The sequence below is a fragment of the Melanostigma gelatinosum genome (assembly GCF_949748355.1).
Source record: "Melanostigma gelatinosum genome assembly, chromosome: 9".
NCBI lineage: Eukaryota > Metazoa > Chordata > Actinopteri > Perciformes > Zoarcidae > Melanostigma > Melanostigma gelatinosum.
This window is the reverse complement of record NC_136642.1, coordinates 16192181-16336359: the sequence shown is the minus strand read 5'-3', so window position 1 is coordinate 16336359 and position 144179 is coordinate 16192181. Positions and strand designations below refer to the sequence as shown.

The window sequence follows — 144179 nt, the reverse complement described above, 5'->3', positions numbered from 1 at the left end:
AGAAAGACAGAACAGAGAGGAAATGCTGATGATAGAGAAGAGAGCAATCATTTCTTCAAGTGATTGCATAGATGAGGGATAATTTATTATAAATGTGTGGCTATAGCTTCCTTTGACTTAGATGCATTAGCTTTGCCCCACAACTCTTTCTCAATAGATCTCTGGAATCGCAATTTTGTCCCCCAGTATCATTCAAATGACTGACTGTTGGCCAGCTCCTCATTCATAGATTGTATTCAGTGGCCCCTCGCCAAACCGTTGTCCCATAATTAATGACTCATTCCCGGTTCTTTCCTCAAGTAAGGTTATTACTATTTACAACTTAAACCTTGGAGGGAAAAGAGGAGCGAAGCCAAACAAAGTTTATTTACAAGATCAATAAAACATTCATTAAGGATTTCTAAACTTTTAACCACATTTACATGATAATAATGTTGGTGATACTAAAAGTAACATTCAATTTACAGATTGTTATAGCAAATGTATTGTTATAACGTCACTTATCGTCTGCACATAATGGACAACTCTAGGTAATAAACACAGCATTCACTCAACGCAAATTAATTTGTGAAGCAGTTTATGAAATGATGCATCCAAGCAAATTGAATTATACCATCTGTGGTTGATGTGGTTTTAAGCCTCAAGGGACAGCTTAGATTGCTGTTGACATGAAGCCATTATGGTAGCTATAGTATGTCTGTATCGCTTTGTGTTCAACCATCTAAACACATCAACACATGCACATTCAAGTGTGGCTTCAAAAATGAAGCGTGTAGAAATATCTTTTCATCAGTGTCATTTAACTTCACAAACATACAAGCACAGATCTATGCCTACAGTGCAGACCCACATATTGGTTGTCAAGTTAGTAAAATGGCTGTATTTGTGTATGCCACTACATTTGTGATGTTGAGATACAAATTTGTACCTTTCTCTATCTTCAAAAAAAACTTTCATTGTATATTTTCTACCAAAAGTATGCCTCCTGTGCATCAGGCCTGGGCCAAAGGCCAGTGCTGTCCCACATATGTGCAGAATCTCACAGGATTAAGCAACATAGAGCCGACTTAGGAAATGGTCCAAGCAGAAATCAAATCTGCCCCTCTGAATGAATTTCATCTTATCGTCTGAGGCACATCCCTCCAAGATAACCTGACTGCTGAACGCAGCTGCTTGACACACATACACACGCGCACACACAAAAAACAAAAGTTGCTGCCTATATATGCATGCACACATACACACACACACACGCACGTGTGGATCCGAGCTGGGTGAAAAATCTGCTTTGGACATGACAGGAATGCAGACAGACAGCCATGTGTAAAAATGCCTATCCATCCATCCATTCACCCATCCACTTATCCAACCATCCATTTGTTCATCCGTCCATCTGTCTGCCAATTCGTTTATCGGTCCATCGATTCCCCCCCCCCATCCATCGGTCTGCTCATCCATCCATCAAACGTGCTTTAGAATTAAGGTCTGAGGCAGCAGCTCCAACCCAGAGGCCTGGATGATATGGAGGGTTCTTGGAATAATCCAAGGGAATAAGGTGAATAAGGTAAAGGTGTTGATGATTTATAAGTGTACTGCCAAGTCTTGATTGTTGTAATGATTGCCACAGGCTTGCTATGTTAATTCCACATTGTTAGTATTCGATGTTTAAGGTGTCAAAAGGTGTGCCTTCGTCATGAGTTGAAGAGAAAGAAGAAGGAATTACAAGGAGAGAAACAAACAAATCCTTTTTGTACAAGGTTAAGAGCAAGGATTACACATTTGGAGATGTCAAATGTTTATTATAATTACAGTTTCAGATACAATTAAGTCATTTATTGGCTTGTTTTGAATGCTGAAGTAATTTATCAAATGTTATCTTTTGTATGAGTTGTCTAAATGCCAGTATGACTAATTGAGGTATAGCAGGCACATACTGCATGCAACCGATCAGACAGACTAATGAAACAATTTACAAGGGACACCTCCATCTCTAATTCTCCTCGAAATAGTGTTTGTGTTCCTGTCTCTGTACGTCCATGGGGTAATACGACTTGAGATCACCTCATATTTTTGCTCAAGAGTACACACTTTCACCTCAGTTTGTTCTCCTCTGTCCATTGCCCATTTAGTTTTCCATACAAAGTGAACTTGTGTATTTTTCTTAATCCATTGGGAATACAACTATTGATTTTTGATTTAATTTCACTGAAGTCTAAATGCATGTCATAGTCTGTTTTACAGTCCCAAACCAGAAACTGCAAATAGTGCTGCTGCAGTCAAGCCCCATGGTGACCAAGAGTAACACTGATGACTTTGTGTGTAACATGTTTTTGATTACAATTTTAAGGATCAGACAGGTTCCGCCATGTACACACACACACACACACACACACACACACACACACACACACACACACACACACACACACACACACACACACACGCACACACACACACATGCAAATACAAATGTATTCGGCACACATGGAATATGTGCAAAATCAGTGTGTATATTCTGCAATAAAACATTTCTACACTTGAACATCTTGTATACTCATGCACACACCTCACACACATACACACACAACTAACCTGCCCACAGCCAAGGTCAGGCAACTGCAATATAGATGAGCATATTTGATCAAACTAGGAGAGGTTATGCAAATAGGATTCCTGCAATTAAACCAAATTCATGCATAATAGATAAAGCCTCTGCACCGGTCTGTGCATGTGTGTGCGCGTGTATGAATGTCTGCCTGCTTGTAGTTTTGTATGAGGCAAAAAGGGATGTGACCACTTTCTCCAAAAGTGGAATTGACATGTTCGATAAATCATTTGCAAAACTGTCCTAAACAACATGGACAATACAATACAACACAACAGCAGTTCATTCTGTTCTTTCATGTTGCTGAATTATTTCCTTTAGCAGAACATGTTCATGTCCTACACCAGAATTAATCCTCTGAAAATGAACCTGAACTCATCTTTTGAGATTTCAATTTAAAGCTATGCAGCATGTATTTCTACTGTAAACAGGTTCCAAATCAAACAGATGGGACAGACAAAATATGGTGGTTTCAACAGTCTATTAATCAATTACAATTCTTTAATATGCATTTCATTTTAAAATATTCAAACATTCTACCTTGGCTGAGTGCCTACAGCAGGTTACAAGCTGTGCTTAGTCAGTGGGAAATAGATTTTATTACACTGAATAAAGTCAATAAGTCAAAAGTACCTTTCTAGCATTTTTGAGGTTTTGTCTTCTGAACAGACCACACCGATAAAAGTATAGATGCCCCGGCAGGTGTAGCTCAGCTGGTTGAGTGGGTAGTCCTTTACCACAAGGTTGGCGGTTTGATTGTGTCTTGAGCAACCCAAGGTTCCTCCCCAGGTGCTTTAAAGCAGCCCATTTCTCCGAATGCTAGCATAAGTGAAATGCGGAGGGTCAATTTGATGAACTCTGTATCACGATTGTTGTTGTTGTCGATTAGATTATGTGCATTCATTTGGTGAAGTGAGTTTGCATTTTGGTGATAAACCAAAGGCAGAGTTGGTGGTAATATTGCATAATATGTTGTAATATTTATTGAAAATAAATAAATAAAAAACAATTTAGAAAATGTAGATTAGATTAGAGATACAAAATACAGTTCACAACATACTACAGAACAGAAATAGATTCCCAGTGGGTATAGAGCATGTTTCAGGCATTACATTTGAGATAGACTGTATTTGTCTGGCTGGGACACTTGCTTAAAGACCTCACCATTCCCTGACTGCCTGTCTATCTCCCTGTAATTATGCTTATCCTCTTTTGGGGTGACCCCCACTCTCCAACCCCCATTTGCCCCTTAAATCGTTATGGATCCTGAAGCGGTTGTCATGGAAACAAGAAGTACGCCAGGCACATGGTCCCCCTTTGAATGCAATTAATATGCATCCTGATTCATCCCTCTTTCTTAGGAGGGGTGCAGGGAGGGGGTCTTGTAATTGGGGTAAGAAAAAGATGAAGGAAATTAAATTAGAAGATTTTAAAATGCATTTAAAAGTCAGGTTGTGAGGATGTGAGGAGGCGGTATGAGGCCGGTTAGAGGATGGGCGGACTGATGAAGGATGGGCGGATGGATGGACTGATGGGCGGAGATAAAAGAAGATAAGGCAGTGGAATGAAATGATTCAAAATCAATCTTTTGCTCCCTGCAAAAATGTTTGTCCCCTTTCATCTTCGACTTGTCACAATTGTGGCAATGTAAGGATGGGTGGGTCGGTGGATGGGGGTAAGGATGTTGAAAGGACAGACATGAACCATCTCTATAGCTTTTACAAAATATGACTTTACATCTAACTGCACCCATGCTTAAAGAGGATGTCAGTCAGTTTTTCAAGAAGACAAAGAGAGAGCATGAGAGAATGCTCTTTGCTATGTTACGGTTGACAATCATTTAGGGTATATGGGAAATGAAACCTTAAAATTATTTTTGTAGATACAGTATGTACATATTTCAATGTTCTGTCCATGTATCTCCTCTATCTCATCTTGTATATCCATCAACTATAACAGCACACATTATCCTCCCTCATCAGACACAACGTGAGAGTCCTTCAGCTGCAGCACAGGGCTTGATCTTACAAGGGGGCCACGACACTGACAGAGCAGATAGAGATAAAGAAGCAGTGGAAGAAGGGGACATAAGGAGTGAGAATGAGGGAAAGGGAGAGATGGGGAGAGAGAGGAGGGAGGGGGTAGAAGAAAAGAGAAAGAGAGAGAGAGAGGGAGCGAGTGGGAGCGAGAGACAGGTGACAGCCACACAGAAGCAGTCGGGTGGAAAGAGGCAAACGCTGGAGCCAATTAATTCCCTCCACATGTTTTGAGACAAAAGCCCGTGCACTTGACCCTCCTGTGAGCTGAGGGAAGAGAGGGAGAGGAGGGGTTGGGGGGGGGGGGGAGACAAACTGAAGGAGTAAGAGGATCAAGGGGCTGGAAGAGGGAGACAAACAAATGGAGGAAGGAGGAAAAAAGAGGCAGTGTGGGGGTGACAGTAGGTGAGGGAGAGGTGGAGAAAATATAAGCATGGATGAAGATCGGTGAAAAAAAGGGAATAGTGTGAGAGAGACAGATATCAAGAGATAAAGGGAGGTAATCAGGTCCCGCTTGTGCCAAGGTTTAGGGAAGGTCTCTGTCCAAAGATTTGTTGCACTCCTTTTTAAATTAGCTTCGTAAGTTTGGTGCTGTATTTTGGCACACTTCAGTCGAGGTGTCCCTCAATGGGATATCCTATTATGACAGTGTGAGTGCATAACAGCTGCACATCGCATTGTAACAAGTTGAAAAGGAGTTTATTGCACGCCAACTGAAACCATGGGATTGGACAAGAACAAGATATTTTCTGGCTGCTAAACACTGGGTAGCCTTCAGAGGCACTTCCAAGCCAAAAACTCAGCTAGCCCTCTGACAGAGTGTGGACTCCTCCGGCTGTTTTAAAAGAGGGTACAAACTGAATGCTACTCCCAATACTCTCCTCCAATCACAAGCAAGCATTCACCCACTTACAATTTGCATCAGCGTAGCCAGCTTATCAGCATGTGACTACCCAAATACGTGCAGACCCTAAGGCAGCACACATTGCTGTCTGCCATCCTACACCCTATTCAGCAAGTTGTGTAGGAGTGACAGGGCCCCCTTGGTAGAGAGCTCTACCTCTGGGTTATTAAGTAGTAACTTTCATGGCAACTCACACAGGCTCTGCACTTCACTGGACTCTATGGGTACAGTGGGTGGAGCCTGATGAATACACGCCCTGTCATGGCTTAACATTGACCCAACCACACTGAATCTGAAAGGCTAGGAGTTAGTTGCCGAAGCTACCCTACTTCTTTATAAGCTAGATCGCTACAGTAGAGGAGTATGGTGCCCCAGCCAGCACGGGTAGTAGTGAACTGGATAGAGGGCAGATCCATGGCCTACACAACAGATTTAACACAGATTTACCTTTGCCTCCCTCTCCCCTGCATGGGGTGGAGGACAACAAACATCCAACTGTATAACGCTTGATCTGAAAGAACTCCTGACGTTTTTGGGAACAAAAGAGGTTCCCTCTAAGGTCACCACAAAGCAGCAAGCAATTGGGCTGCACCAACAGGACGGTAAGTCGACCCACTTTTAGCTGAGGTCAGTGAAAGCAGCAAAGCTGTCTGGAATGACAACGTTTTCAGAGAGGAGCTCTCCAGGGAATCAAAGGGACCCTTCATAAAGGCCACGAGCACCAATGGCAGGTCCCACTGTGGGGGGAGGCATGCATGACTGTAGGCGTTGCCTCCTGACCCCCTGCAAGATCTGCTTAACGAGAGCATGAGTCTCCAAAACCCTTGTTTTCATACTCTATGCGCTGCAGTATTCTCCGGAACACCAGAGGGCATACAAACAAAATTAACTATGAGACATCTAAAAGACAACACGTTTAACCCATATATATGCCCATAGACTGTAGGTGTAACCGGCAAAAAGTAAAAATCAACCTCCACAATGCGAGGAGGGATTGTTATTATCTGTAAACTCATATCTTATATCCATGGACTACCGTACTTTATTGGCTTTGTAAATAAAAAGGTAATTTATTACATACGTTCCAAAGAAACAATGGTTCAATATGCTGTAAACTATTTTATTTGGCTGGATTTTTAAGGTATTCTTCAAGTAATTATAGGAAAGCTGGAGGAGCAACCTTTTACAATTAAAAGTGCAAGTACTTTAGTCAGCTGAGCCAGCTCTGCTGGTTGTGGAAAAGAAAGCATTGGTATTCAGATCTCTGGGAGGAGAAATGAAAGTACAATTACTTATCCAAAAAAAGAGAAAAAAATGACCCCTGTGGACCTGATGGCAAAGGACAGATGGACAGCTTCAATTTAATGACTACTACTATTATTATCAATTAAAAGAAAGAAACCTTGTCTTTGCAGTACTGAAAGCCAGAGGAGAGGAAAAAGACAACCTGTCAAAAATGATTGGAAGAGAAAATCCTATCATTTGATTGTCTGATAGACTGCCTCCTGCCTCCCCCCCACCACCTCCACATGCTCAACACCCCATGTTAGGAACATCTCTCCGGGACAATAGACTGAAACAAGTACTCTAGCAGGGGAGGCAATCTGGTGCTAGAGATGTCATTAGAGGGGACCTAAGAGCAAGCGATTGAGCAGAGAGCGCTTCCCTGGAGAGCTGGTGTATAGTCTGGTCTTTCACTGAGATTTTAAAGCATTATTTTTTTTACTTACTTGCTTCTGTCAAATATGTGATGTCTTCACAGATTTGACAAATACATTTTATCAGTATTTATTGAAACTGTAAGATCTTTTTGAGAACTGAGGCCCTTTTGCTGGAGAGAAAATAATGTTTTCTGCACTTCTGTAACACTGAACGTTCTGTTGATCAAACATGCAGGGAAATAGTCTGCACATATATAATGACTGATTAGTACTTTTATCTTTTAATTACACATTTCTCACACAGAATACAAAACCAAACAAAAAAACCCCAGTTCATTTTGTAATGATGTTCCGAGACCGCAGTGGCTGTCAGCTGACACTGTAGTCCAGTTATGTACCAATACAATGCAATGGCAGGATGGCCAAAACATGCATGACTTTAGTTTACTGTGGTGATGGAATAAAATATGATTATTATTAATATTATATATTATTTTGTGTCTATTTTATGTAATTATTTGTCTGTAAAATACAGCTTTCTCTTTATATTCTATTGCAAACTTAAACAACATCCTCCTTGTGTGAGCAAGCTAAATAACATATGGTTCTAAATTTAGTATTGAAGGATGGCAAACAGTTAAATTGGCCTTCTTTGTATAATCCCTAGTTTATAAATTTGAAATGTTATAACCGTATTTACTGTCACCAGATGAACCATCAATCTGCCTGTATTGTGTTGATTACAAAGTTAAGATTCAAGCTTTTTGTATCTTTTCCAAACTTGCTATGCAGTCATATCAAATAAAAACACGGCATTTTAACAATCATCCTAACTGACATTTAAAATACATGTCCAAATGCATGCATTGCCATCAATTTCCAACGCCACATGATAATTCCTGTCAAATTATGTCTCCAAATAATTGCTGAGCTTTTGACCAGGGACCAGATGGTGTGTACATTAACCACATCACACACCATTTTATTACTGTCCCCTCTTCTAACAAGAGGTTAAGTACTCTGGAGTGTGTCCCTTATGTCAGACTGTCAGGCAGTCTGTGGCCAGAATAATGTCTGGCTGATTTGACTGCCCTCTAACAAGGTACTATGTCAATGTGTCACCAGGAAATTCAGGTTCTTATTATTACAGTATGTAGCTGTGCAAACACTCATAGAGTGAACATGAATCATACAAAAATACATCGGCAGGCAAACACGATAGATTAAAAACAGTACAGACAAAAAGATCAGTTCATAGAAACTAATGCAAGAATGAATACACACACACACACACACACCTAGGGTAGGCAAGTCAGGTCAGCATACCGTGGCATCATTAGAAAAGCAGGCCTGACCTACTTTCAGTTCCCTTTCTGTCGTGAGCATGTGGCTTGTCACACACAAACACAAAAATGCACACACACACATACCAGAACAGGCAGATCATAAAGAATGTAATGCAAGGAAGAGGGGGATGAAGAGAAAACAGGAAAGAGGTTAAAAAAGAGAACTGTAGGGGGAGTGAATAGAGAGGGAATGAAAGGTGGAAGATAAGAGTGTTGATGAGAGACAACGATGGGACAGTGGAGAAGGTCACACGGGATGTTGAGGTGTCAGGATAGGCAGCAGTTGGCAAGAGAAGAGGGGAGTTGGGAATGAGTACGCAGAAGAGTAGCTAAATGGAAGGTCGAGAGAAAGAATTAAGGAAATGTAGACAGAAGAAAAAGAATGGAGAAGAACTTGTACAAAGTGGACCTGGAGAGAGTAAAAAGAAAACTGAAAAGCTAATAAAAAAGGTGAGAACGAAAGGCTAGAATGTTGGAAGAGTGAGAAAGAGATATATTAGTTCATGATATATGCAATATATGTATGATGCATTGTTAATGATCATTTAACCAGGATTGTATTCATATCCAGGAGAATTGAAAGCTCCACCTTGAGCTGAGGTTGAAGTACATTTAAGGAATCGTAGACTGTGCTTCTCTGTCAATCTTCACTTGAAGTGAAATAGAATGATTGAATGTTGGACCTCGTAATATAATTATGAATAGGTTCACAACTAAAGAAGCTATAAATGGAATTCAGAGCATATGTAATGATTCAGAGTCTCGGTCAGGACTGTTTTAACACGGCTGGGAGCAGCTAGCAGCCAGATGTGGCTCAGTTAACGGTGGAAACAGCACAAACAGTACCAACAACGTCAAGAGTGCGGACAGAGCATGTCTTTTTATAAATCTCACTGGCAGCAATACTTCCAACATGGATGCTACATCACACACACAACTTGCTGTGGAAACCTTCCCCAGCATACATCAAGCTTTCATTGGGGCCAAATAAATCATCCAGTCAATAGGAGGTAAAAGAGATGGGCTGACAGCCACACATCCATGCATGCTTATAGAGTTAGACGATGGGTCAGTCTGCAAGAACAAAAGCTAGTGCAAGTGTGTGCTGTATCATGATTTTGGAAGATGGTGAATTTTCAAAAGTACCAAGAGCTGTTTCAGACACTCTTTTCATTCCCAGCATGAACAAAACACTTGAATAACAAATACTGTTTTCAACCAACTGCAGCACTTCAGAGGTGCCTTCCCCCAGCAAGCTGTTGCTGAAATAGACGCAAAACCACCTGAGTCTCCACTTGCAACATATGCATTATGTTCTTGCATTTTAATGAAAACCATTGGACCATTTTTGTTTCGTGGTGTGCAAGGAAGCAATAGATTACAATAACACAATTGTCAGCAAAGGAACTGGCTTAACATAGCCACTACTAATCAATTAAAAAAGGCCTTGATCAGCAGTAGAGACATCTTTTCTCAATATCCTACAGCCAACCTCTTCCATGATCCATTCATAATCAAATAAGTTAAACCAGTTCGACTGGCTCTTTTTGCTCTCTGCTGCCATTGCTTGTTTTCTTGATGCTGCCGCTCCTTTCCAGAGTCAGTCCAATCCTATAACTCCTTTGCAGTTGAGCCAGAGGGAGCAGATATGCATTTATTGACCCAACATAACAGAGCATGACAGAGTAGGTTCAATCAATATAGTATAACATTTTAAATTAAAACTTTTCACGAATAAAACACACTTGTTCAATTTGGATACAGGGACGGGTGCAAAAGGACAGCAATTTCTTTGACTATAATGGTCCAAAATAACTCAGCACTTGCTTTCTCTTGCTTCCTGGATTATTTTATATTTGAGAACTTTGAAAAGAAAAAACTGCGATTTGAAGGAAAAACTGTCTCTTATTCCAAGTCCCTTTCAAACTGGTCGACTGAGTTCTGTCCCATGTGTGTTTCATCATAGAACTTTACAATAATAAGTGGCTATGTGGCCCCTCATAGCCCTCCTCTGTAAAAAAGTGGGCCATAGGTGGTGGGCTGACTTGAATTTAGAACATAGCATCGGGTTGACCCAACCTTCTGTCACTTGTCTCCTGTTTTGATCATCTGACTGAGGGGATGAGGCATCAGGGGAAATCTCCACTTCAACCACGAGTGCTTCATGTTCCACCTAGCATTTAATCACTTCCATGGAAGACCGGACATCAACAAAATACATCTCGGGTCTGTACTGTACATGCGTCCGTGGCTGTGCATGATGGCGCATTGCTGTCTTGGATATTTGAATTTATATATTTGAACTACTTTTTGAGTTGATGACAAGCATGTATTGTATTCATGAAGTTGCTACAAATCGGTGCGTTTGTGCTCCGTTGTTCATATTTGTGGCTGCCAGTTGATTTGTGCTTGCCTATCTGCATGGTATGGTCATTTTGTGCAGCGCCTTTGTGGTCCATTAAGTGATTAAACCAGTGCCTAAAAAAAAACTAGAGTCAAACACATGTTGGTCAAGAGAAGGTAAGTCACAAAGAGAAAGAGAGATGGGAACATGCTCTCTGAAGGGTTACTGCTTGATTAGTCAGACACTACACATATTGCTCCAAAAATGTGTATGCTTAAAAGCACCGACACAATCCATCACGTACAGTTAATTGTGTTCACTATAGCACAATCAAGCCCCCAAAGACATTTTTTTATACCACACAAAATACACAAAAGAAACATGCACTCATACACACACATTCACAAAGCCATCGCAGCAGGGTCAAGACTGACAGCCGGCAGATGAAGAGCCACTTAGGAGACCTTTCTCTTGTCTTTATCCTGTGCCTCCCTCCCCTATTGTGAGCTCTATGCTCAAAGAGTCTATTGATAGGGAATAAACGATGAAGTCATAGTTGCTCTCAATGTCAGATGGAAGAGAAATGAATGTATTACGTGTTAAGGTAGAGTAGAAAAGTAGACCATAATTGTGTGAAGTTAGAATTAATCACATAATCAGTGGATAATTCATCATGTTGGGTGTCTTTGGGGGATACTGTCTCATCAAAGTGCTATAAACCAGCTTGAAGACTTAAGTAACACAAGTATTAAGAAAAATAATTACATCTCATGGAAAATGGAGTGTTCCTTCCAACACACAAATGCTGCACACTAGACGACAGAAATCCATATTAGTTTGATTTGGAGAACAAATTTAAAACGAGAAAAGAGAATAAATAATGTTTGACCGCAACATAAAACCTTAAACTAACCATCCGCCACACCCAAGGTACACAATGCCCCAACAAACTGGAGTTAGAAATGGATGCTTTACATCATTCAAGCTTAGAGGAGGGATTGGAGATTCTGTGTGTGTTCGATATTGTTTATTCTGCTCCACGGACCAGGCTTATCACCTCTGAAAACACTGGAGACCCACTGGTTCAGTGCAGATTATAAATATGCATGGCAATCAATACATATTTGGCAGTGGGGGAGAGAAAAAGTGAGAAAAACACAGGAATAGAGCAGAGGCCCTGGAATGTTCATCTTCATTTATTATCGTCATTTATTCCTCTTTCACTCTCTTTCCTCTGCTGCCCATGTGCACATATACTCACTTCCCTACATGTGCGCACACACACACACACACAAACACACACAGACTGGGGCAAAGACACGCATATTCATCCACCGCAGGAGAGAGGAAGAGAGAGAATATGTCCAGATCAGCAAATGATCCATTCTTTTCTCTTCGACCATTCCTGTGGGGCTGTGTAGTGTGTAATAGCATGTGCACTCCTCTGATGATTAGCCAGACTGTATATTTGTCCATAAGGGAGGCCAGGGAGCAGTCTGAGACGCAGGTTTATTTATTTATAGACATTCAACACAGTTCACATTATTTATTAAATAAGGGAAAATGCAAACTAAAGATGTGTGATTACAAAATTATCAAACAAATCTTTCTCAGAAATATTTTGGAGCAGTTTTTTAATTTGCTCTGAATTTTTTTTCAAAACAATGACTTCAAATCTCTTATTATATTCTATTGTAAGTACTTCCTAGGCAGTGCACACACACACACACACACACACACACACACACACACACACACACACACACACACACTTGAATGACAGCAATTTTCAACCTTTGGGACCTCAATGATAGCTACATCTGTGAGAACTAACCCATATTCAGGAAGGATGAAGTCATTGTACACCAGTTTACTTTACAAATCAAACAAATGCTCGAGGGACTAAAATAATGTCTGAAATAATTACCATAGTAAGCATGTACACCTTGCTCCCAAATAGATATCCATCCAAACTAATTAAGCATTTTGTCATTGGGGCTTATCACAATAGTTGACAACAAATGGAGGGCTAAGATTGTTAGATACTAACTGGTTCCGTTTTGAATATGTAAGGAGATACTTCAATTATTTGTATGTGTGTTTTTTTATTTTTTCCTCCCATGAGCACATTTTGAGATGTGTGTCTGCATGAGTACACTGCTGTGTACAGCACTGTAAGTCTGCAGAGTGAACACAGCAGCCACAATGAGCTGGAGTATTCCTTTTAACTGGGCCGTCTAAAGGTAGGCTTTATCTTAAGCCTTTGCAGCAGTAGTCTTGGCCCAAAAGGATATACATCTTAGCTTTTTATTCCTTTTCTGATGACTACTACTAACGCCCTACTTGTCCTGCTTCAGCACCTCTCCACCGATCATTTGGTGCAATTTGCTGTATTCTCATCCATCAAATGCGTCAATACAGGCTTAAAGTGTGCCCAAATGACCTCTATGCAACATTAACATTTGACAACAGACAGTATAAATGCACATCTGCGATATTACAACTTGTCTTTATTTAGTAATTGGTGACACTGGGTGGTTGTATTATAGCCCAAGGGGTCATTTGATACTGTAATGATAGCAGGTTGTCATAGAAGCTGGATCATTTTCCCTCCTGACTATCAATAATTTCCTAATAGTCTGGAAAACAGTCCCTTCTTTCATGATGGAGTAAATGGAACTTCTGTTTGTACTTGGTAGATTGGATATTAAATATATGTTTTTCATATAGGAATACATTATAATGTGGTTAATACTTACTTACTACTTCCCTCTGTATCCTATATAAATACTATCACTAGGAAGGGAAACTACTGCCTCTGATAATGGCAATGGCTCTAATGACTTCTTGTCATTATGGGAGATGAATGCATCCCCTGATTATACTTCTTTATTGTCTGTTTTGTGAACCCTGCCCTGTAATGGACATTAATTTATTGTCAACCCAACACAATGGTCTTTGTGATACTATAAGCATCTATGTATATGCATCTGATACATTTAGTGTGCTTTCTGGGATCACTTGGGTGTATTACACTGCTAATAAACTATTCACTTTATCCCACTCTGTCTCTTATTTCCCATTGTATGTATTTCATCTGCTGCTTTGTCCCTTTTTTCTCTCTTTTCACTTAAGTTTTATTCTTTTTTCATAATTTTCTCTTTCCCATCCTCTTACCCTCTTTTTTAATTTCTCTCTCCCACTAACCACCTCTGGTTCTTTTCATTTCTGGCTTCCTAATAAGCTCTACTACATGCAAGACATTGGCTTTTAATGTGTACTCCATATAGACCAAGCAGGTGCATCATTAATCTAAGCCCTTCGCAGTGTTAGCTATGTGCAATGGTCACTGGATAACACATTGTTTCCTGTGTGAGCCAGGGCATCCATATTATCTACCGTCACTCGTTAATAAATCACACCTGGAGATGTGGCATTTTGTCTCTGTGTGCCAAAGCATTGTGTTGCTGGACTTCCCTGGTGAATGAATGAACATAATACGTGGGTTCTAATTACCTCTGCTTCACCCCCACATACTTTCGATCTCTCTCTCTCTGGTTTTCACCTGGTTACGTATGCATGAGTTAATAAAATAACCTTAATAGTATAAAAACTGTACACTGTCCCTAGACAAAATTATATTTTAGAGAAAACTGGCAGATTTCAAAATGTAAGAAGAGACGGGCTTCTTCCACAGCATTTTATGTGTTAATGTGGCAGAATGCATTCATTTGTATAACTGTTTGTATGCCAGAGGACAATACTTACCAACAAAACTAAGTCTTTGGAAAGGAACACACCAACATTATGGGGAATACATCAATACTCTTATCTACCTAGCAGGTCACAAGTGATGATCGAAAAGGGGTTATTTTGTTATCAGTCCATACATTTGTTTTTAGGAATACAACATATAGAGACTGGTCGTTATGATAGTTACATGTTGCATTCAGGTCCTGGTTGGCATAAGCTTTAAACGTTCATGCACATCATGGCAGAGTTTTCAGATGAACTCGTAAAATATGAATGCCTTGTTGTTGTTCCCCTCATTTTCAGGTTGTAGCTAAATAGACAACAGTGTTTGTGCCTTCTTAGTCAACAAAAGGTCCTTCCAGATTTTTTGTTCAGTTTCAGCAACAGCATTTATAACAAGTTTACAAATAATTTATAATAAGTTTACTGCAATTGGCACATGTAAAAAAACAAACTTTGGAGTTATTAAAGGACACTTTTGAGGTAGGCTAGCTGTTTGACCCTGATTCCAGTCTTTGCTCTAAGCCAGGCTCTCGGACCAGTCTCTCAACTAAAAACAAAAAGATAACATTTCTATTGATCTCATATAATTCTCAGTAAGACAGCTAATTTAATTTCCGAAATACCAATTCATTTAAAAGACACGAGAAGGGCATTATTTTAGAACCTGCAGTGCTTACTGTGATCTAAACAGATTTTAGATCAGTGCCGTAAAGAGTGCAAGGCTAGAGAGCCTTGCACTCTTTACGGCACTTTATTTGTCCCGGGGCGCATCACATAAACACTCATTATCATCTAAGTACATCACTCCCTAGAAATAAATAAAAATATATAAAACACCATCTGGAAGAATTTGATTCTCAAAGTGACCCCAGTGAAATGGGAAAACAACTCCTTTTTAACTTCTGTCAATGTGAGTCTTTGAAAATGAATCTGATCTTTTTTTCTCTCAGTTCCTGTCATCTGTCTACCAGTGATTCATTTACAGTTTGCCAACGATGTGTAAAGTTTTTTTTGTCTTTTTGTCTTAATGGCACCATGTGGTTTTATCTATGTATGGTTTCGTACAATATAGGGTTGCAGCCCCATGGTAAACCCAACATACTGCTGATGCTCTTCATCTCTGACAAATGCACAGTTAGACGTCTGGAGAACACAAACGCAAACACACACACACACACAGAAATGAACGTATTCATTTGAATGATCACACACACGTGCACACAATTCCACATAAGAACTTATCCTACTCTCATAGATAGATGCAGAAACATACACATGCCTGGACAGAGACAATTACTAGTCCTCAGTTCCTGACTGAAAAGAAATAAAGAAAATACACAAAGGTTTTAAAAGGTATAATATGCAGCACATTCTTAAAAAACAATGTTTGGACTGCTACAAAAGTAATCCCTCGCGATCATCACTTATGAAGTGTAAGACGTCTGTGGCCATGTCTATACTGAGACCCTGCCTTCTGTATTTTCACTCTTGTTCTTATTTTGCTGTGTTCAGGAGGTTTCTGGGCAAAGAGCCTTCGGGCCCCACATGAGTGTATAACCCACAGCCCATTAGCAGTGTGTGCAGCCCATTCTCATTCCCACTTTATCAAGTACATCGGCTTTGTCACAGCCCTCAGCGTCTAATATCAAGGCACCCTTTAGCATTAAGACTCGGTATCGGTACTAATAACCCAATACCAAGTCGTATCGAAACTTCACCAGTCAAACGATACCTGCAATCGATCCTTTCTGTGTCCAGATCTAAAAAAAACATATTACTAATTTGTATGGTTTTGCTCGCAGCCAATCACGGCAAGTGTTTCATGATTTAATGCAACGTGTGATTGGCCCACTACCACAGCAGCTACAAACCATACAGCCAAAATGGCCTGCCTGCGCATGGCTGCATGTCTGAGCCGGCGGTTAGCAGCTAACTGTTCTAACAGCACGAACAGCACTAACAATGGCAACAGTGATGACACTGCAAACAGTTGCAACCTGCCGCCCACCACTGTGGTTTGGCTGATGGCGTTATCAGCACTTACTGCTGTATGATCGCTGTGCAGTGCGGTGGCAGTTACCTAGCCAGTGAGACACACACATAGCTTCCATTCACATGATGGGTATCGAATGAAGTGCCCGATGTCTTGGTGCATTGCCATTGTTTTCAATATCACAAAAGAGAGCTCCTACTCCAGCATTTTTGAAGGGCTTAAAACCAACATTTACGTAAACAATGCTGTCAAATTATGAAAAAGGCCTTTCTCGTGTTTTGTTCAATCAACAGCGTAAACAAAAGCATTGTTTATTTTTTGCTCGACAAATTACTTCAACAATTCCTCAAAATTGCATGTTCATTTTGTGTCCATCGGGCATTAGTCGCCTGATTAATGAACTACTTGCTTCAGCTCTAAAAGTGAGACCTGACGTCAATCCACATGAAGTCAGAACACATGAAGAAAGTAGATGTCAGATGTTATCTCTCTACACATACACATGTACAACCTCAAGTCAACTGTAATACCAATATATTTTAAAGTTATTTTATCTCAGAAATCCCACTATTCTCTGTTCTCCCTCACACACACACACACACACACCACAATGATACAATTTATTGCACTCGGGCCACGTCCATGGATAGCCTGAGGATGGGTAACAGTTGGCTGCCACTTTTGGCTGGTTCCACACTGTTAGTCAGATATGGGCTGAAGTGTGCAGGGGGAATACTCTTTTAAATGATACCTACCCCACTTTCTGTGTCCTCACATGTTTGTGAACTGTATGCAAATGTGAAAGAGATACACTCATATGTTTATGCATATGTGTATGTAAAGGATGGTGTGTGTGTGTGTGTGTGTGTGTGTGTGTGTGTGTGTGTGTGTGTGTGTGTGGTACTTGCATTTGCTTCTGTCATTATTTGACAAGTTTTTTCCTGAACATAAGCAAGCTGTCCTGACCAACTGGGCCATTATGCCTGCTAGTGAAAATGTGTGTGTGTACTCATGCAGTCTTAATTTCCTGACTCTCCCATCCTCTCGTTCACAACATCTTTTTCTAATAGATCTGTTAGGCATTTCAAAGAAAATGAAAATGTGTGTTAACGTTTACTGCTTTTCAACTACCACTACCATTAGTGCAATCCCTAACGTGCTGTTAAGACATTCTGTGGCCCACAGCATGCTCACGTCGCAACGTTATTACCTTGCTTCATTTGAATATTTTGTTTCTATACACAGCCTTCTTTTGTTTTAGTGCAGACAACAGTGTTTTTTTCCGTTTATTATTAGTTTTTTGAACTTCTCACCCATATCCATCTTTGGTCACTGCCACATGCACATTTAAAATGTAAACAAAATCATTTTTATTATAACATGAATAAACCATACATTTTAGCTCTTGTTTTGGTATCTCTCTTATTATTTGGTACCTTAAAATTCTATTGAGTTCTCAAATTGACTTCATCACACTCACTTTGTATTTCCTTATAAATTTGAGTACACGCTATTATCCTTAGGCAGCAACCCGATGTCTAGTAGAGAGACAAGACTTGGATTACAACTCTGCCATTAGTATATATATATATATATATATATATATATATATATATATATACACAAAAATACAAAACATATCCTGAAAAATAAAATCATTGGCAAGTGAAATGTGCAAGACATTTGACCAATTTCTCTGAGACATATCTCCAGTCTCTCTGTTAGGCTTTGTTAAGCTCTTTAATGCTCAATACCAATACTATATGAGGTAGGTGCTTAATTGTCCCATTTAAAAAACTTGACCTTGCTGGAATCTAATTAATTAGTGTGGTATGAAGGTTAATTAGTAACGAAGGATGTCCATGCATCATAAAGCCCCTTGCCTTAACCCACTGTGGCAGTCAAGCAGAAAAACAGTCATCAGTCATCCCCTTGGAGGGAAGAATAACTGAAGTGATACTCAAACGTTTACATCTGAGTTCATTTCTGCAGCTCTTGTTCATTGACCCTTTCTGCCATGAAAGGCAAAAGGATCGACCAGGTGGGATGCTTTATTTGAATAATCAATGAGTTCATGGGAAGCCTCATTGTTTTTGATTCATGAGGTTTGTGATGCAGGAGGTGAAAGTTACAGCCATCGTAGCTGCATGAAGCAACATACAGAAGATACTACTTAACAGGATTTTGGCAGGAATAATGTATTTTTGGGAAAATACCCTTATTCACTTTCCTGACATGACTTGAACAAGCAGATGGTTGCCGCATTTGGTTCCATTCGGACAGATTCAGGCTAGCTGATTCCTCCTTTTTTCAGTCTCTATGCTAAGCTAAGCTAACTGCTAATCTGTTCTTTTAACTGCTGCCATCATATTTACCGTACAAAAATCTGTGGTATCAATCTCATATAACTCTCGGCAACAAAGCAAACAAGCATATTTCTCAATTTATGCCAAGTTACGCCTTGGGGAAAAAAGTTAAATAGGAACATTGTTTTTTGTAGAGTTCTGTAGTTCTTCCTTGTCATACACAAACTGAGTAAAGCCTGTAAGCAAGGTGGCTTACCAGCGGCATCATACCATTTTAATCCTGATTGCTTTATAAGGGGCAGTAGATTTAGCAGGGTAATGCTAATTAGTTAGGGCTCTTTTAATTTGTATAATTAAATATAACAGTGTGACATCATAAGCATTTCTTGTAATTTCTGAACATCATAAATAAGCTTCTTAAATGAAGGTTATTATGACAAAAGGGGAGATTTCGCAGCTACCAATGGCTTTTATATCATAAGTGAACGTCATGGTGGTGGTGATGATGGTCTGTGTTGACACCACACAGATATATTCATGAAGCTGTAATATAAATAACTGTTTCTGTGGAATCAATGTCAATTCGGTTTAAATACACAACCCCAATGGTATATTAAAATATATTGTGTTTTGTGCATTGTTTATGCGAGTGGGAAATGTTCATACATACAATATTGTTGTACGATACACTAGTTGATGTATTCACTATTGCTTCAAGAGCTCAATTTACCATCCCAACAACATTTGATATTAAATCAATAGTGAAACTGTGGTTACAGATAATAACGTCAAACCCATTTTACTTGATTTGCAGGTAACATAGAGCGGATTAAAATCATGGATTACATGTTCTTGCTAAAATGAAGTCAACCAAATTTTTTGTATTATTTATTTGTTGTATATTTGAACTGCAGTTGATTCACCCTGTGTGTGTATAGTCACTCTTTCTAAAGAGCTATTTTGTTTTTATTATGATGGCAAAATCCAATTTTTTTGTCTCAGTTTTTCCAATACAAATCATTTTTCATAACTCCAGTCTAGCTCTCCTAGGGCTTTTCCCCCTTTTAGCTCCAGGGCCTTGTTATGTTCAGTTAGGACTTAAAGGCAGACATTTGTAAGCTCTCAGATTCCGCAGGGAACCATCCTCAAAAGTCACCACCTCAAGCTTTTCATATGATTTTGAAATCAAATCCTTGGGAAATGCTCAAGTAGAGGTGGCTCTCAAACTGCTGAGATGTGCAGTTTTCCATATGTGTGGAGTGGTAATTGGCAGGAAAGGTAAGGGAGAGGGAAGAAGACGGGAAGTAGCCTTTTAGCCTTTTGTTAATGTCACAGGTATGGGATTGCATGCCTGTCGCCGAGTCTGCATAGTAAGGCTATGATTGTCACAAGTCACTGCAGGGAGTATTCCAAAGCAGGTGGATGGATTGCCTGTCTGTCATAGAATCTGTATAGTACATACTGGATCTCTGATTGGGGCATTTCAAATAACACAAGGGATTTAGAGTGGTGTGAGAAGGACAATATATCAAGTTGTACTGGTGCTTGTTATGTCGTTTGTACATTTTTCTCCTATACTCTAACTGATTAAGAGGCTTCTAGTGGTGGTTTGAAAAATAGCAATTGTAATTTAACATCTTAATAGTGAGCTGTTCTTGACCTCTTCGTGCCACACAGAATCAATGCCTAGAATGAGCTATCATAATGTTGTGAATTGTTCAATATGTTAAAGCTTGGGACATATGACATGATTACTACCACATTTGTTTTCTAACGTTGCCACATCCCTGCACTTTCTTACTTCTTATTTCCCCTTGGTTATATTATAAATATACTTGCTGACACTGAATATTTGGCTTCCAATTCTTCCTCCTCGTAAAAAAAAAAGAATCCTCCTCCTTTCCTCTCTGTTCAATTGCAGCCAAGGGGAAATGGGTTTCATCAAAACTTTAAAGCGACCAAATAAACGATCCATATGCAAATCATGCCGATGATTTTTAGCAAGAGGCATTCCACTGCATGATGTCTCATTTTTCCTTCAGATAAAAGGTAAATAATAAACTTTGGCAACAAGATGAACAGATTGTCGATTCATTAGGAATTCTTATGACAAAAAATAAGATGGTTTGCATAATATGCTGTTTCATATTTTCTCTTCAGAAAAATTAAAAGGGATGCAGAACAGCTATTAACAACCTCAGCACCAGATTTACAGATGGACTAAGTGACATACAGCAATCATTCATGGAGATTTCATTTTTTTTGTAGCTTACCTCCACGCCACCCAATTATCATGTAGTTCATGATGAATACATACAAAGGTTACTTTTATTAAATTGTGATGAGGAGCTCTGACAAATTGAAGAGGGAAATGGATTGAGCCACAGGGTGGTTAGACACAATCTCTCTTTCAGGAATTTAGTTATTTTCAAAAAACGCCATGCGATGAAAATATGCAATGTACAATGTTCAGCAAAGTAAACGACTTAAACCATAAAAATATTCAGAGCATTCTGACAATTCAACAATGTCGTAAATGTTTGCAGACTCCATGTCTTATGTTCTGGCATCCCCCTCATCCCCCCTTAAATCCTCTACTGTCACAACTTGTAGTGGCCTAGCCTTAGAAATGTTACACTGTTACATAAGTCTCCACATCAGCCATTTTTTTCTTCAATACATTCAAAACATTTCTGAACGGTACAGAATAGTTCATGACAGCACATGCAGGTGCACCATAGTTGGTGTCAGCAAACAAGCATGTGTGCACAGTTATCTAAATTTATGTTAATATCTCCGTTCAGCCAGAACAATCATGTGATCTGGTGCGTGTGTGCGGCCGTCAGTGTGCGGGTGAATCCGTGAGTGAATGTGTGCACCTCTGTGTCTGTCGCCACCTGCAGCAGCAAACTGCATAATATTTTGAATGGCAAGTTGTGGCTGCACGCTCAAGGACCTTTCTTGGTTGCTGTGACTCATAAATGTCTCAAAACACCTATTATTGCCTGTTTTGTACTGCCACTGATGGCCTGCTGACTCCTCACTCATCACTCGTCACCATCCCCCGGCCGGTAGGGGCCTCTATTGATAACACAGCAAAGTGCATCTCCGATCCCCCCATCTGCTACTCTGCGCCCACAATGGGGGGGATGACAGTTCGCAGTCTAGAAGCTAATGGAATGAACGATGTGTTTGGCTAACAGCTAACAGCTAACGGAACTACCAGTACACACATTGCTATACCTCTCAGCAGCTCGGATGCTGCTACGCGTGCAGACAGTTTACATGCCATTCGGATTAGTTGTATTCATTCAATCACACAATACAACAGTATCTGAGATCTGCACTGTACTGAGTGCACCTTTCTATTCATACAATGCCTTTTGTATGCAGCCTCGTGAATTAGCTAGTGTACCTGTTCCTGATCATACGTTAGTGTGTGTGTGTGTGTGTGTGTGTGTGTGTGCGTGTGTGTGTGTGTGTGTGTGTGTGTGTGTGAGTGAGTGAGTGAGTGAGTGAGTGAGAGAGAGTCTGTTGTATGTATAGGTGTAAAGCAGGTAAGCCGAAGAATAGCAAGTGTTGCATGGCAATGAGAAAAGGAACACAAATTCTGTCATTTGATGGTCTTTAATTATGGTGGCCATCGCGCAGTATGGCACACTAGCCAGATTTATGTTCTCCTGCGATCAGAGAATGTCGGTATGTGTGTGAGAGAGAGAAAAAGATAAAGCAAGATAGAGAGCAGTGAACGGGGAAGAGGAGGAAGTGAGGTAGGCAGAGCGAGCAAGAACAAGAAATGTAAAGAGTGTTATAAAATAAGAGTGTCCTGTCTTAAATCACAGGCCTTGCCCCAGTGGATGCTTTGATTACTGTGATATAAGGTATTGGCTGAATGCATTTACATGTTCTCAATGACAAATTCACCTTGTTGGAGCTCAAGCCAATGAGATATTAGTGTTTAGGAGTGTTGTACATACAGTTGTATATACAATCTGGGCCACATTTGATGACGCAGATGATGGTGTGTTAGCCTGTGAAGCATCTCAGACTACTGCCAGGTTTATGTAAGCCATGATTTATAAACCTCAGCCATTTATACTCAACTATTCATCTCAGTTGTTTAATCTGTATTCCCAGGGATGGGGGGGAAATGGCTACCTAGATGTTTTAATCAACAATCTTTTTTTTCAAACGTTGCATGCCATCAGCAAATCAATCAGAAACCACATGGGATCTTGAACAAGTCATGGCATTTGGCTAATGGCGTTTAGTTTTATTGATTTTCTATAAAAGCAAAAAAAACCTTCGTATGTCTGTTTGACAAAATCCACACTTTTTTTTACATGTGGATCATAAACATGGCTTATAGCGACATTTGACAGCAGCGTTGTAACAGTAACAGCGAGCTCAAACTGATTGTCCCCAAAGCTGAAATTAATGAAGCCAAAGATAGCGCCTGCACACTTACTCCATGCCAAAAATGTTTAACAATGAAACATTTCCAGGATCAAAGCGTCATTATGTCACCTTTGTCTTCATTGATGATGACAGCCTTGCACCTACATGATGAGCATAACTACTCCCCTTTAACTCAAAGCATTGACTCATGTTCTTTGAAATTTGGCATTATTTATAAGATAATACTTTATGTATTATTTATGTTATAGGTTTACCACACAAAAGCATCTCCATTCATCAAATGTAGAATACATTGCACAATGAAATGCTTTTCATAAATATCAGCAGAATTGCCTGTCTTCATTCACTTAAAATGTGTGTTCTCTGTGACCTTTAGTGACTTGCATTTCACACTGACTAAATCAATAACCTTCCAACAATACATCACTTTTAAGTTTATACTGCAATGATTCAGTTTCCTTCTCAGTGTTTCATCACATCCATTAAGCTCACTATGGTTGATGTTACTATCGTAGAAAATAGCAATCGTAAAAGCTGTCCTTTGGTGTCCTTAATTACTGGGGGAAATTACGGCCCGTTTGTTGATATTGTATCCTACCTCCCTCATGACCTGTGAGACTTTTAACCCTTTTAAAGATGATTTATTGCAAATACACATTATTTTAAATTATCCCTGCAGCAAGGTGTCCAACAGATTTGTAAAGCCATTACTAAAAATCAATACTCAGCTTTTAGGTGATGAATTAACTAATGAAGTGCGAAGTTTACCTTGAGTGAGGGCCCATTGATGAAGGGAGAAAGAGACAGAGCGAAGGAGAGGGAGAAAGAAAGAAGGAGATGTGGTTGAGGCGACTTTTAATGATTTCATATCAGTTGGTTTGGAGCATTTTAGCTCTCTGTTAATTGCACTTAATTTGTCTTTTGATTGAAATAATTTGAGGGTTAGGCTGGGAAACAAACACTTCTCCACTGGAGACGCGTGAGTAATTTCTCCCTCATGCCTTCGGCAGCCAATCTCCCAGACTGGCTAATGGATCATTATCGTAGGACCAATTCAACCGAAAGAATTTAGTCTTTGGAGCTCGACTGATTCTTTTTCCATCCTTTGATTTCTTCATTTTGATCTATGTGCTTTGCTTGGTTGGTTTCACCACACCTCAAAAGCAATCGTAACAGTACTTTGACAATCTGGGAATGAATCCCACCTTTTTCTGTTAATTCTTTAACCCATGGCTTTAAAGAGTTAAAAAGAGCTCAGTTACGGTATCCCGTGGTACCGTAACAGAACTCTAGCAGATTTACAACTTTGGGATTCATTAAAAACAATCGTCTACAGCAGGGATTCCCAAAGTGGGGTGCGCGCACCCCTGGGGGTGCGCGAGCTGCCTCTAGGGGGTGCGCGAGAGGAAAAATGTAATGGCGGTGCAGTCCTGTCTCCTAAAAATTACGTTCCCCCAAAACTAAAATGCATTCTCAATTACGTTTTACCACGAACGTATTTTCTCCCTGATTACGTTTGTGTTTGACGTACAAATACGCTTCTCATCAACATATCTTTGCCATACTTTAGTCTTTATTATTTTTCTGTGATCTGCCTCGCCTCAACCCCGCCACCCACAAGTTATTGACCCGCGGCCTGTTCCGAGGGCTGACAGACCTGACGATCGGGCGCCTCACGGCGGGGACGGCTGGAGACCTCGCGTCCCAGCGCCAACGAGTGAGCGCCGCCACTCGGAACCATAAAACCAAGTCCCGGATTTCACCCGGGGGACATTCTGGAGGTATTGTGACCGGGTGATGTGCCTCGTTGCTGGGGAGGTATGAGCCGAGAGTGGCGGGGTGTTATGGAGGTATATATTACAACTCGGTGTTGTTCCCGTGCGTGGATGAGCGCATTTCTGCCGGAGACAGGCGGCGTGTTGTGGTAGTATTCTGACCGCGTAATAGGGAGGAGAGGCGGTGGTGGAGAGGGAAAAATGTTAAAGAGATGGTGGAATGTATGATTGGAGAGAGAGAAGCGAAAAAGTTGGACGTGATCCCGGTGTCCAACAACACTGTCGCGCGCATCGATGCTTTGTCCGAAGACATCCTGGCTACATTGGTCGGTCGCGTGAAGAAGAGTGAGTTTTACTCTCTGCAAGTAGACGAGCCTACAGATGTGGCCAATCTGGCCAATCGTCCGTTACCTTCGTAACGTTACGTCCGTTACCTTTTCGAAGGCACGAAAACAAACGCCACGCGCGAGCAAACTGTTCTCTCATTCGTCCGATTTTTATGCGGCTCTGTTGCTTTTTTTTTTTTTAAGGTGTGTGTGTTGGGGGGGGGGGGGGTTGGGGGTGCGTGAAGCCGGTCGGGATGTAGAAGGGGGTGCGTGGCCTAAAAAGTTTGGGAACCGCTGGTCTACAGAATGGTGCTTCGCCATTGTAGGGTGATTAAGCAAACAAGATAGTTACCATTGTGGCCTCTGTGGGTCTTATGATTATAAATTGTGTCATTACTGTTAAAATATTTGTGTGTGTGTGGATGTACATGTTTGACAAGGATGGAGGTTGAGATGAGAGCCAATGGAATTCAGTGTGCACCTGCGAGCCAGAGAAAAGCAGCGAGTGAGATGTTTGTGAGCTGCAGTGTGTTCTACAACTAGACATATATTTTTGAACCTATGCAAAACATTTTGCAAAATGTCTCATTCCACGCCATGTCTAAATTAAACAGCCCTGCGGCTAAAATGACGACTTTTCTCAGGGTGCACTACCTTGCAACTAATAGTCCCCATTATTCATGGCCCTACAGCAGAGGTCACGGCCATGGGGTTTACTTTTTTTTGTACCTCTCTAAATTGGAAGTCAAGAGAAAATGAATCGAGACACCCACACATGGAATGAGCTATAGATTTGACTTTGACTTGTCCTCAAACTGCAAAGGGAAAATAGTTTCATGTATGTGGGGACTGTTGGAGATTGTGCTGGAGGTCTCAATGGGTGTAGACGTCAAAATAAATTCTGATTGAAATATAAGTATGTTGTGATTTGTTTTCTTTATCCTTGCTGATTGTCTTTTTCAGACAGATTTATTTTTTCTCCTTGAGAAAAAAGATTGAATCATAATCATTAAATGTATTTAAGTCATATATTTAATTTGAATAGAAACAACTGTCCCATGAATAATGGTGATTTCCTTAGCTAGACATTGCATGATAGGCACAGCTTTGTTGTAATAGTGTGCATCAAAGTCAGAATGCCCCCTGGTTTCTGTTTTTATGTATATGACAACAAAAAACACCAAGTTAATCCATATTTGCATCGATAGTTGCAAACTATTTAACCAGAGAAACTTTTATTGACAGTATATGGAATTTCTTCATTTTTACCTTTGACTGTAATACCACGGACGTTCTTGGAAGTAACAATTACAAAATCAAATGTAATGAGTGAACAATTAAAAAAAGAAATTAGATGTGAATATTCAGCACAAAACGATTCCACGAAGTCCTTGGAAAGGCTTGTATGAGACTGCAAAGAGTGCAATTCTCCCAAACTATAAAGTGTATGAGCAGCAAAGAGATGTTTTTTGCCCCAGCGTTCAATTTGTCTTAAAATCTGATATTTTTGAAGTCCCCAGGAAAAAAAAAGCTTCATGAAGGAATTATTCACCTCAAGCTATAAACTGACCAGCCAATCCAGAGTGAGTTTTCCATTTTCCACAACTGCCAAGAGCAAGTTATTTCTGATAACACAGACGTCTGATAAATTGGTGATTTTAACAACCGGCAGTTGAATTAAGGTGATGGGTTGGAGCCTGGAACTGTTTGTCACCTTGTGAGTTCAAGGTCTGGCTTTGGAAAATGGAGACATTTCGCCATGAGATTGAAAAATCCTCTTTAGTTCTTATGTTATCACAAGGACAGACTAATTTGGACGACTGCCTGCTACCGCTACATGTAAACAACTGAAAGAGTATGTATTATGTCTGCTCTCGTCAATTGTACATATTGTTTTCCCTGTGAAACTATAATACCAACATCTGCACTTTTGTTTGTAACTTTATATGACGCAAATTTAGAGTTTTATCTACGTCTTGTATTCATATACACACACACACACACACACATGCACGCACAAATTCAGACAAACCTTCAGATGCAACATGCAAGGGTCATACCAAACTATCTAGTTGTATCAATTAGAATACCATCTACATTCTCTGCCCTCCATATTATGCACATTTGTCTGTTTTATTATTTTTTCCAATTAAAGCCGAATGATGGAGTCTGATAGGAATGTATGTCTTTCAGTAGCTCCATTGTCTGTCAGTCGAGATGGATTCCCCTTTGGGGTGAGCAATATATCAGCTTTACAAGTCCATATATTGTCTCAAGCATGAGGTCATGGAGCACTGATCCACCCAATCTCTAATATCAACATGTTCATTTATGGGTCTTTCAGACATTGAAACAAGGTGTTCGTGTGTATAGACCTCTGGTCCTCTCAGTATTTTATTTTTCCTTTTTAATTACGATTCAGGGTTTACTTTAATGAGATTACTTCACTTCATAGTAGACATATTATTTCTACGTTGTAGTCAAGTGTGGCTCTGCAACCTAAGGATTATTGCATGCAAGATAAGAAAAACCCTACACATTGAACTCAAATGTATTGTTGCATGATCTGCTGCATATTTCGCAATTCATTGACAGGAATATATATTTTACAGGCATTACATATGTAAACAACCATTTTAACAGGATGTGATAAAACAGGAATCCCATTATGAGACTTCTAAAAAATGTTCAAATTCATGTGTTATAGCCCGTCACGTCCGAGGGGCAGATCTGAGACTCAAGCGCAGACAGACACTGGAGACGAGGTGAAGATTAAACTTAAAGTTCCTTTACTTAAAAAGTCAACAAACAAAACTGAAAGCGACTCAAACAGGGAGCGGGCAAAACTCCCTGTGTTCCCGTCTCTGTGTGTTTCTCCTGATTGCACTCATCCTTCTCACCTGCCCAGTCCACCCAGCTGCCTTCAATCGCCTCATCACCCCACACATATATACTCCCCTGCTTCCCTGTTCCGGTTGTCAGATCGTGACAACAGATCTTTGACTGTGTCAAAGTATTCTGTGTAGCCAAAACATATAGCTTATATCCCCATAGACAATCCTATTTGTACTTTGATCTATTTCTATCTATCCTGGTTAAAATGTGGTCTGCATTCCCCATTTTTATATTAACAAAACTATTCCTGCACCCTGCCCCTGTTATTACCTTTGTCACCTGTTTTTATTCATCTTATTTCTTATCATTTTTCCCACCATTGACCTCTTTAGTTTGCAGAATCATTCGATGAGCAAGGATGTACATTTGCATGTTTTGATTTCCTGTCCAACAAGCCTTTTGGAAACAGACATAACCCCAAAGGGTAAGAGAGAGTAAAGGTAAAGAGACAGAGGAGAGGGTGAGTAGATGGGTAGATGGGATAGATGGGTAGCTAGATCGGTAGACAGATGGATGGATATACCTTGACAGATCAATCCCAGGGTAATTCCTTAGTTTAATATCAGCTCTGATTCTAATATATATTTATGAAGTCTCCTGACATCTAGTTACCACAGCAGCAGGTGTTCGGTCGATGTGGTATACAGCCTGGGTCTCAGACAAACACACTGGCAATGGAACATTGGGATGAAGCCTAGAATATTACTTCAGGACAGACAGACACACACACACACACACACACACACACACAAATTTCCTGGAGGTTGACAAGCTTCATTTGTGGTGCTTCCAAGGTCAAAAAGAACTCTATGTATCATTACAATCTACAGGTGCTTGTGGAATCCCAATGGCTAGTGTGTGTGTTTGTCATGTCCGGTACATGTGTATCGTGTGTGTGTGTTTGTGTGTGTTAGAATGGAAATGAGCCCTTCGAGAATGGCTAAAGGGCTCTCACCCTCTCTCACAAGATAGATAGGATCTTAACAAGCATAAGAGCAGAAGGGAAGTGTGTGAGTTTGAGTGTGTGTGTGAGTTTGTGTGTGTTTGGCCTCTGGCTACAACATCTTTCACATTTCTATTGCATCAAATCCCAAAGACGAGTCCGTTGATTTTTTGACTAGTGGCATGGCCGGTGGTGAGCTGCGAAAGCTTGTCGATCAAATATTTACCAGTATATATCCTGGCTCACATCACAGCAAGTGTTATTTATGTTTGTGGTAAAAGTACAGAACTGTTTTTCAGACAGTGTCACTTCAAAGGATACTGCTGCTATTTTAACAAACCCTTGATGAACTAAAAAAAACATATCTTAAATGAATACAATCTAGTAGCATATATTGTCTTTGTAGCCAAAACACATCGCTAATTTCTCCATATACCTCAACCTGAACTTATTATTATTATTAACACATATTTCCTTTCATCATATTCTATCATTATACTGACCATAGCCAGTTCATTTTTCTAAACTTATCAAACTAATCCAATGTGTCGCACCTCTTTCCTCTCAATGCTCCAATCACAGCTTGACATCTCTTTCAGCTCTGAACTGGGTTATGTTAAGACTTTGTAGCTGTTTCCCACCAAGGGATATTTTTAATGAAGATAATTTGACTATATGCAGGGCTATACATTTGTTATAATAGTGCACACCAATTATATATTATGACAACATGTACATGATTTTGGAAATACCAAGTGTAAACTCAAAGGTGATTGGACGTTTTATAATCATATAAACATTATTAAATTGATTTTATTTGTTGGAATAACTGGAAACTGAAATATCACGGTATTCTGATCTCTAATATTGCTACAAAAATTCAAAACCAACATGTGATAACGTCATGTCCATATGGAACACATTTAGAGGAATGACTGAGGTGCAGCGACTGGGAATAAGTAGTCCAATTAATTAAATACTGATTTGACTTCATGCTAACAAGCATGGCATATAATACATTATACCTCACTGTCTACCAAGAACTGAACAAGAATTTGCACGGAAGCGGAACCATTGTGCAGCGCTGTTCATAAAACAGAAAGTATCAGTACTTGAACGATTACCTTTTTTAATTTATTTTGGTAATGGTTTGGCTAATCTATGCATGCCGGCCATTTGTAAAATGCCAGATTGGGGTTTGTTTGTTTGATGAAATTTAAAATGATATACAGTCAATACTGTAGTACCGGTACTTGTTGGCAAAAACATGTACTGTATGTTGTGAAATATTGTATAATTGAAGTAACCACTGCTGATACAAGATACTACATGGGGAGCATTTCAATTTCCTCTTAACGGCTCACAACATGATGCCGGCGGAGTTGGCGGCTCGCGGCTAATAGTGCTTACAGCGCTAACAGTGCAAACTATGGCAATAGTGCTGACAGAGCTAACAGAGTTCACCTGAGTCGGAACCAAATGCGGGAGCTACGCTTGCGCAACCACACCGTCGGTCAGGACAGCGTTGTCAGATGAAACCGCCTAATTAGAGCTGTGCAGCGCAGAGGCAGAGCAAACCAGTGGAGCTTACTAACATGCACGAATAAAAGCGTGCATGTGAGACCCGGCTATGTCAACAAAGCAAGGAGAAACTTGGATAACAACACACAGAAGGAGAGCAACTTCATTCTCTGCTAAGGTAGACATTACTTTACATAGACAATAGTTGTTTGCTGCTTTATTAACAATTAGGATGTTGAATACAGCTCCTTTAATTAAGCAGGGTAACATACTGAAATATAGATTCAGACAGGAGCAAAATCATTTATGTTTACCCAGAATAAAAACATTGTTTTGAAATGGAACTGAACAACAGGATAGACACCCCACATTCAATTCTGTCGACTAAAGTGCATTTGCAAGAGGGATCCAAACAACTCAGTGCACCCTGATGTTCACTAAAGTGGTTCCAATGTGGTTGCATGACATGGGGGGGGGGGGGGGGGGGGGGCGATGGACGGGGGGAACGATGGAGAATGGAGTAGTGGGAAAGGAGAGGAGAGCTGATATCCAGGGTATTCACCCTTCATTTAACAGAAAAACTATCACGCACTGTCAAGAAGGTATGAACATACTACATCATTTGGCCTGCATGAAGTGATTCTACATGCACTGAAAACAATAAGAAGCGGCCTGCATTTTTGGTATTCTGTCTGCGCCACAAATGTCTTGCTGCAGTGCTTGTAGAAACTGCGCTATATTTCCCTTGTGCATTAGCTCCATTTCACATTTTTGTGAAATCCACTCGCCGTGTATGTGAGAAAAAAATCCACGCTGGTGGTGAAACGTGGTGTGATGGCATAGCACTGGTGGTTCACTGCACTGTGAAATAACAGAGCCAAATGACAGCCTGGATTCCAGATGGGTGGGAATGTGCAGCTGCTGACGCATTCTCACAATCTATTGCAGATGTGTGGCCATTCAATTTCACTGACCCGTTCCTTGGGTCTGGGATTTGGTTTTCCTCTTTTAAGTGTGATACATATGCTTTACAATAATCCAAGCTGAAACTCAAGTGATGTATTATATTGCTTGAAATATTTAACGTAAAACAGGGTTGCTATGCCTCCTCTATAGTTTTATAAAGGTTCACTTGCACTTTGAAAATGTGTTTCTCATTGAGTTGTGTGCCTAGCTGGAAAGCCTGGATTTTACATGATGCTCATTATTAATATCAATGTTACACTTGTGTGTATATTTCCAGTAGATATGTATTTTGTGGATATAGTTGTGTGTATGGTATGCCTTCATGTGGATCATAGTATTTGTGTGCAACTGCTACTTTAGGTGTCCATGTATGTGCACATGGATGCCAATTCAGTGGATTAACAGTGTAGAGACGGAGAGTGGAAATTTGGGAAGAGAGAGGGGAATGGCATGCAACAAAGGAATATAACTGAACCTGGGACATTGCAGAAATATGGCATGCGCTGTCACCACTCTGCTATGACGGCTTTCTGTCAGAGAAACTGTTGTCTCAACAGTACAGTACTCTGGGGATAGGAAGAACCACATCTTTTATTTATATGCATTATTTGATTGGGTCAATAAGCTAAATCGTTGTTACAATTTTTTCATCCATCTCTTTGTTGTCAGAAATATACTATATTATCGAAATATATCATTTCCATTGCTTTACTGTAAAATACTAAAATCAATCATCTGTTTCATTGAGGCTCACTGACTACAGGACCAGCACAAAGTCAACTGATCGACTGTAAAATGCAAACAACAATACAAAGTAAATGTCAATAGCCAAATGTACAATCTTCATGAACTCCCCATCTCTACGTCTGCCAATATCTTTCTTTATCTCGCTTTCTCATCAGTAACTACAGTACATATTCCTATTTTCAATTATTCTGGCTGAGGGCAATATATTTTAATGATGAGCTGATTCTCTGAGTGCAGTCTCCAGCTTTGCCAGCTCGAGCAGCAATGCCTTTTGCACATGTCAGGGTCGGGGCCCAGTTGTAATCTGAGGCTCATTACAGCTGGTGAGGCCAAGAGCAGAAACGGAACACAACTTCTCCCTGCAGCGCTGAATTACTTTTCCACCACCGGCTTTCCCTCTCCCTCGTTCAATGTTTCTCTCTCTGTCTCAGCTGCTTCACAGTTTGTCTTTGATCTCTTTCTTTCCTGTCCTGCTCTCAACCGCCCCGTCTCTCTCAATCTCAATATCTTGCTCCCCCCTATTTGCCTCTCCATTTATTTCTCTGTCTCTGTTTCTTGCTCTCTCTCTCTTTCTCTCTGCCTCGCTCCCTTCGCTCTGTCTCGACACTCCTCTGGGGGAGCTCACAGAGTGCAGTGGTTTTGGAGTTGGAGGCTAGTTTTATTGAGTTTGCTCAGGGTCCTGGAAAGGGCTATTTACCAATAAGGTCATGATGAGGTGCGTCAAGTCTATGAGTAAACCCTCAAATCCCCCTCGAACCAGAGGGTGTGTGTTTATGTGTGTGTGTGTGTGTGTGTGTCTGCCTCCTGCATGTTCTCCCATTTTGCCTGTGCTGTATATTAGATTTCTAGATCCTTCGTAGCGGTGGGCTCATCTTGTATATTGACAGGTAAGAGTAGTATTGACAGAATTGTGAATAACCTTGTTAAACAAATCTGGCTCTGCATAACTTGATGGCTTAAATTATTCACCATGTAGCTTTTTTCTGCAAATTCCTTGTTACATAAATCATGGTGGACTTTATCTTTGCAAATCAAATTAGGTATACCTGATACTACCTGCTGTTTGTATCATCACCTGTAAAAGTCATTTTAGTCAAAGCTAAAATGTATTGATCAGCTGATCGTTCATAATAAATTACAGATAATGTGTTTTTCTTGATTTTGAAGTTGTTGTTTTTTTGACCAATCAATCTTTCAGCAAACATCTAATATATAAAATAACCGTACAGAAATGGCGACTGCTTTTCTTCAGCACTGATTCATCATCCAGAGGGTTGTGTGTTTTGGATACAGACCCTTCCTTGCAGCATTCAAATTTACATCGAGCTTATTGAGTGCAAAGTGAGAGTTATACAGACACTAACTTAAAGCACTTCCTAATACAAGTCATGATGCTTCGTCTGGGTTTACACAGCACAGAGAGCAGACACTTTAACCTGGTAGACTGCTTATTCATAACCAAACTGTAGCTCACAAAGAAAGTGTGCTAACAAACTGCTTAAAATTTGACCTATTTTAAAATGTACTTTAATAAAAAGGACAAGAAAAGCAGACAAAACACAAAATCAATCAATGTCTTACAAGTTTGTCTCAAACTGTATTTTAAGACAAGCAGGATGAGCTTATAAAACGACTTCTGGATATCTGTATTTTAAGAGGTCTGGCCTTTCTGCTCTTTCATTTTCCACAACGAATATTTAAAGAAAACTTCCCTTAGTGTCTGATAGATAGACATGTGGGATTATGTTAAACCGGGGAAACTTTTCTTGACTCTGTAGGGTATATACGGATAATGTATCCTTTTACGGGGATTTGTGTCTATCAAACAAGAGTGAAATGTTATATAAGAAAAGTATATCTGGGAGGAATGTATTCAGCTGGAACAGATCCGTTCCCTTTCTCAGTCACTTTGTGACGTTCTTTGATGTAATTGAGGAGCTGAGGAATCGACTGCGTGGACAGTTTTTGAATGTTTGAATACATGAACGACTGTGTCAGACTAAAGATAGACTTTGTTCAATATTCACAGACTAGAGACATGATGGACTATTTTGAAATGAAAGGTGGTCGTGTCATGAAAGGAATTTGCCTGGTTTTCTGAGAGGAGAGCTGATGTATTCCTTAAAATGGGACTCTTTTGTAGAGACATTGAAGAATATCTAATGTCCTTTATTCTGGGATTACTGTTAATATGTACATCTTTCCTTTTTTTAAATAAATATTTGGAAGAAAAGGATTTCTTAAAATAAAAGTATGAAATAAAATACATTTTAGCATTTCAATGACTTGAACATTGATACAGGAAATGTGATTGTGGAACTGTGTAATTCATGCTCCAATAGACTGTGCCAGAGGTTGACGGAATAGGTTGAGACACTCTTTTAACATTATCTTTCTCATCTCAGTGTAATTGAGTATGACAAAGCTTTCTCTAAATAACGTTACCTTCCAAACATAATCAGCATGATTGAAGAGTGTTTCAAGCATGTTGCTCTCAGACAGCTGGTCTGCAGGGGTTTACTGGAATAGTTGTTCTGGTCATTCTATGATAGCCACGTGGCCTCATCTCCATCATGGTTATGGTCAATTTATGACCTGTAAGTCTGAGTCAGACCTGGGAAACTCACATATCATGAGGGAAGACCTTGGTGGACCATGAGTCCAGCGAGAAGAGGAACGAGGGGGAGATGGAAGAAATGATGTCCCCAATCTCCTCCATGAACTGTGTTAAAAAGTGGTGCGTGCATACGAAACAAAATAAGAAAAGAAGTTTGAAAGGTATGCCAAAAGTTTTTGTTTTTTTTCAAACATTGGCTCATTTGTGGCCCCTCTTCCACAAGCTCTGTGGAGTGATGGCTTAAAGTGGTCCAAAGGACAGATACTTTAATCTCCGCTGTGCTTTCCAGCTCCTTCAGGGTTATCTTTGGTCTCATTGTTGCCTCTCTGATTAATGCCCTCCTTGCTTGGTCTGCAAGTTTTGGTGGGCGGCTCACTTAAAGCAGGTTTGTTGTGGTGCCATATTTTTTATAGGAATTGATTTAATGTTGCTCCATGGGGTGTTTAAAGTTGTGGTTACATTTTTATAACCCAACCCTGATCTGTACATCTCCAGAACTTTGTCCCCGACATGTTGGAGAACTCCTTTGTGGAGCTTTTTTAGAGGTGTTGCAGACTCTGCTGGCTTTCAGAACAGGTGTATACATACCAAGATCATGTCATAGATCATGTGACACCAATTTTCATTATTTTGTGTAGGTCTATTTCATGAAATCATAAAAAAAAGAGAAATTGAATTCCAGGTTGTAGTGCAACAAAATATATATAAAAAAATGATCTTGGATTAATAGTTTTGAAAGGCAATACATAAGCCTACGTGCATACTTAATTCATTTTTTTGTTTGTTTTGTATGTTATGCGTTTGTTGGTGTATATTAGTTCACTTGGTTTATGTGCATATAACCTGTGCCTGTATGGGCCACCTGTTGTTTTTTCTTCCTCAAATACCCTTAACCTTTGACCCATCTCACCATTAACGCTGAGTTGGTGGTTTGTCCATAACTTGCTCTAATCTGACACTCAAATTGACATCCCTATGGTTCTGTTGACACATAGGATTCATGGAAGCAGTGCATGGCTATATGTTAACTCAACAATAATGGTTTTATTATACGATGCTGCCCAAGTCTAACAGGCAAGACAAGGGATATAAGTATATATTGTACCAGTAGGAGTACGGGGGAGCTGGCAATCCTGCCTGCATGATATATTTTGTGGTTCTGTGTTGTTGGCTTGTTTTTGTTTCAGTGTGTTTCTATTATACAACACTACTGCAAGCAGATATGATAACTAGAAACCAGAAGACTTGGGCTTCTCCAAGGTGACTGGGAGTAATACTGTTGTTATTAAAACAGGAGTCAACACAAGACAAAAAATACAGACAAAAAATACAGACAAAAAAGCTATGTGTGTACGTGAGAATATGTCTGAGGAGATACAGTACAATACCATTTACGGATGATTTAATTAAGACAATGTCTACATCCATTAGCTACACCGGCTAATCCTTTGGAGGGATGTGGGGGGCTTGAACCAATCCGGGATGGCAATGGGCCATAGGCTTGATATACCCTGGACAGGTCGCCAGTCAATCAAGCTCACTTAGACAGACAACCCATTCACACATATGGGAAGAACATACAAACCCCACAGAAAAAAAGAAAAGCTGGCAGTTGGCTGGCAAGGTGTGTGGTAGCAGTGCTAACCATTGTACTACCATAACTATTACTGTAATGCTGTCATACCTACAGATGCGAACATTCACCACTTGGTTCAAACTCAATTCAAACAGCTTGAATATGCCCAAATGTCAGAGGGAATAACTGCTGAGTAGAGGCTTTTTCACAGTATTCTAAAAAGCCTGGTATGACATGTCATATTGTGGTTTTTTGTGCGAGACAGTGTCTTTTAACCTGTGTGTTTAAGTCCTTTTGGTTCCATAAGCTTATTACAGCGAATGTGTTTGTGCTATATTGTGTCTTCATTGAAATGTCAAACATGTAAATCACCTATAAATTGCAAGTGAATACCCAGTTTGGCTGCAAGAAAGTCTCTGCATCATTAATTCATCACCTGGTTGACAATTTTAGAAAATGAAAGGCCTGCTCTTAATTATAATATCAAAAAGAGGAATGCTAGGTCATTGTTTCAGAATGTACACAAGTCATCTTCATACCCAAAGTAATTTAATTGCACAAGAAAATACACAAATTCCCAGCTGCCAATATACAATTCATAAACATTCAACCCTCTGTCCACCAGTATATTTTTACAGAGGAGACATTGTGTATGCTATTGATGCTTTGCATTGCTTATGCATCATCACTCATTTTATCTGCTCACAGCACATGCATGATGAATTCAAAGTTCTGAAATACAATCACAATGCAAGGCAACCTGTTAATGGATTTGATGTCATATTATACTGTAAGATTATTTGTATTATGCCCTTTTGAACAAGAGAATATTTCATGTAATGTATGAGATAGAGCACACTGTGAACTACAATCAAGTAAATTCGTTGTATCTGTACTTAGAAAGTCTATATGGAGCTGCCCCCCATGATCACAGAACTAGAGTAACAATATGTAACTACACATTTGATTTATACTCTGCTGTTTATCTTCCAATAGAAGTATAGTCAATCGGTTAATTACCGATTGGCTGAAATTATTCACTCACCCTTTTCCTTGTGTGCTTCTCTCAGTGTACTAAGTTATGGGAAGAGGAATTCTTATAGTTCCATGTTAAATGTTTCATGCAGCTGTACTGTACTCATTGTGTGTGTTTGTCTTTTTCCTACCCGTTCTGTGTATGTTGGTCTCCTCTTCTCCCTTTCCTTCTTTCCATCCCTCTAGAGCTCACTCCCTGTTGCTTCGAGAATTGTACAGATCAAATTACTTGTTCTTCCAGGCTGTTACTGTCATTGGATGTTGAAAGACAATTGTAATCAATTCAGCTGTCAACACTGGCCAAATAATAGCTGGGTGGCTTTAAGTAACTGATCTGAAGCGTCTCTTTATGCTTTAAGTCTAAACATGTGCATGGGCTGTGAGCATTGACAACCTCAAAATAAATGGACGAGCATCCAAAGAAAAGTGTTGCATCTGTCTTGTGCTATGTGCTATGGCTGGTTTCAGACTAATATGACATATCAAGGGGGTCTTCCGTAGTGACGAACCCACAGAGAACTTCTTGTTCTGGTTTTACATCCCACAAATGTATTGTTTTGGCTCACTCTAACTGCTCTAATCAGTGTTGTTTCAAGACACAACTGACAAAAAAAGTTGTGATAACCCACACCACCTACCCAGCACCAAATGGCAGAGACGACGTAAGCTACTAGCATGTGAGAAATGTGGCTAAACAGCAATAGTAACAGCCATATGGTGGTAACCAAAACAGAGCAAAAAACAGAGAACGAGCGTTGGAATTTCATCTATGAAGTGGACACAAACACAAGTTTAAACGAATAATAGTGTGTTAGCTCAATGTGTTAATGAACCAGTGTTTTCTAACATGTTGAGAGTTTACTAGCGGTAGGGTTAGGGGCTGAGATGATAAACATTAGATTTTACAGCAGCATGAAATACTTTTTTTTTTGCATTACATGGAGAAAGTAAAATAGTTTTTGAACGCGATGTCAAGAAAACTTAAAAAGGCAAAACAATCTGTTTTTATGTGACCCATGTATTTGCAGATATGGATTGTTTTGAGAAATGATTCCACATTATTTCAAGATTAGAGAGCCCTCACTAGAGCCTGAGACAACTGACCCGTTGTTACCCCAGTGTCAGCGTCCCCTGCAGAAAAACACAAAACAAGCTGTTGGTGTTTTGCTCATACATATGCTGTAAGAAAGGCCACTTTATGCTCCATTTTAGGTGGACCATTCCCTCTCTGGCAGAGAATGGACCAGAACAAAACAGTTGTCTGGTGCTTGGAGCTCCCACCCTGTTCCTTCACAAGCCCATATTCCACACAGCGGGCTGTGAAGTCATTTTTGGTCCCCCTCGGAAGAGAGACCCCATGCAGAAATCCATAAATTCATGAGCATCCACCAACCACATGAAAAGAAAGGATGTGGCGAAAACAGTGTGATAGAGAGCAGAGAGAGAGAGAGAGAGATGAAGAGGATGAGCAAGGGAAGTAAACAGAGAGACAGACATGTGGCAAAGCAGGGTGGAGAGTAAGAGAAGAGATACTGGACAGCAGAGAGGAGAGGAGACAAATGAATGCTGAACAGCAGTGTGAGCGCTTGGAGGGACCCAGCATGAGTCTGGTCTGAACCCCCAACCGATTTAGTGCCGGAAGACACAGACATAGGAATATCAAAATGCTGCGGTTGCTTGCACATGGGCGCGCATTCATTATCACACACACACACACACACACACACACACACACCACTGCTCCGTTCCTTCATTCTACTCAGCCCAGCTTCTCACTCTCCCTCTTCTCCCTGGGAGCTCCCAACCTGCCTGGCCTTGTTGCAGCTCTCCCATCTCATTGCACTTCTCCTGACTTATTATCTTCTCATCGTCTCCCCATCAACCCTATAAGTGGCATTGCTAGCCCTAGCATTGCTAACCCTGGCAAAAGTATATGCAGCTTAAAGTGGAGTAGGAGAGATAATGTACCCCAAGCAATGTGACAGTGCTCATTGATTCTTACATAATATGTTACAAAGCAAATTGCCTAAAGCTATATCTTTGATGATGAAAGCTATTCAGTATTGCATTTTTTTACAGCCAAAAAGACTGAATTTGAATTACTTTATGATGATAGTGTTTTATTACAACATAAGATATTATGTGATATTTAAACTGGGTCGTTACATCAGCAGTTCAAAAACCTTCTCTTCTGAACAGACCATCTCAGGCTAGGAAAAAAAAATAAAAAATCAGGAAAGCCTGAATGGCAGGATGCTAGAACTGCGATGGGTACAGTTTACCCGCAACTGTTTTTAGATTGTATGTAACTTTGTTTCAGTCTGTGACTCTTGAAATTGTATTTGAAAAATGGCCATACCTATAAGCGGCAGTGTGTAACATGTACTCCTATAGAGAATGCAGTAATATAGTAACTACTGTTTTTGCCTTTCGTTGTACAACCCTTTCTTGTAGAATGATACATTAATGTGTCTTGTACTTTATACCTTGTACTTTGAAAACCATTGCATTCGAACAGCGGGTACATTTTACCCGTTGGAGGTTTTAGGTATACAGTGAGCCTTGGCAGTTCTCATGTAAAAGATCACAGATGACACATGCTCACCATCCAATCTCAAAGTGTTTAATAGAATCAGCTTGGAGAAACCGGATACACTGGTAGATCCATACCGAAAAAAGTTCTGGTGTCGGAAATAAACCTAGAAATAATGAATTAAAGAATTGAAAATACAACTTACCTGCGTCAGGAGTAAAATGTGTTCTGGCAATAGACAAGCCGTATTGGTTTGAAGTTTTGAATGGCATGTTAGCGGTCCACTAGGAAGCCAGGAATAAGAGCATTAATTTGCAGTAGTGACCTGCCGTAACCTATTCCCGCAAAATGAGTGGTAACCTGGCCAACACTGTGCTAACACAGGAACACTATATGCTAGCTAGTTTACTTTGTATACTGTGCAAAGCTCAAAAAATGTTCACTTGGACTTACTACAACAGTTGATTTGTAAATAATAAAGTGTGCACAGCGCTATGCAGCACACAATTGTTGCTGAGGGTTCAGACCACACATTTCCGCCATTGTTTCAGGTGTGAGTCTTTCTCAATTGCTAGCTAATGAGTGTTAGTTTAAAATTGAAAAATGTGCACATTGAGCCGATTTAGCTCCATGTTTGATTAATTTCCAGTTGTGACGCTCCGCCGTTGCTGCAGGGAGTTGATGAGTTGATGCTGCTTAAAAAAACGAAGTAGGTGAAACTGAAGGAGGGGGGATTGACGGTAGCAATTGTTCTTCCACCGAACATGAATTAGGAACATAAGTACGACAGTATAACATCACAAGTCATCTTAGCGTCTTGTCGAACTGTATAGTGTATGACATGTGAGAATCCTGTTTTGTCTGTTTTGTTATTAAGGAGATAATCGAGAATTCCTCAGTAAAAACTCAGCATATTTGTTAAGATTTGGATGATGATGTTTGACTTTAGGGGGGCACAAAAGGGTAGTAACGGTGAGATAATCACGAAGTAATGCGGGACTACTTAATATCTACTCAGTAACACACAGCTTTACTTGTGGATCACAAAAATAATAACTAATGATTAAGTAATGAGTAATACATGCATTGTTACTCATTTTAGCTGCTCAGTGGCTGATTAGGAGCAACTCATAAATTAAAGGATCTCTATTACTTAACCAATCATTACCCAATGATTCATTAATATAGTATCTCCCAGTCTTTTAATTATCATTATCCACTGTATAGTAGTTATTCAGGGACTACTCATTAAAGTGTATTCATGATTAGGTCTTCCCCGATTCATTCCTCACGTTTCTGTATAACTATACTTATTATTCTGTGTTCTGAAAAGTGTTACCCATACTGATATTATCTCATGTACAACTGCAGGGCATGTATGTTTAAAGAACAACATTTTTAGAATAAACTGTCATACAGAGCCACATACATTGTGCATATCACACCTTTATCACCTCTGGGTTTCTGGTTGCTGTCATGCAGATCCCTCTGTTTGTTGTGTTCAATCTATAACATGAATTAACACTGGGACTCAGGAACTCATTGGGTGCTTCTATTGCCACCACTGTGACACACAGACACACACAAGCATATTGTTGCTCAGAATGCGCACACACACACACACACACACACACAAGAAGCAATTGTGTAAATATGCATGCATTTGTTTTACAGTGAATGCAAACATGCTTGCGCACATGCAGGATGCACATGCAGGATGCACATTTACACACACACACACACACACACACACATCATTTATTGAAAAAGGCCAACAGGTCTACACAGATGCACCAGAAAGCTTAATTATTCCACCCCATGCCTATTGGCCACTGAGGGTCATCACATGACATCTCCACACAGTCTTTGACGTAGATTGGTAGATATGGTTCATAAAGTGACACAGAGATGAAAGATCAATAATTATAATGAGGGTAAAAAAGAAGGTGTGAGTGTTGTGTGGTGTGAGCATTATGGTTGAAAAGGAGGAGAGAACCACAATCATATGTTCTTGAATCAAAAGAGAAATAAGGTAAAGGCATTACACACAGCTTCCATGAGGGCATTTACCATACAGTATGCATGGACTGACACTGTGAAAGAGAATGCCATAGTCATTAAAGAATAATGGTCGAACTTTAATCACAATGTATTGATGATGAATGAGGTGTTGTGTGATGACTAATTCACTGTGATTCCTCATGCAATAGAGCGCAAAAGAATGAACAAAAAGGAAGAATTAAGTATTTAACTAACCAGTGAGTTTGGGCAGCACAAACTGACACTATGAGAGAGACAGTGAAGAGAAAGTTATGAATAAGGATATGGACTAATTGAATAGAAATAGTAGCTGTTCTGTGTCAATGATAATTCATTTATAAATCTCATATGTGCCCGATATACGAATGAGTTTGTAAGCTTTAAAAACTACTTAACATGACCCTAACCCTGACTTATATAACACGGGGGTAAAGATAAACGTTTTAATAACACATTGATACTGGCTGTGAATTTTATTTATGTATTTACTTGTTAAGTCAGAAAATAAGTGAGTGGGATAAATCAAGCCTATCATCTGCAACAGACATAAAAGTGCTGAAATAATTATTTTACAAGACAGTATGCCTGCTTCCAAAGGTCTTGTCTGCCCCCCTCAGGCTGTCAAACATATAGCATCCATGCAAAGTTACCATGAAGTAAGCTCATTGTCTGGCCTCAATACAATGATGTCATAGCAAATTGGTGGGACAGAGGGGATTACTTCATTATTTGTCTATTACAGTTTTTCTCAATTGCTAAGACACATTTCTTGAAACGGTCACCCATTCTCTCAAAACTGTAAACACAAAACCTCATCTTCAAGCACTATTTACAAAACCTCTGAATCCTCTTGCAAAATGAAACTTTCGCCTCAAAACAGTTTTACCTGTGCTCAAAATCAAACACTGCTCTCAAATCATAAACAAAGTGATCAAAATAATATACACTATCAAGCAGTCTGTAAACAATACACCAATAAATAGAAAACACATTGTTCAAAACATATAGTTCTCAGGGAGAAGTCGATTTTTAATCTCAAAACAAATTTCATATGAACGAAAACATGTTCTATTACAGTAGCTCAAAATTGATCAGAAATGACTACTGTGCTTTGCTCTTTGCAATTTATTTTGTTCTTCCTCCTCCTTGTACCCCTATTTGTACAGTACTGTACCCTGCATCTCACAAACGTGTCCTTTGTCTCTGTGATACTGTAATTCTTGTTCTTTCTTGATATGAACCTGCAACCAGTCAAAATCTATTGAGCAGTCAGTACTGTTACTGGAACAAATAGAAAGCACGATGTCCTCACATTGTTTCTTCTATCCATTCTCAGACTTTCTCCTTCCCACCTTCAACCACCTGTTTGCTCTCTAAACTGGCTTATATTGGTTGTGTCACATCATTTGATACAAGTAAAATCAATCTTGAGTGATTGTGTTTAATCAATGACATGTGTTCTCTATTTGTATTTGATTGTTGCCACTTGTGTTTACCAGTATGGATGACATGTGCATTAGAGTGCAGAATGTGTTTTGAGACTGAGAATGTGTTTGGAGTTTTGCTGAAAAGTCTAAGTGAGATCTGCAAATTGTGTTTTACCATGTGAAATAGTTTAAGGTATTGACAACAGACTGCACAATTAGCTAAATGAGTTCAGGCAACTGAGAACTTTGTTCAGCCAATGGGTTTTAGTGTTTTAGCAATTGAGAAAAACTGTAAGATGCTGCAACCATTCTTCCTGGGGCTGGGCTGAGCCATCGTTGGCAGAGAACTGCAGGAAAGATGAAACAAGAAAGAGAAGAGAAGGCTATCTCCCTCACTTCCTCTTGACAGTGAAAGGTGAAATATAATATTGTCTGAAAAGTTTCAATAGATTTACTGAATACCTTAAACATCCACGCTTACATTTCTGTGTTTTCTAGTTATCTGAAAACATAGTATCGACACACAGTATCTGTGTCAACGTTTAGTCTGAAATGTCTGAATATTATGGGTAGCATTTTAATGGTTGCATGTCAAACAAGTTATATGTGTCATCTGGGGATAGATGAATTATGAATTGAGTGAAACCCTGTTTCAGTTTATGATTTGTAAAAAATGTAGAACTTCAGCTACACAATTGGTTCTTCAAAGACAAACACATTACAAGGCAGTACTTTAATATAAAGGGCATTACAATTTGAAAGTGAATACATACATGAACCACTTTAAATCTTTGTAAAACCAAAAGGGATAGAGTCACTGCAGAACACCTTGGAGCCATAATCACTGAAGACCATGACACAATTCAACTCTGCAGATGGTTGATAACGTACTTCAACTAATTACATTTTATGTCAGGTAACAATTGTTGCCGTCCTAAATAGAAATGAAGTCCCTAAATTCAGCTGATGGTTTTCACTTTAGAGATTTTGCATTTCTGTGAACCTGGGAGACAATGGTAGGCTATTGTGAAGACGATGATGCTGTTTAAATTTTTTAAATTATCTGACATGTATTTCATTGCTTTTAGATGAGAGATGAAGAGCTACTGTATCAATGCACTTGTAGGCAAAGGCAACGTGAAAGAATGGTAAATCAGGGAAACCACATGTGTTATGTGTTTCCAGATAGCCACTCTTCTCTCGTTTGGCCACTGTCATTTTCAAAATAATGAAAAAGGCGCTTTTAAACACATCCTTGTGCTAAAACAAAATGAATTAGGTCAGATACACAACTCAAACAATGGAAACAGGAATGAAACATAAAGTATAGCCAAACAAAATGTTTCTGCTGCCAAGCTAAATGTAATTTTCTGAAAAGTACCTGGGAATGGATGTCAACATTATCAAAGATTCAAAGTCTGTGCTCTGGCTAAAACCCAGGGGTGTAAAGAAATACTGGAAAAATAATGCTGGCTAATGGAAAGGGTATGCAAAATTATGCAAATCAGTCCCAGAGCCATTAATGGACATGGTATTTATTTATTTAATTATAAATTGGGGGGGGGGGGGGATCTTCCTTTTCCTCTTCTTTCTTATTAACGCCAGCATGGGAGACACTATAGATTTGAGGCATGGGCCTCAAATCTATATGTGAGGTGTGTTTTAGTTAATTTATCCTCTCCTTCCTTTTCTACTAGCATGCTTTGACCCTAATGAGAGATATATCATTACAAACTTCTTGGAATGATATTAGCATTTAATAGGGGACAATAAAGTACGTTGGGGAAGCAGTAGCTGATGTGACAGAGCAATTAAGACTATGTTTTATGAGTGTGTTGCTGTCTTGAAGTGTGGCCTACACTGTAGAGATTTGCTAATTTGGAGCAGGGCACACATGTCCTGGGCAACATCTTGGGCGGTGGGGCTCTCGAGAATCGCACACATTTTGCTGGCAGTGTTCCTTTGTGGCTTCCCTTTGTTTTGAATAGATTTTTAACACATTATGACAAAAGACAAATTTCAGGGCAAATGTGGATATGTCTGTTAATTATGTTTCTTGTTTTCCCCGTTCATAGAGTGTCAGGATGGTGTTTGTCTTGCTGTACTTAACCTTTTCTTTTTTGTGTAACTAACTCATGTCAACAGTGTCAACAACATACAAATTGAGATTTCAATTACTTGTGTTTAGAATTGGCTGTCATGACCAAAATGGTTTCAATTGTGATGTCTATAATTACATTTTTCACACATTCTGAACAAAATCACAAAATATTTCCGTCCCATGTGTTACATACAATATCGATGTTGCCTTGTTCATGAATGTTTTTTTTTCAAGTATGTAATCATATTGGACAGTGGGCGTCTATGGTGAGATAAACAGTTTGTGCGTGTATAGACTGATCTATAGTCAATACACCTTTTCTTAAGCTGCTTACAGGCTGTGTGAATGTGTGTGCATGTGTGTATGTCCGCATAAACACCAATGGGTTTACCAAAAGTGTCAATATACCGATATGTGCTTATTATTTTGTGTTGTGTCGGTGCATTTTTGTGTCCTCCCGCTTACCCACTCACATCTTCTGCGGAGGTGTCATTTGGGTGCTCTTAACACACAGAAACTGGGACCACATGATGCTTTCAGACTTACCGGCAGTTCCATAATGTAGCCATGGCAGAACAAACCAAATTTGACTGTGGGAGGCGGAACATCTGTAATCCTCCACCCAGCAGACAATCAATCCCTCCACTGCCCTTTGGATGACTCCACACAGTGCCCCCACTCACCTCCCTTGTCTTCGCTGTTCGCTGCTTGTGCACATTTCAGATGACTGAGAGGGCTCGTTGAGATTTGTTGTGGTTGTGGTGCTTATTTTGTGAGGGACATTTTAAGATGTTAGGGGGCGATGACTTGTGTGTATTTCTCAATATCTGTGTGGGATTGCATGCATGTTTCTCTTTATTTGTGTTTTGTTTGTGAACGAAAGTTGACACTTGGCTAGGGTTGACCTTTGCTCAGCAAGTCATTGAGATATATCATTATATTGTGTATTAGAAGAATGCAAAGGCAGTTTCTTGGCTTTTTTGCATTTAGTGCATACGACATGGCTAGAGGATGACATTTAAGTGTTTCGCAAAAAATCAACCGTTTCTATCATCATACTTTATAAATCAGGAGTTTTTGAAATGCTAATGATAGCTGGCAAGTCTTTCACCACAATAACTTGAGTACCTCATGGTAACTCTCTCATGAAGGGATTTTGATCTCAAGGGAACATCCCAATTAAATGAAGGTCACATTTTCCACCAAGGAGTTGCAAGTAAATTTCACCCAGGCATTTTAGGTCTGACAGTACCTTCAGACGCTATGCTGTTCACACAACATGGTTTGTGTGACGCAAATCTCAAGGCATTTTGAATAGTCATCAAACTGCCAGTTTAATAACTTCGCAGCATGTTCATATTGATGTGTAAAGGTGTTTGGAGGATCGGTAATCTCCCGTGTGCACAACCCAAGTGGTTTCTCTATTGTTATTCTCATAATCCTGCCCTCTTTGAAACCCTACAAACTGCTGATAGATGTTGGCGAGAACATGTGGTGGGCCTGCCTGTTCACAAACTGATAGAGGCAGACAGGGAAAAGAGTTCTGCTGCTAGAACCTACAGCCCAAGAAAGGTATTGGAATGGTGGAATAGTAGAAAGGAGGATATGTTAATTAATCAGAGCTGCACTTGAAGAAAAAGGTCAAAGTCAAAGCAAGGGGGCATTGAATTACATTGAGCATATGTGATTTTGAATTGAACCCTAACAACCTAAATCTACTACACATTTTAAAACATGAACTAATGACCAAAGAAGTAACTTTTTTTAACTTTACATTCATGCCATATAATTAGGAAATCACAAGGTGCTAAATTTGATATTCAGAGCATAAAGATAGCAACAGAAAACGATTTGCTATGAAAAGAAAGAGGAATAATGTCTACCTGAGCAGAGAATGAGTCATTCTGCCACTGTGTGTTGTTATACAAGGATCTCCTTGCTTTGTCGACATAGCCGGTCGGCCACACATGTGCCCCTAACTTTACAGTACCGTGTACTGATGTATAGAAGCAATGTAAAAAGTTCATGAGAAGATGCCAAAGATTGATTTTCTTGGTCTCTCAACAATATCTGCTTCTCTATTGTTTTATTCCACCCTGGGCCAAGTAGATGCTTTGGCTGTGAAATTACAATAGACCGTTGTCATACATCCCCCACAATCATCTGGAGATTGGGATATGTGCTCGCTGTACCTTCGAGCGTAACACATTTGCATGAACCCTCATGTGAGTTTAATAAAAAACTATGATTTACAGTACAAAGCTTTGTCTTAGACATCATTATATGGTGGTTTTGTTTTGAGATAGCACTTTGGGTTGCATGTCTCTCTGTGCAAACAATTGCTATGAAAAGCCTCAATATTGTGACCGTTATAGGTTCTTTTTTTGCATCACTGCTAAAAAAGAACCATGAACAACAAAGTGCCGACCTGTTAGGCTCACAGAAATTAGCCTCTCAGAGATATGATTTTGTCTGTGCAATCTTAACTGGTCCTTAAACCAATACTGAATGACTCAACCTCATTAGGTGTGTGTGAGATTTTCTTGATGAGGCTTTATAGCAATGAGAAAATAATTGGCATTTCGGTTATGATCAGGCTGGGGGCTTACATTGGGGAGATGGCTTCCAGTGTGATTTGCACTTCAAGAAACGTGCGTAGACAGAATAAATAACACACCATGTCTCTGTCTTTGATCTGGCGCATCGACAGGGCTCTGGTAGGGCAATTCCCACAGACAGACATTTCACTGTGTAGCTTTACGTAACACAAAGTCAAAAGTTAAAATCAAATCTAAACTTTGGGATATTACAATGTGTGTGGACACCGAACCAAGGAATAAAGCAACGAGAGATATAGATATTTGCATTTAACAACAATGTACCTTTGCTTTTTAATGTAAATGTTAAGCTGGCATTGTAAAAAATCAGTATACGCCGTAAGCTGAAATGCACATCACAAAGTGAGTATTTGGTCGACATCTCGACACCGGACACGTGTTCTTCAATCATACATGCAGACACTTTGATTGTTACATGTCTTTGTTTACATGTTCACATTCTACATGCAGATTAAATGACAACAATGAAATACTGTCATGATTGAAACTTTGAATTTTATTTTCTAAAACAGGTTGTTAAGACTTGAAATGGCAAATGTTCCTTTCGAGTAAAGTAGCCCGTTTCTTCAATCACTGCCATGTGAACAAACTCAAACAGATCAAACAGATGCTTTTGTTATTCACAGGGCATTGTTGCTTGATGATTCATTTTCCTTTAGATCAAATTAGGCCAAGCACTAATTGATGGTAATGGAAATGAGTTGACCACTATTGTCATAAGCTGCGTGGCCCCAATCGTCTTTACGCTGAAGGCTAATTGTTGCTCTGATTGCTTGGCCTTCCAGTGCTGTGGGTTCCATGCTAATAAGCTAATTATTTAACAACAATGTAGCCTCAGATAATTGAATCACTGTAGACGCGAATGAACACAGAATAGCTTGATTTTTCAATTCTACTTGCTTCTGAACTTGACAGTTATGTCTGTATTCACTGCTCAGTTTACTGTAAATGTGATTTTATGGCAAATGTTAAGGTTAGAAAAACATGCCTTGTACTCACGCATTTGTTCGTTTCAGAGGAATGTGGTGTTGAAACATGGCTTTTAGCCATGGACAGTATTTTTTAATGTATTATTTATCAGGTTATCATGGTAGTCCCACTTGTTTACTTTTGATAGTGGTGTGGTTTACTGCTTTATTATCTATTCTATTATTTTAAACAGACATCAAAGTGTTACTGGAAGATAGATACAACAGAAACAATTGTAGGATGAATTTACATAAAGATTCAAGCATCACATTTTATTGTGCACTAAAACCTTAAACACGCCCCCATCACAACAGCCCCGTGTTTTAAATTGCAACAGACAACACCATTTTTGACTTTGCTGAGGTCCTCTGTAAGTATAATGTAATAGGAGGTTGCATGGTGTTAAACACATGTCAGATACTAATGACTAAGCGCATACTCAATATTTAGCATCGATATGTTAGATGTTATTCAGCAATTATTTTGTAAGCTTACAATTCAAAGAGGCAAGAGTCTGGAACCTCACACATCCACCTGATAATAAGGTAGAGGAGGTCAGACCAGAGTTTAATATGAATAAAGATTCTGGCCCTATCAAAAAAGGAGCACATCCTCTGACTCTACAAAGCTCAACGCTGCCAAGTGAACAGAAAAGTGGAATGGGGATGTGGGGATAAAACCTCCTGTTAAAATTAAATGAATGTAGTTCCCATTTCCTGGCACAGAGGGATTTGGTGTCACAGAAGTTTATTTCATTGGCCTTTTGACATGACTTAATCAAATGCTGAGGAATTCATTTTACGATTATTTGATGGGCAGACAGGATTCACAAAGCTGGGGGCTGATGGCAAAGGCCAGCCGAAGCTTCATCCCTTATTTAATATCTTCAAGTCGATCGGAGACAATGAGAGCGAGAGAAGGAGAGAAAGAAAAAAATGACTGAAAGAAAGAAAGAGATTTAAACTAGAGAGTGAAAAATAACTTCTGCAAAGAAATAAGCCAAACCAAAGAACAAGACCAACAGCCTGGCATATTTGAAATGAAAGCAAAAGGAAAGCGAGCGAGAGAGAATCTTCTGCTTTAGATGATGCCCGACCTCGCTGCTGGGAGCCAAATAAACATTCCGATTTGTTTTTTTTTAAACCATGAAATGGACGATTCTGAAGCTTTACTCTGACACAGGGAGAATTAAGGTGGTTTGACTGGGCTTAGGCTGAGTTATCACATACCCCAGCCGGACACTACACACAGGCTGTGCCCAGCAGAGAGGACAGAGGAACTTGAAAGCAGGTGCGGGCTTCCTATGGCATAATGCTGAGTTGAAAAAAGACTAGCTGTCTGTACTTTAGGCTTTATTGGTCTTCGTCATTCAAAGCACAGCCAGAGGCAGTGTATCAGAGGTGGGAGGGGGGAGGGGGTGGTAGCAGTACTTCCTGTAAGATAGCCTGGAAGTTCCCGGTCGGAATCTACAATCATGCCTAAACTACAGGCAATTTTTCACTCCCCCCATTTACTCAGACTCTTTCAAACATCGCCTTGTCATATACCAGCACTATTCAAAATCAACTGTGTTTTTTCTGAAGTACAATCGTTATTAATCAAACCTTTCCCATGAGGAAATGTTTTTTTGTTTATTAACTTTAACTATACCTCAAGAAACATTAACTGAGGCTGACAATTCCATTTCTCATCCATTAATTGCTCTAAAAGTAGTTATTTTGGGTTTCACAGCTGAAGTCCCAGAGGCCAAACGATATTTCTATGCAGCCAACAACGTTATTTCAGTGACTGTTATTGTTGTGAATAGTTTCTAAAAACACAAGATTACGAGCACACATGCATGTATACATGCACATACATGAGTAACCATCAAACACACAGCACATGCAAGCACAAATACAGTGGTGGGCAGAGGAGGCCAGTGTGTTGGGGATGGTTTGGTAAACAGCTCCGTAAACCATTAGTATCACCTTTTGAAAGCCATTCAACGTAATTTTCCCTCAGGCCACTGATTTGAGCGCTATGTATGAAAAGCTGTACTGACATGCACATACACAGACACCCAGACATTGTGGTTTGTGCAACACAAGCCATGAACATAATCCATTTAGGTACAAACCTCTCCTTTCTTTTGCTTTTACCTCCACAGTGCTGGGGCTTGTTCTGAGATGAAATTTTCTAAACCTGCAACACCCACATCTCTGCGCTTCATAAATAAAGCCCTCTATCATTCTCACCGGCCCAACACATTTTTCAGTGGAAATGAAGACATAGTAGAATCAATTAGGTTTGATGGACCCGACGCTGCTGTGGTCTTTCATGTGCGGGGCGGTTTAGATTCTGTTATTGCTGTGAGAGCAGAAAGGAAAGTTGTATTATCAGTGGAGCGTTCCATAATGTAATATTAGAGGAGACCCAGTACTCCTATGAAGGCCTGTTTCATTGCAGTCAGTGTCTCCAACCATCAACTTTACACAAATCAGAAATAGCTCAGTGAAATGTATGGGAATAGAGTGCACTTTAAATCCTCATTTTGACCAATTTACCTTTTCCCTTCCTTTCCCTCCGATACTCCGAAAAGCTTCTTCATTCGAAGAGAAGAAGATTTGTGTCCTGTGGGAGGGTTGCTGCGAAATGCCATTGTATCTTTCCCCTTATGCCTGCTGTTTCAAAGGAAAGGAAATATCCAATTGACCATGGAATATACAAGACCGTACCCACATCTCATATTGTCATTGCATTATTGTTGAAAGCTGCAAAGATTAAGCTGGTACATCAAGTGTCATGGACAATCAAAAACACCCCTAAAGGCCTAAAGGTTCCCAATGTCCCCATGAACACATCTCCTCTGCAGATGTGTACATATTTGCAGCATCCCTGTGGTTTCATCATGTGATTCAAAAGTATATTGTGTGTGTGTGCGTGTGTGTGTGTAATATATATATATATATATATATATATATATATATATATAGTGACCAACTGCACTCCGTGAAAGCAGACAGAAGGTTCTACAATATACGATATGCATTTGAAGGATATGTATCCAGGATGTCAAAATAATTCACAACAGAAATTAGGTGAAAAGATAACGATAAATAAGCTAAAGCCTAACTTTGCAGACATTTTTCACAAACTCCATGTAAGGTTATACTTAAAACTGAACATAATGCATAAAACAAAGGTGAATTCAAATAAACAACGGCGTGTGCAAATCAGCAAAGTCAGTAATAAAAGACATGCGTGGATTTGAGTCAAGTGTGCTGTGGAGGTGTTGAAGGTGAAAAACCAAACGACAATCATGCAGAGTGGACGTCTGCTGTAGTAAGCGTGTGGACTAGCTTTCATAGCCTGGAAGGCTCAGGTGAACTTAATCAAGCTGACAACCCTCCCTTGTTAGCTAACTGCCAGCAGCAGCTGGCCTGACAGCTTTCAAGACAGTGGGAGGGGCGTCACACAGTGTAAAAGTAAACCACCACCTAGTTATCGCGACAGCAAACAATGAAATTAAGGAAAAAAATGGTTCCAGGTCGGTCTTTACTAACTTTTGCAATCGTTTAAAAGCAAAGGCAGCATGGGCATACGTTCAGTATACACTCAGTAGCTTGCGTACAGAAGTGCTAACCCTAGTTAATAATGTACTAACAAACTCTGCTAACATTAGCTCCAAAGGTTTTTACATAAAAAATGTAATGTCTAAGAAAGGTTGATCACCTTTCAACCTCTTCATGCATAAGTAACGCTATTATATGTTTAACCATGACTAGCTCAAAATCGACAAAGACAGTCAGAAAATGAAGATAATCTAAAATAGAAAAAAAGAGTCTGTGGAGCAGAGCTGGATCGTTGTTGTACCCAGGCTGGACCCATATACTGAACATAAGAAATGGACAGTCGTCGTGAATTTGGGACCATGAATTACAAAATGGACATGTTGTGTTGAAGAAGATTTGGATGGAACAGGGCCATGATTAATGTTATTAATTACACCAGTATCTAACCTGCAATGACATTCCAAAATGGCCACTGTGAAAAGTGCGTCATTCAAAGTCAACCACCCGATAATTCAATGAAATCTCATCCCAGTGCGATTTATCCTCAGAGTACACCCATTCCCAACGAAACACAGCTAAAACGTTTTAGAACTAAAAACAATGGCTTCTTCTTAATGGGTTAGCTTCGATGCATTGTGTGCCTCCATACAAGCGAGGACAGTTGTAGGGGCTCTTTATCTAACCGTGTCCTTGTGTAGAACTAGTCCACTTTCCAAATAATGGATACCTACAATATTAACTGTTTATGCAGAAAAATAGACAAATAAATTCAGTTGAAGAATGAATAAATGAAGAAAAAAAAACATGTTCATGTCTGCATTAATTAATTCATTCATGTTTGCATTGATACTGTGTTAAAATCATACACTGATGATATGCTCCACCGTAACATGAACACTGTAAAAAAACAAATCTAGACCAAAAACAGAAGCTGTTTTACCAAATGATTTTACCGTTTTGCCATATTAGCACATTTGCACATCAGCAATGAAGTCATCTTTTCACTATTCTCGCCAAGCCTCTCCTAAATCATCTGATGATCTACAGGCCATAGCTATATCCACATAATTCATACACAAACCAGAAATTATGATTCCGAGTGTATGGCTCTCTAATATCATGCACTGGGGAAATAAGTTTTTATTACAACCACAGTCATATATTTGATTAGGTCATAAACATTTCTTCTTTGTGCTTCTAGGTCTAAAAATGATTAACTTCCATTGGAGGGGCATTAATCATACAATTCAAAACAGTAATAAATGTTACAGAAGGGACAGCAATTGTCTTCTAAATATAAATCTAAATATCTAATGATCTTTGTCAGAATACATAATTTCATATTATAGTTATGTCAGACAAGGAGATGCACGGTGGTGTGGTGGCTATTGTAGCCTCAGGGGGACTGGGATTCGATTCCCAGGCTGCACAGCCCCTCTGTGTGGAGTTTGCATGCACTCTGGAGCTGTCCGCAGTTTCAATGTCGTGAGTATGTGTCCCAAAGTTCCAAGACTTGCATTTTAGGCTAATTAATGACCATAAATTACCCATAGGTGTGGATGTGTGTGTCTGTGTCTGCCCTGTTGGCTACCCTGTGCCCTTGGCCCAATGTCAGCTGGTATGGGCTCCAGCGATCCTGAACAGGATAAAGTTACGGATAATGGATGGATGTCAGACATAAGGAAGGGAACAGATCTTAACACAATGAGAAAAAAACAAATAATGCCATCCTTAATACAGTAATAGAATAAACCACACTGCCTCTTTGGGCCAAAAAGACAGTAGCATCCGGGTCATGACTGTGGTATATCTCAAAAGGCAATCCATGTTAATTCCACTCAATGTATTTTTACCACATACCACATACACTCAGAGACTCAACCTAAAAACACAATTCTTCCATAAAAGTGTCTGGAATATAAATTAAAGATTTCAAACAAATCACTCCATAAAGACCTATTACATCTCCCATTAGCGTCAATTTAAAGAGACGAGATAAACCTCAATATGCAGGGTCGGCCTATACTCAAAGATAGTCATCCATGTGAATCATGCCCATAATTGACAAAACCCGGAGAGCAAAAGATATGTAAGACAATGGAAGGTGGTCTAAGAGAGAAAGGGGATGGGTCGGGGGTGGAGGGGTCAGGGACACATATCCTCACTCCCAGCTCGTCACATACCGATGCTTGTTCACTGGCCCTAAGCTTCAAACTATGATGCTCTAGGTACGCCTCCAGCATTAGTTTTGGATGTGCCTGGGACAGCGTAGCAATCGATACTTGTTACATGTGTAGTGTCTTCTCAAAATAAACTTTGAACTTAGAAAGTTAAGTTAAGGTAACAACCACTTAGTTAGGTTTAGGAAAAGCTCTTTGCACCAGCAGGCCTCCACTCCTTTGATGGTTACCGTTTTAAAGGTCTAAACGGCTTACACTCAAATTGTGTGTAAAAATGGGAACGTGATTTCTCCAGGTTTTGATGTTGGGGATGAGATATAGGACAGATCAATATACTGAAGAATCTGGTCGACTAAGTTGGGTGTATACAATTGTCAGAATGTATGGTTAATGCCATATGTGGCATGTCACATCTTCAGATTTTGACAAAATCTACTTTTTTTTGTTGTTACTTTTTTAAAGCCTCCATTAAAGGTCTCCACATAAATCCCTGATTTGTGTTTGAACACAAATCTCAAAATAAGCAATGCTTTTTTAAGCAATGGCGACACACATACTGATAATGACTCTTAGTTTGGTGCTTCATAAATACAGTGATGAAGAGAGGTAAAAGAGCTGAGTAAAACCAGATCGTTAAAAAAAAATGACAAAATGAACATCACGGAGCAAATATCCCATCTCGGGATAGTTGTTCAATGCTCTATACGTATACACACATCTGTTACTCTGAGTTTTCGGAGAATTGTAGGCCAGGGTTTTGGTATCATTATTGGCCCACATAAAGCTAAAGACCAAAAAGTCAGCACAACACATTTTTGATCATTACAAGTACACATGGTATCTTTTCTGCTTTTAACCTTTTAAACATCCAGGGAACATAAATCTGGCTATCAAATGCAATGTCATGACATGAATAGAGAAAATAAGTGAATTGAAAAGTATACCAGTATTAGTGATCTTAAATTCAAGCTTGTTAGTATTCAACATTAATAAATAAAGATAGGGCAATGGACAGTTTTGGGTCAATTAACTTCTTTTTGTATTTTCATTTCATTTTCACATGTCTTTGCCTGAATATGTCCCCACTTGTTTTCAGTGGACATCAGGATGGCTTCAAGGGCATTTCTTTGAAACTGTCATTATGACCTTAATGTATCTGACTTTGACATTTGACCCTTTTGGAGAAGGTCATTTGAAAACAGATCATTTCTACGGGGACCAACAAAGTGACATATTAGATGCATGCATGAGTGTCTCTGCAATCCACATCTGTTATGGTGCTGTTGAGGCCAAATGCCATTATTCTAATTCAAGACTCAAGCAGTTCTGGGCCAGAGGAGGCAGTTGTTTGATGGCCATACCCTTCAACACACAGTCTGTCTCTCATACATACACACCGCACCACACCGCATCAACCCCCATCTCCTCCCATCACATCGCCTTGCCTCCAAAACATCCTGAAACAAAATGTATTCATTCATTTATTCATTCACGCAATCATTTGGCCTCTTCACTGTTTGAGAGGAGGTGAATAGGCCCATTGTGCTGCAACCTCTGTACCTCAACCCCTCAAGCACTCTGGCCAATTTTTGCTCCCATGCTGTCCCCTTAAGAGGAGAGAGCTGAAATGAAAAGCCTTGTCCTCTTTCCCTCCCGCTCTCCTTCCACCCCCGCCATCATCCTCTCCTCTCCCAAAACAACCCATAATGGGGGACTGGAGGCTGTCGATCTATTTTTCTGCCAAAAGAGGGAAGAGAGAAAGAGAGAGCAAGTGAGAGAGAGGGAGAGAGAGAGGGAGACCAACAGTGAGCTCATCATCCTTGATTAGGCCTGTCACCACCAGGTAGGAGGCAGCAATTAGCCTTGGCCAGGCCTGTTCCACTGAGACACACGCATGCACACATGCCCACACGTGCTCCCTTACACACACATGCATAATTACGCAGACACAACATACACTCATTCAGACACACACCCATACACTTGGGAGATCGACTGAATGAGCGCGGCATCTGTTAGAGAGTGATTTGGCTGCTGCAGTGAAAGAAAGGATGGATGAATGTGTGGCGAGGAGGAGAGGAACAGTGGCACTCTGGCATGGAGGGATGGAGAACGGGAAGAGAAGTCATAGTGAAGGACAGGCGAGGGATGAGGGAAGGAAGAAAAGTTTTTAAAAAGGTTGGTAGACAGAGGAGAGGACAGGTGTGAGACGACAAGAAGGAGAGGAAGGAGAACGCAAAGTATGGATGCATGGATGTGTGAAAATGCTAAAAAAAAAGGTAGAGGAATTGGGTGAGTAAAAAAGGAGTGATGGAGTAATATAAGCATTGAGGAAAGGAAAGGAGGAACCAGGAAATGAAAGCGGGGATTAAAGAAGAGCATGTGGCTGCTTGAATTGATAGTTTGTGTTCGGACAAAGGAGGAAAGGATGGAAGGCAAGAGGAAAATGAGGGATGAGGAGGTGGAAAGAGGGGGAGCGGGGCAGTAGTGTGGCTGAAAGAAGAAAGGAGGGACGGAGGGAGAGGAGGTGGGGACAGATGGAATGAGGAAAGGGAAAAGGAAAGCAGGCATGGAGCAAAAGACAGGAGGAGATGAGGGGTGGGGAGAGAGGGGAAGGAAGAGCAGGGTGCTGAGATGGACGGGGGAGAGGAGATTGGCTGTTTGGTTTTGATAGCATGTGCCAAATCGATTGTGGCTGACTAATCCAGTTAGTTATGGCAGAGGCATGCAGAAGAGGCGCTTATGGGGGTGTTAGGTTATAGTGTAGGGGTGTGTGTGTGTGTGTGTGAGTGTGTTGGTCTTTGTGCAATTGTGTGTCTGGTTTATGTGTTCTGCCCTGTGTGTCTGCATGTGTTTGCATGTGTGTCTGTGTGAAGCATGTCCAAAGGGGACATGAGGCAAAGCTACTGCCATCCTGTGAGACTTCGCTCTTGGAGAAAAAACAACATAGCACACACTCGTCAAAAAAAAGAGACACGCAAAGTATAAGTGCTCAAACGTTAAGCTAAATGAAATCTCTTTTATTAGAAATTAAGATGATCATGACAACAGAGGTATTTTTCAGATTTTTGTATTCATTTGATTTTTTTAAGTTAAAGTTTGGAAGCACACAGATGAGGGCAGATGGAGTCTGCTGGCAAATAGGAGCAGTTACAAAGTGGCTTTCTTCAGCTGTTCATAGTTTTCAGTTTTTCTACCAGGCATTTCCACAGTCTACATCCAAGAAATATGGCACAGAATGAACATTTTCATATTCATGTCATATTCTATTTAAGACTTTGTCAAAAATGATGGCTATGGTCACAATCATTACAGCAGCAGTGCTATAGGGTGCTTAGCATGCTCTGGCACCCTTAGCCTGCTCTTTACAATGAGCCACTTATGTAGAGAAGGAACACTGGCATGTTAAATCACTTCATCTATAATTGCCTGCATTTACTTCTCTTTAGAGGGCTAAACATAAGAAATTCTCCCAGGCCCAATAAATGCTGCTGCTGACCGTGATTAGGGGCTGGGGGCGGAGGAAAGGGTTTGACGCTCATTTTTCACAAACAATATTTCCATTTTTCTTCACAGGCAGACAGTTGGCATTAGATTAGGGCAGGCCTAACAGAGGCAGGGCCGCAAGCAAATTGTGCGGCTTGAAGGGCAAATGCCCCTCTGAATTTATCAACTTATGGCTCCAGTGAGCTGCGAGGGATGGTGATGACCTTAAGATACCCTCCTAAGGATGCCTTTTACCATCACTCCATGCTACACGCAGAGGCTCTTTACAGGGCCATAGGCTACGAGTCTGAATGGTTTTTTTTAAGTTTCATTTTTAATCAATCTGTAAGTAAATTGGCTACATGTAGCTGTCATTGTTTTATATGGTTTTCCTCATAACTGTACCACTAAACTGTGCACAGCAGTTTGTATCATTTGTCTATACATACTGCTTTTTAACAGTACACACAAAACTGTCATACAGGACCATATGGGAAATGCAGACTGCACTATGATACAACTTCAACATATTATACATATAGTACAACAAAAATACAATATTTACAACAATGGTTACTACTTAATACTATGGTTGTGAAAGTTGTACTGCTTGGCTTAGTAACATTAGCAGTATTGTGATAAGTTACGATGCTCTTTATAGGCCTACTTCAGGACCGGACAAAGTTGGGATACAGGGAGTATGACAGAGACCAGCCTATGCACACAGAACAAGTGTGTGCACTTGTGTCTAAAGCAAGATTGTGTTTCCCCAAACTCCATCACTCACCCTCTGTGACAACGCTGTACAAAGAACTGTTGTACCATCAGGGTTGTAACTTAACTGGAAGGATAGATACAGTGGAAACACAGACATTTCAAAAGGTATTCCAAAATATACTGTACTGCTGTCTTGGCTGTAAAAAGCTGGCCAACAGAATAAATTCTTTGCTTTGTATAAATAGGAGAAATGTATTCGATTTTTTGTGTCGTGCCATTTTGATGGCTCATTAGCTTGTTGGCAGATTTTTTCTGCATGACCAGAACATCATAGCCCATACATTAATGGGACAGTTCATCCCAAAATCAAAAATACATATTTTTCCTCCTTCCCGTAGTGATATTTATCAATCTACATTGTTTTGATGTGAGTTGCCTAGTAGATGTCTGCCTTCTCTTGAATATAATAGGACTGTATGGCCCTGGGCTTGTGGTGCTTAAAGTGCCAAAAAAATACATTTGAAAAACTCAACAGCAATTTCTCTTTCCAGAAATCATGAGCCAGCTACTCAGGATAATCCACAGACCTTGCTATGAGCAGTTACTCATGCCAAAACAATCTGGATTTCTAAATAACACGACAGGAAAGAGGAAAAATGCGTATTTTTGATTTGGGCTTGAACTGTCCCTTTTACACTAGAAGAACACCATGATGGCCTTTTGAGGATAATACAGCGATTACCACGGACATATTACATGGGTATGATTTAATACTCATACAGAGTCATTCATTCTTACTGTAATGATCATGTAATCTAGATAATTAAATTTGGCCGTCAGTAGTGTAGAGTGAAAGGTCACCCTTACGAATGCCTAACATGAAAAATGAGGCGTTTCGATATATGCTAATGTCATAAACAGCAGCAGCCAGTCACCAGTCTGAGGCACTGATCATGTCCCACTTCATCATATGATCTATACAAATAAAATGTATTATTATTATTATTCTCCTCTGCTGGAGCTGCTGATCTGACACTTATTAAAACCTGGCAATCTAAGCTCTCGTAATTTTCTCATTAATATAAAGATATAGGCCTACAGTCTGATGTCTTAACATTTTGGTGCAGTATTGCAAAATGGGATTGCAACTTCATTTTCATAGTGACCTTTTCTTTTAGCACAGAATAAGTGTGATTGACAGAGTTCTGGCAAAACTGATTAAAGTCTTTAAATATCTTAAGTAACACTGCACATATCAAATAGCAGGTGATCTGAAGAACATGGAATAGTGATTAGGTCTCTAATTACAATCTGGTGTTTTTTTGTTATTTATTTACTTTTAACATCTGTTACTTTATGCCAATCCAAATCAAACAAATGTTACAGTCACAAGTCAAAATCTGGCCAGCAAATAGATACTACTGTGGAGAAATGTAGCCTTGGTTTCTGAGTAACTGATTTTAGCAATTTTTGTAGAAGTTAATAAGAAATATTCATTATTATTCATGACTATCTTTATTCATAGGCTGATGTCACCTTCCACAATTTAGGTGGCAATCCTCCAGCGCCACCATTCACAGTTGAGGGAAAATGTTCACCATGTTTTAATGTTGCTGGTATATTAATATCCTTAAGAATCAACTTAACCATTCATGAATGCAAACAATTCATAAAGCACGCCCTGAAGTCTCTCTTAAAAGGTGTGTTTAGTTTGATCCATTCGATTGTTTGTTGCCCGTGGCAGGTTGTATTATTTTAGCATTTGATGAATGGAAAACTGTCACTCATTCGAAAGTGCAAAATGCAGTCATGCATGGTGGGACTCTCACTTTACAGTATATAGAACATAGAGTCTGATGGAATTTGCCTCAAACACTTTCTGAGCGTAATCAATGGAAACCCGACTTCCAATACAGTTTGCATGATGCCTTTTAAATTGAAATATCTCTGTCTAAGTCCAAGCCATCAATCAAAAGGTTCAGACGTATTAAAGTCTGGAGATATTTTCATGTTATGACTATATCACGTTGAATCATATGTGTGATTGACTACCTCCATATGTGTGTGTATATTTGAATAGATGTGTGAATAAAGGCACCCCCAGGCACATTGCACAGTTTTACCCTTCATGATAGAGAGAGATTCCATTGTTGCAGAACTTTGGCCTCATATTATTTGTTTTCCCTCATGTTGAAAGCACAGCGTCAGCCCTTCAGTCAAACTCCTCCATTTTGTGAATATAGTAATCGATATGGTCAGACAATACTGATTGATCATTTTATTTAAATTAATTGTGAACGTAGTGTAATGCATAATATGCATTGATTAAATATTTGTACGTCTTTATCCATTATTTAATGGTTAATATGGAGTATTGTCAAATACTGGGAGGTAGAGGGAGATGGCATGCAATGTAGGTCCACAGTTGGATTAAAGCTGTGGAGGTTTGTGGTTTCTATGGTGCAGTATGTGTTAGGGCCTCATAAATCGATCACCTCTTGAGGTGTTGCCAGGCTACCTGTGATGTATAATCTATCTAGTGTGGGTCTGCCCTGGGGTTTCCTCCAGGTTAGCACGTTTGAAATAACCTCCACAGAGTGCATCAGGGAGGTAAAGTGACCAAATGCCTTAGTCTTGAGGCAGTCTCGCCTTGTCTCTTTCAATGAGATGAGGCTGTGGCCCTACTCTGACCTCCCCACCCTATCCTGAAAGGTGAGCCCTGACACTTGGCATTTTGACCAAGCGACAGTATGGTCTGCTCATTTCATCTTTTGGCCACGAACCAAACTTGGGTTTGAACATAAAGAGCATAGACGTCAGGCACATTCCTCACCACACAGGTGCTGCACAATAACCACAAGTCTGCAATTGCTGTCATATCGATCTCACTCTCCATCAGAGAGAGTTCCAGACTCAAGTCTTTGGCAGTTACTCCCCCTCAACGCAGGGGGATAATACACACATTCTTTACAAATAACTGTACATGACCACTGAATATAACACCCACAAATAATAAGCTTCACTTGACATAGTGCTAAGTATAGAAGCTTAAAAAAGGACAACTTAGTCACCGTCTTATGCTTTAAATATTATGATTATTGACAATTATGCTTCAAACTGAAGTGCTATAACAGAGCAGATATATTTAGTTTTTACTGTTTTCTCATCAGACATGTGAACACTAATGGTAGAATCACTGTTTAGAGTCCAGAGGTGGAGTATTTACAAGGACCCTGCAACACCCATTAGCATTTGAGGTGACCTTCTGGAATTGGAGAAACTCCAACACTAAGAGCTGATCTGGGCCCTTGTGAGTATCCTCACCACCTCATTACCTCTCACTCTGAATAACTCCAGAAAAAGGAGTGAGTGTGAACATGCAAACAAACATTTGGTTATTTACAAAGAAAAATAAGCTAATAAAGATCCAAAGAAGAGGATTATAGATAAAGAAAGATGCACCAAGCAAAGAAACACAACACAAATTAAAGGAAAGTCAATAAATAGGGAAAATCTGAAGTTGTTTTGTCATGAAGTCATGTACAACTTAAGAAAATAAAACTATAAGCCTTCAATTGCAGTGTAAATCCAAGATGACAGACTGTTGTGTAATGTGAAGTAATGACACATGTCCGGTCCAATCTTTGTTCTTACATGCATTAAATCACATCAGAGCTAACCTTGATGTAATAAAGAAAACCATGATCTTTTAGAAATCAATGCAATTACTGTGATCAAAAAAAAAATCAAGCTATTGCAATGGAGCTCTGGGAATTGAGTGAGCCAAACATATGAGTTCCAACGACATGATTGTCTTTGCTTTTGCTGCACTAGCTCTTGTGGCTGCATTAAATTAAGAGCTCTCTTTCATAACGCAGGTGTTGCAGAGCTTAGCAGAGCCACGGCTGATTCAATTCACCACATATAAAAAAAACCTGGGAAAGGGGACTGTAATCAATGGATAATTTCCACGGTACATGTCCTGTGGACTTCTGGGGTGTCGAATGCAATCAAAAGTGTCAAAACCTGTAAAAGTTCCTCTGAGCTTGTGTGTATGTGGGAACGTGTGTGTATGTGGGAACGTGTGTGTGTGAACTATCGCTGACTGCTCTTTGAAAAACAAATGGAAGCTACCGCTGTGGTGTAAATCCAATTTCTAACACCCAGTATGTGTCATTGTGTGCCTCATGTCAATCGCTCTACTTTGGACATTTACATCATTATGACTTAAACATTACTATATGTTCACTCTTGAAAATAACTGAAACCAAACATATCCTTTTTAGAACATCATATACTGCACTAATGAGCATGTCAAACTCTAAGCTTTTTTTGATCATTGTCCACATGTACGATGTGGATCAATTATTATTTGTTTTGCCACAAATGTTATTTAAAGCCACAGAGCACATGTTTATATCTTCTTCGGAGACATACCTCTTTATTAATATATCGTTAACATAGTAAGTTTCTAATTTACCATTAGCTTTTACCAAAAATACAAAAGTGTTCCATACAGTAAGTACATCAATCAGAGTAAACAATTTCAAGAAATGTAATAGTCCTTATGATCGACATAGGGAAATATCATTAGTTACAAAGTGTATCTTAACCACTCTACCCTCTTAAGACATGAGAAGAAGAGAAATTATTTAATTTCTCTTATTTTTTGTGCTTGCTAATGGCATTACATCTCTTTGTTATGCCTCGCTGGTGCAGACAGCAGTCCCTCAGTAATTAAGTACAAATGCCAGAGAGAGAAAGAGAGCGAGAGAGACGGAGAAAGAGGCAGGCTCAGCTGGTTCCCTGAACATAAAAACAGGTCTAATTAACAGCGTTGACTTCACACATGAGATTGACTCAAAGGGGAGTGAATTGCAGGCAATTACTCATACAGCAGAATCTCATTTATACACAATTCATTTGAAAACTTCTGCCAATTTATTCATTTTAGTGCCAAGCAGATTCACCCCAAGGCAAAGTTTAAATGTGGTATATTTTGGAAAATGTATCAGGTAAAATACTATTAGCGATATCTCCTCTCAACACATGTCAAGATCAGAATCGTTCTTTACATAATTAGTTGTCAAATTCTGTTTGGTTTAGAGTGGAGATTAAAAGAAATATATTTAAATTTAAACAAGATATTTAGATGGTGAATACTGTATAATCCACATTGATATGATGCTCTCATACAACCTACTGTTGTTAGGACAAAGGAACACATTTATTTCTCCTGAAATGTAGGCCAATCATCATCCCTTATTTTGTCTTTGTATGGAGTTGTTCCAATTTCACAATGGGGAATTTACCAAGTGTGTGGATAGTGCTTTGTCATCAGGTTTGTCTGACAAGGGATGGAAAAAAAACCTTCCACCTTCTTTCTCTCCTTTTCTTCACAGGGAGGTGTGATAAATGGCTAGTCAGCGTCCCACTAGAGAATAATATAACTCCAGCCTTTGCTGTCTGTCCAAGCCTCCTGTCTCTACCTCTGCCAGTATTTTCATTTTTCTTTTTTTTTGCTTTTACTTGCAGTCTCTCTGAGACACTGCACCTCAATACACACATACCTCCCACCCTTTCCCACCCATCTTAACCCTATCTCTCTCTACTGTCTGGAACACTCTTTTCTACCTCATACCTCCCCTTTTCCTCTCTCTTCATCATCTCCCCTCACCCTCCTCCCCCACAGAAAAGAGAAAGAAGCCAACATTATTCTAGCAGAGGAGCAGGTGAGGGTTAAAAGGCGACCGCGGCCTAGTCTTCCAGGAATTAAAGGGAAAGAGCTCGGGGAAGGAGGGGATAAAGACGGGGCCTGTTTAAAATTCTGACACCTCTCCGCTATAAAGTAGGATTTCTGAGCCACTTGGGGCACAGGGAGGAGCAAAAGAGACTTAAGCAGATGCAGGGGGTAAATGCAAGGCTTTGTTATTTCTGACAAGCCCACAGAATGGAAATGTCATTAACCGACTGTATATTCAAACTCCATCCCTCCCGCTTTACTCTCTGATGGAGGTTTTTACAATGTTGTTTTGTCTTTAGGCATATGCATAGATAATCCACGTTGTGCACAGAGAAGAAATTCTCTGAGACTTATATCAATTATTCAGGCGTATAGGTAGATAAAAAAGAAACATGTACGTAAGTCTCTGCACAAAGAATTATTCATTTCCATGCATTTTGTAAGTTGAGCCTTTTTGAATTATAAAACTTTGAAATGGGAACAATGTCTTGCATAGTATAAATGGTGGAGTTTATGAAAATGGTAAATTGCATGTGAGCAGGCAGCTGTAGTAGATCATGCTGAATTTCTTTCAAAATAATTTCATTGAATTTCTGTAGCGCACTTAACCTATGACAGTTAATTAAACTTTGAACGTATTCATTTCACTGTATTTTTGCAGATTGTGTTCAATAACTACAGCAGCCTTAGCTAAAAGGTGCATGTCGTATATTCATATACAGTATAGGAAAATGTGATAGAAAGACTAGAATAGCTCAAGGATGAAGAAAAGGGAAGGACAGGGATGAAAATCAGAAAAGACAGACAATCTCATATGGAGTTACAGAAGTGAGAGTCCAAGAAGAAGAAAACAGAGAAGTAGAATAGGTACTGTACACACAGACTATAGGCACAAAAGACAACGCAAGCAGATGACAACATTTTCAGCCAACATCTTCAAGGACAAATGGAATAGTGCTGGCAGTCACAAAGCACCTTAGGGCAGCCAGCAGAATCACTCTCTTCCACCAACAACATGCCGTATATTTGTCATTTAGCCCATGGCAATTCAGTCCCCTCGAGACATTTGGAATGCCTCATCAAATGATGCCGATGTTCCCTTTCGCTGGTTTTGTGTTGTGTGCCCAAAAGCTGCAAGGCACATTCATCTTTGGAATAACCCAATCCCTTTCTTTCTTTCTCCCCTTGGGTATGTTGAGAGGCCTGCTGATGTGGGTTATTTGTCCCCTCATGCTGAACACATGGTGTAAATGTATTTGGGTTGATGTTGTTGCAGTATACTCTACTATTGCAGCAGATTGGAAGGCTTGAAACCATAAGGAAAGCTATGGCTTTTTGAGTTGCTTGCCAATGATTTTAGACATGCTAGCGGCATGGCTTTAGGGATGGAAACGTCAGACGATCAGTCAGTCCACTGCATCAGTCCAGAGTGAAATATCTCAAAAGTATGTGATGGATTGGTTGTCACGGGAGTTCACGGGTAGGACCCAAATGCAGACCACAGGAGACAGAGTCCAATGAAACAGGTTTATTTGGTAGACAGGTGGGTGGCTGGTGTGAGTCCCGTGGCTCGACACCGGGGGCTGGTAGCTCGACTGTGTGATGTCCCGTGGCTCGACACTGAAGAGTTGACAGATCGACGGTGTGATGTCCCGTGGCTCGACACCGGAGAGTTCGTAGATCGCCCAGTACTTCCCACCCGTAGCAGAGAGGAGAGAGATTAGCACAGGAAGATACCATGGGGTTTACTCACGAAACGGCGGACGCTACCGAGGCAGAAGACAATACAGACTGACGCCCCAAGCCTGCAGGACCAGGGCTTATATGCTGCCGGGTAACGAGCCAGATTGTCCGCAGCTGGCATCCATCAGAGCGGTAGCAGTGGGAGGAGTCAGGAGGCAGGTCCGAGAAAACACCAAGCACATGGCATAACAAAAACAAACAGGGGAATGACAGACACATGAGGAGAGGAGATTGGAGGGGAAACAGAGGTAACCACACAGTGGGTCAGACAGGGATCCTGACAGTACCCCCCCCTCAACGGGAGCCTCCAGGCGGTCTGCCAGTCTTGTCCGGGTGCCGTCGATGAAAATCCCGAACTAGAGTGGGGTCGAGGATCCTAGACCGGGGCACCCATGAGCGTTCCTCAGGACCGTAACCCTCCCAGTCCACGAGGTATTGGAAACCCCGACCCCGAGGGCGAACATCCAACAGTCTGTTGACCGTATGCGCTGGACCTCCGTCGATGAGTCGGGCGGGTGGTGGGGGTCTGGCCGGAGGGCACAGGGCACAGGTGGACACCGGTTTGATCAGTGACACGTGGAACGTCGGGTGGATCCTCATGGATGAGGGAAGCTTCAGACGAACTGCGGACGGGTTGATAATTGCCTGGACCTCAAACCGACCGATGAACCGGGGAGACAACTTCCGGGATTCGGTCCGTAATGGGATGTCCCTGGCGGAGAGCCACACCATTTGACCGACTTGGTAATGTGGAGCAGGGATGCGGCGGCGATCCGCAAAACGCTTATTCTGTTCCGCCGTGCGGAGAAGGGCGGCCCGGGTCTCCCTCCACACCTTCCTACAGCGACGAAGGTGGCGCTGCACTGAGGGAACAGCTATCTCCACCTCCTGGGCAACAGAGGTGGCTGGTAACCCAGGGAGGCCTCGAATGGAGTGTGGCCCGTAGCCGATGATGTATGGGAGTTGTGGGCATATTCCACCCAAGGCAGGTGAGTACTCCAGCTGGAGGGATTCGATGCTGCCACGCAGCGGAGGGAGGCCTCGAGCTCCTGATTAAGCCTCTCCGTCTGCCCGTTGGACTGGGGGTGGAACCCCGAGGACAGACTGATGGTTGCGCCGAGGGCCCGGCCGAAGGCTCTCCAGACCTGGGATATGAACTGCGGGCCTCGGTCCGACACAATGTCCACCGGGATCCCATGCAGACGGAACACCTGGCTGACCATGATATCCGCCGCCTCCTGAGCTGAGGGAAGCTTGGGCAGAGCGAGGAAGTGAGCCGCCTTGGAGAAGCGGTCAACCACCGTAACGATGACCGTGTTTCCATGAGAGGGTGGCAGGCCTGTGACGAAGTCCAGGGCGATATGGGACCAGGGACGATGAGGCGCTGGGAGGGGTTTCAGCAAGCCGGCGGGAGGTCGGTGTGACGCCTTATTGCGGGCACAGGTTGAGCAGGCAAGGACAAAGGCTCTAGTATCGGCCTCCAGCGATGTCCACCAAAAGGTTCTCCGAAGCAGATCAATGGTGCGTCTGACGCCAGGGTGACAGGAGAACCGGGAGGTGTGCGCCCACTGGAGCACTTGGGAGCGTGCGGACAGGGGAACAAAGAGGCGGCCGGGAGGCCCGCCTCCGGGATCTGGCTGGGTTCGGAGAGCGTCCTGCACCACTGATTCGATCTCCCAGGTGAGAGCGGCTGCCACACAGGTTGTAGGGAGGATGGTCCCAGGACTGGAGGAGCGACCCTCGGGAGAGAACTGGCGAGAGAGAGCATCAGGCTTGGTATTCTTGTGGCCTGGGCGGTAGGAGATGGTGAAGTCAAACCGTCCGAAGAATAATGACCACCGAGCCTGGCGAGAGTTTAACCGCTTGGCCGTCCGAATGTACTCTAGGTTCCTATGGTCTGTCCAGACCACGAACGGATGAACAGCCCCCTCTAGCCAGTGTCTCCACTCCTCGAGAGCCAGCTTAATTGCCAGCAGTTCCCGGTTTCCCACATCGTAGTTCCTCTCTGCTGGGTTCAACCGGCGGGAATAGTAGGCGCAAGGGCGCAACTTCGAGTCCGAGTCCGAATGTTGAGACAGGATGGCCCCCACACCTGTGTCAGAGGCGTCCACCTCAACAACGAACTGACGGGTGTCGTCGGGCTGAATCAGGATGGGGGCGGAGGAGAACCGTTCCTTGAGGAGCTTGAATGCCCGACCGGCCTCTGGTGTCCATACAAATATGGTCTTGGAAGAGGTGAGCCCAGTGAGCGGGGCTGCGAGGTTACTGTAGTTCCTGATGAATCGGCGGTAGAAGTTGGCAAACCCCAGAAACTGTTGGAGCTGTTTCCGGTAGGAGGGAGTCGGCCATTCAGTTACCGCCTTGACCTTTTCTGGATCCGTTCTTACTTGACCCCTCTCAATGATGAATCCCAGGAACTGAACTGAGGTCACATGGAACTCACATTTCTCTGCCTTCACAAACAGTTTGTTCTCCAGTAGGCGCTGGAGAACCAACCGAACGTGGCGCTGATGCTCCAGAAGGTCCGCAGAGTAGATGAGGATATCATCGATGTACACGAACACAAAACGGTTCAGGAAGTCCCGGAGTACGTCGTTTACCAACGCCTGGAAAACTGCTGGGGCATTGGATAGTCCAAACGGCATGACCAAGTACTCGAAGTGACCGAGGGGGGTGTTGAACCCCGTCTTCCACTCATCTCCTGCTCGGATCCGCACCAGGTGGTATGCATTGCGAAGGTCGAGCTTGGTGAAGATTGTGGCTCCAGACAAGGGTTCAAACGCAGAATTAATCAGTGGCAGAGGGTACTTGTTCCGGGTAGTGATGCTGTTCAGACCCCGATAGTCGATGCAGGGCCGGAGGCTCTTATCCTTCTTAGAGACAAAGAAGAATCCAGCTCCGAGTGGTGATGAGGACGGGCGGATGATTCCAGCCCTCAAAGACTGTGAGATGTATTCCTCCATGGATGCCTTCTCCGGTCTAGACAGGTTATATAACCGACTGGAAGGGAGCGGAGCGCCCGGGTGGAGGTCAATAGCGCAGTCGTAGGGACGGTGAGGTGGTAAGGAGAGGGCCCGACTCTTGCTAAACACTTCCCCGATGTCATGGTAGGCGGTGGGCACGGAGGCGAGATCTGGCAAAGGCTCGTGATAGTCCTGGGGAGGTCCTCCAGGGGGTTGCGCCGATCTTAGGCAGTTAGCATGACAGCCGTGGCTCCATGCGGCAATCCTCCCTGCCGCCCAGTCAATCCGAGGGTTATGGGTGGTGAGCCAAGGGTGGCCCAGAACTAGGGGGTTCTGCGGAGAAGGAAAAACGTAAAACTGAAGTCTCTCTCTGTGATTACCGGACAGGATGAGCTGCAGCGGCTGGGTCCGGTGAGTGACTCGGGCTAGGAAGCTGCCGTCTAGGGCATTGACCACTAGCGGACGCTCTAGTCTCTCCAAGGGAATCTGGACTCTGGCGATAAACTCCGTGTCCATGAAATTCTGTTCTGCTCCAGAGTCCACCAGAGCCGAGAGAGAGAGAGAGCGAGAGTGCAGCGAGAGAGATGCCGGCAACAACAGTCTTGGTAGGGAGTTTCGAGAAGGCTCGGGTCCGCTCACCAGTATCCCAACCCTTACTGGCGAGCGCCCCCGTTTGACCGAACCGGACAGGAGGAAATGGAATGTCCCAGGCGGCCACAGTACAGGCACTCGCCTGCTCTGATCCGCCTATCTCTCTCCCGTGGCGAAAGGTGGGCACGCCCGAGCTGCATAGGCTCCTCCTCCGGCGTGGAAAAGGGGACCGAATCCGAAGCCTGAGGCCCTCTCCGCTCCTCCGGATAGGCTGACGCCGGAGCACGCAGGCGGAAGCTGGAAGAGGGCGATGTCACGGGTGATGCCCCTAGGGACCTGTAGTTCCTCTCACGTCGCCTCTGCCGCATCCGATTATCCAGCCCGATCGAGAGCTTAATCAGCTCCTCCAACGAACCGGCCTTATTACAGGTTGCCAGTTCATCCTTCATGGCTTCGGATAGTCCGTGAAGGAAAACTCCCCTGAGCGCCGTCTCTCCCCACCCGGACTCGGCGGCGAGAATGCGGAAGTCCACTGCGTGTTCTGCTACACTCGCCTGACCCTGTCGCAAGCGGAGGAGGCGTTGAGCTGCATCCTCGGAGTCCACTAGGTGGTCGAAAACCCTCCTCAGATCCTCCACAAAGTCGACATAATCCACAAGATTAGGCTGGTCGATGCTCAGTGTGTTCGTGGCCCAGTCCAAAGCCCTTCCCCGCAGTAAGCCGACCACGTAAGAAACCCTGGACCTGTCTGAGGCGAAAATCTGGGGCTGTCGGTCAAACACCTGCCCGCATTGAAACAGGAAGCCCCGGCATCTCCCCAGCGTTCCGTCATAGGGCTCCGGAGGTGGCACGGGGGACTCCCGAACCGGCGGGGCGAGGACTGGAGAGGGGAGTGCAGGTGATGGGTCCGGTGCTGGAGCCGGCTGAAGCTGGCCTGTCCGAACCAGTCCCTGCAAGATGCGGCCAACCTCAGAGACCTCACCTGCCATGGATTGCAGGGCTTGACGCATCTCCATGAGCATCTGCTGGTGTGCCTCCAGCTGCGTGCTATGTCCGGCCAGCGTAGCTGCTCCTGTGGTCGCTGCATCCATCTTATGGTCAGTCTGTTCTGTCACGGGAGTTCACGGGTAGGACCCAAATGCAGACCACAGGAGACAGAGTCCAATGAAACAGGTTTATTTGGTAGACAGGTGGGTGGCTGGTGTGAGTCCCGTGGCTCGACACCGGGGGCTGGTAGCTCGACTGTGTGATGTCCCGTGGCTCGACACTGAAGAGTTGACAGATCGACGGTGTGATGTCCCGTGGCTCGACACCGGAGAGTTCGTAGATCGCCCAGTACTTCCCACCCGTAGCAGAGAGGAGAGAGATTAGCACAGGAAGATACCATGGGGTTTACTCACGAAACGGCGGACGCTACCAAGGCAGAAGACAATACAGACTGACGCCCCAAGCCTGCAGGACCAGGGCTTATATGCTGCCGGGTAACGAGCCAGATTGTCCGCAGCTGGCATCCATCAGAGCGGTAGCAGTGGGAGGAGTCAGGAGGCAGGTCCGAGAAAACACCAAGCACATGGCATAACAAAAACAAACAGGGGAATGACAGACACATGAGGAGAGGAGATTGGAGGGGAAACAGAGGTAACCACACAGTGGGTCAGACAGGGATCCTGACATTGGTAAGACATTTTTTCACAGATATTCCTAATCGCCAGACGTTGAATCCTACTGACTTTGGGGATACCCTGACTTTGCCGTTAGCGCCCACCAGTAGGTTGACATTGCTGACTTACATTTAGTAAAATTACTCAACAACCATTACATGAATAACCATTACATTTGGTGCAGATATCCATGGTGTCCAGAGGAAGAATGCTAATGACTTTGGTGACACCAGCATTGTTTGCTTACTTATTGATAAGGAGAGCTGGTCTTGGTGCCCCTCTCTGGATCGCTGTATTGTCTATTTTACACAGGCTGGTGAAAGCATGGCAACTTGCAGCATCGGCTTTGCCTGTCCGCTTACAGAGGCACTGGTGGCCTTTCAATGTCATTAATAAATGCTTTGTAAGGCATAGATAGTCCTCACTTTAGATGAGGTCACACAAAATACTTAACGACTAGTAACTACCTGAATTAATCATGAATTACAGTATTAATACATGTTTATAAAGCATATATTAACATAGTCCCTAACCATTAGTGCATATCTAAATCATTATATGTATAAATTCATGAATAATGTACGTCTGAATAAGTTCTTAATCATTTACTTACAATGTATAAATGATGCTATTAATCATCTACAACTCCTTAATAATTGGTTTGTAATATATATAATACTTAATTTACAAATGGGAAATTCATCATTTATAAAGTATGAAAACACACAATAGATGAGTTATGAATTGCATACTAATGAGTGTTAATATAGGAACAATGCTTTATAAATGATGAATTAAGTGTTTACTCATACTTAGCTAATGCTTATGTGTAGTATTACAAAGTGTTATCCGTTAGCCTTGCAACCTGACAGGCTAAGTGGCCTTTCACCCATTTACAATTGGCCTTAGGCATCTTGTGCCGAGGCCACAGGTGTGTAAATAGTGTTATTTGTATATGAGCACATGGGTGAGCACTCTGGTGCTGTTGACATCTCATTTGAACTGCCATTGCATGCTCCCGCAGGAGCAGCTGGGTCTGCTTGGTTTCCTTGTGGTATGTCTTACATAGTCTCGACACAATAGACAACGGATGGTTACATGAGCAACCCAGGTTCTCTGAGTGGAGAGATCCTCTCTCCCGCTAAAAGACGCTCCAAAATGTATTCCAATCACTGCAGAGGCAATGCATGTGTAGTGCTTATAAGACCACAAAATTGCTCATCAGTGCGTGGCCACCACAGGCTTTGTGGAATATGGGATATGTAGGGTGGAGAGTTATGTAACCATCCTTTATCAAGTGAGTTTTTTAACAGTGTCATCATCAGCTCAAAAACTTGATTTGTCCAATACCTGCAAAACGAATGGCATTTTAAGCATCTCAATCGTTACTTTGTCTTTCCTGCTATATTTATCAAATGTATGCATGCTAACATGCTAAACACAGGCGGTGAACTTAGACAGCAGTATACCAGCTGATGTTAGAACTTAGCTCACAGAGCCTCTTGCATGACTGTAAACTCTAGTCTTTTTAGGATTTCACATAACTTTGCAAACATAGACCGATACATTGTTATTGTCAAGTAGATAACAGGGAACTAATAACTACATGGTGAACAACCAATCGATACTGTGCATAAAAATGAAATAACAAGAGAAGTACACCATAAACAATCAAAAACATTGCTGGAGTGTAAATTGGAGTTTGTAGTGTTACTTTGTTGCTTTCTGAGGCTGACTCAGGTTAATGATTAGAAATAAAAGTTGTTACAATATATTGCTGAACCAAGTGAGTGGCAAACAACAGTTAAAATGACTCTATATATCTATAGTAGGCAGCCATAATTGTAATGGAATAGGCATGCTCATTATCTATCCATTTAAAGTCAGAGATATACATTCTACACTCTGCAGTTCTGTGCCGGCAGCTCGTTATGAAGAATGGAAAGGTACTAAACATCAATAGCATGCATGACTTCTTTTATGAGCCTTGCGCACAGTTAAATTGGTGACATTTGGCCTTTAATGGGCTGACTGAAAACTCATATCCCTTCTAACTACTGAATAAGGACTTCTAATGAACACCCAACCCGCTAAGAGAGTTAGTGGCCAGTACTCACTGAACTGAGAAACCAGGAAAGGCAATTATCAAGGTTTCCAAACAGCACTGATCGAGGATTGCGGCCCAGAGCAATGTTTTTAACCTTGGTTTTAGGACCCTGGTTTTACTGCAACAGCCTTGCAGCAGTTTTCAATATTAAACAATTGCCATTGCACTCTCTTCATGGACTAAATTTAATCCTCCAAAGCAGCTGTAAAGCGCAAATAAAATTAAACACATTCGCAAAAAGACAGAGCTTCCAATCTCGGCTTATCAAGTTGAAATGCAAGCAGTTTTGAGTCCCTAATCACAGCCTAAGCAACCAAACCTCAGGATCAGCTCATTCATGATAATCTGAAAGGCCACACGGCACCAACTCACTGACCCAGCTAGCTGTAAACCTGCTGAGGAGGAACATTATGCCACATGTTTTTTACTTCAGCATCACTTTTCATGCCTTCATTTTTTAGCACGCCGACTGTGCTATTGATCTACGAGCAAGGTGATTGGATGTTGCGATTAATGACCTCGGAGGAAAGAAGTATTCCTCTGAGGTCCATTCCCTGAAATGCCACGAGATTACCTTCCGCCTTCCACCAGAGCTTATGATCAGTGTGAGTGATACAGGGGCTGGAGGACTGAACAAATGACGGCCCTTGAGTCACAGGAGACCTGTGTAAGTGTAAAGGTAAAGTAATTTTTGTAAAGAGCAGAGTCTCCATCCCTCTTTTTCTGTCATTTATTCATTCTCTGATTCTCCCTCTTCCTCTTCTCCCTGTCCCGCATCTTCACTCTCTCCCTTTACTCACCCCTCCCTTTGCACTCGCTCAAGTCCTCAATTATTTTCAGACTGCCAGGCAAGGCACTGCGGGGGCACAGGGGACCATTTGGACTTAGTACATTAAAGAATTCATGATTTGAAACCACCACAGCCCACCCTGACGACTCTATGATATGACTTTTCAGTGCCTGAAGCTCCTTACTTCTTTCCCCTTTTTCCACCAGACTGGCTCTCATTCCCCCTGACGACTGACATTGATCTATCCTTGAGTCTTTTAGCTCCAGGACTCCCATACCTTAAACTTCTGACTACTGACCATTAAGAGAAACAGAGCAGCCGATATTTATGAATCTGTCTGTTTCTTGTGTCGCCATCTGTAAATTGGCCTGTTGGTATCAGGCACATAGAGCGACAGACATGACAGCAGACTGCTGAAAAAGAGATGAAATGTCTCTGTGTAACACAGGAAATCAATCTATAAAGAAAGTGTGTGTGGGGGGGGGGGGGGAATAAGAATGGGGACAAGAACACAACATCAAGTAGTATGTGTTGGTCTTTCGAGTCTTGTGTATTTGCATTTTTTTTTTTAAAGTTGGTTTTCAATCTTAAATAAGAACAAAAGATACAATTGAATAGTGGTTAAATTATTACAAAATGAGGTATGCAATTGTCAGCTTGCCAAAAAGTCTGAACAAAACGTGTATCTTTTTTTAATCTTGACAGGGATTTGATTTTCTCTAAATGTTTGATTTGCCCAAAATCATATGTTGCCTCAATGGGTTTTACAAGCCCAAACAGCAACAGCTCATCGATATCTGTTTACTAAGATGATAAAGAAAAAACCTTACAATGAAGAAAAAGCCAAAACATGACCTTGTCGAAATCAATATTGATACGATGAATCCAAGGCTTTACAATACTGATGTGCTTCGAGGGTCATTAAAAAAATACTGAATAAGCAAGATGCGTAGATCCTCCAGGCTACTGATATACATATATTAATAAAATAATGGTCATACCGCCTCCACAAGTAAATACACTTTGGAGTTTGACATATTTTCGGTGAGAGAAGTGTTGTCAATAAACAGTATAAGTGCAACATACTACGCAGAGACTCCACATCCTAGCGTGCACCTGTTTGCTATTCACAGGAGAGGATGGCATCACCAGGTTTCTACAACACAGAAACAGTTAGTTTCAGTGAAAGAATGAAAACATTGCAGACATCCACTGTTACTACTCTACTCACTGTGGCCTCATTCATAAATTTCCATCAGCCACATGCGCAAGAGGAAAATTAGCAGTAACCTAAAATAAAAATGATGTCAGGTCTTTAAACCACTTATGCTTGTAATGTCATTGCCGTGTACGAGATAGTGAGCAAAATATAACATTATAGATGATGTCTATTTTCGGCTTCTCAAATTACATGTCCAATTATTGACGTAAAGCACACAGAGTAAATGAGTTATACAAAGAAAAAGCTACTCTCACGTAGTCTTTACTGATCAATCTGACGCGCAACATCACCATCTAAAATCAGGCATCAGGTTTTCTGTAATTTGTTAGCTGTTGTGATTTTTCAAATAGTTTGCATGATCAGAGTACCAACACTACACATTGCCAGAACAGTAAAAAGCCTTGGCTTTTAAGCAGTCAATCATTCAACCTCTACCTTTTCATTCAAGCCCTAATGTGCATCCAATTTTCTATTTTTTTTTTGTCAAGCATCATGCTTTCATAAGACGTCATAATACATGGTGTTTGCAATATGATGGGAACATAGTGCCATCTCCTGGACAGAGTGGCTACTGTCATATTCTTTGAAAGAAATTGTCTAACTGTCTGAGACATCTGGTTGCAGACATATAATGTTACTCGATCCCTGGAGACTCAGTATTCCCTTTGCTCTTCTCCCATTCAACCTGGTGTTTCTATTTACTCGTGGCTTTGTCTGGCACAGCGATAAAGACACAAAGCAAGAGAGGAACTGGGAGAGACAGAGTGAGAGTCCTAGTCAAGACACTGAATGCCCTAACATGTGTTTCCAGAATACAGGGGCATTCTTAGCCACAACGCCCGACTCCAAACAAGCCCTCATCACTGTGGGCGGTATGCTACTCTCAGTGTGAGTTCCCTAATGGCCATAATGGAGGACAAGATCATTTATTATTGCTGGGGGGTGAGGTATGTATACGGCTACAATTAAGGAGAAAAACATCCTGGTGCTTGTAAAGGGCAGTAATGTGACTCGGGGAGTGATGGATGCTGGGGAAATGAGTCTCACAGGCCAGTGGGAGTATCTTATTATCTGAGGCAGGTGGGGGATCTGTCATTAAGGTAAATTAGAGAAGGGAGAGAGCGATAAGGAAGGAAGAAATGGACTAAAAATAGAGGTGTCTTAAAATTGGAGAGAAGGAAGAGAAGAGGGGCCAAAGGTAAGAGATGTTAAGACAGTCTGTTGCTTAGAAACAGTTGTATAAGACAGGTGGATGAAGATAATTGCAATTCAACTTAAAGTATGAGCTCCACCACAATGTGCCCTTAATGCAATGCCTTCCATTTTGCATTTAGTATACTCCGCTGGGATTTGCATCATTGGTGAAATTACTGTAGATCATTTCGCATTGTCAAAAATGACTTCCCCAGTTTGCTGTATTTATAAGTTTGCAGCATACGACGGTGAGTGAAAGCGTATTTTGTTTTTATTTTTATAAATTTGTATAAAGTATGTCAACATACAGTATGTATCTGTGTCACTGTGCAGCAGTCCAACATAATTATTACATTTCTATTCATAATTGTTTTTCTGCATGTGTGCAGAGAAACAACAGGTGTGTATGTACACATCTGTACATTTGTGTTGATGTAATCATGTTTTCTTTGCAGCGATCCAGTGAAGTGATTGTGTCATTGCAGAATCCACAGTCATTAAGTTGTGCCTTGAAACACATTATTGTATGCATGTTCAGAACATGCTTGTTTATGCTTTTTCTAATATGCACCTATCTATTTGAATTACTGTATCTGACTGCATCCACAGTCACTATTTTGCCCTGGAGACTTAGTCAGACAAACAGTACGGGTGGTCAGTAGCAAGCAAATCTCAATTACACTGACAGGTGACAGTGAACAGAATAAATTATCATTATGTCTACAGAATGCAGCCAAATGTATCACAGACTGTTCAGTGTGTGTGTGTGTGTGTGTCTATGTATGTTATTGTGGATGCCTGTATACGTGTGTCCACTTTCGGGATGAAGAGCCATATGCATGAATTCATTCTGTGGGGCAGAAAATGCCAATGAGCTGCTTAATAGCACCATTAGGCTCTGACAAATGAAAACACTAACTTAGTCCAAAATGGAGATTCATATGTTTCACTGCAGTTGGTTTCTTAACCATCACTCGTGGGTTAATCTTATGATTGTGACATTTTGAACTGCCATTGATTCAAATGGAGCATTCATGTCCATGGATCACTGTTATTCAGATTATACAAGAGGTGAAATTTTGGAAGTTAATGTGGACTGATTTCATTACCATAGGATACTGGTAATGTCCAGCTCTAATTCAAAACAAAGTCTGCTCAAATCTGGGAAGGTTAACTTTACACTCGCTTCACCTTTCAAATACCAACAGTTTTATCAAGCTATATGTAAGTAAACCAATTCAACTGAACCCAAAAGGACACACAGCTACACATGATAAAGATGGCCACATGGATTCACAAATACAGAGGAAGTTGGCAACCTTTGTGCACAAACAAATGTGAATAACTGCTCTAAGTAGAAGTCAATATTTTAATGCATCCAGAAGTGAGTTTTTTTTTTGTCATACTTTTAACATGGATTAGGTTTTGGTACAGTGTCACACAATGGGGATCCTGATTACCATTGTGAAATGTGTATTAATGTGTTTATTTCATTGCAAACTGTCACATGTGTATAGGGTATTTATTTATTAATCAGAAATACAAGTTATATACTGTACAGAAAAATATAACTGTAGAAAAGCAAATGGTATTTTACACATGCTTTGAAACTAGGGGACTCAGGAATATCCCATTTAAACCATGCTGATATGCTGTGTAGACACCATGCAACATTTTTCCATCTCATCCTTATCTGGATAATCCAAAATTCCAAAAATGGGAATAAAATGTCACGGTCCTCTATCTCATGTACATACCGTGACATTTCTTGAGCATGGAGTATAAACTTTGTTTATCCCCGTGTCTGTGTGTGTGTTTTGCATGTGTCTATGCATTTGTGTCTTCTAATGTGTGTAATCTTGTGTGTTTATTGCGTACATGACCTCTGTTGTGCAGACGTTTTGCGAGTGTTTTGTGTGTTTCTATGTTTGCAGGTGGACTTTTTAATGGGTTTCTTGTTGGTAGATGTCCTTGATTTGCATTGAGGGACAGACCAGTTTAATGCACAAATAGCTAATCCCCAGCCTCATGGCGGATGCAATATGATAAGAAATGCATTGTCGTACTAATGTGCTTTCATTGATATCATCATCTGCCAAAAGCAGAGAGGTAGACAGAGCACAAGAGGGGGGAAAACAAGAGAGAAAAAGAGTGGCACAGGGAAACAGAGAGAAGGACAGACACTAAGTCATAAAATGAGACAAAATGAGCAAGGGCGAGAATTTAAAAAAAAATGCAGACATACAGACAGAAGTGACGGCAAAGACATTCAGACAGCAGGAGCAAGAGATGGAAAGAGGCAGATGGGGGACATTAAGTCAAAGTTAAGTAACCATCGTCTGCTTCTTTATCTCACCCAGATATGCTAATCCGGTGAGCCTCTGCTGATATGAGTTTAACAGCCTGGCTGGTGTGTGTGTGTGTGTGTGTGTGTGTGTGTGTGCGTATGTGTGTGAGAGAGAGTGAGAGAGAGCTTGAGTGTGAGAAAAGACCCAGTTGTCCATGCTTCCAGTTACACCAGCACTGCTGAGCCAGTACTGGATGACACAGTTATAATCTCTTTGCGATGTAAAAGTGAGTATAAATCACATCGAAGGCACTCAACAAAATGCAACTGTGTGTGTGTGTGTGTGTGTGTAAGGCAAAGGGAAAACATGAATTAAGCGTGGAATGTGTTTGTGTGTCTGTGGAAGTAGGTAAAAGAGAGCAAAAGTGTGGTAAGTTCATGAAGGAAGGGATTTATGGGTGCTTGCAATTATGTGAATATGTGGCAGAGGGAAAGCGACAATTGGTACATGTACTTATTTAGAGTTAGACGGTGAGGTCATTTTTGCGTACGTAATATTCCTATGTCATCAAGGCAAAGCTGTTGTTTCAACAACACTGATGCATTTTGGATTAGCTTGAGCCGAAAGAAAAATGTACCCACTTATTCTTGACATTGTTGTTTGATGCAATGGCATTGGCAATGAAATTCAGTCCTAGATGAATTAAAATGCAACATACTAGCTTACAAGGAATTCCTTTTTAATTAATGTGCATCTTATGAAGCAGTGATCTGCAGTATTTGCTCAATCACCTTCATTGTTTTTGTCATGACACATTTTTACCTGGTTAGGTATAATGTAAGGAACATTGTTTTTGTCGTACTGAGCCATTCAGATTGACCAGTCCTTATTACCATTTTAAACATTCAAAAGTAGTCGCAAATAAGCCAACTGGATTTTGAGTGTGCCTCATAGCTATTAAGAAGCTCTCCTATAGGCGCTCTGACAAACGATGCTTTTGTGTCAAATATTAAGCTTAATTCTCTGTAAAATTGCCAAAAAGGGTTCCATACATAACGTTATTATCCGACAACCCACAGTCACTGTAATTTCATATCAAATGGCGACACGTTTATCTTCCATTCTTGTGGCCAATCAATTGGACATGCATCTTGCTATCGCAGAGACTTGACCTAGTAACATATTTCGATTATAATCTAAACAGCACTTTTCATGTCAGGACATGTCTAGGCAGAGACGAACTCTCAGTGCTGTACCTACGTGTGTGTAGTGTGACCGATCACCTGCCACCACATCTGATTCAAATAAACCTTGTTTCATTTTCAGTGACACATGTTCATGGGACTTTAGCATGCCACGATTAAAGCGTGTCCAATCATCGCTCTCCCCCGACAACTGGAGGAACATATAACAAAGTATAAACCCCTGTACATGCCCACATGCTGTGAAATCCATGACACATCTGCAAGCATAGACATGCACCAAGACTCATGCATGTTCCCTGACAAGCAGCAGAGGTTTCAGAACCCGTTACTGGTAAAGATGACTATTTCAGGCTCCGATGGCCAAAGTGAATAAGGCTCCATTAACTCTACATCCCTTCTTTTCTCTATAATTCCCTCCATTTTCCTCTCACCGGCTCCATTTATTCCCTTTCTTGTCTTCATCTTTCTTTCTCTCTCTCTCTTTTCTTACTTGCCCCCACCTTCTATCCATCTAACTCTCCGTCTCAGCCCTCTCTCTAATATCTCCCCTGCAGCCATTTTCCGGGACTCTACAGGGAGGGAAGCAATCTTAGATTCATTTTACCTCCAATTTCCAATTTGAGAGACCCCTGCTGCTGGAGGCAGAATCTTCAGCGGGTCTGATGTGAGTCATCCTGTTAAATTAAAGTCCATAAAAAATGGCAAAATATTTCAATGGCCGCCCATGTTTATAGAGCAACAAGACCAGAACACTACGTTCTGTACACAGAGCAGTATGCATCACTTACCATCTTGGCTTCTAGGGCTCAACAAGTTCTCATATGACATGAGAAGTAACATGACTCAAAGATGCTAAACCCAGGGTGAGATAGAAATGGGCCCAGAGCTGACAAAATCATGAAAAACACTGCCTTGAATGGCCCTCGTGTAACAAGCAGATCCCCCAAAGAGAGATGTTAGGATAGACTACAAGATGTATCGTCTGGTCTTTGTATATGCAACTTCATATGCGTGCTGAAAGCCTTTTGTAAAACATTATTTGTTGCATAATGTGTCTGGGATTTATACTATATATCTTCACTCTGCCGAAAAAAACAACATTCAACAGCCACAGTGGGTATCATTGACAGCAGAATGAAAGCTCTCTTGGTCTCTGTGTTACTGCTAATCTGACCCCCTGCAAACTAAAACCCCATCTATTCCCAAAATGCCCTTTGATACTCCATTACTGAAAAGAATACAGTGTGCCTTGTAGTCTCCATATGTCCATTCTCAAATCCTCACATAAAAGAGCTGCGCACACACACAATTATTTTTTTGCTCTTAATCTAGCAGGAACACAAACTGTCTCCCTCTCCCAAAAAAAAAAACACACACTCTCCGTTCCCCACACTGTACTGTTGCGTTCACACTCACACAGCACACAGTCCTCTATTCCCAGTATAAAGCCCGGAGACCGGTGTGGGATTAGCTTTCTGGAAGAAAAAAGCTCAGCTCCTTTGATAGTTGAGCTGGCCTGGAGAGCAGGGAGGCAGGTGCACCACGAGAAGAGAGGAGGGGAGAGAGACGTGTGTGTGTGTGTGCGTGTGTGTGTGTGTGTCAGAGGATTCAGCCCAGTCATCCCATCTATTGAGAGGAAAAGAGGGGGCTTCTGGCAGAGCTGGCCCCTGTAATTGGAGAGCTTGGCATGGCCAGAAGTGAAGCGTGGTTGGCTGTTTCCACGTGGTGACAGTTGCTTGCCAGCCGGCACACGCACGCATTTATGCACACAGACACACACAAATACACAAATTTAGGCAGACGTTTAAACTTTTGAGTGCCGTCCATTGACTGGCATTTGTTCTAATCCTTTCCCGATTCTCTCCACAGCAACTGCTACTGTCATAACCAACAAATGTAATTATCAACCTCATCTCTGAAATTGATCATCATGATGGACCTTTCATGAATTTTGTCAATCAGGATATTTTATCTGCACAGATAGTAAACACTGATATTACAGGCTCACATACTATACAAACAAACACAAGCTGCCAGCCTGTAACCACGGTAACTGAGAGAGCAAAGGAGGCCTCTTCCAGATGCTTTTGTTCTTAAGGACATCCCTTGGACACGGTCTGCCATATCTCCATGTGACTGTCTTTCTCTCTCTTACTCACTTATAGTAAGAGTCAGAGAGACAGAGACAGAGAGAGAGAGACATGCACCTATAATCCTCCAATTTGAGGCTTTTTCAAATGACCAATACAGAGACACAGGGAAAAAGAGAGGGGAAGAGAACCAAAGCAGAGGGGCTTGAGATTGCAGATGGATCTACAGAATACAAAAAGAGCAGTAAATGGGAGAGGTATTGTGTGCTGGACCCAAACTCGCCCTACCACCAGTGAAGAAGGTGCAAGATTGCATGTCGTAGGTTCAGATCAGATTCAGGGTCTTTTACAAACTATACATGTGTCTAGAAACGAGACACGTATAAGATATGACTGTTTGCACTGGAAAGGCCTAATTTTCCTACAATGTTGCGGAAAATTATGCATTTTCTGGCATTCAGTTGTCCCGATGAAAGCAAATAAGCTTGGATGTTGGGGCAGGCCACACAAATCATGGATTTGAAATTATAGGTCATCAGAAAACATTGCCTCTATACAGATTCCGCTGTAGTTATAGTGAGCGACGGACCGATCCTCAGATACCAACTCGACACAAACTCCTTCCGATACATAAATAACCATCTCTAATCTTAATACAGAGTCTAAACCAACAGGCCTGACCTGTGGGAAACTGTCCTGATCTATATTCTGCAGTATAGTTGCCAAACATTTTTTGGCAGTTCTCACATAAATGGCTACAAAAACATCATACGGAAGTGTGTGTGTGTGTGTGTGTGTGAGAGAGTGAGAGAGAGTGAGAGTGAGAGTGAGAGAGAGAGAGAGAGAGAGAGAGAGTCTGTGGGCTGTGATCAAGCATGATTAATTGCTATTAAGTGTGTCTCTCATAAGTGATGTTGTGCCTGGAGAGCAAAGCAGAGACTATTACAGCTCAGACTCATACATCAACCCCCATAAGCCGATGACTGATGACCACTCAGTGTAAATGTGTGAAATGGTACAATTAAAATATGGGGGTAGCTGAGGATCACTGTAGGAACACGAGGCTACAGCCCAGTGTGTGCACATGTGTGGCAATAGGTAAAGAGTTGTCAAAAAGCTTAAAACGATTACCTGTTGTTATTTATGAGTGCTGTATGAGTATGATTAATTATGTACGATCATATTTCAAATAGAAACTTTTTGGTTGTCTTCCAGACTTCCTAGACGTGTACAGGAGACTAACAAATGAGGTGGACAAGCATAACTTTCATTTACATAGACACTGCTGCACACTATTTCTACATTTAATGAGGTCGATGTATGTATGATTTATGCCTTCATATGATTTATTGACCTAATTACTTCCATTGTAGCTCCTGATTTCTTAAAGAATTTCAACATTAATATGAAACTTGATCTAGAAAATTGTATTAAAAAAAGATGTAAGTTTAATTAGTATTGGAAGCCCATGTGTCTAATACTGTTATACTTTCATTATAAAGAAAAATATTGTAAAATGATGTTTTGCCCATAGAGCTCTACGCCTACCTTAATGTATTTTGTCTGACTGATTTGTTTAGAACTGCAGCTTTTCCATCCTAACCTGATTCTCTGCATTTCCCCTGAAGCTTCTCAGTTTGTTGATCAATGATTACAGGAAATATGAGCAAAGCATTCTCATAACTAGATTTGTTGATGGCCAATACAACAGAGAGCCTTTGGCCACAGTTTTAATACATTGATGCAGTGATAGGGATGTGTTAGAATTATAATAACATTTGCCTGACTGTTATCTGTATGTTTTCTTTTCTGTTATTAAAAAGACAGCAGAGTTGTATTTGCTTAAAGTACTCTGACTTATTGACAAATTAGAGCACTGGTCCCAGGTTTTCTTGTATCACTGGAAAGAGCTGAATGTCAGTGATTTTTGGTGTGGTGTATCCATTATTCTAATCAGGCCAGATCGCAGTGCTAAAGATGAATTTAAACTAATTCCTTTCATCACAGGGAACCTATCATGTCAGTTTTCCAAAGTATTTAATTCAGATTCTATTAAGATCTTTCCTCACATGTACCACCATTCTTTGAGGCTGCATAAATATTGTCACAATGTCTGTATAGCTATAACTTTGACAGCTTTGTCCCACAGAGAAAGATCCCTTCCATCAGAGCAAAGCCTTTTTTGGCCCATCCAGTCAATAGTTTATGAAATACAGCAAGGCCCAAGTGGAAAGTCCGAGCTTCCAGCCCTGGTATGGCAGAATGACAGAGGAATCAATACCATGAAGAATGGACAACACCGAGGCTAAGGTTCCTGAGATGGATAGATCAGGTGTCCCTCCCTCTCATCTATCATAAAATATAAAGAGGTGGGGAGGGCTAATGCAGGTCAGCTCAATTCATGTATGCTTAAATGGGAGTACAAATTTGATAGAAAGTCATGGTCTTATATTCTCATTATAATTTGATTGAAAATAAACCATGTAAAATGAATCAAATAACATCTGAAAGAGCTATTGCACTAGTTTTAACATATAGGACAAAAGCTCCAGCTGTTGTTGACTGTCAAACACACCTTGCACAAGTGTGTTTGATGAATTGAGTCATGAAAATCATGCCAACATAGTTTAGAAGTTATTAAAAGACTGGCAAACAGTACACACAACCGAATAAGCTAACAAGCCTATACATCAAACATTTGTGACGTATTGTATCATTATGAGGCAAAAAATAGACACTGAATTCTGAAGGTGAAACTATTTCCATATTTGCACAGTATTTATTCACTGTTGATGCAGAGGCCCTTATGCCCAGTAGATGTCAGCCTTGTTGGTTCGAAGTAATTACTGACTCCAGTGCTGCTGTTTACAGTTGTAGTTAAATAGAAAATGATGTGCTTTGTTAAACCACTTGAATGGTTTATCAGATAATCTCATTCATAGCAAGATTCCCACCATCATAATAGTGTACATATTAGATAGATTACCAGAGAACACATAACAACAAACCGTACAGAGTAACAGACACAATTTGACCAATGGTAAAGAACCCTCCCCAAGTGATATGCATTTTTTACAGAAAACAACCAGCTTTTTCAAGAAGCTATGATAAAAAAATATGTTTGTCCAAGCGTCTTTGATTATATATTGTCGACTAAGGTTTTGGTGATTTTATTTTCCCGTGCCAATTTGGATGTCTGAAATGTACAGCACCTGCAAAGACGTACAGATTATCCACAATAAATTAAGCAATGTTTGAAATATTTAATTTTTCCAATTTTCCAATAGCAAAAAGACGCATATGAAGATATACATGAAGGAGGGAGATACAAATGTGGCTGTCTCGTATCTATTTCGGTCTACAGGTAATCTAGCATGCCAGGGGTGAAGTCATGGGTGACGTTATGGATGAGAGAGTAACATAAATCACACACACTTAAAGGAAACATGGCCCTACTTAATTGAAAAAGGTCGCCTACAGCAAATAGAGAAAACTAATGACTACAAGTTGGCTTAAACCCTTTCCAGAGTAGTGCTGAAAAACATATTTTATCTCTGTTTTCTGTGGAAGACAAGGTTACAATTCTTCTTAGTAATTGTTTATATAGATTATATATAATAATATATATATATTTTTATTCACATTGGGGTGGAAAAAATAACTTGATTCATTGATTCACAACTTTAATTCATTATAATCATTATTTTACTGTTCTAAGCAGGTTACTGCTGCCTGTTATGATTCTTATTGCCTTTCTAATCAGTTCTTGTCAGACTACTGTCCAAAAGAAATGTCTCATGTAGCAATAGCTGCAGCATTACTGCTAATGTAGGTCACAATGTCCCGCCAGGCAGCCAGGTTGTCCGACCTACATGGTAGTTAAGTCATCTTGTTTCTATCTAGACGATCTGCCAACCAGGCATGTACGGCCTACCCTACAGACATTTTAGCAGACCAATGTGTCTTTTGTTTCTTTCAAGTTACTAGCACCCAAGTTAGCTACATACAGTATCGACAATTAGAGTACAGTAGACAATTAGCTTAGTCCAGAGTCATGTCTGCTTGGCTGCGACTATTTCTGCTTTTTTGTATCACTCTATGCTATGTAGGAATTAAGTGTGCATATTGCATTTCACATTAAAAAGTGTGGAATACCTTTGGAATAAATGTTCTATTGTTTCTTTGCTCAGTGACTAAAAATCCCCGCAACCCCCCCCCCCTCTCCCTACCCCACCCGATCTCTCTCTTTCTCTCTAATGAGCTGTGGTCTGTTATCAGTCATTACAGGAAGCCTGATTATCCAACTGGCATTCTGCACACGCTCACAGAGAACTTCCTGAAGGTGACCTTTTAGCGTCGCCATAGAAACCTCCTCTCTCCGCTCTGAGATGCTCGGCTTGTACACAGTCAGAGAGGAAGCGAGAGAGATGACAGAACGTTCTCTTCCCAACAAAAGGACATTAGTGTGCTGCAATGTGATATAGCACATGCTCACATCTATGTATGATGTAACAGGACAGATTATTTTGTTAACCAATAATGAATAAGATGAACTCACCTATTTTTAAACATACAGGTTCAATGCTTCAATTTATCATACTGTACTTTTTGTCACCTAATATATTTTACAAATTGGACTATCCATTACTTAATTTGACCTGAAAGCAGCTCTCACAAACACAGCCCCTACTGCGTGAGCTGATTTAAACATGTTTATTAATGGATTTGGCGAGAAAATAACACAAATAACTTCAAAAGGTAAGCCGACAGAGCCTCAGAGAAAGATATTCTCCACTGTATGAGTATGGGATGAGTGTGAGCGAGCAGTTTGTGTGATTAAACACAGAAATGATTGCAACGTATTCAGGGTGGCTGATGCCTATGACAACATGCATCAGACAAAAGGCAGACACACCCGTAGATGGGTCTCCAGTCCTTCACATATATCATTTGCATGTGGTTCATAGGCAGTACAACAAATGTGTTGGCACCACTCAAGTACGGTAATTGCAAATAAGGTGAGATGCAATTCCATTTTTACATCTAAAAAAATAAATCATGTCTTATCATTGAAGACCCATATCTTTAAAAGCATACTTATCTTTGATACGTAAAAAACATGTAATTATTTGATCAATTATTATATCAAACAACTTTCTAAAGCACACAAAATTAAGATGTAATACAACTGAATAGACCTTAATACACTAACCTAACAGAGGCATGTTATTCTACACCTGCCGCTGAGCTGTATGTTTTCAGTTTCTTGCCTCAGCTGAACATCTGACCCATCACCTGTCCACCAGGCTCCTTATTGTCAATCAGTCAGTTCTTTGGTGGTCCGGCCTTTATTCTCGTTTACAGTACCGGTTAGCCCCCTGAATATTGTTTGCCTGAGAAGATGACTGAAATTCTGCCTTTCGACCAATAAAGACTAACTTAATGCCTCCTGAGTCTAAATTGTGAGAACCAGATCTGTAATCCAGTGTGGCTAATAGAATCTCTCCATTTACAGCCTTTGCCAATTAATACTGATTGATGTTGCAGAGGTGCGAGTAGGATTTACTAATTTTAGCTGCCACTTCATCAAAATCACAGAGATCCACAATGTGTTTTTGTACGGAAGGTTTCTTTCTGAAAATCATAAATGACAGTGGGATTCCCACTTCCCCATTTGGCCATTTCAAACTACCCAACTGTACACAGTGTGCAAAGTCATAGACATAATCAAGGCTCATTCTACACTGCATTCTATGTATCCAATGTTTGTTGTCCACTTTAAGTGTTTAGAAGAAATTAACTTCCAAGAAAATGTTGTTATTACTGTAGTGCACACATTAAACAAACCTGAGAAGTAAAACGCATTTTTATAAAAACTTTTATTGTGGTGAGTTTGACTGAACAGCAGACTCATTCTTGTGCTTTACGAACAGGAGCTCTGTACGTCAGTCGTGATGTGGATCGTCCCTTTAGGTCGTACCTTCCTCCAGAAGAGCAGAGACGGTGACGAATACTTCCCTCGACAGTGTGTCATTGACAGCACTAAAAATAGACTGTACTGTATGTGACTGGAATTCTGAGAAACGGGTGTGTGGCTTTTGCATTATTGTGTACCTGCTGTGGATTTTGACGCAAAGACTCAGATGCCTTTCCTCCACCCTTAGGTTTTCATTTGTGTTTCTGATGTATGACATCCCATTGAGCCGACGCAAATTACTGCATTTTGAGCTTTTTTTTATTATCTATACTTTCATGTATACATGTGAATGCATATTGGAACAGTAGTTACTATGATAGAGACCAATACATTTTGTAGGCCTGTGCCTGTCTTTGACTTTCAACTGACATTGTTATGACAAGCTCCCCTGTGAAACAAGGTGTTCCTGCCCTCTGTTCCTATAGAAACATCATCCATCCATCCATCTAACATGAATTCATTCATCTAGGCCTGAATGTTTAATCCTGAATGAATGTCTTTGTTCAGCCAGTCCTCCCTCCTGTCTGGTTATTTATATTCGCTGTTGAATCACATGTTGTCATGGATGTGACGCATGCGCACAAGACAACGTAAAAATCTGAATCATCGAGAGAGAGAGAGAGAGAGAGAGAGATGACTGTAGAGTGATGGGACCCGGCTGAGGGAACGGCAGCGAGTGATCACTCTCCGAGCTGTTAATGACAGGTAAATGACGATTTCAATGATTTTCAGAAATATTTCTGTAATTAGAGAGGCTCAGATGGATTGACGATTTTGTAAATAACATGTCGGGAAATGATATTCCCTGCATAGACTCGGTGTCATCCTTGCACGAGATATCGTCTCGCACATCTGGAAGTAGCGTTATTGTTGGAACAATTTCGAAAATTTTCTCTTAAACTTTGTGCGTCACCTTTCACCTATTCGCTGGTTTCTAAATCCACGAGGGCTTCGGGCGTTGCTCTCCGAATCAGATGAAATACAACTTAAATAAGCGTGAACCTGCGGATGTCATATTTAGAGATTACATTTTTCAAAGACATCAGACGAACCGAATTAAGTCTTTGTTGCAAAGTCCGCCTTTCGAAGTTGAATTGCAGCGCGTGCTGTGTTTCTATTCTTGTCTCATGGGGGGTTGGGATGAGGTCTGGCTGTTGTCAGACTGGCGTCACATATGACGTCTGTGTGTTGTCCTGCTGGGCTGAGGGCTGGATGGTAATAATATGGCGTTCAGCACCAGTCAGCTCTCGGTACACCGGACAATTTGTTCTTGGTTTACTGCTAGAATTGGCCATTTACATTGTATTGATGTATTGTGCTTTTATTTTCAAGACTCTAGTTTGATGTAGGTCAAGGTAGGTCGAGAAGTATTTAGTTTGTATGTTGTGGATGAAGAAAACAAAATAGAAATACGAGAGGATGCACCAGTGTAACACTGAACATCGCCTTACTAGAGACACACTGTACAACTGCGACCTGTTAGCTCATCTGAATTTAGTATTGGGCCATTGTCACTATTTGTTTTGGTAGTGTTGTTTGTATTTAGCCATACTTGGTATAGGATCACATTGTAGTCATCTCATTAAGTCGATCAAATAATCTCATCTGTCAGTTTGGGCCACTACCTTGGCCAAGGGCACTGATTAAATCTGCAAGCACTAAAGAAATGTTATGTTGTTTCAAAAACACGTTATAGCTAATTATAATACTGTAATTCCAAATTATTTTTATGAAATTCCTAATTGCACATGTTTCCTACTCTAGTCTAATGTTTGAATGGGGGTACATTAAGGCTCAATGGAGTCCCTGGAACAGGAAGTGCATCATCAACAATCTCTCATATTCTCATATGTTGCATTTTACATTATTTGGCTTGACGATGAATATTTAAACTGCCTTGAATATGCAGATATGGGTGGTGAAAGAGTTCATAGCATCTGGGCAGCGCCAGATGTTCATGACGTTCATGATGTTCATGTTCATGAGTCCTCAGCAGGTACAAATTAAGCAGTAATACGATTAACACAAGGTACCAGGGAACACTGTGTCCTATCTTAATGCAGCACTCCACTCATCACACTCACATTATGTCATCTGGCTGAAACGCTGACACCTCCAATATACTGTGTGAACTAATGTTTTGCAATTTGTGGAATTGAGACACACTCAACCTTACACATTGCTGAACATCTATTATCTATTTGTAGATAACACAAACAGTCTGTAGAATAGAATGACAACATATTTGCTGTGTCTACTCTAGCCAATATCTTTATCGTATAACCCCCAAAATGTTTACATTTTAGAACAACTCACAAAAGCAGATTAAACCTGTGTGCTGTTGGACATTTGATCAATGTAATGAAATAGGTCAATCCTAAATCGAGGGTATTAGGACAGAGGGTTATAAGCTTTACAGATTGTCAAGCTTTTTGACGGCAACTTGTGATTTTGTGTAATGTCAGCTATCAAAGGCCAGCAAAAACAAGGAAGCCACGAGTGATGCCTGTTATGGAGTCATTAATATTAATGCCTTTAAAAGTAATGGCTGTCTTCCGATTATACACGAGCTGTGTAATCACATTGATGGCAACACAGGCCGGAGGTCAAAGATGCTCTTTTGTGCTTATTATTACTGCACAGCTTGCATCAGTAAATATCACAAATACTGTTCAGGCTAGAAAGCACCTGCAGATGCAACTCCAAATGTATTCCCAACTCTATTTAAGTCAACAACATTCACGTTTTAATCAGATGTGTGTAACCACTGCTCGTTTAGTAAACATTACACTACCCACAAGTTGATTTACATTCATAATGAACCAGAAAGCCCATTAAATCAGTTAGAAATATTGCTTTTTCGTTTTGGGCACTTTCTTTGTCTATTTGTTATGCGCATCATAAGAGCATGCTGCTTTTGTAGCGTAACATATCGTCAATAAATGTGTTTCTGGGATGTGTCTTCATTTTGTTTTACTTCTTTTGGCATTGATAAGAAATGTTGCCAACACTGGGATCAGTGTTTTAGTCCCAATTCAGTGCGCTTGTGGTGCAACAGAAACAGCAGCTATGATTTAGTGCTGGCCGACAGAAACTTGAAACATAGTTAAGTGAGTTTGTACAGTGGCACTGAGCTGTGAAATGCCTCTTGGTCTCAAATGGTTAGTGAGGGAATTGCATTTGTGTGCAAAATACCATTTCCTAGCATCTCTTTTCCTGCCTTTTAACATCATTTGTTTGGTCAGGATGCAATCGTTTTTTAGTAACAGAAAGAAAAGGGTAACCGGTATAATATGTAATGTAAGCTGAAATAAAATAGCTTGCTAGATTCCCTGAATTCACTTGATGTAAAACATTTGAACAATGTAAAAACACATGATTTGGGGCATGTTTTTTTGTACTACGCATTACTGATCCATTAAAAGTTGTATCTTTACAGAACTTGATATTATCTGTCTTGTAAGAAAAAAAATCATGATAAATGTCAACATTATGTCATTTATATCATCTGTGAAATCTAGTAAACTAAACATATTGCTTAATGTTTGATGCACAGCACAAAAAAAAGGGTTTCGGTGTCATATTATTGCATGAAACACAACATTAAAAGAAAAAAAAGGTTAATTCTGTGCATGTCAGCCCTCTCTGTTTTCAGCCGACACTATATTGAATCTAAAAAGGTGGAGTCATGCAACATTTCATGGAGAATGCATCATTCATCTCAATGTACCGAGGCACCCATGCTTTCAGTAGTGTTACAGAACTTCCTGGCACTGTGCGTTCATGAATGTATGAATGCACTGCATATCTGTGCGTGCATGTTTAGGCATTGGTGTAAACGTAGGAGAGAGTTTGGCCACAAACCGTGTGGGTGGGCCCTTAAAGCGAGTGGTGCAGTCATGCATGTGTGTGTGTCCTCAAGCAGGTAGGCAGAAGTGAAGGATGACTTCTTGCCCAGAGATATGTGGGTCCGAGTATGGTGAACAAGCTCAAGCTCGCGGGAACTGCCAGCAGTATGGAGTCCGCTCCTACCTGCACCAGGTATATCACTCACACACACACACACACACACACACACACACACACGCACACACACACACACACACACACACGAGAGTACAGTGCATCTCTCAACAAATATTAAACATCCTCTTCTATCACAAACTCTTTGTCTTCCCAGTCTCATATTGTACTGTAAATACTTTTTCTTTCTGAAATGTGAGGGTTTTAAATCTTGATTTCTAGTGGGTTTCAGAGTCCATGTTTGTAAAGTAGAACATCTCTCTCTGATCTCTTCTCCAGTTCTATGAGGAGTGCACAGCTTCTATCTGGGAACGTGATGAAGATTTTCAGATTCAGAGATCACCTAGCAGGTGGAGCTCTTTACTCTGGAAGGTGAGGTTAACCCTCATGCTCAAACACAAATCATCATCTCACCTGATGTTATTCGGGTAGTCATGCTGTAATTGCAAAAGTTATTCTCCCCCCCCCGTTAGGTCTGTCTCGCGTTCGGATCCCTGATACTGTTTGCGGGTCTCATTGTTGTTTTGGTGGGTTATGCCACTCCAGCCAGGATCGAAGCATTTGGCGAAGATGACCTCCTTTTTGTTGACAGGTACTGTATAGGAACAATACAGGGAGTAAGACTCTACTACTCTGTGTATTTAACATTAACAGTTGCAATATGTGCAGCATTTCCACAGTATGATCATAATGGAGAGCACCTTGTTTTAGTGGAATGCACATACAGTATGTTATTATGTTGTTATAGTTGTCACAGTTATTGTTTGCACAAGGACCGGTATATATTTTACCCTTTTAATCAACGCTTTAAACCAATTGTCTTTTTCTTGAACAGCCACGCTGTAAGTTTCAACCGCGCATTGGATGTCTGTAAGCTGACTGGTGCTGTATTGTTCTGTGTGGGCGGCACCTCCATGGCTGTGGGTCTCCTGCTGTCTGCCTTCGCCAAAAGCTACTCCAAAGAAGAACTCTACCTGCAGCAGAAGTTCAAGGAGAGGTTGGCAGACCTGCACGCAACAGTTGGTGAGGTTTCACTCTCTGCTGTCTTGTTACGACCCATTATGGAATGAAGGCTAAAACATGAATGCCAAAGAGTATCGTGAAAAGGGTAATTGCTCACTGTCCTACTGTACTTTCTATGCATATCCAACATAACAGAGCTGCTTTTTCCACAGGTACCCCCATCATGAAAGCTCCGACTCCCGGAGAGGGAAAGGTGCCAGTCACACTTTCCAAAGTCCAGAACATACAGCCGGTGGTCACAAAGTCGGAGACCTGACAGAAGAGCAGATGAAGGCATGAAGTGAAGAAGTGTGTGTGATGATGGATTCAGTGTGCAGACTGTGTGTGTGTGTGTGTTGATCAAAGTGTGCATTTTCTCTTTTGAAAGGTCAGCTTACATGATTGATAGTATTGGTTCATCATCTTTATTTACTGTGTTTGACATTTCAGCTTGGTTTTGGGGTTATATAGGAGCGTTGTGAATATAGCTGAGACAAGTTTAAGCCTGGTGTTTGAACGCCATAGTGATCTGACAAAGCGCGTGCAGGTCTTGAGCCCTACCCCGAAAAAACAAACCACAGAAACAAATCAATAGAACACAGCAGCTGAACGACAACATGGCAGCTCAGTATTCTTCTGTCAAGTGGACTCGCGTTCTGCAAAGGACGATGGTGTTGCTGCTGGAGGCTGTAGAGCAGCAGATGCGGTGTTGTTTTGAAGTTATTGGTGATCGGCCCCCATTGCCAGAAAATGATCACAAGCAGCAGTGAACACAACAACCATTATCTCGTTGCCCATAGTGTCTAAAAGGACATCAGAGGATGAGATTGTCTGAGTGCAGAACACTTTGTGTGTGCTGTGTGTACATGTATGTGCAGCGCAACTTCATTACACCACTCAGTGAGAGCTGCCACAAATGGACAATATGAGTACCGGTACATGTGCTGTACTGTAGCTGAATACTTCTTTTAAGCTCTGTTTACATGCAGCAACAAACCGAGAGAACTCCACACATGATCAGAACATATTATAGATGACAGACCTTCAGGGTAGATGTCACACTGACATTTCTTCTGTCTTATTAGGCGTCTGACCTTGTCTCCTTCAGTGAATCTTCAGACACGATCAGCAGACCAGACAGACTGATGAGAGGCACATTGAACCGGACGTAACATGCGGAACAACATAGTCTGTCACTTACTAACACAATCATAATCATGCACATTACTTTTTCAGAAATACAAATGAGGCGTCTTCTATCTTTGATCATAATCTTTTACTGTTTTCCGAAACACTTCATTAACCCCGTATTTGTTTCCTTCTCTCCCTGTGACAAACCCAAGCATGTAGACACACACCTATCCATCCAGGCAGGCACATTTATTTGCAGTTCGCAGTCGGTAAAAAGAAAAGATGTGCAGGTGCTGCGTGTTGAAATGAAGACAGAGCAAGAGCGCACCAACAAACAACGTGACAGATTATGTTACACAACAAGATGGATGAAGAGAGCACACGAAGCTCTCCAGTGAGATCACAACAGCTGCATCAAATTTGACAGCGCTCGTCGTTTACAGTCTGTCTGGATCCACAGATGCTTTCAACACACTAACTGCCTTCATGTGCTAAGAAACAAAACATGAAAGTACATTATGCAGGAAGCTTACAGAACAGCTTACAGTATGTATGCGTCAACAAAGCTGTCTTTTAACTGGACGCATATGTACTTGCAGACTACATGAGAAACAGAATTTAGAACGAGCAGGTTTGCATTTCTTATTTCTTTTTTCGGCGCTCGCTTACAAGCACAATGAGCTGTTATAGTCATGTTTTGCTGCTTTTCAAAACTATGTGTCTATATATGTATTTTAATATATTTATTTTTTAGTTTGTGACACTGCCACTTTACATTCTTATGTTTGTTGTTGCTTCTTCTTTGTTTGCTTTGAATATATTGCACACAGATACAGTCGTGTCAAAAATCTGCATTTTTTTTTTTTTTTACTGTACTTGGTTAGAACAATGTTTTTGTGGTAGTCACAGTCCAAGTGCCATCAAGCTACTTGCCTCCATCTGTGCGTCAGTGCTGCAGGTCTTTCCAAACATTTCCTCCTCTTCAAATCCATGCCATATGCACACTGTGTGAAATAATATATGGTTATGTACTGCTACTATAAACATATATTATATAAGTTATGTGAGCTTTTGCTATGCTGGTTACCATATGTTAATATAAATGGACCTTTTACTATCTCACAACCTCCACTCTATTCTGTTATGTCAACACATTTGGTATCGGATACAACACAAACATGTAGCTTAAACTATGAAGAACAATATACTAATAATCGAGACATGTTCAAGTATTTACACAACCACTGTCAAGCTGCAAACCTACACTACAAGAAGAAAAAGACAAAAAAACCTCCAGTGTGGTCAGAGTGTTATCAAATGATCACGAAATGTGCTGACTTGTTCCATGCTGTAAATTGTGAGGTTTTTTTCATCAAATTATTTTTTTTATCCTTACATTGACCAAAGTTAAGTTTTACATTACAATCCCAAATTCACAATGGATATTCGTCTGCCCTTAATCTGACCGTTTCCCAGTTCAAGTGTCTCCTGATGTAAAAGTAGATTCTCCCAGTAAATAAATTATGTATACTGTACTTATTGGAGGTTGAATTGAATAAAGAACAAATATATATCAATGTCTATATACAGTATGTCTATTTTTCAAAGAACACAATAAAAATTGAAATATCTGCAGCTCAAAATGTGTGAATATTGAATTTCTACTTTTAATCAAAAGTTATCAATATTATATTGTCAGTATTTTTATGAATCATAATACTTTATACCTAAAAATGCATCACATGGGCCATTAGAAATTCTGAATTGCTCAAATGATTGTCTTTATTGTATGTTATATAGAATGAGTCAGTTATGTTATGTATTGGGCCAAACAACTTTTTTATCTTCTTCTAAATCTTTATGTCCTTGACATACAGGGCTAGTTTTAATTATTGTACATGTTTAAGCGAGTCCTTTTTGTTGGTAAAGGTACAGTGTGTCCTCTTCATAGAGAAGAAAAAAAAGAGTAATTAAAGGAGTTGGTTTTTATTAAGACTGTCAATGGTGTTGCAACCTACAAGCCTTCACCGTGTAGAAACGTACTGTAATCAATCAGGAAAGTCATTTAGGGAGGGGAAGCTTTGACCGTATGACTCACTCACATGCCCCCCCCCCCCCCCCCCCCGCCTCGCTGTGTCTGTTGCTCTTTGCGCTATCCTTCCACCTCAGCCTCTCTCGCCCATGTTTCTCTCTAGTGGGTTCGTGACTCACAAACGCATTGACTGAATCCCAATTTGAACAGCTGCAGGGATGAGAGGGCGGCGAGGCCATCGTAGACACTGACTTAGATCACAGTTCGCACCTGTAGCTTCCTGCCTGTGAGAGGCAGCTTATAGTGGCTTTATGCAACCGTGTTTCATGGAAAAACAGAGAGGCAAAATAACTGGACAAAATCACAAGATGTGTTAGCTGCATCAAATTCTAAATCTTGTCTCGTCTGTCTTTCTCGTCAAAGATGTTTAAGACTCAAGACTGTTACTTGCTAAGCTTTGCATCTTGGTTCCTTGAATCAGATTAAAGGCCCAAATAAGTTATGCTGGAGATATATTCTTCTGACTGACAAAATAACGATAAAACATTGTGTTGCTCACCATGTTGTCATGGTTAGACGATGGTCGTCATGTTGGAGTTACATGACAACATGGTGAGCAACAGAGACACCATCACTGTTTCTGTTTGTGCTGGATTTGGGGCCACTGTTCAGCAAATAATAGTCAAATAATTAAACAAAATGAAAAAGTACTTACCAATACAGCATTAAAAAAAAAAAGTTCTAGCAGTAGTGGCTCAAGAGAACATGAATGTTTATCTTAATACATTTCAAATAGATTGTCCAATTTGACAAACATTGTCTGAAGTAAAGTCAATAATGATCAGATCCACCGCCACAAAAAAGCTAGTATTATCACACTCTAAGCATTATTTTTTATTATTTTTTGACAAATTTGATTACACATGGTTATAATGAAGTGACAGCAAGTAAAGTCTGTATTATTAAAGCATCCTTTAAAGGTGCCTCACTTTTCTCTTTTATGTTTATGGTAGGAGATAGACATAAATAAACAGACATCTTAAGACGTAATGACAACATAATGAAGGATTATGATTTGGAATAACATGCAGATGCAGACAGTATGCTTACAATAGTACACATAGCTTATTGTACTTACAAAAGTTAATTTGTATCACTTGTTTTGGGAAATATACCATACATACAAAAAGCATCTTAAAAATAAACAAGTATAATCATACCTGTTAAAAATATATATATATTTATTAAACATTGTATGACTGTAATTACATTTCAATTTCCCAGCATCTCACTACAGTGCTCACAGACAGTGTCTACTGAAACGATGAAGCAGCCCACAAGGTGACAGTATGTATTAATTAAAAATAAGAATATATAAGCTTTAATTTCTTTTACCCGTTTCTGACATGATAGTGATGAATAATGTTTTGAATAACAGCTTTTAGCCTGAAGTTGTGATGGTGTTTTTGTAGCTGACATCATTAAGCTGTCAAAGCTTCTATTGCTTTCTTGACATTTGGGACCCGGTTTACTTTTCAGTGCTGACTCTACATGGCTGTCGAGTAAAACTTGCTTTTTCTTTGCTCCGTCACCTTCATGATTTAAAAATAGTATCGTAAAGTATTGCTTACTATTCTCCGCTCCGCTCATCCAACGACTTTCTCTTTTCTTTCCTCATCCTTATTTCCTGTTATCATCTTACCTTCATCATTATCCACTTTCTCTCCATTTGGTGCGGCATCTTTGGCTGAATTCTCGACAGTGTCCTGCTCTGTTCCACTTTCCACTTCATCATCTCCTCCACTGACCTCTCCATTCACGTCTCTCTTTTCTTGTCCTGCCTCCTTGGTAGCTCCCTCTTTTGTTTTGCTCACAGCTTGATCCTGGTTACTTTCACTCCCCCTATTTCTATCGTTCTCTTTTGTCTCGTTATCTGAAGGAGTCTTTTCCTGGTCACTGCTGTTTTCTGTCTCTTTCTGTTCTTCCCCCATGTCTTCATCATTAACTTTGTCCTCACTGCTTTTCTCCCCCTTTTCACTGTCTTTATCTTGCTCCTCTTCTTCTATATTTCTGTCTCGCTCATCCGTTTCGCCCTCAGAAGATGTATGGCCTCCATCCGCTTTCTCTTTACTGTCCTGGGTCATATCGCTGTTGCTACTGCTGGACCCCTGCTCCTCACATTTAACCTCCTCCTTACTCTCATCTGTGACCACCTCCTGTACTTCTTTTTTTACCGCCTCCTCCTCCTCCTCCTTCTCCTCAAATCCCGCTGTTGATCCCCCTTTTTCCTCATTTAGCTCGTTATTTTCCTCCTTATCTTCCCCTCCTTCTTTTTCACCAATTCTTTCCTGGTTTTCCTTCACTTCATCTTTATTACTGGAGGGGTCTTCTTCTGTGGTGTTTTCAGCAACAGCCTCCTCCTTATCTCCTGCCGTTTCACCATTCTCCTCTGCGGCTTTTGTAGCATCATCTGCAGAATTCTGTAATGCAATAATACCACGGAAACAATTTATACTGTGGCTCTAAATATTTAAACAGGCATACAATGTAATTGCATTGTTACAATCATTCCCCCTGTGACATACACTTTCCTGAAAGAAAGAGGTATCCCTATCATTTGCGATACAAATCAAGAGGAGCCAAAGCACTCTGTATTTTTTCAAAACCCTTTTAATGGCATGTCAATCAATATGCCTAACATACTATGGGTGATATTTATATGAATTATGTATTTTAAAGCAAAGTAAAAGTAGGTGAAATAGATAATATGAAAATCAGCATCTTCAAAACTAGAGCAGACTCATCATCATTCTACAAGTGTACACCGTCACCTCTTTACAAAGATGGCATTACTTGCTCCTCTAACAGTATGTTATATTCAGTGCTGCTTGTTTCTACCTCCTCAGCTGGCTGGTCTTGGGGGGTCTTGTCCTCCGTGTTCCCATCATCAGCCTTTGATTCCAGGTCATCTGGTAATAGAAAGAGAACACAATTACATTACCTGAGCAAAAAGCTGAAGAGAGACGCAGGATTATTTCAGAGAAAAGTAGTCTGTTTAAAAAAAGGGATTGAATAAAGTACGTTTCAGTGTGACTTTATGGGATCGAGACATCTCGTTGTCTCATCCAAATGTATGACAGTGTGCGCTGAATTGGCTTATTAGGGGCAATATAACAAGAAGGATGATTATGGATGTCATCCTGGTGTAAATACATCAACATTTATTACATCTCACATAGGCTTAAAGAGACTTCTCTTGGCCATATCAGACGAAATAGAGACGGAGGTAATAAAATGCTATGAAATGCATCAAAGACATGACTTGATTCAACATTCTGTTTTGTAGAAGGTCAAAATGATCAAATGCAGCAAGTAACTCTGCACATCTCAACATGAATTTAACGTAAAAAAAATCCCAACTAGGCTATGCACTGGTTAATTCCGAATCATGGCACTCTTGTTAAGTATTTTGTTTTCCATTCCCTCATGCAATATTACAGGTTTAATGTAAGGAATATTGCTGAATACTTTTCAGGACCCTAAGCCCAGTCAGAGCCGATTACATCATTCCAGAAATCACAAAAAAAGCCCTCCTATAAATAAGGGAGCTTTTATTCATCATCCAGTTATTGAAATTATACATCTTTTATACCACAGTTGTTTTCAGTCTTTCCTGACCAAAACACAGAACAAGACTGACACCTGGTGGAGAAGAAGAAAAACACCCAAGACCATCTCAGCCAAGTAAACAACTTGCCCAGACAATGGAAGTGTGGCAGAGAGAGCCAAAAAACACTTTGTAAGCTTGTGAGGGGAGGGGATGAGTATGGCGGGGCAGTTCAAGGTTGTGAAAAGATTCAGAATTAGATCATCTTCATCATCGTTATAATTATCACCACCGCAGTAATCGTCCTAATAATCCCCTTTAAGGTAGATGTAACTCACAAACATTAAAAGAGTTCCTTCAAGTCCTCACAACCAGTGTTGCGGTTTATCTACGACACTGGCTTTCAACTTAAGAGTAGGCAGTCAACATTGATTTGAAAGAAGAAATGGGCCCCATCATTTATTTTCAATATGGAGAAATCCATTGTTTAGTCTGCGAAAGCTTTTTTAATTTCCTATATTCTTATCAACATTGTTGCAAGCTGCAGTCTAAATAATTCTGCCCAAGACAAGATGTGTCAGACAGACTGAAAAAGTACATTAGGAGAGTGGATTGGAGACAAGAAAAAAAATATATATATATATTTGCCGTAATAGCAGTCTGCAAGACAAGAACATCTTGCCCAGTCCCCCAAAGGAATCACCTGTCATTGTGTACTGCCTAAACAACCACATAGTGATATCGTGGATGTTGGTGTTTAAATGAAGACATCACAGCTCAGTAGCTACACACTCATTTCCATTGAAGCAATCAGCCCAGCAAGGCAGGTTTGTTGGAGTGCAAAATTATTACTTTTTTTTTTTTTTTTCAGTTTTTCTTGAAGGGCTTGAAGTAATTAACCCTAAACATCATAAGCGGAATACAACTATACGCTCTGATAAACAGCATAATTACACACTTGTTGTGAAACAATGGATGCGACTGAAATTCCCAATCAGAAATAAGCAGCAAAAGAGTGAGGAAAAAACTGTGTAATTAATGTCTTTAATATTATTTTCCCTTTCTACACGTACCAGTTAAAGAAGAAAAATGACTCGGGTAGAGATTAGAAGAGTTTATGGAGACAGTTAATGCATTTCAAATGCAAAACTGATTGAAGTTTAGCTATGGTGGGAGATGAAACGTTATGGTAATAATATCGGACCTCTTTAAGAATATTTTATGGAAATTGCCCGCATTCATTAACAGCGAGGGCCAAGCAATTGAGTGTAAGCAGTAAGCAGTGGATGAGCCGCAACGACTCTAAACATCTTAACATGATTTGAGGATGAGGCACCGGCTCATGAAAATGCTAAATCAAATTAAACACAATATTTAGAACCTCCCTTTCTTGATCTTCATTAAATCCAGTCGATTGGTGATGGGAAATTACTTCATAGTGTGTGTGTGTGTGTGTGTGTGTGTGTGTGTGTGTGTGTGTGTGTGTGTGTGTGTGTGTGTGCGTGTGTGTAAATCTGAATATGTGTCTGTCGGTCTCGTTTTTTCTTTCATAGTCAGGCAAAGACACACACACACACACACACACACCCCACACACACAAAGGCCTTCTTTCCCTTACACACTGTTGTCAAACAAACTTCGACAGAGCACACCCGCACTTCTAAAGTCGTGCTACATCTCATCCATCAATGAGAGGCAAAACGAGGATGCAACTGTAAGTGTGTACAATTACTCATATGAATGTCTCCAGCTGCCATTGTCATGAAAGGTAACGTTATAAAAGAATGTTGTTCCAGAGAAATGTAATAACTGCACTGCACTGCAATCACACAACTAAAGATGAAATAATAGCAGGTAGTAAACTACAACAACCTCCCACTTCTCTAAAAACTAACTATTTCTCTCTTTCTTTCCTACCACACATACACACATATTCTGCCTTACTGCTGCAGATTTTAGTTTTAGGGAACTGGTTTGTATGACGAAACAAAAAAAATCAATAAAAGAAACCAGGTGATCTGATCTCTGTGTCCACTCTCCAGCTCCATAGAGTTATATTGTGCAGCATTGCTTTGTTCTGTGTTTCCATTTGATCATCCAATACTGGCAACCCTAACACACTGGGCGAATCGAGTGTGCAGTGCACACTAGGTAGCATGATGTAAATACTATTCGACGAAAGACTGTATGTATGATTTCTATTCATCAACTCAATCCTACAGGATGTAAGGGATTGTTGTCAATCATCAGCCAATGACACAATGTTGATGTGCATTACATCAGTGTATTCTTCAGTCCTCTACTGCAGTGTTGTAGGGGGAAAAACTGTCCAGTAGAGACTTGCAGGGTCTAAAATCATGTTTAAAAGCTTTTCCACTTCCGAGTTCAATCCATACAGTAACATCACATTCTTAACTCCCCAGGAAACATGTTGCAGACAAGGGCATGAACCCATTTTATATTTCATGGCAACGGGAACCACAAATATGTTTACTGAGGATGCATATGTTGCTTTTAACAGCAGCGAATAAACCTTTCCTTGAATGTTCTGCAAATCATTATTCCAGTTTCTCTAAAAGCTGTTATGTCATTTTGAACAGGTCAAGATGTTCTCAGTGCTGTGGCACTTCTGGGAAAACCTACTGAACTGAATAAAGCTCTTTTCAGTCTGGAGACACTTCTAGAAAACCATATCAGTGAGGGTTTTCAGCTCAAAAAGAGCATTGAAAATGTCAAAATATCGTACTGTTGATGCCATGCTTTTGTGCACAATCTTGTGTTATATGGTGTGAAGGCGGCCTAACAAGTTGCTCAATGAGCCAAACACGAGTCCACCATTAGCTAGTGGTGGTGAGGTTACATCATGACACTAGTGTGTAGTACGTGTATAACCTTTGCCCTTTATTGATGCTTATTATAATTCAAGCTTCCAAAACTATAAAAGTGGTGTTAATTTGTGTAGATCATGTTGCTGAACAAAACGTGCAAGTGTCATGAATGTTTGTTTTCCACAGAGCTTATTTTCTGCAATAATTCCAAATCCAATGGAAAAATCACATTGGCTTTTTGTCAAGGGAACCATAGTCATGCCAACTCCGGCCTGCAAACATACGTCATCCCTGTCAACACATTCTCACACCAATGCATCAAACGCAGCTTGGTCAATGGCACTAAGTTTCAAACTATGACGCTTTACGTACCCCTCTAGCTTAATTTTTGCGTGACAATACACACTCATTGCATGTCTTTTCAAAATAAGGGTTTTAGCAACAAAGAACGACTGCCACGTAACTGTAGCGTATAGGAGCTTTGACGGCGACTGAAAAGGAAGGATTCTCCTTTCTTTGAGTAGCATGTGTGTTTGCGCTGTTGATTTAAATCTTGGGAGCATTGATGGTGACGAAAAAGGTCAAGGATTCTCCATTCTCAGTGAGTGAACAAGTGAATGGGAATGTTTGAAACTGGGATACAGTGATCCTCGACTGAAAATTTATGTGGTTTAGGGGCAAGGAGGCAAGGAGGCAAGGGGACCCCTTGTTCAGACCATACCCATCTTTTGAGTGACTTTGTGACGAGTGTTCTTGGAAATGTTTTGGATTCCATGGTCATTGGAAGCTTTTTTTTGGGGGGGATGAGGAATAGTAGAATCTTTATTTCAACGCCACTTCTGAAAAATCAATCCCTAAATGGCAGAGGTTGTAGTACCAATCACTGTTTTAATACACACTGTATTTGTCACAGCCAGGCAGTGTCTCCTGTTTTCCCTCTACACCTGTGCCTCTTGTTTTGCACCGTCTGTCGCTGTGTGTTTTGTGGGCGTGTCTCCTACCGGGTCTCCTCCCGGCTCCCTCCTGATTACTACTCATTCACTTCACCTGTCCAGTCTACACAGCTGCCTTCCATCAACTAATCTACTCAACAGCATATCTACCACGCCTTTCCATCATCACATCTCCAGATTGTCGTTGCAACCACAGTGATAGTTAGGTGTTCTCGGCTGCTCGTTATTTTGTATTCTTTCCTACTGTTATCTCTTACCTGCATTTACCTTGTCTTCCTGTGCCCACAGTGGATCATACTCTCTGGTTCCCAAGCCTGCCTCCCCTACCAGTGCATTCCACTTCCTGCCACGCTCACACCGCGCCCTGCCGTGCTCTGCCCAGTATCACCACCCATTATCCCCTGTAAATAACCCTTGTTGACATGGCCTACACAAGCCAATTATACTTTCAGCGGATTAGCTCTGCAGTGTTAAATAAACACTTGACTTACTGCTTAATGTACCTAAATCACTTCACACAACACTGCCTGTATATCACCATACAGTAGATTGTAGTGCTTATTTACACCCAGCTGATTTAACCCACTCAGCACATGGCTGAGTTATGGCGGGGTGTAAAACAACATGGGTAGTAAATCTAAATGGCAATTATAAAATGGTGCCACTCAGCAAGTGTGCTCCAGTCACTGGCCAGAGTCTTGTTAGAACATTTAATGATGGTACGGCTGTGGCCAACATGAGAAAGACCCAGTTGGTATCGGGTATATAGTGATGTGACACAAAGGAAAGCAATCCAGCCATATAGTGTAAAAGCTGATAGATATATCATATATACATATCTATAGATGTATATATATCATATATACATATCTATAGATGTGTATATATATCTATATATATATATATATAGCGAGATATATATACATATATATATATATATATATAGCGAGATATATATACATAGCGAGATATATATACATAGCGAGATATATATACATAGCGAGATATATATACATAGGCAAGGCAAGGCAAGGCAAGTTTATTTGTATAGCACATTTCAACAACAAGGTAATTCAAAGTGCTTCACATAAAACCATTAAAAGCATCAAAACATAAGGCAAAAGAAAAGGAGATTTAAAAACAATTAAAGAAACAGTGTAAGAAATCAAATTCAGTCATAAAAAGTAGAGGAGATTTAAAACATACATTGAAACAATAATTGAAGTAGCCAAGGCCTCTGCTCTGGACCTGTCCTCTGCTACTTTCTTTTAAACTTCGCCCGTTATCAACGATTCATCGGTTAACTCAAGATTTGCGCTCTCGTACAGAAACTCCGTCGAGGATACTCTAAGCAGAGATATCATGTTTTTTCACTGGACGCTACCCACAATCCTGGTGTCCGGAGACTTGATGTCTTGATAAGGTAATTTTCACAAAAAGTAGAGGAGATTTAAAACATACATTGAAACAATAATTGAAGTAGCCAAGGCCTCTGCTCTGGACCTGTCCTCTGCTACTTTCTTTTAAACTTCGCCCGTTATCAACGATTCATCGGTTAACTCAAGATTTGCGCTCTCGTACAGAAACTCCGTCGAGGATACTCTAAGCAGAGATATCATGTTTTTTCACTGGACGCTACCCACAATCCTGGTGTCCGGAGACTTGATGTCTTGATAAGGTAATTTTCACATGTCTCCCTGAGACATTACGCTGCACGCAATCAACCATACACTGCCGCAATTCTGCAATTACTCGCACACAAACCACGTCAGGAAAAGATCTCTGCCGATCTGCGTTTTATAGTGTACGCCTTGCACGAACTCGGTCCCGGAGGAAATGGCGATATATTGTGCAGTCCTTTTAAAACCATTAAAAGCATCAAAACATAAGGCGAAAATGAGATTTAACAGCAATTAAGAACAGTGTAAGAAATAAAATGCAATAGTAAAATGCAGAAATGCAGGAAATTGATTAATATATTAATTGAATGTGGTTCAATTAAAGGCAGCAGCAAACAGAAAAGTCTTCAATCTTGATTTAAATGAGCTGAGGGTCTCAGCAGACCTGCAGCTTTCTGGGACTTTGTTCCAGATATGTGGAGCAGCAAAACTGAACGCTGCTTCTCCATGTTTAGTTCTGACTCTGGGAACAGATAGTAGACCGGTCCCAGACGACCTGAGGGGTCGGGATGGTTCGTAAGGCAGCAGCAGATCAGAGATGTATTTTGGCCCTAAACCATTCAGTGCTTTGTAAACCAACAGTAGGATTTTAAAGTCAATTCTTTGTTGGACAGGAAGCCAGTGCAAAGACATCAGAACTGGGGTGATATGATCCACCCTCCTGGTCTTAGTGAGGACTCGAGCTGCAGCGTTCTGAATCAGCTGCAGCTTTCTGACGGACTTTTTACAGAGACCTGTAAACACACCGTTACAGTAGTCCAGTCTGCTGAAGATAAATGCGTGGACAAGTTTTTCCAAATCCTGTTGAGACATAAGTCCTCTAATCCTTGATATATTCTTCAGGTGATAGTAGGCTGATTTTGTAATTGTCTTGATATGGCTGTTCAGGTTGAGGTCTGAATCCATAACTACACCTAGATTTCTGGCTTGGTTTGTGGGTTTTAACATCAGTGACTGAAGCTGAGCGGTGATTTTCAATTGTTCATCCTTGGTACCAAAAACAATTACTTCTGTTTTATCTTTGTTTAATTGAAGAAAATTCTGGCACATCCAGATGTTTATTTGTTCAATGCAGTTACCCAGCCCTTGTATGGGATTATAGTCCCCTGGTGACATCGTTATGTAGATTTGTGTGTCGTCTGCATAGTTATGATAACACACTTTGTTGCGTTCCATAATCTGAGCTAGTGGAAGCATGTAGATGTTGAACAGAAGAGGCCCCAGTATTGAACCTTGGGGAACACCACATGTCATTTTAGTCAGCTCTGATGTGTAATCAGCTACAGACACAAAGTATTCTCTATCCTTCAAGTAGGATTCAAACCAGTTAAGTGCTGTGCCAGAGAGTCCCACCCAGATGTTTAGTCTTTCTAGGAGTATGGCATGGTCGACCGTGTCGAATGCAGCACTGAGATCCAGTAACACTAAGACTGAACTTCTGCCATTGTCTATGTTTAAGTGGATGTCGTTGAAAACCTTAACAAGAGCAGTTTCAGTGCTGTGGTGCTGTCGAAAGCCTGACTGGAAAACATCAAAGCAGTTATTTACGGCCAAGAAGTTGGTCAGCTGTTGGAAAACCGCTTTTTCAATTATTTTACTTAAAAATGGGAGGTTTGATATTGGCCTATAATTTTTCATCGTTGCGGAGTCTAAATTAGCCTTCTTTAGGAGCGGTTTAATAACTGCTGTTTTTAGGGCTTGTGGGAAGACACCTGAGAGAAGGGATGTGTTTACAATATGTAAGAGATCAGTGGTCATGCAGTTTGAAATATTTTTGAAAAAGTGTGTTGGTAGAATATCCAAGCAGCAGGAGGATGACTTCAGATGTTGTATAATGTCTTCTAGGCTTCTACGGTCGATTGAGTGAAATTGTGTCATGATATTTGAATGGATGTTATTCAGAGATCGGGACAACACATATCCTGTGGTTGATGTGGAGGCACTGACTGCTTGTCTAATTTTCTGAAGTTATATATCACATAGCGAGATATATATACATAGCGAGATATATATATATATATACATAGCGAGATATATATATATATATACATAGCGAGATATATATATATATATACATAGCGAGATATATATATATATATACATAGCGAGATATATATATATATATACATAGCGAGATATATATATATATATATATATATATATATATATATATATATATAGATCGAGATATATAGATCGAGATATATATATATATATATATATATATATATATATATATATATATATATAGATCGAGATATATAGATCGAGATATATATATATATATATATATATATATATATATATAGATCGAGATATATAGATCGAGATATATATATATATATATATATATATATATATATATATATATATATATAGATCGAGATATATAGATCGAGATATATAGATCTATATATATATATATATAGAGAAAATAAATCCCAAATAAAACAGACCCTTATCACTGCGGTGAGATGAGAGCATTGTTTCCTATCACCCCGAAACTCGGTCGGCGAGACGAAGGTCTGGCCACCATAGGTTCAGTCTTTCAGTGACAATACACAACCTCTCCATTCACTCGCAGCGAAGGACCTAATGCATACAGTTACAGCAGGCAATACATAATATAGCGGGGGTCCGTGGTCCGCGTTGATTGCGCGGTGTAACAAGACAGTGATTTAACACAACAGGAGTAATAACACATAAATGAATAAGCTATGCTAAGCTAAGCTAAGCCCAGATACCATGAATCTTACTGTGAGAAGCTTCGTTCGATGGGGCTCGTTCCCGTGATGGGAATCGATCAGTCCTCGAGTGTTGACTCGGGAGCGCGGCTCTCGGAGCGGGCGCAGACTGTGAGTAGCTCGGTGTTCAGGAGTCGGACGCACCCAGTAGCGTGGCTCGCTCTGGAGTGGACGCAGGCTCGGCGGACATCGGCGCGGCGTTGAGCGGCGCGGGGTCGGTCCTCTGTGGCGCAGCTCGCTCTGGAGCAAGCGCGGGTCCGATCTGTTCTCGCTGCAGCGGGGACAGTGAAACTTCGGCTGAGACGACGTGGTCCGTGCGTCTCCCGGTAATCATCGGTCAGGAGAGGATTAGACGTCTTCCTGCCGGAGTGGTTGATGAGGCCTGTGGGTGAACGTCGGCTGAGGTAACGTCGTTTCGTTCCTCCCGGTAATCGTCGGCGGAGAGAGGGGGTTCGTCCTTGTCTTCCTGCCAGAGGGTTTGATGAGGCCTGTGGTCCTCATGGGCCTTCCGTCGTCAGCGTGGTGCTGGGGGGGGGAGAGACGAGCCCGTTGCATCTTTTGTTCCAGGACGAAGTCCAGAGGGAAGAGAGCGTTTGCGTGCCTCCTTCTACCCCGGAGGGATTGGTGGAAAAGCAAGGAGGTGTGATCTGCAGGCAGTTTTGTTGGACAGTGGTTGAACCACAGGGGTCCTGGGGTCTCTTGGCCTTCGGCCAATGAGATTGCAGCGGTGCATTCAGGTGACCATGGTTTTTTGGGGGGGGGGAAATTCACACCCTAGTGTGAATTCCTTCAGAGGAGGTTTGCTCTCATCAAACCACAATCAGGATGAAACCTTTGCTTGAAAAAGGGAAGGCCTGATTCTCTTTGTTCACAGCACATGTTGAAGCCATTTGGTCAGACCCCAACACTGTAGAGTTATTGGACTAATTCCTGCCATGATGTAAAGAGGGACAATTTGCTTATTTTGGCAGATACCAATCATGGTCTGAGTAGACTTGAAAAGGACACACACAGTTTTGCAAATCAGAAAGCCCCCTTACTAATGCATGCACATACAATCCATGTAAGAGTCCACATAATCAGTAGACCCTTCATCTACCCCTTCTGTTGTGCTTTCCCTCTTTCTTCCCCTTTCATTTCACTTGTCCATACCTTTCTGTCTGTCCGTCCTTCTTGAAGTGCAAGGCTCTTTTGTTGATTTTCAGAGCAGCAATTTGGTCCCAGCAAGGGGCAGGGACAAGTAAAATGCTGCTCTGATGACTCTAAATGGAGAGATTATCCAAATGAAAGGCAATTATTCCAAACCCACCCCATCCCTCTATCGTTTTTCCTCCACTCAATGCTTATGCTACACCATCTCCGGTTACTCACTATTTGATTCTACCTGTACTCTTCTTTTCTCTTTTCTCCTTCCTCATAATGTTCTCCTGCCTCCATCATCTTACCTCTTTATTCCCTCTTCGTCAACCTTTCTCTTTTATCCTCCCTTCTCATTACATCCTATCTCCCCTCCCCTGCAAAGAAATGATTTCCTTGTTCTATCTTTTATTCTTCTCTGTTTTCCCATTCCTGCTGCTTCTCTTTTTACTTCTCATCTTCCCTCCTCTCTTCTCAAGGGAAGCATTAACTGAACTGGTCACCCAGGCCCTTTAAGAAAGAGAACACTGATAAACATCCTATTTCTATTTTGAGGTTAGCAACAACTGTTGACTTGTTATATACAACCTGAACATGAATGTGTTTTTGATTACTGGCTAAATTGGACGAATCATTGTCCTTAAAAAATGGCTGCCATAAAATATAACTCTGTTGGGTGAAGCGTATAGGACAGGTGTCTTGTTGGTGAAGTATTTTACGCCAAATGTCTTTGTTATAGTTCAGATTCATTCCGTGACCTTTGCTGCATGAGTTGTCGCACTGCCTCCCCCTAGTCTTTGCTGTCACTCACCACTGTGTTCACTCTGATGAAGCAACAAAGTCAGAAGCTTTACAATACACCAGACAGACACTGCTGGAGTTATCTTCAGTCTGGCTTCCAGCAGCTGATAGACAGTGAATAATGGAGACTGGCGTACTGACACACACACACTAAACTGAACAGAGGGAGAATCTCGAGTTATGAGGTCACTCTGTCTCATTTGTCTTTTCTCTCCATCACTTGCTTCTTTTAAAGCATTACATCTCTCTATAATTTCCTACCCCTCACTCTCTCACAAAAACAATGATAATGCCATGACACCTTTATAATAATCTGTTGTTTTCATTCCAATGTTCCAGCACACCAGATGTCTGAAGTGTGGGTGTCATGCTGTGTTCTTTCCACAGCCTCTGTCAGTAAGCATTTTTTTTTGTCTGTGTTCTGTTTGGCACCAGATTGGGATGTGTTTACCTGATACCCAGCCAGGGCAGGATTTCCCAAAGGGACTCTAAAAACACCTCCGTGCTGCTGTGAATCATGAAAACAAAGGGGATATGAACACTGTGTCCCTATTGAGAAGCTAAACTGGACAAACATGAACGCAACCCTAAATGTAAAAGTCAATGGGTACATAAACAAATTGTTTTTGGTGAGCCAATGGGCAACTATGATTTCAACTCTTGTTTGCTTTTGAGAAGCCGAATGCACAAATAGCATCTTAGCATTGGTTTGCCTTGGGAGAAAAGACGAGGAAATATCGGAGATTCCTTTAGGACACCTCAACCTGCTGAATCTTACAAAAGCTTTGTTCAGCACCATGGACAGAGACAAACCAACTGCCACGCAGAGACTGCATTACATGGACTACACCTAGCTACTAAGCCAGACAAATCAATAAATATTGTTTCTTGTAAACATGACACATTTGAAAAAAGACTTTATAGGTCAAACAGTGAACGGTGCATGAAAATGTCATACGCTCTCCAAGCCTTTCAAACAATCTTTTCTGATGCCTGCTCTTGTTTTCCGAGCTGTCCGTTTGTTAATTTAATCTTTGCGCAATGTCACCGAAGGGGACCAATAATGCAACATGTTTTCTCTACCCCGTAATATGACATGCCTCTGATGCTCTGAGGATTTTGAGGGTGACATTACAGGTTTCAAATGCAGACAAAGACGAACGCACACACATTCCTGATCCCTCTCTTGATGCAAAATGCCAGCTCCCCTGAACCACAGACACAATTCTCCACGCTCCTTTGGGCTTCAGCTGTCAAGACTCCTGCCAGAGTAGCAAACAGGCAACATCTATCATGAGCCAGAGATGACGTAATGGTGGTTCGTACCGCAGTATGAGTTATAACAAGGTCAGCAGCAGTCTGCAGAAAATCCCTTTTACTGTAATATTTTGTTTTCAAAAAGACAAATAAAACTCAACTCCTTCTCACAATGGATAAATCTGTATATATCTACAATGTATATACTATTCACGGCAAACATCTGAAGGAACCCAGAGCAACAAAACATCTTAATATTTAGAGGTGAAAAGAGTTTGTCGGACATTATAACACTGAAATATCTCAAGCCCACAAGATGACGTAATGTGTTTCTTATAATAGTAGTTAATGTCATCATGCAAAGACCTACTTTCAACATTTCTTGCTCTACTTTTTTGCAGAGCAACAGCGCCACTCTGTGGGCATTAAATGTTGCAGCAGGTTACATAAGTTTTAAAAAAGCCATGCATTACATCATCTGATATCATATTACCTTGTATTACTGTATACAAGCCCTGTTTGTGCACATGTTTATGGAAATGATGTGTGGGAGAAGACAGAGATTTTAAAAGGCAGCTCTTATGGGATGTGACATTCTTGTGAGAAGTGTCTTAAGCCAGGCACTCATCGTCTTGACTGCACAAGCACATGCAGCCACACATGTAAGCATACAACCCCGCAAGTATTCACTTCATCAGGGATTGAGAAACAGAAGCACACAGATACACTCAAACTCTCTTCCGCTTTTGACTTGCAGGGTGGAACTTTGATTTCCTCCCTCTGGCAGTGAGAGTTATAAACACTATCGACGTGTGCTTGTGACTAATGCCTACAGGTGAGCTCGCCGCAACCCAACCCCCCCCCCCCCCCCCCCCCAGGAGCGCAGAGCCAAAGCCACTTCCACCACACTGCATTGGTATTCCTTTTCATACCGTTCGATATGTTTCTGCATTACCATTATCAGAGATGCCGAGGGTCATGCTTTGTCCACTCCTCTTCTTCCTGAAGAACATGAGTCTGGTCTGAGAGATCTCTCTGACGATGGAGGACAGGTGACCCTTGCTGCCATTGTGGCTTGGAGGAGAGGCCTTAGCGTTTCCATCACCACTATCACTGCATCTGACCATAGACTTACTCTGGAGGAAATACAAGTCCAGTTCAATTGATGAGAAACTTGTGGAAAACATGACCAACAATAAACTCAAATTTCAATCTGTGCCAATTGTCTCTGTGCAAGCTGGTTTATATAAACAACGTCAAGTATGCCAGCTATGAAAATGTTGAATTTCTGATTTCCAATTTGAAACTAAACACAATAACCAAAATAAATGATGTCAAAGGCACGTGTAATTCTTACATTTCCATTTTGCTTGGAGAATCTGGAGATAGGTGGTAGCGAGTAAGCTTTCATTCTGTGAACAAAGCAATTTTGTATTAACATAAATACATGACAGAGTGTTTGCCATTAATGGACAAAGGAATCTGAAATGAAATGTGAAACTACAATAGAACTAAATACCTAAATTATGAATATACACAAATAAAGTGTGTTTAAGATACTGTAGCTTTGTGTGGATGCATGTGATATGGTATACATTCTCTTTCTGATGATCTTTGTTCCTTTCTAAAGATTATTCAAACATTACAGAAGAAAGGCTACACTTGTATTTACATGTAGCAAGTTATACATCCTTAAAAGTCTATTTGGAGCAACAGGATGTTGGGTTTAGGAAACTGGAAAGCAGATATTAACCCTGGAGAAGTAATTAATTGCCACACTGGAACACAGTGAGATACAATCCGATCGCTCTTAGAACCTTAGTGACCTTAGTTACCTTGCTCAATATAAGGTAATTGTTTACAGAGTTTTTCAGGAAATTCAAAGATATTCTGAAAGTGAGTTTAGAGGAACAGTGTGTGGTATTTAGGGGGATCTATTGGCAGAAATTGAAGATATTAATAAATATGTTTTCTTTCGTGTATAATCACCTGAGAATAAGAATTGTCGGGAGCCGTTTATATCTACATATGGAGCTGGTCCTCTTCACAAAGCAGACCGCCGTGTTTCAACCAAACACTGGCTCTATATTACCATTCGTGTTTTCGCTGCTGTTGTTCTCCTCAACGCTTGGCACACTGGAGAATTTTCAGTTGGTGGCAATCTGCAACCTCACCGCTAGATGCCATCAAATCCTACACACTGCACCTTCACGTTTTTCTTTTAATATACAGGTTTGAGGAGGAAAATAACCACATTAAATTGAAAATGTTCTTCTACTGGATGACTTACCCATTGACTCTCCTTGTCCCTCTGGGTTTTGTAAAAAGAAGATCACTGTAGGGCAGCTTCTTAAACCTTTCTCTTCCCACAGCAACATACAGCTGACTGCACTCCAGTTGATTCCCATCAGTCACCGGGTGGCCTTCATAGGTGTAGAGACTGGGAAACAGAACCAACGTCAAAAGCCCGACAGTGTCCGTCATGTGTTTCTACCAGTTTGTAAAAACAAGACGCACTAAAGTCAAGTCAAGAAAATCCTCCTTTAATCATCATATGGTCATTTATTAAAACAAACATGTTGGTTTTGTGAGTCAACACACTGTGTTTATGTACCACAAGAAAACATCCATCTTAAAATTAGTAACATGAAAATTTGAATAAAATATATTTTTTATTAATATGCAAATGTCCGCAGCAAAGTGCTAGAAAATGTTATGAGATAATTTGATTATTTTGTGAAAAATAAAATATGCAGTTTTCCGATAAAAAGAAAAATGCTTTAGAATGTAATGAGGCTCCCTCTCCTCATTCGCACACCAGCTCGCGTGACCACTGTGCTGCCGCTCTCTCTGGCTCTGAGCCACGAAGGAGGAGCCAACTTTCAAAACTGCTTGTTTACAATCAGCAACTGACAATGCTGCATAGTGTACCTTCAGCAAAACAGAAATGATACAGTCCATATAAAACGTGTGAGCATTTTTGTGGGCCTACCTTCGGACACCCCCGAGGACTCTCAAACCCATCTTCTCTGTGATCATCTCCAGTATTCTTTCAAACTGGCTGAGCATCCTCTGGTGGATCAACACCCTCATGGCCGGGTTTAAGACATCGCCGTTTGCTACCATACTAAGTAGAGAAAATATACATGGCTGAAGCAAATACACACTGATACTGACACAGACTAGTTTCCTTTGTCAAGTATACATATATATACATATGTGTATATCTACGTATATATATATCTCTATCTATCTATCTATCTATCTATCTATCTATCGTACTACTATAGATAGATAGATAGATAGATATATATCTCTATCTATCTATCTATATATCTATATATACACACACACAATCTGAAAACGTTGAAGGCAAAATAAAAACAGTATGAAACGGTAAGTGGGAAATTGAGGAAATTGAACTTACAAAATTGTACACGGCTCCTTGATGGGTTTCAGAAATCGAGCTGACACAATGATTCGATTCGGTGGCAGTGGTTTGGCCTGGAAAGGATGAAATATGTCAAACATACAGCTGCTCAGAGATCATTTAAGATTTTGTGGCACACAGCTACATCTGGTATGGGCAAAGAGACTAAAAGAAAAGTGTGTGTGTGTGTATGTGTGTGTGTGTGTGTATGGATATACCTAAGACTGTTTTGAAAGCTTGTTAGCAGATCAGTGTGTCCAGTTGGGATTTAACGACAGCTCTTGTTTCCCAGTGGAGACTCGGAACAACAGACCAGTGCAAACTTTGGGGACTTTTTTGCTTTAGGGACCAGCACAGGGCTAATACTGAATATCCTCTAGAGTCAGAACTGCTTTTAGAACCAGAGCCACCAGGAGTGGCAACAGTTTTCTGTATCATAATTGTAGATAATAATATGTTTATTCACAAACAAATGTGACCGATCCACTTTAACTGTTTGGCATCTTTTTTTCTTTGTTGCGAGACATAAACGGCACCAAAAACCAAGCTGGTGTAACTCCAAAAGCTTTTCCCCCTGACAGCAAAAAAAGAAAGAGCTATTGTTCACACTAAAAATAATCTGCCTCTCGTCTCTGTGACGGCAGAAGAATGAGCCTTCTGAAATCCTTTTACGGTTGTGAGATTGCGAAGAGTGAGCACTGTAGGTCCTGTCCCATGACACCCGGTAACGCACAGAGGTGTGAAGACCAGAAGTAGTAACATACTTCATTAAAAAAAAGGTGTGGGACACATTCAGGGGTATACCAGTAACAGGGCATGAGGTCACGACAATGATTTTTATAAGCACATGATCTTTAAATGTAGAGCAGGAAGGAAATGTCACCTCAGCTCATTTTAGTGTACACAAATTATGTTTGGCCAAAAGCTTGTTGTACTGTTAGTGCTAAGCAGTAACCTGTGACAGGAAACCCAAACAGAGGAAATACCACACCCACTCGATTCCATCTACAGAGTGCAGATGCTAGCAGCTAGGTTAATACGCAAAGTTAGTGCTCATTTAAGATGAAATAATGTTGTGAACAACCAGGACTTGACTGGAGGTGGATATCACTATGATCCTCCTCTCACTTGAACACTCCAGCAATCTACCAGTATCACTGTTTACTGCAACCAGCAGGCTTGAGCACTGCTTGAAGTGGGTCCTCTCAAGGCCGCCTAATCAAACATAGAGCAATAAAGAGGGACATTTCAAGGTAAAAGGGAATGTAAGAACAATAGAAGATCTTGTGTGTGCAATATAAAAGGAAGAATTTCTTCATAACAGGGACTATTGTCACAAGCTGGGGTCATAATGAGCCACACACAGAATGGCAGTGACCTTCCTATAATGCTTCAAAATCAATAAGGACAAAGAAGCAAACTTGCCAACCATCCAGCCGGCTAAGAGTTCTCATCATTAATCTACACAATCAGGCAGGTAAAGTGGGGTAGCGGGGGCGGGCAGGGTCCTCGTCAACGAACTTGGCTATTTTTATGCTCGCCACGTAATCGCAACAGCAACAATAAACCCTTGAGGATATCTGTGATTAATGAGCTTATAGAGCTGAAAAACAAAGCTTATTTAAATTGAAATAGCCGGTGAAAAGACAAAATCATTTCCCAATCAGTTCCTGATTATATTTGTTTGATTACCATGTACAGTAGAGAGAGGTAGCTGTGTGTGGTCAAAGAAAAGAACGGGCAGCACACTTGTAGTATCCTGAGAAAGACCTTGTGTTTCAATGACTCTGATTAAAATCAGCATCAAAAGCTTTTGCCCCTATTTATTTGTTGTTTCATTCGCCATTATGCCATTTTATTATGGGGGAGAAAAAAATACAAATTTGGAAGAAGACCTGCAGTTGACTTTCAAACTAGAAACAATACACCCTTGAAGCAGGTTTTGAGCTGCTCTTGTTCTGGCTGAGACTTCACAGCTGGTGATTAAAGATGCATCGAAAGGAGGGATGATTATGATCCATAAATCAATAATGCATGGCCATTGAGACAACGGCAAAGTGACTATTCCCAGTGAACAATAGAGAGGAATGCTAAACATAACACCTTGCTGAAATGATCTTTCTAAAACCGTTACACTGTGACAAATCTCATGTGTCTTGCATTTAGTGGCAGTTTCATTTCAAAAAGTTGGATTACGTAAGGATACTGTAACTAAACCCTGTCTTGAATAACATATCCATTGTAGGGTTTCATTCATCTCCAAACAAAAACGAATGAATAAATAACAATGGAATAAAGTAACAACAATATAGAACATGTGTCTATGATTAAAGGTATTCATTCTCATGTGGCTAAACGTTAACTGAGTTTACACAGCTGGATGTTTTGGGGAAAAAATGAGGGTTATGTTTTTGTGTCTGGCAAAGACTTAGTAGAGATGCTGGGATACTGGCTCACTGTTTACATGTTGTCCAGTCCACAGCGATTGAGTGAGTTAGCAAGTGACTGACAGACTCGGTCAAATGATGCTTCAAGATCTTCTTACTGCTAAAACTAAAGGAGGTAGCGTGGAACCTGAGGATCTTCTCTGGCAAGAGCATGCAGGGACTTACTGCACTACAAGACTCTCTGAGTGATTGACAAGAGAATGTAAATTATGTAAACAGGTTCCATTTCTGCAGATTGTGTTTATATGATGCCAAAGAACATACAGAAAGTACTTTTCTCGTACTACACTTCACTCTTATGACACTTAAACATTTAACTAGGAACCGTTCCTAAATGATCTGGATGAATTCATCTGTATAAAACGGGGGCCAAGTTAAGCAAATACACACCACTGCAATTTGCTACAGCTACTTCACTACTTTACTAGTTACATTACTTACCTTTCTTGACTGACTTTCTGATCAAATGAAAGAAGGCATGCTTGATTTAGCAACACATGTTGCCTTACCTGCATTGGAAGAGTCTGCATCATCTTCTTCCTTCTTGAACCAATCTGTAGGTAACTACAGACAAAACATAAAGGGAAATTTGTCTCAATTAATGAAACATACTGTTAGAGCCAAATATGAGATTATAAATAACACTGCATTTCTTTGTTTGTACATTGGGTGGCGCTGTATTTCCTGTCCTGGGCTCAGGTATATAAGTCCCTAAATCGCTGTGTTTGTCAGGTGTTTGACCCCGGAAGGGCAAACTGTTTTGACCGCATACGCTACACATTTAATGCATTGTGGGAAAGAGTGGCTTTCGTGTGAATTGTTTCCACGACGAGAATAAATGAGCTACAGATCATCATACAAAGGTCTCTGTGATGTGTCGACTGCACCACACCTCACAGGTAGTTTAGCCTGCAGCGAGCGCGTCAACCAGGCGAGTCCGGAGGGAGCAGCACCTCAGGAGCTTACAGCCACACGACTGGGCTTCTTTAACACATACACAGCTGTCTGATTTTCAACAGATGTAGTCTGTAACTCACAAACTGAGATTATTTTTGAATATCATATCAATCAGGGATGGAAATGTGCTGACATGTTAATTTATAGTATGAAATATCCATCATCTTGGGTTTCCTCTGCTGTTAGCTTTGCTGCCAGGTCAAAGTAATGTAGCTCCTCATTGTGCCCAAACACATTAACTGTAAGGAAACAGTTAGTTGGTGAATCATTTGTGAATTCATCATCTCTTGAGATCTGATTTTCCACACAATCCCTCTGGGTATTGAAGCAACACCATGGTATGCAGTGAGAGGAACGACAGGATGGTGACTAAGGGCACTATTGTGCACTGTATATCCGGTTCTGCAGCAGATAATGTATACAAAAACCCACAACTTTCCCTGACATGGTGACACAGTGACAGTACACACACGTCTTGGCTTCAGAATATCTTCCCACTTCGCTTCTTCACCACTGCATTCTACAAATAACCTGCTGCACAAATCTCATTATCTGCAGTATAAGCACTTCATTTTAGGCCAGAGCAGAGCACGCTCCTGTGGAGTGTTGATCTCATCTGCCCCATGCTGTGACTCAGCACTATGGGCCACTGAGTCGTGGTCTTAAAGTTATAGTCTTTGGACACCTGCAGTTGTATGTATGCAAAACAACAGTATTCATGCATGTCTATTATTTAGGATTAGACACTGTGAGAAACTCATTCGAAAAATAGTGAAGCCAAACGTTAGTTCGTCTTACTCAAGTCTTTTGAATCGCTCCCTCCCAGCAGCGACGTACTGCTCCCCGCTCTGCAGGCTCTCAAAGCAGTCCACTTTGTGACCTCCTCTCGGTGTGTAGATGTTTCTCACCGCTCCAAACGGGGCTTGTATGTCGCCGGTCACCTCTCTCAGCAAACCGTCGAAGTTGGCCACCCTCTTTTGGTTTATCACAATCCGGCGAGCGTCGTAGTAAGGGTCGCCGTTTCGGTACATGAAAACGTTCTTCACGACCGGCTGTGACAGAAAGTTTGGCTTCTCCGAGCTCATCGTTGTGCGTAAAAAGCAGGCTTGCGCGCGACGAAGAGGGAGATCTTTGTTATAATAAACAGGTTGATCCCAATTGCGAGCCAAAAGCCCATAGGCCATTATAATAACATTAGAGCTGCTCCATCCTGGCCAAATGTTTAGAGTTGTTTAGGGCTGAAGCGGCACGCAGATCTTCGAAGACGACGGCAGTTGGGACACAGATGAAGCGTTCAGGGGCAAAAGGCTAATCAATAGAAGGTAAAAAAATATGAGCACATGCCTTAAACTATTGATGTGTCCTGGTGTTATAAATGTAAATTATCCACAATTTTAGCAAAAGCTCAATCCACTACGGAGGAACAGGTGAGTTATCCGCTTCGTGTGTGCACCGCAATACGCATGAGGCGATGGTTAAAAGCCAAACGGGACTCTGTGGTTTCCCCACGATGTAGGCTGGGTATCATGGGAGCTCATCTGTTGGGATGTATCTATGGGAACACGCCGCTGTTCTCTCAACGATTGCACCACAAAGCCGTAATAAACAGGTAGCTCCCCGGGCGCCGATCAATGGCAGCCCACTGCTCCCTATATACAGGGATGGGTCAAATGCAGTAGTCACATTTCGTGTATGTGTAAAAATGTATGTGACAATAAAAATAGTTTCTTCTTCTAGTCAATCATTAACTGATGAGAAAAAATATGATTCTTATCTCAAAATGCACACTTATCAGTGTGTAGAAAACATAACGAAATATGCGAAGAGCTCTGTGAGAAAATGTATTTCATTATTTTGCATGACTAAGACGCTGTAAAACTCTCCAACAGCCAAGTGAGTAAGTGTCACGGGAGTTCACGGTTAGGACCCAATAGCAAGACCACAGGAGTTAATATTAACAGGTTTTATTTAGAATATGTGTGACGGTGTGGAGCCCGTGGTCCGACACCAGAGAGCAGGCAGATCGACGGTGTGAGTCCCGTGGCTCGGCACCGGAGGGCTGGTAGCTTAACGGCGTGCAGTCCCGTGGCTCGATAGCAGATAGATACCAACTCCTCCCCTCTGGTAGGTGCTACAGGGCTCTGTACGCCAAGACCACCAGACACAGGAACAGCTTATTTGCACTGGCCATCACTCTCATGAACAATAAATAGGTTATACTACACTATTACCACCACTTACAACTCATGCCATTGTCTATAGGTTGATGTTCACATGTATATATACATATATACACTTTTTTCTCTTGGATATATATTTATACTTGTATTATAACTAAATGTTTATACCTACATCCGTTCTACTTTTTTGCTGCCCTTTTTTATTATTCACACATTTTCTTGTTTATTGTAAATTTGTGTTTGTACATTGAGAGCGGAGTGGAAACCGGAGACAAATTCCATGTATGCGTAAGCACATATGGCCAATAAAGCTGATTCTGATTCTGAGAGGAGGCAGATCGACGGTGTGAGTCCCGTGGCTCGACACCGGAGGGCTGGCAGCTTGACAGCATGTGTAGTCCGTTTAACACAAAGGAGGGCAGAATATGCCACGGGGTTGAAGCGGGTGAAAGATGGTACGACCTGACAACCCCAGACTGCAGGACCAGAGTTTATATCGTGTCAGGAGAATCGTTAGTGGGACCTGAGTCTGGTGTGTCAGGCTGCAGAAGGTGATTAGCTGAAGTAGCTGCAGCTGTGTGGCCATGGGAGGCGTCTGGTCTGACAGGGATCCTGACAGTAAGTTAATTGGGCACCAAGAGACCAATTGAAAACCCAGCTGTGACATCCCGAAAGTGGAAGAAAAAAAACATGTTTGTCCTGTGTACCATAATTGTGTTGCGTAACAACAGGGACAGCTGAACTCGATGCCCTTTTTCCACATTATGGCACGTTTCCTGTCGCAGCAATTTAAAGTCAAATGTATTCATTATATGAAGGTGTGGATTATTTGTTGTTTACATCCAATTTCCTTAGTGTAATTGCATAATAATATTTCAGATATTTAATTAGTTGTGGCAAATATACCACAGCCTACAGAATGTCTGTTATGTTTTTTTCAGCTGCGGTGGGATGATTAGCTCTTTAATAAAGGAAATATAAATGAATCCGATAAGACTACTTCGGTAAACTTGTATTTCAATGTTTATTACAAACTGTTTCAGGTAAACCCTCTACTCTCCAAGATGCCGATAATCCAGACTGGTCTCCGTCTCTAAAACGTGGACATGAGAAGGTTACCGAAGCTTCATCGGCCCGTGACAGCAGTCGGTACCAGAGACGTGTCGAGCGTGTACAACAGGCGAAACACAGAGATGCAGCCTCAGCATTGCTTGATATGAGTTTAACGTCGGATCATGCATATGACAGCCCAACAGCAGTCATGTGACAACAAATCAGAGAAACTTTGACTGAACTACAGGAAGTGAACACAGAGCAGAGAGGAGAGGGAGGAGGGGGAGAGAGGAGAGGGAGGAGGAGAGGGAGGAGAGGGAGGAGAGGAGAGGAGAGATGTAAAGAGACAAAGTAGTAGAATAAACAAATAAATGTGTATTTTGGATGTTTTCTTTCCACTTTTAGACAACTCTTATCCCACTTTATCGAATACAAAAGTTCAAAACAAATCAAGAACACGATATGAAACAGAACATCTTGAACTGGTGATTTATTTCGGGTTCTTTATAAACTTCTATTTGTTCCGCACTGTTCATTGGAGTCACTCCGCTGTAGTTAGTATACAGCATAGTGCACGTGGCTCTCACTTCAGCACAGACTGATCAACAGGGCCATGTGCACGGAACCATATTACAAACACATTGAACAATATCCACAACACTTTCTTTCCTTAAAGATTGCATTGTGTTGACATGCTTCAGCTTTACGATCATTCTATTGTTTTATGTCCCGTCAATAACGCAGTGCACATTATTCCATGTATGTGATTAACCTCACCTGGAGACAGTTTCACTCATAACTGTTAATAATTCAAAATGAAGCCGGCGTGACTGTAATGAACTGAAGATGCTGTTGTGCTGAAGGGTTGAAATGTTCTCTTCACAGTTGAATACAGCTTTAAACATCCATTGCCAAGTATTTTTGAATTCTACATTTGTTGATTGATTGTGAATCCGTTATTATGAATGCCATATCTCTTAAGTTATGTGTTTTTAATTGGCAACAAACTGACAAATTTAAACTCTGCAGCAGGACAATCTCGCAGTTATGTTGGAAAATATGTCATTTAAGTGAGACGGAAGAAAGAAAAGGTTAGAAATGAACCATGTTATATTTTGTCATTTTTCCACGAAAAAAGCAAAAGTAATGTTTGTCAAACATGGCTTCTTTGGCAAAGTTAAGCCAACGATGTGTTCTATTTTTGAACTCTGGGCTGTTGAATGAACTGGCTGACTCTTACATTATGGCATGTGATGTTGACTGCAAAAATATTGTAAGGAGTGTAGTGCAGGTGTTCTGTCTGTAGAGGGCAGTGTATAACAAAAAAACAAAACAAGGCTCACACTGGGTCAACACACACAGCTCTGTACTTCTATATTTGTGAGGAAACTCTTTGACATAATCCATTCTCTAGCCCCTTGCTATAACCTTAGCCATCTCAACTAAATGCCTAACTCCAACATGTAGCCTAACTTAACCTAAACCTACAATTTCACACACTTTCTGTGACAATTCCAAATTGAGCAACACTCAGATCAAATGCAGTTTCTTGTCCTGTCTCTTTCTCCAAATGGCATGCTCTCAAGCTAACAGTACCTCGTGAGTAAGTCAGTTTCAAGAGTGCTTCACAATTAAAGGCAGCATAACAAATACAAGACATGAAATGCACACATGCTAAAAACCAGAACAATTACATAATTAAATGAGAAACTAAAATCAAGTCTGAACAAGTGGGTCTTGAGCTACTTTTTAAGGGTCCTCAGTGTTCACAGGTCTGAAGTCCAATAGGGGAGAGTTCCAATGTTAAGGTTTAGCTACAACCTCACAGTCTGTTATTGTCTTGAGTCAGTGTATTGACAAAAGCAAAATGTGAGAGAGTGCAATGGCAACAGACTTGGCCTACAGTGCCTTTTCAAAATAAACTTCCGACATAGCTTTACTTCGTTTTTAGGTTTACTTACGAAACAAAACTTGTTCATAGGTTTCGGCAACACAATTAGTTGGTTTAAGCTTGTCGGAAAAGATTGTGGTTCAGGTGTTTGTTACGTAAAATAACTACATGCGTTACATAAATGGCGTAAGTAGGCAACGTAAAAAAGTGGTAAATAAGTCAACATGAAGATGTTATTCGTGCAAAATGTGTTCCATACACAAAACAGCGTTCTCCTGGGTGAAAGTCCTGTGTTTGTTTGAGCCGTCCATCCTCCCCTCTCTTCCGCCATACAAGGACTTCCTCACTCTTTCTATACGTCAGTTGCTCTGACAGTCTAATACTGACGCGGTTTCCATGACGGGTTTACATGGGAGTTAGTTGAAAGTATCAAGCATAGAACTTGATGTCTTAAGGTGTAAAAAATCTACTTCTTGATGCATTATTTATTTTCTAAGATGTTATTTGTGAGAATCGCCTTTCATACTGTTGCATCTCATGCAGAAGCTAAAGGGTGAACCGGTGCGTTGGAAACAGACACCAAAGGGTACTGACCAAGCATTTGTAATTGAGGAGATGGGAGTGAGAACGGGTAAACATGAAAAAAACATGAATGCCATATTTACATCACGTTTTCGACATTTTGTTCCATCTGGGGTTTGACTGTTGCTCTTTGAATTATGTCAAGTCATTGCGCTTCTTCCGCAACAGTAAAATGGCACCTGACTTCAGAATTAGCGCTACCTACTGCTTATAATGGTGAACTAACTATAAAATATTTGCATGGAAATGCCAAAGAATTTGCATCTTTATTTACCAATTTTCAGAAAATTCTGTTAAAACTTGTGCTACATTTAGATGGAAACCTGGCATATGTTAAGAACAAACCCCAAATCATACAGTGCCGTGCACCACCTGTCCTTGTGTATATCCTTTCAGTTTCAACGTTTGAGGCAAGACATGAAATTATACATAATTGGTGTTGTTTACTGGTTGTGATAATGGCACCTTTTAAAGCCGATCCTTGCATGGCCGAAATTGCTTTGCGATTGTCCTAACCTGACATCGTTTGGAAAACCACAGAGCATTTTACGGAGCCCTTATTCAGTGTCAACAAACGGAGGAAAGGCTGCATTAAAAAACATTCACATTTAGATTCATTGAGGACCCCCTTCCATGTGATATAAGATGTAAAAAGAATGACTGATAGTTAACAGTATGGCTGACGTTAACTGGTTTACTGTTATACGTTCTAATTGGAGAGAGAGCAGAATGTACACATTTAATCAGGTCTCTATGTTACAACAGTATTTGTCCTCTATGAATGTATATCAAAGCTAAAGTGCCATATTAAGATCATCTGATCTCTTCTATGAAAGCTGTATGGGCCAACATTGGAGGCTTGCTGAGTGGGTAATTATTTTGCATTACAGAGACAATAAACAATTACAAAGTGAATATTTACATTTAAAAAACCCTCTCAATTACAGGGAGACAAATGGAATGAAAAAAAAGAAGTAATAATTGTTGGAGTAATACATTCATTCTTCCCAGCTGCAGTTTCCCCCAGCTGCAGGGGGATTCGGTGCTTGTTCAGGAGTGAAATAGGGTGAAATGACAAAGATAGGGGCATTGTATCCACAACTTATTTATTTATGTATTTTCCTCTTTTAAGAGTAGATGAAATAACCTATAATAAATAACTGCTGAGTAAGACCATAATTATAGGACAATAAACCAACATGCACAACACAACTGTCCTCCCTTTTGCAAAAAGCCAATAGTGTATAACCATTGCTGAACACGTCTAACTCTACAATGATGGCAAGGCCACAAGCTGATTTGTAAAGATGTCAATACATTCAAAAGCTTTTTAGATAGTAATCATCTCCAAATTGTGTCTGCTGTGGATATGCAGTCCTCTGTCTGTGCGGATCGTCCCTGAGACAGTGTGTCTTGACTCCTTGGTTACTAGTGAACACTGTTGATTCAAGGTCACGCTGATGTGTATATATATGTGTGTATATATATATGTGTGTATATATATATATATATATATATATATATATGTGTGTATATATGTGTATATATATGTGTGTATATATATATATGTGTATATATATATATATGTGTGTATATATATATATATGTGTGTATATATATATATATGTGTGTATATATATATATATATATATATATATATATGTGTATATATATGTGTGTATATATATATATGTGTGTATATATATATATGTGTATATATATATATATGTGTGTATATATATATATATGTGTGTATATATATATATATATATATGTGTGTATATATATATATATGTGTATATATATGTGTGTATATATATATATGTGTATATATATGTATGTGTATGTATATATATATATATATATATATATATATATATATATATATATATATATATATATATATATATATAAACATTAGATGGAAGCCACGACCAATGTCTCATTTTGGAATATTGATCTCTTTATTTAGTCTTCAGTGTGTTAAACAACATTAAAGGGCCAGTGTGCAGCATTTCGGGGGCTCTTCGAGCAGAAATGAAATATGATATAACTATGTTTCCATCAGTGTATATTTACTTGAAATCAAGAATCGTGTTTTCATTAACTTACAGTGAGCCCTTCGTATCTCCATCGGGAGCAGGTCCACTTTTAGCAGTCTGCCCTGTTGCTACAGTAGCCCAGAACAGAAATACCAAACGCTGGCTCTAGCTAGAGCCTACTGCGTTTTTATGTTACAATAAGGTCACTGTAGTTCGCCAACATGCTGGTGAAACTGTGGTAACGTCAGCTGTAGAGAGCAAAACCATGGTTCCGCCAGCCGCCTTCTGACTTCAGTTGCTCTAAAAGTAGTGTTATTTTGATAAGGATGGCCTATGAACAAGGCAAACAGGGTCACCATGGCTTACGCTACTGCAGTCTTGGAAAGGGACTAGTGAGCGGACTTTGTTATTTCTACAGCTTCTGAAGACAACCTACTGAACAGTATGTGTGATATCGGATACTTGTTAGTTGTATACGTACAGTGGTAGAATAATGTGTAATATTCAGTGAATGGGGGAAAAGGCTTGTGTAAGAATGTGTAAGAATGTTGATCATGAAAAATGTTCAATGATTTTTAACAAATCTCAGATGTATCTCTATTTGGGAATCAAGCTTTATATAATTGGCAAAATGTTAGAATGGTGATGAAATGTACTCTTAAGGAGAACACACAAGTGGTCATTTGGATGCAGTTGTATGTGTCCCTGCCTGACCTCATATAAAACCATTGCAGTGCTACAGAGAAAAGTATAACAAGTGGCACATATAATTGTAATTTAATCCTAAAATGAATCAACGAAAAGTTCATTCATTATACTTCATTTGACAATACAAAACAAAGTCATACAGTCAGAAACACCACAAGGCACAGTACAGCAGCACAGGCATATCATTTAATTCACCCTTCAGTGTGTTACATGTACCACAAATGTAAAACAAGTCATTACTGACCAGTTCAAAATATGTTTTATGGTCAATGGTTAAGAAAGAGTTTCTAAGAAGAGATTATCATTCAGATCTTTAAGGCTAACATGTATCAACTTCACAGAAACAAAGCAATAATCCATGTATATAAATACACACACATACATATATATGGATTTATTTGTATATATGGTCTTGTTATATATCATACAGCACAATACGAACAAGCCCCTCTACATTACATTTACTTACACAGATATATAACTTAAAATACTTCATAAATTACACTACACTCTATTAATTTGCAGTTCAATAAAAAGCAGCTTTTTAAACAGTATTGAAACACAAACGGTATAATTAAAGCTTCACGCTTTCTGGATTTGTGATAGTGATAGTTTTCACCACCTAAAACTCTGTGAGGATAATAATACGCAACTAATGTTCAATTAAACAAAAACTTATTGATAAGGGGATGGGAGATTGACCTGGTACAATAAAGTTAACAATCAAGTGGTCAATTGATTAAAAGAAAAAACATTGTTTTAGTCTGTTTTGTTTTGGTCCATTGATGAAGCAACTGGTATTTATTGTCCATTGTTTTGATGCAAACACAAGTAGGTGGTTTTTTTTTTCCAAGTCTGTAGGAATTATGTATATTATAACAGTCTTTAATGAGAGCAAGTACATAAATAAATAGAATAAACAAGACATGGACTGGGATTCAGTGAAACCTGTGCCTGTAGCATTCATGTCTGACTGATACAAAAAGTGTATTATTTGTATGTATATTGTTTTGATCCAGAATGAAAATTGAATAAAAATGTAATAAAAAAAGTCAGATACTGCTTGATAATGTTAAACTGAGAAAATAAAGAAAAAATCTAAATGTTCTTTATTTGCAAAAACACTCTAATAAACTCTTCCAGATGTTGTGAGCATCTCTGTGACATCTTCACCCACGACCATGGAAATTATGTTTACTATTTTCCTGTTGTAAAGAAAGAAAAAACATTGCAATTCCATTCAGGAAGAGTTTTGTATTATGTAAGAAGCAGTGTGAACCCCACGTTACGTGTTTGACTGAATCCCATTCACCAGCGTGAACTCAATGGTGGAGAGGGTCAATGCACAGTTCCACACATCCACTTTTGAAATTAAAACACACTACAATGTCTATGGTTTCTTTTCTGTCGGAACTTTTAGACTGCTCCCACAACCACCATCGCCATTGATTTAAATGACCATTTCTTCTTTCATCCTAGTTCTTCAGACCTTTGCTGTGCATTCATTCATCCACCCAATGTACATTTTCCCATCATCTCTCTCTTTCTTTCATACTCTCTGTACTTGTCAGACCACCAACCAGTGATTCAGCTGTGGGGAAAATGAAACATGCCCATGAAATAAAACACTGCATTATTCTACTGCTTAATTGAAATGGGCTAAAAATCAGTAATCTGTAATATCATGAATGTGAATATTGATCCAAAAGCTGCAGAGGTTTCCGCCAACAACACCAATAAACAATTCTGAGGATACAATCAAAATGAAGTCAGCACTTACTGTAAACCGCCGAACCTCCCCGTTATCTACCAAATGGTGCTCCGTCTCTGGGGTGATGGCATAAGCCAGTCTCTGTTTCAGGAGAAAGGGAGAGGTGAAATTGACATAGTTTTAAATGTTAGACATTTTAAAAGAACACTTGATCTTCAATGAAACGTCTCTCTGGCAAGACAAATCCTACTTAATCCTCACTCATTTCCCCTTCGTCCATTTTTGGAGGAGTCATAGTTCCGACTTACATCGCAAAACTTTCCAGGCAGTGTGCAGAGTTTGTAGATGGCGTAGAGAGGCACTATGGACATTGAGGAAATGGCCAGACACCACCCCACCATGTTAGCCCATAGAGGAAACGTGTAGGTGCCGTAGTTGGGAGGGTTAAACGTGGCAAAGCTCACAACCACCATAAACTATGGAAGAAAATGATTTAAATGCAAAAGACCTGAGGAAGCATCAGTTAAAAAATATTCGCTGTTAATTGTACGTCGTTTTAAATGTTGTAATTCCAATGTGCAGCACTGTGAGTCTGTGCACGGACTCACCAGGAGGAAGCAGGGGCTGACAAACTTCCAGCACAGCCTCCAGTACCTGCCTGGTCGCTGGCCAATCATCTCTTCAATGTCGTCACTGAATCGGTCCACTCCTGAAACATGGAAATACTTTGCCATAATTGAATAACATGTATTGAAAATATTATTAATTAAGACAGTAGGTGACGAAAGTCACTCTGCAGAACCATTTGTAATAAGCCACTGCAACATTTCTTCCTCATCACGACTTTCTTTTTCTTCTAAACCTGGCTGTACATTGTTGTTTTTTTCAGCCTGGAAGGCATCGCTCACTGAAGAGGAATATATCCAGACTGACACCCAGGTAGTCAGCACAGCTTAGTGTATTTATGTAGCGGACAGCAGAACGAAAGACCACAATGCCCAGGGGCCGAGGGTTCCTCTTAGCCGTTATGAAGATGGGAAAAAAAAGACCCACTGAAGCCTTAGGCTTGATTTATCTGACTTGCCACGGTCAGGACCCACCAAAGTGGGCCAATATGCTGACCCCACCGCCTGGGGTTAGTATTTAGCCCTTTATGGATCCCTCCACAGTCCAGGTCCAGAAGACATGAGACAAGAAACTCAACACGGAAGTTCACGTAAACCATTTTCCCTGACCTTTAAATTGTTTTTATAATATTTTGTGGCTGCTGGAGTCTCCAGATGTGGTTGAGTTTTTACACAAAACAAAAGTCAGTTTTTAGCTGGTGGTAGATAAAACTGCATGTTGAGGTGAATGTCCGCCATAAAGAAGGTGGTCTTTACCGAATAATTTACACATAAAACAGGAAAAAGGAGGAAAGCCCAAATGGCCGACTCATTCAGCAAATACGGGGTTGAATCTTTTGAGGCCGTAATATGTAGAGGATATTTATTATTACACAACCTAAGTATTTCTTATGTGTTGTGCTGATCGAGTGCCTGATGTAATAATGATAATAATCACCATATAGACATGTTGTTCACTCTAAGAAAACTCTTTTATCTCATGCAGAGATGAACAGCAATTTAGAGGGATTTTGTGTGTTGGATGAGTGATACATATAAAACATAGAGCATCGAGTGTCAATATAATTCAGACATCTGGAGAGAAATTGAGTTTGAGGTCACCCCCACCACAATCTACAACCTAGCTATTAGACAGCTGACTCCCATGACAGATGGGAATTGCCTGTTCCCCAGCTGCAATTTTCTTGATGTGGTGTGGTGGCTCACTGCTGAGTGAACACAGAGGTAGCATTGCCAGGGTTCAAAACACTGGCCATTTAACTTCACTGAGCTCTTATGAGCAGCACAGCTACAGCATTATCCTTGTACTTTAACAACACATGCACAGAGGCTGAGGAGGCCGAAAGCATTGGTGGGACTGGACTTTGTAGCTGTAGTATCCTTACGTCTAATAGAACTATGGGGCATTGTGGCACGGCACACCGATACCAAGTGATTTCTTATCAAACCCTAAATACGGCATCAGCTTTGGTGGGCATGAAAACATAATTCCTCTGTTTTTTTCATTCCTCCTTCCTACTGTCTATCTCTCTCACCATAAAACCATGAAATGCCGATGGCTTCAATAAGCACTCCAAAGAGAATCGATGTTCCTGCCGCAAAGTGGTCCAGCAGAGTGAACACATACATCCCACCCTGGAAAGACAGGGAACATGTAATGAATGTATAATGATGGCGTTATTAAAATACACCTCATTGTATGTGACAGGAAAAAAAATCTGATGATTCACTTCATTGCATTTGCAGATACTTGTCGTAATTTGGTTTGTTGGACAGTGTTACAACCAGAGTTTGCGGAAATGATATGATACTTACATTTGTAACACAGAAGAGGGATATGAGAAAGGTGGAAACAACAATGAAGAGGGTGAACAGCTCTCTGTGCTTGTGGAGGCATTTAAACTCATCAATCAGACCTGTGATCACCGATTCCATCCCGCCCATCTACAACAGAAGACACTGAAGAGTTAGATTGAAACACAAAGTCAGTGAGTCACGGTAGATGTACCACTTGTTATTGCATAATTGCTTCACTGAAGCCCCAAAACGTAAAAATTACAAATGAAAATTGTTAATTTCACATTTTATCCAGGGAACAGTGCATGAGCTAAAATACCCATAAACACCAGAGCTATTACAGCACCATCACAACCTGTCAAACGAAAGAAATGTGCAATCAGTAGAGGGTAGATCTTCGCCAGGTGTGTCCCACTCTCCCCTTCCAAATGAAGTTGAATCTCACTCAGTTGTCCCCCCTGGCTCCCTTACAGTCAAGATGGCGGTGAAGACAACACAAATTGGGATGTATTTATCTTGTATAATTCCTTACTTTGGTAGATCGTAACATTTCGGGGATGGTACAAATCTGCAGATTCTCTGGTTCAAAATGAGGCCAAATCTCTCTGTTGATGTCAGTTTTTGAGCCACGACAAAGTCCAAACCGTGGCCAGCGACGGACTCGGTAAGGCCCGTTTTAAGCCTAGCCGATCGTCGGAAATGTCTTTTGGGGATGGTGGGTGCATACTCACAGCACTGTCAATGCCCAGAGTCAACAGCATGATGAAGAAGATAACAGCCCACACGGATGATCCAGGTAATGTTGCAATGGCTTCTGGGTAAATGACAAACACCAAACCAGCACCTACAGAACAACAAATCCAAGGAAAGTAGAAAACAGCACGAAACACAAACATTGCAGCAGACATGAAATATTAGACAGTTAAGCAAAAATACATACGACAAGAGTATGACAAATAACACCATACCGTCTCGGGCAACCTTATCCAGGGCTACGTTGTGCTTGTGGGACATGTACCCAAGGAAGGAGAAGACCACAAAGCCGGAGAAGAAACTGGTTAAGGAGTTAATGGAGCTGGTGATGATGGCGTCTCTGGATAATTAAAACAACAGTACAGAATGAGAATGCAAAACAAAACCATCAATCAGTCATGAGTCAATATTAACATAATTGACCAGTCAGTCAATTCAACAGTCTGTCATTGGTGGGTGAAATCCTGTTCAGGCTTTTAAATGACAACAATGTTAGTTTGCTGTAGTGTTGAGAGTTTAACCTCCTTCAATTGCAAAAAAATAAGGTAACATTAACCAATGAATGAGTTGGTCAGTGTAATGAGGACTAAGTGTGTAATAATGTGTGAAATTGAAATAAGGAGACTAAATTTACACATGCCGTTACATTGTCCGACAGAAAATGTGCAATTCTTCATTCCTTATCAAAGTCAGACATGAGTGATTTTGTGTTCTGCTCACGGAGGAATCCTCAAGGTGGACAGTGTCATGTGTCAGTTATCAGAAACATGAAAAAAGCAGATAAAAGGCTCCCGTGGGACGCTGGTGATTTTCAAAGAGTGCATCAGTTGTGATTGGTGTTACGGCTGTCTGTGGCACAGCATGGTGTCAAAGACATAGCGGGTTTCCAGGAGCTTCAAAGGTTATTGTAATTCACCTGCTTATGTTGCGTGCATGCGTTTGTGTGTGTGTTTAAGCAACTCCCAGTCCTCTGTCTCTGTGAATGCCCTCTTTTTTTCTCCTTGTGTGTCTGTACCTGTAACAGTTGTTGCTGAATTTGTTGTAGCTGGAAAAGGCAATTAGCACACCAAACCCCACTCCCAGAGAGAAACAGATCTGTGTTGCTGCCTCGATCCAGACCTGGGGAGCAACAGAACAAGCACACTTGTGTGAAGCGGCAAACAAAAGGCACAGGAGAGGAAAAAAGGCATTATTAGGGATAATTGCAGGAAACTCATTCACCGGCAGCAGATGAAAGACGCTTGTGAATACGGGGGGTAATTTTGCAAATTACTGCTCCATGAATCTATCTAATCTAATTCTCCAATTGCTGCCATGCATCTCTTTGTCTCTCTTCTTGCTTTCGCTCCCATTCTCCAAAACGGAGTCCTTTAGTCCTGCATACATACTTATTGAGGTCCTTAGTGCTGTGATAGCAGCTTTCACAGATGACGAACATATTAGAGACAGGTAACACAAACGATTTTCTCACTTTGTTTATGCCTTTATGTGTTTGTGTGTCTCGTTTTCTACTCCTTCTAAACCCTGCCTTGTCATTTATGTTTAATTCCCTCCTATCTACTTGCAATCCCCCATTCTTATCCTATTTTGCATGCAATCGTAAAACACTTCCACCACAATTAACATTGAAAATAACGTCAATATTGCCTGTATTGTCGTAACTCCGTGTTGCTAGCAAAGCCTTGAACACAGAATGTTTCTGCTTGAAATAAAACAGTTTTCAACTGTAAAAAGTGTGAATGCAGAAGCGAACTCACTTTAAAATGATTGAATCATCCTATGCTTGCATTTTATTGCTGCTGCTACTTGTATTTAATGAGCAAAAGTAATTACCTTTCTGTTATGATGTACAATAGCCATTTGAAGTCTAATTTAGCACATTGGGATGATATAGTGGACAACATATGTTAGTCATTTTAGAGCAACCCCACTTTTAAAATGTTCTTACACATTGTTTGAAGTACTATTGTTGGATAGAGGACACAGTTACCTTCGCAGGCCTTCTGTTCTTCTCATCTAGCACCCCCACAACTCTCACCTCACTCGTGCCCCCCCCTCCACCCTCTCCTTTTAAAACTCACCTTGGCATCACAGAGTTTCAGGAAGTCCACAGAGAGGTAGGCCTTAATGCCATCGATGGCTCCGGGCAGAGTGACTCCGCGGATCAGCAGTACAGTCAAGACCAGATAGGGCATTGTGGCTGTGATCCACACAACCTGAAAGGGTTGCATGAGGTACAAACACATACACATTTACAGAACTCTGTCAAGCTAGCTGCTTATGAAGGACTCCGATGATGAGCAATGAGTGCACGGGCAGAATACACGCAGGTAGACAGGCAGGTAGCCCGCCCAGTGATTATATTCGGGCCAAATGAAATGATTTCACAGGCTTATTGCAGTCCTGCAACAGCCACAGATACGAGATTATTTCAGAGCATTCGATTGATTGATTGCTGTCAGGATGTAATGAGAATTTCGAACAAACTGGTATGAGTATTACGTACAGTAGACGACGGTCTGCACGCCCCCAATTTGAACAAACAGACAAGAGTACCAGCATGAGAGCAGATCATGTTGTGGACGGGGGCCGCAGCACCTATTTTAGCCACCAAAAAGAAGGGCGCACTTAAAAAAAACGTCAGTTTAAGTGTACTCGAAAATTAAGAATATATGCTTAGAGAGCATAGATAGGTTTCACTTTCAGTTTAGTTTCCCATCAGAAAGGGCGGACGAAAACACAAAGTGGTGAAAAATATAGTGTAGGCCACACTTAAATGGATATTAAGCTTTTTAATAAGTGAGCCTTTCTTTTAGGTGTCTAAAATGTGTTTTGCTGCTGCCCCCATCCACAGCAGTATATTGCTTTGCTCTAGTGTCGCTACTGCTGTCTGCTAATCCAAACTCGAGGCGTGCTAACCGCAATCTACTGGAGGTATTGAGTCACTTCAATATTCTTGGATAGAATCGTACTTTTGTGGTTTTCACATACAAAAAAACATGGCGAGTGTATCATTTCCCACCTTGCCAGAGGTCTTGACTCCCTTCCAGAGACTGAAGTAGAGCAGAACAATCACTACGCCGAGACAGGAAGTCAGCTGCCAACGTGGACGGCCCAGATCATCGATACCATTACTGTCCTGGATGTGCAGCACGCCTCGTCTAAGGAAAGAGGGTATTCTGGTAAGAACCACGACTGCTCCTGAGTCCCTATTCATAGTTTATAAAGTTTCTGCCACAAATATGGTCCACTAGTTGATACACAGGACAATGCATACATTAAATGGCACATATGTTGTCATTGAGGCAATTCAGTACAGTACGCACCAGAGTTCAAGGTCTATCATTTCAAAGTTATGAAAATGTGATTTAACCTGAAAACCACAGTTGGAGGCAAGTACACATAACCCCCTGGACTTAAACCAGGACATGTTAAACCAGGAGCAGTAGAATCCCTTAACATCGTGACCCAGCCAGAAAACAAAGATGCAGTTATAACCCCCCCCCCCCCCATTGAGTCCTGCAGATCTGCACTTTGAGCTCACTTCACGAATAGACATATAAAAGTTACCCTGAAATAACTGATTTTAGATGTGCAAATAATGTGTGCATTCGAGACGCAGGATAAATAAACAACATTATTATTCACAACATCCTTCACAGTAACCTGCATAAAATTGCCTTAACAATCTAAGTCTGGCCTCGTTGGAAGTTCTGTACCTGGGGGTTCATTGGTGACAAGTGACATGTGACCCGAGGCAATATGGCCAGATGGATGATACGTGAAGTGTCGGTGCATCTGTTGCTTGAAAATGTTGGATTTTAGAAGATCATGACAGTCTGCCAAGAGAGAAAAACTGCACTGGCAATAAAAGGTAACAGATTTGAAAGCGTACCTTTCTATTGCATTCTGTGAAGTTGAATGTGTCACCTGAGAGACTGAACATTGCTGAGGCCTTGATTCAGATCATTTCAGAGACAGCCCAACAGATGAAACTGAATAGGATGAGTCAATGTTCAACCGATGAGGTCAAATTGTCTGCAGGTGGTTCTGTGTGAATAGCACACTGCCATTTCAACTGTCACAACTGTCACAACACAACAACCCCTCACTTGTTGTGGGGACACCTGTTCGGCTTCACAACGTTGGAGGCTGCATCAGCGAAATGCATCCAAACTCTGGATCCATTTTGAGGAAAACATCCCTGCTGTACATTTTTCTTTTTCTTCAAGTATTCAAAGTGATATATATTCTGAGACATTACGAATCATAAGCCTTTTCAGTTTTATTTCACTCTATTTCTGCATTGCATCAAACATTTTACCTGCGGCCAGCAGCTCTATAGCGAGCTGTGTCGGTTTGTCGGTCCATACTAATTTCACCTCCCTTTGGCGGCGACGGTTTTTCGCCCTATGAGCTTTAAATTTGCCATGGAGGTCAAATGTTTGTGAGGGTGTGTGCGTGTGAATACATGGATGCATAAACGTACAGAGTTACAGTTATTGCAAAATAGTGCTCGTTTCCTGTGCACATCCTGCCTAAGCTTCACACCAATGTTTTAGTAGCTGGACATATACATAAAGTATATATTATGTTTGCCTTATTACAGTGCAGACGTTTTCATATCTGCTGTTAAGATATATAGCAATTAGAATAGAAAGTTACAGTTATAACGAGAAAGCATTAACATAAAGTATTGCTTCATGTTGGAATAGAATATTTTGTTATGAAGGCATTTTATTGTTCATCTCTCCATTTTTAGGTCCCAAAATTCTAATTCACAATTAGCTGCTTAGTTGCCATATAAGTTTGACGATGACAACTATTTTCAAGAGTAGGTGGGGATCCAAACTGACTTTACATCTATGTAATTGCTAGGGGTGTAACGGTTCACAAAATCCACGGTTGGGTTCGGTACGATACAGTGGAGCCACGGTTCGGTACGTTTCGGTACAGTAGAAAACTATAAATGCCAGAGAAATGGACTTGATTTTAAAATATATTTATTCATTACAACTAACATCATGAAGTTATTCTTTGACTTTGAACAATGATGGAACTATACCTGAGTGACTCATCTTCTGGAGTGTCTTCTTAGCAACACATAAGCATAAAAAACAAAAACTGCTCCTTAATGTTGTGTAGTATTACTTACATCTTGCTTACATCTTGTATTGTTACTTACATCTTGCAAAAGAGATTTTTAATCTCAATGGGACTACCTGATTAAATAAAGGTTTTAAAAAAAAAAGAAAAAAAGATTTTTAAATTTTTTTTTTATTCAAACATATTCGGTTCGTCATGCGTGCCGAACCGTGAGCCTCGTACCGAACGGTTCAACACGAATACGCGTACCGTTACACCCCTAGTAATTGCACATTCTTGAACAGGAACGAACTATATCAAACAAATATTATAGAACAAATATTACAGCCTGAGTTCAGGCCAACTTACTCAAAGTACTCCTGAGCAGGGGTGGCCTTGTAAATGTCACCGACTGAGCTGTTGTCAGCCCAGTCGGAGCAGTTAGGACTGTTCCAACTGTTGTTGCAGTGGACCCACGGCAGCTCGCTGGTGAACGAGGAGAAGAGGTAGAACAGCGCCCAGGAGATGATGACATTGTAGTAGAAACCAACATAGAGGGAAATGAGGATCACTGTAAAGCCTACACCTGTTAGGGGCACACAGATGAATCATACAGTATTTATAGGCATCAAAGACATAGGGATGCATTGATAGAAAGAGATGGACACATTACTAGCCTATACAATACAATTCATAGTTCAACATTAAAGCAAAGTAGCCACTTCACATCTGGCCTATGACCTCTTTAGTTTAGTCTAGTATATGTGATATGGACATCACAGGAGCGTTAGAATTGTATGTAAATGCACAAGCACCAGATGCACTGTGTTTCGTGTTTGGAATGAAACTAATGCTAATATACAACACATGTCCACAGAACATTTAGTTACATTTTGTTAAATGTTAAGTTAATGTATGTTGACTCTACAGATGTGCTGGCGACTTATAGCGAATTCACCAAGCAGTGAAGTAGCTTTCACCATGTAGGTATTTAAAAATAAGCTTTAAGGTGGAATCGTTTATGAAGCTTTTTGTCTTTTGCTCTTTTGTCCGCATTTTAGATTTTCTGGTTCTACAGTGACATAGCTGATTGTGAGATAGTGACGCAGTGTGATAGGTGTGAGATCATCATCACATGCCTGTAGAGCTGAGGAATCTCAAGCAGTTGAGATTTGATTTCACATTTTTGTGGAACTTACTTGATTATAAAATCTTTGTTGCATGTCACTCTGCATCTCTCTCTGCTTTTCCTCTCATCTTTCTGCTGTTAGCTATCAAATAAAAGGCATAAAATGCTCCCAAAACACACAATTATTAACTCTGCAACTGGATACTGATAGCACACAAAAGAAGCATAACAAATACTGTTGTATGCCTTGTTCTAATGAATGTCAGCTTATCAGGAAAGTGTTTACCGTCTTGCTCAAGGAAACAAATCTTTAACTTATCTTGGATGTTGACCACACTTTCATGCAACGCACACCTTTAGCGTGCTGTATGCTTTCATCATGCAGTGAACAGTGACAGTGGTGTAGTGCTAATCTTAACAAGCATGTTTTTGGGATCTCACTTCCCGCGATTGTCGCCACAGTTCGTCATCCTGCGAATGCCAGAGCTTTCATCAGTGTGTCATTGGCTAACTCACCATTGTGTGACCTCATCCAGCCATAGACAGTGACTTATATATAAATGAGAACTTTGACATTATTACTTTGCAGGAATGTTCATAAACTAACCAAGTTATGATTTTAATGTATTTGGTCATGAAGAGACATTATGAATCAGTAGAAACAGTAACATGTTCCACACAAGGTTCCAATTTAAGCATAAATGTAGTGAACAATGACTAGATCCTGATGGATTATTACACCACCAGAGCACACACCACGAAGCACAACCTCTCACTCAGTATGAAAACACCAGCCTTTAAAACACGCCTGCGGTCTCATAAAAAACGCCGCGACTTCTAAAGATTGCCTCTTCGTGCCTTAATTATCAACGCATCTACCCTTTCTATACATCTGAAACAATGTGCTCTTCTAAGTCCGAATTTAATTGTTGTCTTTTGCCAAGTGTGCCTTATTGATTCCTTTTGTAAATGTGGATGTGATATTTGTCCAGGGAGCGCTGCCTCTTATTAGCTCCACATCAGGCAATGCCATCTCTCTCTCTCTCCATTTGCCTCTCTCTGTCTTTTTCTTCAAATGCATTGATCTTGAGAGGAAACCAGCTTGTTGATCAGAATAATTACTGTCAATATGGGCATGTGTATGTGTGTATTTGAATCATTACTATTATCCCCCTGCTGAGAGACCGAGCGAGAGAGAGAGTGAAGCGTGTGATTAGAACGTCAACCTACTCGGTGTGGTCCCTGACAGACGGCACATGTTCACACGCAGGAGGCACACGCTCAGAGACACACACACAAAAACAGATGTACACCATGAAGGAGCACGTACAGTACACATTGAATATAAAGTTGAACAAAGCAAAGTGTATTATTATATTTCCAACCAATGACTTTGCTCAGAAACAGGAACTGGTCTTAATGTTTGTTTCTCCATTCGTGCACGTTTGGATGGCATTCTCCTGAGCTGCGCTTTGCTTATCGATGTGTTGAAAAGTACCACTCGAGAGTGTTCACCGCCACTATTTGACAGAAGGATTTGGACAATCAGGACAAGACTCTAAAAGCCCAATTTTCCATTTGCTTTCCATCTGAGTGCCAACAGAACCTGATGTTCTGGGGAGGATAAACAATGCCTGTCGCCCCGCTCAACACAGGAGACGAGCAGACAAAAGAGACTGGCATGTGGACAGACAGGCATGTGGGCAGACAAGCAGACAGAAAGATATGCAGATATTAAAGGTCCTTTATCAAACAGGCAGGCAGGCATGTACGCACCATGACAGGCAGCTTTAAAATACATGTGAAAGCATTCGTGGTCAAGAATTTGCTTGTGTACATCTTCCAGTGTGAGCACGTGTCTGTCTTTCGATCTAAATATGTGTTCCTACCTTTAAATATGGGACAGATCTTCCAGACGCCTGCTGCCCCCTCTCTGTTATACTGTCCCAGAGCCAGCTCCATGTAGAAGAGAGGCATGCCTGCTATCACCATGAAGAACATGTATGGCACCAGGAACGCACCTGCTCACACACAGACAGGTCAAACGTCAGTAAAGTCACAGAGTAGGGAACATAGATGATTATCAACACTCTTAAAAATAGTTTGGGTTCGGGCACCTCGGTGGCTCAGGGGTAAAGTGCCCACCATCAGCCACAAAGTCTCTCTCTCGAATTTACTGTCATCTCTCAAAAATATTGGCGTAATTGACTCAAATTAAACACTAATATTTTCCCTAAAATACAGGTGTGACAGCATGCCAGCCTCGACTATGGCTGCAGTATTATTTATAGCTCCTAAACGTAATGAGAGCTCTATGTTAAACAGCTATAATTAGTGGCAGTGATTGTTAGAGCTAATCTATTCAGAGCAGCTGTGGTGCTTTTTCCCCTATTTTGATCTCTGTAAAAGGGGGAAAAAATCTCAATCAGCGAGCACAAGGAACACACACACATACACACACACGTGCAAATAGCAGTATTTGTGCATTCATGTGAGTAAAGTGCATGCACCCACGAACAACAATCTGTGGATGGGACCATTTGGACATGGGCCAATATCAGCTTCCTCCCCTCACCCCTTTAATCCATCTCACCTCCTCCATTCTTATAGCAGAGGTAGGGAAATCTCCAGACGTTGGCGAGGTCCACGGCAAATCCGATCACAGACAGGAGGAAGTCGATTTTCTTGCCCCAGGTCTCCCTCTCCTCCTCCCCACTCTGGTTGATCTGAGCTGGAGTCGGAGCCACAATGGTGCTCGAGGTGAACTGAACCCCATTCTGCTCCTTCACCAAGATCAGCTCCACCTAAAGAGGTGGAAGTCAAGGAGTTAAGAATCAATCCGATTCAACAGGCGTTGAAAACATACTCATTTAAAGTCTCTTTTAGTCACCAATGTATCACCGTGATTTTATTATTCTCTCAATTCCCACTCATGACAGAAGGTCACCTTCACTTCATCAATTCTTCATGCATCAAGGCGTTACATGTTGTCCTCTGAGTTTTACTCAAGACGTCATTCAGTTCATTTTAGCCTCAAGAAAATGTGGCTTTTGTTACAACTACGATTCTTTCCCCACCCAACGCTTTTCAGGGCTGTAGAAATTAGGTCAGACGGACCAAATCAGAGATAAATTAACCGAATTCAGGAGCTTGCCCCATACTCTGATTAATTTAAGGTTTTTTTAATCGGACTGAATTGCATGCCATTAATGCACTACTTGCGTCAGATACGCACTCACCTCTTTGGGGCCCATGGTGTTGGAGGTGGGCTTTTCCGGGGCGACAACCGAAGACATCAGGCCGGCAGGGACTCTCTCTGTCAGCACGGAGGGGTGAGCAGCCTTCGATAGTGAAATGCCGGTGGATGTGGAGGAGGAAGAAAGAGTCTTGAGATAAACGCGAGGTAGAAAATAATTCATCCCTTTTGGGGAAATCGAGTTATAATTGCGAATGTAATCAGACTTAATCGGGTTCAACACGATAGAAAGAGAGAAATGTTGCGATAAAAGCAGAAGAATTTTTTTTGTAAAACATGTTAAGCAGACAGTATAGGAGATAAACACATAAAAGAAGGATATGTCATTAAATATATTAATTGATGTCAACGTCTAGAGGTTTTACCTGAATTAATACATAAAGAGCAAGAGGGGGGTGAAGAACAGGGGGGGAGCGTCTCCACCATGCCATCGCAGCATGCTCATTTTATTTCACACTTGTTGATCGCCATTTTGTTTCGATTCGGCCCAGTGTCTACGAACCCCAACATGTTGTCCAGATAATTCTGTTCATATTTCCCTTTAAAACTTTTCACTGAAATAATAAAATTAATTGGTAGAAAAAGTACCAGTGTTACACTCAAAAGGTAAATATAAGAAAGTTATGAATAAAATGATGCTTTACATTTTGTACTGTAATTTCATGTTGCTGTTTTCAGTTATAGATAAAAACAGTAAATCTAAAACTTGTTGAAAACGGAATATCCATAATTTTCAAGATTCAAATTTACTTCTATCATTTATTCTGTAAATGTCCTGTCACCATGAGACAACATTGGTTAAAGCCAAATGCTGTATTATTAAATACATTTATTAAAATAATAAAATGAAATAACATAACAATTTTTACGTTGCAAAAGAAACATTTTCAATGATACAAAAACACTCACCTTTGAAATATGGCAGGTGAAAGCTCCTTCAGTTGCCAGTTTAAACAATTTAATTCCAGTTGTGCTGATGTTCTTCAGTGCGCTGCAAACTGATGCTGACCATATTCACGTAGCCCGTCCTTGATATTTTAGACTCAAACCCAGATTGGAGCACAAGTGTTTATAGAAACTGAAAGAACAAAAAAAGACAGTGAGAGATATGGTCACAATAGGACAGGAGATGAGGATCAAGACAGAAAAAGTCGACAGGAACCGGTAATCTGTGGGGAGTTATAGAAAGCCCTCCCAACCTGCCTGGCTCCAGTGACAGACACACAGATCCCAGAGCAGCCTGTGGTCTGGTATGAAGATCTGACTGCGATACCACTCTTGTATGAGAATCAATCAACAACACCCCCCCACCCCATCACCGTCACTCTCTCCTCCCTCCCTCCTCCCCACCCGAGCTAGATCTGTTCCTCCTCCTCCTCCTCTCTCTCACATCATTGCATTTTTTTCTTCTCAGTTGATTTAAGCATCCTCCCTTGAATGACTTTTCTCTGTAAATCTGTGAAGTAAACACAAACAAATATTAAAGCTGCAAGCAGCATTGATCGATTGATATTTATTGTACAGTGTAATATTTGAAAGGTTATTTCTGTTTTCACCATCACTCACCAGATCCAGATGTTTTATTCTAAGGTAAGTTAATGTAAGTATAATGTAAGCTCATTATGGCTCTGAAGCACGAGACTCACTGGCGTGGCAGAAGCTTCAAGTTAGTTCAAGGTGTTCACAGCATGGTTGTGTGAAAATGCAACAGATGTTTTCTTTATACATAAATCATGTCTCATGGTAGATGAAATGTTTTAGTGGGAGTGGTTAGAACCGCTAATATATAAATAAATAAATACAAATAAATTCTTAGATCGTCCCTTAAGGAAAAATAAAAAAGTTTTCTCATTTAGTTTCACTCTAAAATCATCCTCCTAATTTGAATCCCACTTTTTTTTGACAAATCAGCAAAAGGTCCTTGAGAATGAAATGTGTATCTAGATTTTGATTCAAACAATTGAAAAATAACTGAATTGATGTGAAATTATAATCTCTTGCTCAAGACATATTGTGGTACAATAGTGTAACAGCTGTGGCTGAATGTTGTTACAGTGACTCTACTGAAGTGGTGCAAACTCCTCAACAAATAAAGCAGGAAAATGTTGTGTTTGATAAATGACGTCGTCAGTCCTAACCGGTGTGAAAAAGATATGAGAAAACTATTTAAAGCACCTGAAATCGTGGTTTGACATTATTCGTTTTTCTTAATAACTTCAAACAAGAATTACTGTAGAAGCAGTCAATGCTGTCTGCTCCGTCAGGACTGTGTGGGTGTGGTAAACTCAGATTTGATTGACATTGTCCTGGCAATTTGAGCGAACAACCCAACAAATATTATCAGATTCTGATTCAAACATGGCCGAAT

At 40.6% G+C, this 144179-nt stretch overlaps 3 protein-coding genes across 4 annotated transcripts; 1 reads left to right on the top strand and 2 right to left on the bottom strand.

Moving 5' to 3' along the window:
• The first annotated feature begins 89568 nt into the window (after positions 1-89568).
• Positions 89569-96720, top strand: nrsn1 (neurensin 1). 2 transcript variants are annotated; one of them, XM_079274774.1, is made up of 6 exons: positions 89569-89675; positions 92896-93011; positions 93273-93365; positions 93467-93585; positions 93829-94016; positions 94169-96720. In XM_079274774.1, exons 2-6 carry the CDS (start codon positions 92913-92915, stop codon positions 94270-94272), a joined length of 603 nt encoding a protein of 200 aa, XP_079130900.1. In that variant the 5' UTR covers positions 89569-89675; positions 92896-92912; the 3' UTR covers positions 94273-96720. The 2 variants fall into 2 exon arrangements, with proteins under 2 accessions (XP_079130900.1, XP_079130901.1); XM_079274775.1 differs by having other exon boundaries at positions 89631-89675; positions 92893-93011.
• A 2084-nt stretch (positions 96721-98804) lies between these two features.
• On the bottom strand, positions 98805-120083 carry LOC306782772 (uncharacterized protein; the record flags this gene model as incomplete). Its single annotated transcript, XM_079276211.1, has 9 exons — positions 98805-99638; positions 100039-100127; positions 113120-113300; positions 113522-113576; positions 114455-114604; positions 115157-115291; positions 115592-115668; positions 118551-118605; positions 119797-120083. The coding sequence occupies 9 exons, from the start codon at positions 120081-120083 to the stop codon at positions 98805-98807; spliced, it is 1863 nt and encodes a 620-aa protein (XP_079132337.1).
• A 109-nt stretch (positions 120084-120192) lies between these two features.
• On the bottom strand, positions 120193-141851 carry slc6a3 (solute carrier family 6 member 3; the record flags this gene model as incomplete). Its single annotated transcript, XM_079276209.1, has 15 exons — positions 120193-120306; positions 129235-129306; positions 129474-129641; positions 129774-129874; positions 131327-131426; positions 131607-131735; positions 132320-132432; positions 132557-132681; positions 133357-133460; positions 134423-134557; positions 135364-135502; positions 137796-138012; positions 140445-140576; positions 141149-141359; positions 141795-141851. The coding sequence occupies 15 exons, from the start codon at positions 141849-141851 to the stop codon at positions 120193-120195; spliced, it is 1917 nt and encodes a 638-aa protein (XP_079132335.1).
• Between the last annotated feature and the right edge of the window lie 2328 nt (positions 141852-144179).

What these genes read in the sequence shown, in the direction of transcription:
- nrsn1 (XM_079274774.1), top strand. Translation starts at nt 92,913, where the DNA reads ATGACTTCTTGCCCAGAGATATGTGGGTCCGAGTATGGTGAACAAGCT. An exon ending in GGAGCTCTTTACTCTGGAAG is followed by an intron (nt 93,366 to 93,466) that starts GTGAGGTTAACC and finishes CCCCCCCGTTAG; the next exon opens with GTCTGTCTCGCGTTCGGATC. An exon ending in AGACCTGCACGCAACAGTTG is followed by an intron (nt 94,017 to 94,168) that starts GTGAGGTTTCAC and finishes CTTTTTCCACAG; the next exon opens with GTACCCCCATCATGAAAGCT.